Raw genomic sequence first — 144,179 nt, 5'->3', positions numbered from 1 at the left:
CATAGTTTAGACAGGTTATTAGTCTGTAATGGTTATTATTTATTAGGATTTATTTACCGCCTTTTTGAAGGAATTCACTCAAGGCGGTGCACAGTAACAATAGATCAAACATGAGCAACAGGCAATAAATATTCAAACAACAATACAAAGTAAGGCATAGTTACTACTTACAATGTCAACACAATGTGTAATACAACATTTTAATTGACAGTGTAGGTATAAGCAAAACGGAACATGTAGATAGGTAAGAGAAGTTAGAAAACGGTAGCGGAATTCAAGCATGCGTGGGATAAACATAAAGGAATCCTGTGCAGAAGGAATGGATCCTCAGAAGCTTAGCCGAGATTGGGAGGCGGGGCTGGTGGGGCTAGTTCTGGGCAAGACTTCTACAGTCTGTGTCCTGAAAATGGGGCTAGTTCTGGGCAAGACTTCTACGGTCTGTTCCTGAAAATGGCAGATACAATCAAGGTAAGGTATACACAAGAAGTAGCACATATGAGTTTATCTTGTTGGGCAGGACTGGATGGACCGTGCAGGTCTTTTTCTGCCGTCATCTACTATGTTACTATGTAAAATACGGTGACCAATTTAAAGAAAGGTGCACATGAGGTCGGAGAAATGGTTAACACACAGAGAGGTAAGAGAGTAAGAAGAGTTAGAAAGTAAGGCGACTAATTTAAATAAAGTTGCACATTAAACAGTTTTGGGTTCCTTTTACTAAAGGGTTGCCGTGTGGCAACCCAGAACTAACACCAGCCCAATGCAGGTGCCAGCGGTATTTCAGCCCCCAGCATGCACCATTTTCTAGCCCTAGCGAAAATATTGAAAAAATATTTCTGCAAGGGGTTATCCGGTGGTAATCAGGCAACATTGCGCACTACCTGATAGCGTAGGAGCACTTAGCGCTACCTCAATGGGTGGCAGTAGATGCTCTGACCTGAAAAGGCTGTGCAGCAAATGCAAACTTACCGCATGGCCACTTCATTTTGCGTTATTTTTGCCAGCGCTAGCGCAGCTTAGTAAAAGTGCCCTAAGATGCGCTGAAAAATGGCTTGCAGTAGTGTAGGCACGGGTTTTGGGTTCGCGCTGATCCATTTTTCAGCATGCCTGTAAAAAAGGCCTTTTTAAAAAATTTTTGAGGCTATACAAGACAAGGTGGGAGTAGCCTGGGGTAACAGGTTTGCCTATACGCAGGTCACGCACTATATGAAGTCCTTGCATCAGGCTTCTTTGAGGGGTCGATTGGGGGACCGGGTCCAAGGCTTTTTTGAAGGGATGAAAACTGCTAGACATTCGGTCTCTGATTTGTATGGGGCACTGGTTGAGCGTAGGCCTCGGAGAACATATGAGGGTCTTAAGCATAAGTGGGAACAGGATCTGGGGTCCTCATTGACTTCATGGAATGTGGAGGCTACTTTAAAAGGCATTCGCCTATTAGTAACGGATGAACGGTTGAGAGAATGCGGGTATAGAATAGTTCTTCGGGGTTACATGTCTAAAGCCCAGTTGGCTCATGTGTTAGAGACGGTTAATGCTGCTTGTTCTAAGTGGGGGGGGGGGGGGGTCATAGTTCCTTCTACCACGCGTTGTGGCAGTGTCCAGGGGTGAGAGCATTTTGGCAGCGGGTCTGGGGGTTTCTGATCAAGCTTGGGAATAAAATTGAGGGCACGGAGGGACAGTTTTGCTAGACCATCCACGGGCTTTTGCCTCTTTGAGTACTCCTGCAACTATGCTATGCAGAAAGCTGAGTTTGGTAGCTCGAAAGTGTATAATGCAATATTGGACCTCTTCGGAAGCGCCCGCTTACTGGCATTGGCGTAATCAGGTGCACCTTTTAGCATCTTGGGAGGCTAGAGATTCCAAGATGTCGCCTAAACGTAGAAAACAATTTCTTCAGATCTGGATGCCTTATCTTCAGATTCTAAACCCAAGGGGTCGGAGTTTACTTATTAATGCTTGTTGATTTTGGTTGTGGAGTGGGTGGGTGGGGAGGGGGGGTTCCACCTCCTCTCTGCCTCGTAGTAAGCTGCTTTCCCTAGAGTACAGTTAACCGCATAATCTGTAGACTGCCAAACAGTTCTGGATTACTGGTACTGTTGTACTTCCTTGAATCAACACGGATAGCAACAGGAAGGTTCCTGAGTTTTTGGAAATTGAGTAGTACAGGGGTGGGATGGAAGGGATGGGAAGGGGAGGGGTGGGGTGGGGGGTATGGGCAGTTTACAAGCTGTATGGTTCATGCATAGTATCTTATTGTTTGTAAGTTGGCAATATTGTGTATGTTGTGTGTTGTGTTGCTTAACTTTGAGTTATCAATAAATTACTAGAAAAATTTTTTTTTTGACAAAAATGGACATGCGGCAAAATCAAAATTGCCACGCGTCCATTTTGGGTCTGCGACCTTACCGCCAGCCATTGACCTAGTGGTAAAGTCTCACATGGCAACCAGGCGGTAATGACCTGAGTGCATCCGATGCGCACGTCCAAAAATAAAAAAATTTTCAGCCGCGTGTATCGGATGTGCGCCAGAAATGCCATGTGGCGACCGGGCAGTAACTCCCATTTTGGTGCATGTTGGACACGTGGTGATGTTTGCGCAGCTTAGTAAAGGAGCACCTTTGTGACTTAAGGCAGCTCTCCAGAACCCCCAAAAATTAATAGTCTCATGATGGCAGAAACCAAGGTGTAAAGTTTGCCAGAGGTTACCTTAAAACTGAAATTGAAGATGGATCTTTAAATATTGACAATTTAGTGGCTCTGGGAGTAATTGCTACTAGGACTGTGCCAAATATTATTTCGTCTTCAATCTGATTTGGCCTCAATAGCGTCCAAATACATTATTCAGCGAATAGTGATTTAAATTCAATACAAATAATCCAGGGCTGTACTCTGCTAAATCCTATTGAAATCAACACTCAATCTCTGATTCAAGTTGCTTCTTTTATTATTTGTCATGTTTATTTATTTATATTTATTTGTTGCATTTGTATCCACATTTTCTCACCTATTTGCAGGCTCAATGTGGCTTACATAGTACCGGAGAGGCATTCGCAGACCCCGGTGTGAACAAATACAAAATGGTGTTGTGTAAGATAGGTTCTCATGGAACAGTCTCCTTAGGGTATCATAAAGCAGCTTTAGAGGGGCTGAGAAATAGCTGGGGGAGGGGCTTTCAGCAAGGAGGAGATTTTTTTTTTTTCAATGGCAAGTAGTGTCCCAGAGCAGAGAACAGTTTAGAGGTGGAGAAACAAGCAGACAGCCAATTGGCTGGGGAAAGCTCCTGTGATGTCAGCTATGATGTCAGTTGGGAGGGTGGAAAAACAAGCAGGCAGCCAATCAATCAATCGGCTGGGGAAAACCCCTGTGATGTCAGCTATGATGTCAGTTGGGAATGTGGAAAACAAGCAGGCAGCCAATCAATCGGCTGGGGGAAAACCCCTGTGATGTCAGTTATGATGTCAGCTGGGGGCGGAGAAACAAGCAGAACTGCAGTATCCCTCAACTTTTAATGTTTACATGAGCCATTTTTGAGGTTACTTACAGCCTTTAACCATTTTTCCATTATTGTATGACATTTTTGTTTTGTGCCCTGTTCAAGATTCTTTGGGGAATATTTTTTCATTACTAAGGCATTATATAAAATTAGTAGAAGATTGGACTTCAGCTAACTTTCTTAAACTTAAAATATGCAGAAAACAAAGTTAATATGGTTTGGTGATCAGCAGAAAGTCTCTTCTGAAATAATCAATCTTTCCTCAGATATGTCTTTAAAATTTGATAATAAATCAAAAGTACTTGGTATAATTTTAGGCTCTAAGCTTATTTTATGAACACCAGATTAATGCTTTGGTAAGGAAATTCTTCTTTCATCTAAGGAAATTGAGAGCAATTAGCGCATCCTTAAGCCCTGGTGGATTTCGAACAACAAACAGGCAATTTTGCTTCCATTATTGGATAATTGTAATTCTTTATATCGTGGCATAAATAAACAACACATGTGGAGGCTCCAACTTCTGCAGAATACAGCTGCTAGATTAATCTTTGGATCAGGCAGGTTTTGTGAAGTTCGCCCCCTGTTGAATAACTTACATTGGCTAACATTAGAACCTCAAATTCAATTTAAAATGCCTGCCTGGTCTATAGATGTGTTTATGGTGCTAATTCAGTTACGGTAGGAAACTTGCTTATATTCTCAAGTCAAAGAGGGCATCTAAGGGGTTCTAAAAATCTCTCTCTCAATGTCCCTTCTGTAAAAAAAAATCGTGAGGACTCACCTGAGTCTAGCAAAGCCTTTGACATGTTTCTGCATAGATGACTAATAAATAAATTGACTGACTGGGTTAGCAACTGGTTGAGTGGAAGGCAACAAAGAGTAGTGGTAAATGGAAATCATTCTGAGAAAAGGGATGTTATCAGTGGTGTGCCACAAGGTTCAGTTCTTGGGTTGGGACTTTTTAACATTTTTGTATGTAATATTGCTGAAGGGCTGGTCTGGTAAAGTTTGCCTCTTTGTGGATGATTAACCCAATACCATCCATTGCACAACAGTCCTGTAAAAATTCATAGACTGGCATCACACTTTTTAATAATTACTTTTGCATGTACCTAGATAATAAGAACTATTTCCAAAAGCCACTTACCCAGGTAAATGGGCTATTTGAAAATTACCCACCCTTCCTGTGGGCCAGAGTATTTGCCAATGATTCTTTGAATTTGTGTGGCTGTCAAGATCTATTTATTTTGGATTTAGCTCATATCTTTTCTCAGAAGTTCACGGTGAGTTGCATTCAGGTTCATTAGCTATTTCCTAGTCCCTGGAGGGCTCATTATTTAGGTTTGTACTTGCAGCAATAGAATGAGTTGCCCAAGATCACTATTGGTTTTGCTTTGTCTGTTTGTTCTGTCCGGGCGGACGATAGTACAGCCCTAACAGAATACTCCTTCCCTTCACACATGGAATTTCTATCCAGAATGATTTGACACTGCTATCTGTTTCATGTGGAATGTTTATTTTTATTTGACTCGATTCCCTCTAACTTATAGTGCACCCCCCCCCCTCCAATTTGATCCTCTCTATCATTGCGATACAATTTGTATCCTATTAACACAGTGTCCCATTGATTGTTCTCTTTCCAAGTCTCTGAGATACCCATTATATCTACCTCATCATTTAATGCTATATACTCCAACTCTCCCGTCTTATTTTTTTAGACTTCTAGTATTTGTTTACAGGAACTTCAAATTTATTTATTACATTTGTATCCCACATTTTCCCCACCACGGAGAGGGTGGTGAACGCTTGGAATGCCCTCCCGCGGGAGGTGGTGGAGATGAAAACAGTAACGGAATTCAAGCGTGCGTGGGACAGGCATAAAGGAATCCTGTGCAGAGGAATGGATCCACAGAAGCTTAGCTGAAATTGGGTGGCGGGGGGAAGAGGGGTGGTGGTTGAGAGGCTAGGATGGGGGAGGGCAGACTTATACGGGGTCTGTGCCGGAGCCGGTGATGGGAGGCGGGACTGGTGGTTGGGAGGCGGGAAATACTGCTGCACAGACTTATACGGTCTGTGCCCTGAAAAAGACAGGTACAAATCAAGGTAAGGTATACACATACAGTATGAGTTTATCGTGGGCAGACTAGATGGACCGTGCAGGTCTTTTTCTGCCGTCATCTACTATGTTACTATGTTATTTGCAGGCTCAATGTGGTTTACATAGTACCATAAAGGCGTTCGCCAATTCCGGTATGAACAAATACAGTAATGTTGTGGTAGAATAAGGTTTGTGTGTATAGACACCTTAGGGAATCGTAGAGAGGAAGAGAATCGTAGAGAGGAGGAGTTATTATATGTCCATTACGAGCTTTGGTTTCATTGTGTTGCAGGGTACAGGCATTTAAGTTGGGTCGGTAGGGTATACCTTTTTAAACAGGTTAGTTTTTAATGATTTCCGGAAGTTTAGGTGATCATAAGTTGTTTTCACGACTTTTGATAATGCGTTCCATAGTTGTGTGCTTATGTAGGAAAAGCTGGATACATAGGTTGATTTGTAGTTGAGCCCTTTGCAGCTTGGGTAGTGGAGATTTAGGTATGTTCGTGTTGATCCTGTTGTGTTTCTGGTTGGTAGGTCTATGAGGTCTGTCATGTATCCCGGGGCTTTGAAAAAGATAATTTTATGAACCAGGGTGCAGATTTTGAAAGCAATATATTCTTTGATTGGGAGCCAGTGCAGTTTTTCTCGGAGGGGTTTGGCGCTTTCGAATCACGTTTGCCCTTGTTGATTTCATTGGTGATTTCTGTCAGATCACATTTGTAAGGAATGTATATTGTGACATTGTCTGCATAGATGAAAGGGTTAAGGCCTTGGTTGGATAAGGATTTGGCTAGTGGGGTCATTAGGTTGAAAAGGATCCGTGATAGTGGTGATCCTTGAGGTACTTCGCATTCTGCTTTCCACGGTGGTGATATGTTTGAGCTTGATTTCACTTGATGTGTTCTAGTGGTTAGGAACCCTTGATCCAACTAAGTATGTGTCCACCAATCCCGAAGTAATCTAGAAGTCTTAGTAGTATTTTATGGTTTACCATGTCGAACGCACTGGACATGTCGAATTGGAGGAGAAGTATGCTTTTGCCTGTTGCTATTTCCTGCTTGAATTTGGCTAGGAGGGTAATTAGTACTGTTTCAGTGATATGGAGGGGGCGAAATCCTGATTGTGATTCATGTAATATTGTGAATTTGTTTATATAATCAATAAGTTGTTTGGTTACCATGCTTTCCATCAGTTTGACCACCAGTGGGATTGATGCTACTGGCTGGTAGTTAGTGATTTCGTTTGATTTTTCTTTCTTGGGATCTTTTGGTATTGGGATGAGTAGGATGTTGCCATTTTCCTTAGGGAAGAAACCTTGTTGAAACATGTAGTTTAAGTGGGATGTAAGGTCTGCTATGAAGTGGTGGGGGGCGGATTTTATTAGGTAGCTGGGGCAGGTATCCAATTTACAGTGAGAGTTGGAGAACCTATTAATCGCCTGGGTGACTGTTTCCACGGCGAGGAGAGCGAAGTTTGACCAGGTTCGGTCAGCTGGGTATTCACCAGGGGTTGGGTCCAAGCCAGTGATGAAATTTTCGATATCGGTGTTGTCCTGAGGTAGTGTGTTACGTAGGTTTGCAATTTTTTCATTCAAGTATTTAGCAAGGTTGTCTGCAGATGGGATGTCTGTATTGGTTGTGGTGACCAAGGTGATGTCTAGTAGTTTGTTCACGAGTTGGTATAATTTCTTTGTAGTCTAGCCCTATTTTAGTTTTATAGTATGTCCTTTTGGTCTGTCTTATCGCTTATTTGTATTTTCTTTGTATTTGTTTCCATGTGTTGAGTGTGTGTTCGTCTTTTATTTTTTTCCAAGCTCGTTCAAGTTTCCTGGATGCAGGGCAGCTAGCAGCAGCGCTCCGGGCAGGAAAGAGGGGGCTCTTTCCTGCTCCAAAGACGAAGAGGTACCTCTAGACCACCAGGGATAGCAGAGTAAGGGGAGGGGGGATAGTCCCGCCCCCACGTTTGTGTCCATCGTTTCGCCAGGGGGGGTCGTGCTGCACACGGGGGCGGGGGGGCGCATCGGCGAGTCAGACATGCAGTTTGAGTTTTCTCTGTAATCATCCAACCCTCCCCTGCTTTGAGTGTTTGTTGAAAGGCGGTATACAAACAACACAGTAATCAAACAAACAAACATTTTATTTTTCACAGCATCTTTGTGGCTTCTTTCCTACTTTTTGACAAAACAGACAATAAAGCCAGTTTGAAATAGAGAGTTGCACGGGGACAGAAATCCAACCCGTCCCCGTAGGGAATCTAACCCATCTCCGTCCGTCCCCATGGGGAATTTTACCTGTCCCCGCAAGAATTTAACCTGTCCTCACCCAGTCCCACAAGAATTTAATGGTACATAAAAAAAATTCCTGTTGGCTCTCTGTCTCTGGGTTTGAGCCGCAGCACTGCAGGCAAGGAAGGAAGGAACGGAACTTGGAACACTCTGGTGCGCACATATAAGACTTCTCTGATTCACTGGCACTGTGTGCTAAGAGATCACCACATGCACGCGCCAGTAGGTCAGGTGACATCCGATGCACATGCTTATGTCAGAGCTGAGGTCTGCGCATCAGCCTGGAAGCAGAGAGGATTAATAGTAATAGTAAATGACAGCAGATAAAAGCCGGATCGGTCCATCCAGTCTGCCCAATAGTCACAATCATTATCAATTCATGATTAAATCAAAAATGAATGTGATATTATATACTTGATTACGGTCTTTCTGTGGTGTTTCTGGGACATAGACCATAGAAGTCCGCCTGGCCCTATCCTTATGTCCCAACTGCTGGAGTTGCCCTCAAAGCCCACTCCAGCCTATTCATCTTCTCATTTGCAGGACACAGACCATAAAAGTATGTCCAGCACTGTCCTCATGTTCCAGCCACTAAAGATGTTGTCTAAACCCTTTCCAACCCATCCTAAACCAGATTGCCATATATGAGACACAGACCGTACAGGTCTCCCGGTATCGGCCCTAGTTCATCACAGCCAGAGTCACCATATAAGTATCACACGACACATCCACACACATGCAGACATTTAAGTTTAGGTTTTTTATAACTTCCATTTGCTAATTAGAGGTCCTCTTTGTTTATCCCATGCCTTTTTGAATTTCATCACCATTTGTATCTCTACCACCTCCTTAATGGAGACTTTCCGCATCTGTGCTGTTAAAGCAAGGAGGAGAAGGAGGAGATAGAACTCAAAGAACTTGGTACTCGGTAGGTGAGAGGCTGACCATATGCAGCATACACTTCCACGAGAACCCCATAGGAACTGCTTCCATCCCCACGGGAACCCCACAGGAACTGCTTCCGTCCCCACGGGAACCCCACAGGAACTGCTTCCGTCCTCACGGGAACCCCACAGGAACTGCTTCCGTCTCCACGGGAACCCCACAGGAACTGCTTCCATCCTCATGGGAACCCCACAGGAACTGCTTCCATCCCCACGGGAACCCACAGGAACTGCTTCCGTCCTCACGGGATCCCCACAGGAACTGCTTCCGTCTCCACGGGAACCCCACAGGAACTGCTTCCGTCCTCACGGGAACCCACAGGAACTGCTTCCGTCTCCACGGGAACCCACAGGAACTGCTTCCATCCTCATGGGAACCCCACAGGAACTGCTTCCATCCCCACGGGAACCCACAGGAACTGCTTCCGTCCTCACGGGATCCCCACAGGAACTGCTTCCGTCTCCACGGGAACCCCACAGGAACTGCTTCCGTCCTCACGGGAACCCCACAGGAACTGCTTCCGTCTCCACGGGAACCCCACAGGAACTGCTTCCATCCCCACGGGAACCCACAGGAACTGCTTCCGTCCTCACGGGATCCCCACAGGAACTGCTTCCGTCTCCACGGGAACCCCACAGGAACTGCTTCTGTCCCTGCGGGAATCCCAAGGGTTCCGGAGGATTCGCGTGAACCCCGTTCCCATGCAGGTCTCTAGTTTGAAACAAAGAAATCCCTAAACTCTGAAAGGAAAAAAAAGGTGGGTAGCACCAGTGCAATTCCGACAAAATCACAGAGATGCAATGCAATTTCTTACACGGTAATATGTTAAATGTAGACCAAACCCTTACTCTATTTATAATTATACCTTCTGCATTGAGCCTGCAAATAGGTGGGAAAATGTGGGGTACAAATGCAGGAAATAAATAAATAATAAAGAGGTGTGAATAGAGAGATTATAATGACAAACTCAGTTCCTTTCTGGCTTGTGCCCATTCTTTCCTTTAGCTGCTACAGTGGCAGGATTCTGGCTTACAACCATTTCCTGTTAAGTTACTCAAAAAGGATGTGTGTGCATGTGTGTGCTCTTCCTGGTCAGATAATTGTTTAGAGAGGCTGTAAAAACCAGGAGGCAGTTTTATCTTCTGCTGTTTAACCCACACACATCCTTTTTAACCCACACATACACACACACACCCCAAAAACAAATTAGTCAAAGATTAACAAATAATTGTTGTTCCAACTCCTGAACGCAAACCTAACTCTTTATCCAGGTATTTACACACATCCCTAATGTACACACAGAATATGCCCTTTTTATGATTTCTGGCAGATGCTGTCTTTGACATGAAGGAAAAAAAAAAAAAAAAAGAGAAAACCATATCAATTGAACACACCTTGGTGCAAATAAACTACATTCCAAAGTAACAGTGAGCAATAATGAAAAAAACTCCAAAGGACAGGGGCGAGTAGGGGCAGTCAAAGAGGTTTGGCTAGGACAGTGGTGGGCAGCTGCGGTCCTCGAGCCCACAAATATATATGCATGAGTTCTATCTGCACACAAGGGAAGCAAAACATGCAAATTATTCTAATGCAAATTTATTGCAGAAATCTTGAAAACATGACTGGGTTGTGACCCTCAAGGCCCCTGGCTGCCCACCCCTGCACTAGCATAGTCTGCTCTTTACTTGGTCAGTACTGGGGCTGATGCTAGCTATAGATTTGGAAGTTCCTGCAACAAGGAAATAAAACAAGGCGCACTTTGTTCGTTTTCAAATTTGACAACCCCGAGAAATAGAGATCTTACCTATTGTGGTTATAGGGTTTGTCACGAAACACCTTGTACTCACCTGGCGTTAGCCCTGCGGCCACCTGGAAGGTCTGTCCCCATCACTGCTCAGGACCACCTGCACCTGGGTACGCGCTCTATACCAGCCAACCCTCCACCCCAAGCACTAGGTTGCCACTTGCCTCTGGATGAGTCTCTCACCCACAAGTTATTCCCCGGTTATTTTTACGACACTGGACCACACTCCCAGGGGTCCCCACTCACAGACCCAAAACACAAACCAGCAGGATTCTTAGTTAGTCCAGGACAACAGACCAATAAACTAATGGGTTTATTGTTACAGTAAAATTGTGAATGTTTGAAAAAACAAGGTGAAAAGGTACAGCAAGCATATTAAAACTATCTAACATTTGTTGCTATCTGGGTAGCACCTGGGGAGTTTCAGGAATAACTGCTCACAAGTTTTGAACAGGGTCTCAGGACAGAGATGTGTCTACTCTGTACCCCCAAGCTGAGACTAAAGAAACATCCAGTACCTACTGGCTAGATTTGAGGTCCACCACCAATCACAACCCAGAGCACCAACTTTGAAAGTATCTGGCCAATAATACTGCAAGTTGCCTTTCCAAAAGCTTAAACTGGAACAGAAAAGGTCTTTTCCTGCAACGGCTTTAAACACAAAACAAGTGTCATGAATAATACAGTTCACAGGCTTAGAAACCCACTGTTTCATGACAGGTTCATATTCAAAGATTTCAGATTCATCACAAAAAACTTTCTGTATGGAAGACATAATAGAGAATTTTGACAAATTGAAGAGTAGCAAATCGCTTGGACTGGATGGTATACATCCCAATTATACATCCCAGAGCACTGTTAGAATTGGAAAATGGACTTGTAGAGCTATTGTTAATAATATGTAATTTATCTTTAAAATCAAGCACTGTACCACTGTACCGGAAGATTGAAGGGTGGCCAACATAATGCCGATTTTTAAAAAGGGTTCCAGAGGTGATCCAGGAAATTACAGACTGGTGAGCCTGACGTCGGTGCCCAGAAAAATGGTAGAGACTATTATAAAGAACAAAATTATAGAGCATGGATTAATGAGACAAAGTCAACATGGATTTAGTCAAGGGAAATCTTGCCTCACCAATCTACTACATTTCTTTGACGGGGTGAATAAGCATATGGATAAGGGTGAGCCGGTCAATATTGTGTATCCGGATTCTCAAAAGGCATTTGACAAAGTACCTCATGAAAGACTCCTGAGGAAATTAGAAAGTCATGGGATAGGAGGCAATGAGGCTCATTTTCGTAAGAGAAGGACACCCATCTTTCGACACAAATTGGAAGATTATTATTTATTTATTGCATTTGTATCCCACATTTTCCCACCTCCTCTCACAGGGTTGCCCAAATCGGCATAATCGAAAGCCGATTTTGGGCGTCCCCAACTGCTTTCCGTAGCGGGGACGACCAAAGTTCACGGGGGCGTGTCGGAGGCGGGACTTGGGCATGCCTAACACATGGGCATCCTCGACCCATAATGGAAAAAAAAAGGGTGTCCCTGACGAGCACTTGGATGACTTTACCTGGTCCTGTTTTTCTTACGACCAAGCCACAAAAAGGTGCCCGAACTGACCAGATAACCACTGAAGAGAATTGGGGATGACCTCCCCTTACTCCCCCAGTGGCCACTAACCCCCTCCCACCCTCAAAAAACATCTTTAAAAATAATTTGAGCCACCCTCTATGCCAGCCTCAAATGTCATTCTCAGGTCCATCACAGCAGTATGCAGGTTCCTGGAGCAGTTTTAGTGGGTGCAGTGCATTTCAGGCAGGCGGACACAGGCCCATCAACCCCCCACTTGTTACACTTGTAGTGGTAAATGTAAGCCCTCCAAAACCCACCAGAAACTCACTAAACCCACATCTAGGTGGCCCCCTTCACCCATAAGGGCTATGGTAGTGGTGTACAGTTGAGGGTAGTGGGTTGGGGGGGGGGGGGTTGGGGGGCTCAGCACACAAGATAAGGGAGCTATGTACCTGGGAGCAATTTATGAAGTTCACTGCAGTGCCCCCTAGGGTGCCCGGTTGGTGTCCTGGCATGTCAGGGGGACCAGTGCACTATGAATGCTGGCTCCTCCCATGACCACAGGGCTTGCATTTTGTCATTTCTGAGATGGGCGTCCTTGGTTTCCATTATCGCCAAAAATCAGAAACGACCAAGTCTAGGGACGACCATCTCTAAGGACGACCTAAATTTAAAGATTTGGGTGTCCCCGACCATATTATCAAAATGAATGATGGACGTCCATCTTCTTTCAATAATATGGGTTTCCCCGCCCCTCCACCTAGACGTTTTGCGAGGACATCCTCAGCAAAACTTGGGCGTCCCTTTCGATTATGCCCCTCAATGTCCTATTGTGGATTACAAACTAGATAGAAAATAGAGACTAGGGTTAAATGGTCAGTATTATTTTTTTTTATTTCAAACAATTTTTATTGTTTTTAGAAACATAGCAAAGAAATGAAATGAATAGAGCAGAATATTGATTCAAGAATCAAATAGCCTTGTATATCATATACATAAGTCTAGCAATAAGGCTACAAAATAAAGACAAACATTGTCATAATTAAAGGAACCAACAATGAGAATATCAAGAAAAAAATGAACCAATGACGAAAAGATAAAAAACCCAATGCCGAAGGGTAGTGGGGTTCCCCAGGGGTCTGTGCAGGGACCGCTGCTTTTTAACATATTTATTAATGATCTAGAGATGAGAATAACTAGTGAGGTAATTAAATTTGCTGATGACACAAAGTTATTCAAAGTTGTTAAATTACAAGAGGATTGTGAAAACTTGCAAGAGTAACTTACGAGACTGGGCATCCAAATGGCAGATGGCTTTTAATGTGAGCAACTGCAAAGTGATGCATGTGGGAAAGAGACATCCAAACCATAGTTACGTGATGCAAGGTTCCACATTAGGAATCACCACCCAGGAAAAGGATCTAGGTGTCATCATTGACCCTCTGCTCAATGTGCGGCGATGACTAAGAAAGCAAATAGAATGTTAGGAATTATTAGGAAAGGAATGGAAAACAAAACTGAGAATGATAACAATGCCTTTATATTACTCCATGGTGCAAGTGCACCTCAAATACTCTGTGCAGTTCTGGTCACCGTATCTCAGAAAAAGTACAGAGAAGGGTGATGAAAATGATAAAGGGGATGGGACAACTTCCCTATGAGGAATGGCTAAAGCGGTTAGGGCTCTTCAGCTTACAGAAAAGACAACTGAGGGGAGACATGATAGAGGTTTATTAAAATACTGAGTGGAGTGGAACAGGTATATGTGAATCACTTGTTTACCCTTTCCAAAAATACTAGGACTTAAGGGGCGTGCAAAGAAGCTAATTTAAAATGAACAAAATATTTCTTCACTCAACAAGTAATTAAACTCTGAAATTCATTGCCAGAGAATGTTGTTTAGCAGGGTTAGATAGTTTTAATGTGCTTGCTGTAGCTTTTCACCTTGTTGGTTTTTGTTTTTTTTTTTTTCAAACGTTCATAATTTTACTGTAACAATAAACCACATTCTCTGACAGGGTCAGCTTAGCAGGGTTATAAAAGGTTTGGATAATGTCCTAAAAGGAAAGTCCATAAGTCATTACTAAGATGGATGGGAAAACCCATTGCATATTCTAGGGTAAGCAACATAAAATCTGTTTTGCTGTTCTAGGATCTTGCCAGGTACTTGTGACCTGGATTGGCCACTGTTGGAAACAGGATACTAGTACTGGGCTTGATAGACCTTCGGTCTGTCCTGGTATGGCTATGCTTATTTTCTTATAATGTATTTTATTTTATAATTTGCTTATACCAGTGCTGAGAAAACTCTGTGAATGCCCTAGGGTGGTCTGCAATTTAGCATAATTTATAATCACAACACGATTGGAGCCCAAAATATAAATTAAACCCCCCCCCCCCCCCCAATCTCCTCAGGCCTGTGAAGACTGATGACTTTCTGTAATTGGACACGCTGCTTTTGAATTTTTAAATTCTTAAATAAAAACAGTTTAAAAAGGAGAAGAATGCATCCTGAATTAAACCTGATAACACAGAAAGATAACCTGATTAACTACATAACAGATAAAACGAACATATTCAGCAAAAGATTCAGTAACAAGCATTCTTGTGTGTAATATTTTATGTTGATTTATTTACCGCTTTTTTGAAGGAATTCACTCAAAGCGGTATATAGCTGGTAAACCAGACGTTAACACAGTTAGTGGACTAATATGAACTAGGTGCTTAACTAATTGGATACAGGGCCGCCAAGGGGGGGGGGGAATTCCCTAGGCCTGGCCTCCAAGGGGGGCCCGGTGCTGGGTTCAGTCTCTCTTCTGCTCCTGTCAGGACTCGGGTGATTGTATTACCACAATAACCCCCCAGTCCCAGCACACAGGAGCAGGAGACAGACAGACCCTGGTGACGGGCCCCCCTCAGAGGCTGGGGAGGAGCAGATACAGTGACACAGGAAGACAGGGGTGGGGGGCAGTGGCAACCTGAGAGGCAGGGGCGTCAGCTGTGTCCCGAGTGCAGGGGACGGGGGCAGCTGTTGCGTCCTTGCTCCAGGCCCAGCTCCGTCTCTCGGCGGCCCTGTTTGGGTAACAAGTAAATTCTGCTTGCCTGTGTTGAGGAATAACGAAGTCACTTACCTGTAACAGAAGTTCTCTGTGGACAGCAGGATAAATCAGTCACATATAGGTGATTGTCATCCGACAGCCCGTTGGAAGGAAATGCTCTCCAATTTTTTTTTTTTAAATCCCTCTGAGCATGTGCAGTAGGTGCCCCTACTGGGCGAGTCCCCTCACTCCCACTTCCTGCCTCAGTCTAAGTTTTCCACCGTATCCAACGGTCGGATTTTTCAGCTCTCCACCAACAAACTATTAACACAAACTTACAACATCGCTAGAACATCAAGATACAGCGTCTGGGATAAAGACACCGATATGACGGTGCTAAAGCCTCAAGGAGAAAGTCTGGTCTATACTTCACTTTGCCTGTTTGCTCTGTGTGGCCACGTCTTAGCGCTCACTTGCATAGGCGAGACTCTCTCTCCACAACACTGTCACTACAGGAGAGGATACGAAACACTGCACCAGCATTAGCCTTTTTCTGCTTCGCAGACAGTTCATGCCTCAGCCACCACGAACATTATTTATTTATTTGTTACATTTGTAGCCCACATTTTCCCACCTATTTGCAGGCTCAATGTGGCTTACATAGTACAGTAAAGGCGATCGCCAATACCGGTATGAACAAATACAAAGTGAGGTCATGACAGAGTAACGATCAGTACGATAGACGCATTAGGGTTATGAGGAGGGAGAGTTGGGTTATGTCCAGTACGATATATTGTTGTGTTTCGAGGTTAAGGCATTTAGGTTGGATCATTAGGGTATGCTTTTTCGAACAGGTTAGTCTTTAGGAGTCTCCAGAAGTTTAGGTGGTCGTATGTTGTTTTCACAGCGATTGGTAGTGCGTTCCATAGTTGCGTACTTATATAAGAGAAGCTGGATGCATAGGTTGATTTGTATTTGAGTCCTTTGCAGCTAGGGTAGTGGAGATTTAGGTATGTTTGTGTTGATCTTGTTGTGTTTCTGGTTGGTAAGTCTATGAGGTCTGTCATGTATCTCGGGACATTGCTGTAGATGATTTTATGAACCAGGGTGCAGATTTTGAATGCAATGCGTTCTTTGATTGGAAGTCAGTGTAGTTTTTCTCGTAGGGGTTTGGCGCTTTCGAATCTTGTTTTTCCAAATATAAGCCTGGCTGCTGTGTTTTGAGCAGTTTGGAGTTTCTTTATGATTTGTCCTTTACATCCCGCATATAATCCATTATGTAATCTAGATGGCTTAGTACCATGGATTGTACCAAGTTGCAAAATATTTCCCTCAGGGGAAAAAAGGTTTCACTCGTTTGAGCTTCCACATTGAGTGAAACATTTTCTTTGATGTAGCTGTCACTTGGCTCTCTAATGTGAGATTTTGGTCGATTGTAACTCCGAGAATTTTCAGGCTGTCTGTGATGGGGAGGGTGTAGTCTGGGGTGGTTAAGTTGGTAGGTTTGTTTGTGTTATATTGGGATGAGAGGATGAGACAGTGTGTTTTTTCTGTGTTAAGTTTTAGTTGAAAAGTGTTCGCCCATGAGTTCATGATGTTCAAGCTGAGTTTGATTTCTTTGGTAATTTCTGATAGATCATTTTTGTAAGGGATGTATAATGTGACGTCGTCGGCGTATATGTAAGGGTTAAGGCCTTGATTGGATAGGGACTTGGCTAGTGGGGTCGTCATTAGGTAGAAAAGGAGCGGCGATAGTGGTGATCCTTGAGGTACTCCACAGTCTGCTTTCCATGGTGATGATATGGTCGATTTCACTTGATATGTTCTAGTCGTTAGGAAGCCCTTGATCCAGTTAAACACACTTCCACCAATCCCGAAGTATTCTAGCCTTTGCCCCTAATGGCTTCCGCCAACTACTCAGAAATGATCCTGCTCAGGCTGTGGCCAGCACCTGCTCACATGCTCTACCACCGGGAAACCTGAAACGGTCCTGGTCTGAGCGCAGCACTCATCAGCGGTCGGGGGCCGCACCGGGAACCCTGCAACAAACCTGGTCCAATGGCAGCACAGTCCTGACTTCTACATAAATGTCAAAGAGTCCAAGATTGGTCTTCATCTGAAAAGCTGCAGGGAACTGATGCACCAAGCGAAAGCAATTTCTCAGTAACTGTATCTATCTATATATAAAAACAAGAAAGACTAGTTGATGCACATACTCAGATATACGAGCCCACAGATAACACACTCAAGAAAGATATAAATAAAAAAAAGCAGATGCTATAAACCTACCAGATGTTACATGTGCACAGAAGCTGTGCAGATGCAAATCATAGATGGATGTGTACACACACACACACGCAGAGAAATTAGAAAGAATCCATGAACTATGCTCCGAATCCGTTCCTCAATTGTTCAGTACAGTGAAGTTCCACATAAAATGTCAAGATAAAGAATACTTTCTTAGATCCTGGACATCTAATTTAATTTGACATTTATAACCTGCATTTACCTGGTTACAGTAAAAACACCATTCCTGAAAGGTGAAATCCCTCCAGACCTTTAAAATTCTTTGAAATTTGTCTGCTTTTGTAGAATTGCTTCTGGAGGTTTATGCATTTGCTTATTTCTGGGATAAGCAGCATAAAATGTATTGAACTTTTTTCCGGATCTTGCCAGGTATTTGTGACCTGGATTGGCCGCTGTTGGGAACAGGATGCTGGGCTTGATGGACCTTCGGTCTGCCCCAGTGTGGCAACACTTATATGCTTATGTCTTTGGGATTCTGAATGGAATCTTGCTACTCTTTGGGGTTCTACATGGAATGTGGCTACTCTGGGATTCTAGAATCTTGTTATTCTTTGAGGTTCTGGAATGTTGCTACTGTTTGGGTTTCTGCCAGGTACTTGTGACCTGGATTGGCCGCTGTTGGGAACAAGATGCTGGGCTTGATGGACATTCGGTCTGTCCCAGTATGGCAATACTTATGTATTTGGGATTCTGAATGGAGTCTTGCTACTCTTTGGGGTTCTACATGGAATGTTGCTACTCTGGGATTCTAGAATCTTGTTATTCTTTGAGGTTCTGGAATGTTGCTACTATCTGGGTTTCTGTATTTGTGACCTGGAATGGCCGCTGTTGGAAACAGGATGCTGGGTTTGATGGACCTTTGGTCTGTCCCTGTGTGTACTGAGACACTGATTTGCATAAGATCTATGAATACCATGACACTTGCTTATTCTCCCATTTTATCTTTTTGTCGACTATTTATGTTTATTTTTGGGGATAGTTTTTGTGTGGTCCACTCCTTACAGAACTAATACCATTAACCAATGGGCCAATATAGTGAAATTTGTCTACAGATTCTTTGTATGCAATTGTATCACTATATTGGCCCATTGATACTTATGAGGCCTTTTGTTTCCTTTATATTTACACTAGTAAGAAATGCCCGTTTCAGGAAAAAATGAAATGGGTGCTAGCAGGGTAATCCCCCCCACCGTCCCTCCCTCCCGAGTTCCAGACACCTCCTCCGTGCCTCCCTTCCGAGTTCCACACCTCTCCTCTTGCTCCCTTCGTCCCTGAGTGACGTGGTTGCGAGTTTGCGAAGTTCGGTGCGCTCTCCCAGCAGCTTTTAGAGAATGTGTGGAAGTCGTCCGTTGTGTCTTCGCCGCCCCGCCCTCTGCGAGGGCGTGGGTACACTGACTGCAGGCCCACCCCGCCCTCAACGTCATCGCGTTTTGACATGAGGGCGGAGCTACAGTGACTGCAGCCTGCAGGCCAAACCGGATATCTCGGGCGCCTCAAGTTTCCGGCTTGAGGCTTCAATGGAACGTTGGAGGTGCCTTTTATATATATATATAGAAGATATTTATTTTATTTATTTATTTATCCATAATTTGATATACTATTATCTATATATATATAAAAGGCACCACTGAAGCCTCCAGCCGGAAGTGTGAAGCGCCAGAGATATCCGGTTTCCCCATGAGTGAAGGAAAACAGCACAGCAAGAAATCCCAGGAAACAGTGAAGGACTCAGAGGGGGGAGGGGAGAGAGATGCCTCACTCTCTCTGTAACACAAACACAGAACAGCAGGAAACTTAACACTGAAGGACTGGACTCGGAGGGGGGAGGGAGAGAGGGCAGAGGGCAGGGACACACACTCCCACATGCACACTCTGAAGAAAACCTTGCTAGCCCCCGTTTCATTTGCATCAGAAACGGGTTTTTTTTTACTAGTTAGGAATAAAACAACAAAGCAGTACCAATAAAACTGTAATACTAACAACAAAACAGTCAGGGCTGGTTAGAAATACTTCTTTACATTACATTTTCATGTACTTTTGCATATAATGAGTTACAATTTTGAAGCCATACTTTATGCTTATAACTGATGCCTTTTCTTGTGCAATTTTGCTACTTTGTAAAGGACTCCTGTAAAAATGTTGTTTACAAATTAAAATACTGTCTTATGCTACCATGGTTTTTAACAAAGTTGTGCTGCTTGCAAATCATTCGCAACAAACTAACAATATTTGCCTGCCTGCCCCCCTCCCACAGTACACCCCCATGTTGAACTACCCCCCACTTTTTGCCCCAGTGGGAGCAAAAGAGGTCTTCCAGGAAGCACTATGGAGCATTGCATGCCACCATATAGCAGGCAGTATAGAATTATGGTTCCTGGAAATATTCAGCTAACCTGACTTTGTACAATACAGACTCTGGCTAATTTCATCTTTCACTGCAGGGGTCTGGTGCTCGTTAGGCCTCAGATTTGCTTGCAATCAGCAAGGATACTGAAAAGCATCCAACAAGGACTACAGCCCTTCCCTTGGTAACTGGGGTGACACAATGGCTGGACAAACAGTATGATAGCTGCACACTGTTTACTGAGATAAGCACGTCATGATCACGATGACACTGCCATAGCTTGCAGATGGCGCAGTGTTTTGTTTTTTTTGTTGCATTTGTACCCCGCGCTTTCCCACTCATGGCAGGCTCAATGCGGCTTACATGGGGCAATGGAGGGTTAAGTGACTTGCCCAGAGTCACAAGGAGCTGCCTGTGCCTGAAGTGGGAATCGAACTCAGTTCCCCAGGACCAAAGTCCACCACCCTAACCACTAGGCCACTCCTCCACTGTTGCTACTATTTGAGATTCTACATGGAATGTTGCTATTCCACTAGCAACATTCCATGTAGAAGTCGGCCCTTGCAGATCACCAATGTGGCCGCGCAGGCTTCTACATGGAATGTTGCTAGTGGAATAGCAACATTCCATGTAGAATCTCCAATAGTAGCAACATTCCATGTAGAATCTCCAATAGTATCTATTTTATTTTTGTTACATTTGTACCCTGCGCTTTCCCACTCATGGCAGGCTCAATGCAGCTTACATGGGGCAATGGAGGGTTAAGTGACTTGCCCAGAGTCACAAGGAGTCACAAGGAGCTGCCTGTGCCTGAAGTGGGAATCAAACTCAGTTCCCCAGGACCAAAGTCCACCACCCTAACCACTAGGCCACTCCTCCACTGTTGCTACTATTTGAGATTCTACATGGAATGTTCCTATTCCACTAGCAACATTCCATGTAGAAGTCGGCCCTTGCAGATCACCAATGTGGCCGCGCAGGCTTCTGCTTCTGTGAGTCTGACGTCCTGCACGTATGTGCAGGACGTCAGACTCACAGAAACAGAAGCCTGCGCAGCCTTCTACATGGAATGTTGCTAGTGGAATAGCAACATTCCATGTAGAATCTCCAATAGTAGCAACATTCCATGTAGAATCTCCAATAGTATCTATTTTATTTTTGTTACATTTGTACCCGGCGCTTTCCCACTCATGGCAGGCTCAATGCGGCTTACATGGGGCAATGGAGGGTTAAGTGACTTGCCCAGAGTCACAAGGAGCTGCCTGTGCCTGAAGTGGGAATCCAACTCAGTTCCTCAGTTCTCCAGGACCAAAGTCCACCACCCTAACCACTAGGCCACTCCTCCATTCTCCAAGTCAAAACATTTGAAGTTAACAACTTGCTGTTCCAGACTAGGAGTCTCGTGTTACCTAGAAAAGAGTAAAGAAGCCCCTGCAAAAACATGATTTTATTTGGGTGCCATCTGGAGCGGCTCACGGGACAGCTCAGATCCGAGCCGGCCACATCGTGAAGACACCTGAAGCTTGTAAAACCCGGCTCTGCCATCCGCTCCTGCTTGAGTAGGCACCAGACAGCCTGTTTGCCTCCATCTACCTGCTGCTGCAGTGTCCGTGAGCGTGGGAGAGTTCATCATAAGTCAGGTTGTAACTGTCTTTTCGTAGTGCCTCGGGAGTTAGGGGTCCCAGTCAGTTTAGGACTTGGGTATAAGTGTGAGTTCTTTGTCATGCCTTGACAAGTACATCAACACTCACTGATTTACCATCATTATGGATAATTTAGCATAAGTGCTTTATCTCTGACTTACACTATTTTCTCTGCTGTCAATAACAACAATAAATTAGCATTTTATGTTTTTATAGTATCTGAGCCTTCTGTCTTGTTCTTTTCCAGTGTTTTATTGTTGGAGGGATGTTTAATAACTCCTAATCTACATTCCAAAGTGCTTTCATATTTTGTTATCTCTGTAAACTCCCTCATTGCCTCCTCTTTACCTGAGGTGAGGTAATTGTGTAAGCCCCACTCCCTTCCATCAAGCACCTCTTCATTTCTCTCCTTTACCCACCCTTGGCATCTTCTTTTTGTAACCAAAATTAGCAGTAGCAAAACAGGAAGTAGTTGCAGTCTTTGGCCTAAGTACATAATGGCCCCTCTGCTGGAACCACCCCTCCCAAACAGGTATTTGACAGAGAGGGCAACAGGCATAGAGGCCAAGGCCAAAGGATTATTTTCTGTTGTGCTGCTACCGAGATCAGTAACAGCAAGGGTGTCACGAGTTGTTTTCTTACATAAGTACATAAGTGTTGCCATACTGGGACAGACTGAAGGTCCATCAAGCCCAGCATCCTGTTTCCAACAGTGGCAAATCCAGGTCACAAGTACCTGGCAAGATCCTAAAACAGTACATTTTATGTTGCTTATCCCAGAAATTAGTAGTATTTTCCCCCAAGTCCATTTTAATAATGGCTTATGGACTTTTCTTTTAGGAAGCTATCCAAACTTTTTTAAAACCCCGTTAAGCTAACTGCATTTACCACATTATTTGGCAACAAATATTAAAATTCCAAGCATGACGAGTGATGATCAACAAGTCAAAAAGAACAGAAAGATAGCAGGTGATTGTACTTCACCTTGGCCACATTTAGATTCTATTTTTGCTGGCTTACTTGCCTGTAGTTCCGCATTTCTCATTATTACTTTTGCAAAGAGGGACCACATCTGCCTTTTTCCAGTCGGGTGGAATCTTCCCCCGTCTCCAGAGAGCTGTTAAAGCCTTCAGTGGTTCTGCCAAAACCTCCCTGGGCTCCCACAGTATCCTGGGATGTATTACTACTACTACTACCCTATTTCCCTGAATTGCTAAATATAAGGCCTTCCCCGAAAGTAAGACCTAGCAAAGTTTTTGTTTGGCCCCGATGGGACATGGGCACAGAAACCTTAATTTTTTTCGCTGCAACCCAAAGACGAAATAACATAAAAGAAATGCAAGAAACAAGACTGAGGTGGGAAATCTATCGTCCAGCGGACTCCTACCATCCTCCTTCACGCTTTTGTGAAGATCAACTACCGGTAAGTGAGCCCGGAAAGAAAAGAAACATCCCCCTTGCAGAAATAATAAAAGAAAAGAAAATGAGTAACCGAGCCCTTTCGACGCTGCTCCATCGCCCAAGGGCTAAGTCAGACTAGAAGGATGGAAAGTGTTGCGAATGTACAGGAGGAGCGCATAAAGCGCCACCAACGGGGAACGGAGCTACCGTTGAATTTTTTTTAAACGTTTGTAATACGGTAGGATAAGACCTAGCGCATCTTTGGGAGCAAAAATTAATATAAGACTGTCTTATTTTCGGGGAAACACGGTACTACTACTTAACATTTCTAGAGCGCTACTAGGGTTACGCAGCGCTGTACAGTTTAACAGATGTGTTCCATCTGGTCTCATGGCTCTGTCCGCTTTCAGCTCTGTAATTCTTCATATTCTCTTCTTTGAATGGTGCTGTATCTACTCCATTTTGATACGGACTTCTGCTAGTTATCTGTGATCCCTCTCCAGAGCCTTCTTCTGTAAATACTGAAGTAATTCTTTATCAGGCTTTAGCATCCTACGTTTACTTTTTTGATCCTAAATAAGCTGGTAACTTCTATGCTGCCTAATGAAAAATGGGAATATAGCTTAGATTTACGAACGGTCAACATCGGCTAACAGTCATTGACATTTGGCTCCGAATACTACTTAAAGCAAATCCAGTATCACAACAGAATTTTCTGAAGGTCGGCTAGTTGGCTTTTCAAATTGAGGGAGTCTTTTACAAAAGGGATGCTAGCGTTTCTAGCACGCACTAAACACTAGGGACGCCTTTTAATTACCTCACTAGTCTGGCATACGGCGGCTGCCTTCTGCAAAGGGACATGACGAACAGGTCGAGAAGAGAATGATGGAACTCCAAGCGGTAGCCAAACTGCAGAATGTCCAGGATCCAAGTCAGTGGGAATGAGGGTCCAGTTCTGGTAAAAAATGATGTAGCCACCCCCCAATGGGAGGAAGCATTGAACCCCCCAAATGTCCAGATCTCTCACAACTTCCCCTGCAGTCACCTCGAAAGGACAGAAAGGACTGGGGTCTGGTTCAAAACTGATTACACTGCGACCCAACACTTGTGCTGTCAAAAAAGAGAGTTCCTGGTGGTAAAAAGTGCGGGACCACAAGGAGCCTCTGACAACCACTCTTCTCTTCTTGGGGAAGGACTCCTCCGCCATTCCATCTGAAACCAAATCCAGATGCGGCCGCTTGGCCTCTGAGGGACCCAGCAAATCCAGGGACTGGCCCCCGTCCCCAATTACTCCAGGATCCCCAACGGGTCAGAAGCCCCAGGACTAGAGGCCCTGCAACCCTTGTTTTAAACAAAAAGCTTGGTAGGGGAGGAGAATAAACTCCAGGGAAAACAGGGCAGATGCAGAGGGAGGGATTGCTCCAACATCCTGAAGCTGTAACACAGGAGGAGCCTCTGGGAAAGAGAGCACCGGTAATGGCGGCTCCGGCAATTTTCCCGCCAAAAAATGGTGCCCGACACCTCCGAAGCCGATTGAGGCGTAACGAATTTATGGGATGAAAGAGGTCTGATTCTGCCACAGGATACCTGTAGAGTTGTGGCAATCTGGTCACCTTTGCATACCTTCATGAAGCATTATTGAATGTGAAGCAGGATGTGGCTTTTGGCGCAGGTGTACTGGCTTCTGAGCTCCGGGGGTCCCGCCCCTAATTCTTGCTGCTTTAGTACTTCCCAAGCATCAGCGTCTGGACGAGTCTGGACGAGTCTGGAGGGCTGATGAGCAGGGAGAAATTAGGTCATATCTGCTCATTTTCTTTAGGCTCTCTAGACCGGTCCAGAACCCACCCTTTTCCCGGTTTGAGTGTGTGTGTGTGTGTGGGGGGGGGGGGGGGGGAAGACTTTGTGGATCATTGGTGGGGGATTTGGTGTGTTCAGCTGGACATTCTATATTCTTAGGACTGGTTGCTGTGGATGTCGACTATTAAACAAGTCTCAGGTGTTCTCAGTCTGGCAGCAGCCAAAAAAAACCAAAACAGGATATTAGAAATTATTAGGAAAAGGATAGAAAATAAGAATATTATACCACCTCTATATTGCGCCATGGTGCAACCACACCTTGAGTATTGTGTGCAATTCTGGTCGCTGTATCTTAAAAAAGATATAGCAGAATTAGAAAAGGTTCAAAGAAGGGCAACCAAAATGATTAAGGGGCTGGAACTCCTCTCATATGAGAAAAGGCTTAAGAGGTTAGCACTCTTCAGCTTGGAAAAGATGACTGAGGGGAGGGATATGATAGAGATCTACAAAATACTGTAAAATGGGTAAACATTAATTGATTTTTTTTACTCTTCCAAATAGTACAGACTAGGGGACATTCAAGGAAGTTACATGGTACTATTTATAGGAGGAAATATTTTTTTCACTCAACGAATGGTTATGCTCTGGAACTCGTTGCCAGAAGATATGGTATCAGAAGTTAGTGTATCTGGGTTTAAAAAAGGTTTGGACAAGATCCTGGAGGAAAAGTCCATAATCTGCTATTGAGATAGACATGGGGACTGTTTGTTCCTGGGATCAGTAGCATGAACCCTGCTACTATTTGGTATTTTGTTAGGTACTTGTGACCTGAACTACTACTACTTAACATTTCTAGAGCGCTACTAGGGTTACGCAGCGCTGTACAAATTAACGAATAAGGACGGTCTCTGCTCAGAAGAGCTTACAATCTAAAGGACGAAATGTCAAGTTGGGGTAGTTGAGATTTCCTGAGAAGAGGTGTAGTGATTAGGTGCCGAAGGCGACATTGAAGAGGTGGGCTTTGAGCAATAATTTGAAGATGGGTAGGGAGGGGGCCCGGTGTATGGGCTCAGGGAGTTTGTTCCAAGCATGAGGTGAGGCGAGGCAGAAAGGGCGAAGCCTAGAGTTGGCGGTGGTGGAGAAGGGTACTGAAAGGAGGGATTTGTCTTGAGAGTGGAGGTTACGGGTAGGGACGTAAGGGGAGATGAGGGTAGAGAGGTAAGGAGGGGCTGCAGATCGAGTGCATTTGTAGGTGAGTAGGAGAAGCTTGAACTGTATGCGGTATCTGATCGGAAGCCAGTGAAGTGACTTGAGGAGAGGGGTGATATGAGTGTTTCGGTTAAGGCGGAAGATAAGACGTGCGGCAGAGTTCTGAATGGACTGAAGGGGGGAATAGATGGCTAAGTGGGAGGCCGGTGAGGAGTAGGTTGCAGTAGTCAAGGCGAGAGGTAATGAGAGAGTGGATGAGAGTTCGGGTGGTGTGCTCGGAGAGGAAGGGGCGAATTTTGCTAATGTTATAGAGGAAGAAGCGACAGGTCTTGGCTATCTGCTGGATATGCGCAGAGAAGGAGAGGGAGGAGTCGAAGATGACACCGAGGTTGCGGGCAGATGAGACGGGGACGATGAGGGTGTTATCAACTGAGATAGAGAGTGAAGGGAGAGGAGAAGTGGGTTTGGGTGGGAAAACAATAAGTTCAGTCTTGGCCATGTTCAGTTTCAGGTGGCGGTTGGACATCCAGGCAGCAATGTCGGATAAGCAGGCCGATACCTTGGCCTGGGTTTCCGCAGTGATTTCTGGTGTGGAGAGATAAAGCTGGGTGTCGTCAGCATAAAGATGATAGTGGAAACCATGAGAAGAGATCAGGGAGCCTAAGGAAGAGGTGTAGATTGAAAAAAGAAGGGGCCCAAGGACAGATCCCTGAGGAACTCCAACAGAGAGCGGGATAGGGGAAGAGGACGAACCATGAGAGTGTACTCTGAAGGTACGATGGGACAGATAAGAGGAGAACCAGGAGAGGACAGAGCCCTGGAACCCAAAGGAGGACAGTGTGTCAAGAAGTAGGTTGTGATTGACAGTGTCAAAAGCGGCGGATAGGTCGAGGAGTATGAGGATGGAGTAGTGACCTTTGGATTTGGCGAGGAACAGGTCATTGCAGACCTTAGAACTGGCCACTAATGGAAGCAGGATACTAGGCTAGATGGACCATTGGCTATTCTTATCTGCTGGTAGGTGTGCATAACCAAGCATCAACATCTGGACCAGTCTGAAGAGCCTAAAGGAAAGAAAATTAGCAGGTAACACCTACTTTCTCCATTTGAGAACTGAGTTTCAGTCTTCTCTTGTGGATGTGGAAATGGTTTAACTTATTGGTAAATTCTGCAGTGCAGCACAGTAATAAATTTCTTTTTTTTTTTTTAAATCATTGCAAAATTCAAGCAACGAGGGCCACTTAGAACAAGACACACCAGATGCAACTATAAACCTAGAGTGATGAGTGAAATTTTCTTATGGACATGAAAAAAAAAAAAAAGCAATGAGCCAGGCTTATATTTGGCACCCTCTGATGCAATGCTTCGAATGTGCTTTTTCACACTAAGTACTAAGCATTTCTCTATGGGAACAAAGCAGGTTAAATCCTAGGGACATCCAAGCCAAAATATGTGTGACTGAGTGCTATTAATATGGGGAACCTGTCTGCGCTGGAGGGTGCTAGGAATTATGAATCAAAAAGGACTAAAATCACAGGAGGATGAGGGAAAGTGGAGACACACACAGGAGACCCAACTCAAGGACACAGACCTCAGCGTGCTCGGAAAGTAGCAAGTAGTTTTATTTATAAAATATATCCATATAAAGTCCAGCCATACATCAAGTCATCCAGTCAAACTTTTTTTACTGAGGCCAAAGGTACAGGGGTTGTGAAAATAGAAAAAATGAGTGAGGTGGGGAACACAAAATACACATCGAGTACTCGCACCAGCAGACAAATCATATGCAGCCTCCTCTCCTGTCGTGCTGAAGTACAGAGGGGACCCTGCCGCCATGGTCTTATTTTGAGAGCAGCTGTCTTCTCTGTTGCTCTAATAGAGCTTCCAGGTGGTCAGCCCGCTTCAGTGCTGCCTAGAACATTTCAAAAGAAGAAAAAGAAAACCAGAATCATGTTATATGTAAAGAACATGTAGAGTGTAAGTCTGCATCAAGGTTCAAACTTTTCAAGCAGATGATGGAGTCTCTCTGCACAGTGCTAATGGTGACCTGCTGCCTTTAGCCCAGTCATCAGATAACATAAAAGCACAGCAATTTTGTGCATAGCCAGGGCCGCTGCACCACCACACCGGGCTGCCACCCCCTTACCTTCCTCGGCCTGTTGTCTCCTGCTCCTGTGTGCTGGGACCCAATCACCCAGGTCCTGATACACAGGAGCAGGAGAGAGACACGGAAGCAGGCAGAAAGAAGCTTCTGCTACCTCAAAACCTTGCCGGCGCCTTCCCCCTTTGGAGGCCGGACACGGTGAATCTTGCCCTCTCCTCTAGGTGGCCCTGCGCATAGCTGGGAACAGGCCTAACTTGCTTTCCAGTAGCCACTGGGCCATGCTGCCCAGTGTCACTGTATGGATATGTTCTGTGTAGATAATGATGAAGAAAAAACTAAATAGATACTTTTGTTCTGTTTTCACTGAAGAAAATCCTGGAGAAGGACCGCGAGGGACTGGCAAAAGTACACCTGAGAATGGAATGGATAGAGCACCGTTCATGGAAGAGAGTGTGTATCAACAACTTGGAAAGCTAAAGGTGGACAAAGCCATGGGACCGGACGGGATCCACACCAGAATACTGAGGGAGCTCAGAGAGGTTCTGGCGGGTCCTCTTAAAGATTTGTTTAATAAATCCTTGGAGACGAGAGAGGTTCCAAGGGATTGGAAAACGGCGGAGGTGGTCCCTCTTCACAAAAGTGGTGATAGGGAATAAGCTGGAAACTACAGGCCGGTAAGCCTCACTTTGGTTATTGGAAAAGTAATGGAAGCCATGCTGAAGGAAAGGATAGTGAATTTCCTGGAAGCCAATAAGTTGCAAGATCCGAGACAACATGGTTTTACCAGAGGGAAATCATGCCAGACGAATCTCATTGAATTCTTTGATTGGGTAACTGGAGAATTGAATCATCGATGTGCTATAGACGTAATCTACTTAGATTTTAGCAAAGCTTTTGACACGGTTCCCCACAGGAGGCTCTTAAATAAACTCGATGGGCTGGAGATAGGTCCCGAAGTGGTGAACTGGATTAGGAACTGGTTGACGGACAGACAACAGAGGGTGGTGGTAAATGGAGTTCGCTCGGAGGAGGGAAAGGTGAGTAGTGGCGTGCCTCAGGGATCGGTGCTGGGGCCGATTCTGTTCAATATATTTGTGAATGACATTGCAGAAGGGTTAGAAGGTAAAGTTTGCCTATTTGCGGATGATACTAAGATTTGCAACAGAGTGGACACCCGGGAGGGAGTGGAAAGCATGAAAAGGGATCTGAGGAAGCTAGAAGAATGGTCTAAGGTTTGGCAATTAAAATTCAATGTGAAAAAATGCAAAGTGATGCATTTAGGGAGTAAAAACCCATGAGAGACTTATGTGTTAGGCGGTGAGAGTCTGATAGGTACTGAGGGGGAGAGGGATCTTGGGGTGATAGTATCTGAGGATCTGAAGGCGACGAAACAGTGTGACAAGGCGGTGGCCGTAGCGAGAAGGTTGCTAGGCTGTATAGAGAGAGGTGTGATCAGCAGAAGAAAGTAAGTGTTGATGCCCCTGTACAAGTCGTTGGTGAGGCCCCACCTGGAGTATTGTGTTCAGTTTTGGAGGCCGTACCTTGCGAAGGATGTTAAAAAAAATGGAAGCGATGCAGAGAAAAGCTACGACAATGGTATGGGATTTGCGTTCCAAGACGTATGAGCAGAGACTTGCTGACCTAAACATGTATACCCTGGAGAAAAGGAGGAACAGGGGTGATATGATACAGACGTTCAAATACTTGAAAGGTATTAATCCGCAAACAAATCTTTTCCGGAGATGGGAAGGCGGTAGAACGAGAGGACATGAAATGAGATTGAAGGGGGGCAGACTCAAAAAAGATGTCAGAAAGTATTTTTTCACGGAGAGGGTGGTGGATGCTTGGAATGCCCTCCCGAGGGAGGTGGTGGAGATGAAAACGGTAACGGAATTCAAACATGCGTGGGATATGCATAAAGGAATCCTGTGCAGTAGGAATGGATCCTCAGAAGCTTAGCCGAAATTGGGTGGCGGAGCAGGTGGGGGAAGAGGGGTTGGTGGTTGGCAGGCGAGGATAGTGGAGGGCAGACTTATACGGTCTGTGCCAGAGCCAGTGATGGGAGGCGGGACTGGTGGTTGGGAGGCGGGGAATAGTGCTGGGCAGACTTATACGGTCTGTGCCAGAGCCGGTGGTGGGAGGCGGGGTTGGTGGTTGGGAGGAGGGGATAGTGCTGGGCAGATTTATACGGTCTGTGCCAGAGCCGGTGGTGGGAGGCGGGGTTGGTGGTTGGGAGGAGGGGATAGTGCTGGGCAGATTTATACGGTCTGTGCCAGAACCGGTGGTGGGAGGCGGGGCTGGTGGTTGGGAGGCGGGGATAGTACTGGGCAGACTTATACGGTCTGTGCCAGAGCCGGTGGTGGGAGGCGGGACTGGTGGTTGGGAGGCGGGGAATAGTGCTGGGCAGACTTATACGGTCTGTGCCAGAACCGGTGGTGGGAGGCGGGGCTGGTGGTTGGGAGGCGGGGATAGTGCTGGGCAGACTTATACGGTCTGTGCCCTGAAAAAGACAGGTACAAATCAAGGTAAGGTATACACATATGAGTTTATCTTATTGGGCAGACTGGATGGACCATGCAGGTCTTTTTCTGCCGTCATCTACTATGTTACTATGTTACTATTCATGTCCTGTTTACATATAAACCACATTTTCCAAGCATCAAGGATGCTGTGAAAGCGTTCGCGGTCTGAAGAAGATGTAAGTGCACCGGTTCCTGCCCAATACTGCCAATGAATGTAATTCAGCTCCTGGAAAAAAAAACACATTAGTAGTTTTGAATTCTACTGCCAAGGTGCAGGAAATAGCTGTCCAAAATGGATTTATACGGTCGACTGAGCAGAACTTACAGGACTGTCACACATTGTGTAAAAAGGAAACCCTTTTGTTGTCAAAGAGCTGACAAGCACAAATACAGCTAGATTAACCCTGTTACTTCACGTAAAGCAGCCCCTCCCAACATTACTAACAGAGCTTCCACTACCTAATTTGGGGGTTCAGCTAAAGTGGAGAGCGGCCACTCAAAACTCAAAGTCCTGGATTTCAAGTGTGCTGACTTTAGTAAAATGGGGGAATACCTGAGGAAGGAGATGATGGGCTGAGAGGACATACGAGAAGTGGAAAGACAGTGGTCCAGGCTGAAAGAAGTAATAAATAGGGCCACAGACCTTTATGTAAGGAGAGTAAATAAAAGCAAGAGGAAAAGGAAACCGATATGGTTCACCAAGCAAGTGGCTGAGAAAATAAAGGCTAAAGAGTTGGCGTTCCAGAAATATAGAAAATCTCAAGAGGAGGAACACGGGGAGGAATACCGGATGAAATGAAAGAAGCCAAGAGAGAGGTACGTCTGGCGAAGGCGCAAGCGGAAGAACAAATGGCTAGAAATGTAAGGAGGGGTGACAAAAATTTCTTCAGGTATATTAGTGAAAGGAGAATGACTAGAAAGGGAATTGTGAGACTAAAAGATACTGCGAACCGCTATGTGGATAATGATGAAGAAAAAGCCAATTTACTAAATAGCTACTTTTGTTCGGTTTTCACTGAAGAAAATCCTGGAGAAGGACCGCGAGGGACTGGCAAAAGTACACCTGAGAATGGAATGGATATAGCACCGTTCACGGCAGAGAGTGTGTATCAACAACTTGGAAAGCTAAAGGTGGACAAAGCCATGGGACCGGACGGGATCCACTCCAGGATATTGAGGGAGCTCAGAGAGGTTTTGGCGGGTCCTCTTAAAGATTTAATATATCCTTGCAGACGGGAAAGGTTCCGAGGGATTGGACAACGGCGGACGTGGTCCCTCTTCACAAAAGTGGTGATAGGGAAGAAGCTGGAAACTACAGGCCGGTAAGCCTCACTTTGGTTATTGGAAAAGTAATGGAAGCCATGCTGAAGGAAAGGATAGTGAATTTCCTGGAAGCCAATAAGTTGCAAGATCCGAGACAACATGGTTTCACCAAAGGGAAATCGTGCCAAACGAATCTCATTGAGTTCTTTGATTGGGTGACAGGAGAATTGAATCAGGGACGAGCTATGGACGTAATCTACTTAGATTTCAGCAAAGCTTTTGACACGGTTCCCCACAGGAGGCTCTTAAATAAACTGGAGGGGCTGAAGATAGGACCTGAAGTGGTGAACTGGATTAGGAACTGGTTGTCGGACAGACGCCAGAGGGTGGTGGTGAATGGAATTCGCTCGGAGGAGGGAAAGGTGAGTAGTGGAGTGCCTCAGGGATCGGTGCTGGGACCGATTCTGTTCAATATATTTGTGAGTGACATTGCCGAAGGGTTAGAAGGTAAAGTTTGCCTATTTGCGGATGATACTAAGATTTGCAACAGAGTGGACACCCGGGAGGGAGTGGAAAGCATGAAAAAGGATCTGAGGAAGCTAGAAGAATGGTCTAAGGTTTGGCAATTAAAATTCAATGCAAAGAAATGCAAAGTGATGCACTTAGGGAATAGAAATCCACGGGAGACGTATGTGTTAGGCGGGGAGAGTCTGATAGGTACGGACGGAGAGAGGGATCTTGGGGTGATAGTATCTGAGGATTTGAAGGCGATGAAACAGTGTGACAAGGCGGTGGCCGTAGCGAGAAGGTTGCTAGGCTGTATAGAGAGAGGTGTGACCAGCAGAAGAAAGGGGGTGTTGATGCCCCTGTATAAGTCGTTGGTGAGGCCCCACCTGGAGTATTGTGTTCAGTTTTGGAGGCCGTATCTTGTTAAGGATGTAAAAAGAATTGAAGCGGTGCAAAGAAAAGCTACGAGAATGGTATGGGATTTGCGTTACAAGACGTATGAGGAGAGACTTGCTGAACTAAACATGTATACTCTGGAGGAAAGGAGAAACAGGGGTGATATGATACAGACGTTCAAATATTTGAAAGGTATTAATCCGCAAACAAACCTTTTCCGGAGATGGGAAGGTGGTAGAACGAGAGGACATGAAATGAGATTGAAGGGGGGCAGACTCAAGAAAAATGTCAGGAAGTATTTTTTCACGGAGAGAGTAGTGGATGCTTGGAATGCCCTCCCGCGGGAGGTGGTGGAAATGAAAACGGTAACGGAATTCAAACATGCGTGGGATAAGCATAAAGGAATCCTGTGCTGAAGGAATGGATCCTCAGGAGCTTAGTCAAGATTGGGAGGCGGGGCTGGTGGTTGGGAGGCGGGGATAGGGCTGGGCAGACTTATACGGTCTGTGCCAGAGCCGGTGGTGGGCAGCGGGACTGGTGGTTGGGAGGTGGGGATAGTGCTGGACAGACTTGTACGGTCTGTGCCAGAGCCGGTGGTTGGGAGGCAGGGCTGGTGGTTGGGAGGCGGGGATAGGGCTGGGCAGACTTATACGGTCTGTGCCAGAGCCGGTGGTGGGAAGCGGGACTGGTGGTTGGGAGGCGGGAATAGTGCTGGACAGACTTGTACGGTCTGTGCCAGAGCCGGTGGTTGGGAGGTGGGGATAGTGCTGGGCAGAACTATACGGTCTGTGCCCTGAAGAGCACAGGTACAAATCAAAGTAGGGTATACACAAAAAGCAGCAAATATGAATTATCTTGTTGGGCAGACTGGATGGACCGTGCAGGTCTTTTTCTGCCGTCATCTACTATGTTACTATGTTGTGAGTATAAAAACACGTTTATTGGTGTTTTTGTGCTGGGAACCTTTTTTCTTTAGTATCTAATATAAGACTTGAAAACAGGGGTTACAGGCAGAACAAAATGACAACTGTTTATTCCAAAGAAAATCTGCAAAAAGATGAACAAAAACAGGCGGTTCCCACCCTTTTTCAGGCTGTGGCACATTCAGCACTTGGGTTCACTTAGCCACAATACTATCACCAACTTCCCTGCCATATATTCTGCGTCAGGAAAAGGCCTTAGGTTATATTACCTCTCTGGCATAATCACCGTTCCCTTCTCTCACCTCAATCTACCATCCCCCCCCCCCCCCCCCCCCCCCCCCACCAACAACCAACAAATCACCTGAGCCCAACATCTGTGGGATGGATTATCATTTATATGCTGTTATTTTCACACCTTTTCTCTGAAAGAAATCCATTTAATAGAATTTCAGATTGTTGGCTGACATCTAATAATCTGGCGCTGAATGTTGTCAAGAAAGAAGCATTGGTGGTTTACTCGAACCTTGGCGATATATCACAGGGAATAAAATCAGTTTCAGTTTGGAAAGTACAATACCTGGGGGTAACTTTAGACCCTGCCCGAGCAACAAAACCCCAGATTAGGAATGCTATTAAATAATAATAAGTACATAAGTAATGCCACACTGGGAAAAGACCAAAAGTCCATCGAGCCCAGCATCCTGTCCCCGACAGCAGCCAATCCAGGCCAAGAACATATCATGTTAAGAGTTTTACTGAACGTAGGACTGCTTCCAGCTTGTGAAGCCACTGCAGTTAATTCAGAATCTTTTCATTGGTTATCTCATGAGTGGAGGAGTGGCCTAGTGGTTAGGGTGGTGGACTTTGGTCCTGAGGAACTGAGTTTGATTCCCACTTCAGGCACAGGCAGCTCCTTGTGACTCTGGGCAAGTCACTTAACCCTCCATTGCCCCATGTAAGCCGCATTGAGCCTGCCATGAGTGGGAAAGCGCAGGGAACAAATGTAACAAAAATAAAATAGATACTATTGGAGATTCTACATGGAATGTTGTTACTATTTGAGATTCTGTTGTTACTATTTGAGACTCTACATGGAATGTTGCTACTATTTGAGATTCTGTTGTTACTATTTGAGACTCTACATGGAATGTTGCTACTATTTGAGATTCTGCGTGGAATGTTGCAACTATTTGAGATTCTACATGGAATGTTCCTACTATTGAGATTCTGTTGCTACTATTTGAGATTCTGTTGCTATTATTTGAGATTCTGTTGCTACTATTTGAGATTCTACGTGGGAAGTTGCTACTATTTGAGATTCGGTTGCTACTATTTGAGATTCTACATGGAATATTGCTACTATTTGAGATTCTGTTGCTACTATTTGAGATTCTACATGGAATGTTGTTAGTGGAGGAGTAGCCTAGTGGTTAGTACAGTGGAACATGGAATGTTGCTACTATTTGAGATTCTACACGGAACGTTGCTAGTGGAGGAGTAGTTTGTGGTTAGTGCAGCAGATTTGATCCTGGGGAACTGAGTTAAATTCCCACTGCAGCCCCTTATGACACTGGACAAGTCATTTAACCCTCCATTGCCCCAGGTACAGAAACTTAGATTGTGAGCCCACTAGGGACAGAGAAAGTACCTGCATATGATATGTACAATGCTGTGTACAGCTAGTAGCAGTACAGAAATGATTAGTAGTAATGGCATGGAATATCTGGGCATACTCGGTGGCCTGCTGGAATTTGCCTGGGTACCACTGAAATTCAAGGGAGGAACCCGGATGGCCTTTTTGCTTTCCTGTGTGAATTTCGGTGGCTGCACCATGACTCTGCACCTGACCGATCCGGACAAGATAGTCAGTAGCTCTCTCTGGTTATTTGCTGCTGATTATACTGTGAACTCTGAACTGAGCAGCGCTGGTTAAATGAGTCGGAGCTTCTCCTCCAATAACTAGTGCTGAAAAATCAACCCCTTTGATTTTATTGGAAGTTTTAAACCAATTATACACCACACATAAACCTTATAAAAAAAAACTTTTGTTGCGCCAAACAATTGCATTGAGGTGGTGCAGGATACACCAGTAAGTCGCTCTTAAAACGCTGCCTCTGCAATGCATCTTCCTATCCTTTTTAACTGTCCACTGTATAAAATAAAAGGGCTCCAGATAGCTTTATGTTGACTAATATTTTGCTGTTGTAACATACATACTTCTTCCATCTCTTAAATGTAACGGGAGGGGGGGATACTTGCTCTTTCAGTTTGAGGCAGTCGCCATTATTCTGAAGATTCATTTTAAGAGAGCAGTCAGTATGAGAAGTGCCTAATCTGAGTTAATACCTGTACGTGCAGGACATCAGACTCTCAGAAACAGAAGCCTGCGCGGCCGCATTGGTGATCTGCAAGGGCCGACTTCTACATGGGATGTTGCTAGTGGAATAGCAACATTCCATGTAGAATCTCCAATAGTAGCAACATTCCATGTAGAATCTCCAATAGTATCTATTTTATTTTTGTTACATTTGTACCCTGCGCTTTCCCACTCATGGCAGGCTCAATGCGGCTTACATGGGGCAATGGAGGGTTAAGTGACTTGCCCAGAGTCACAAGGAGCTGCCTGTGCCTGAAGTGGGAATCAAACTCAGTTCCTCAGTTCCCCAGGACCAAAGTGCACCACCCTAACCACTAGGCCACTCCTCCACTGTTGCTACTATTTGAGATTCTACATGGAATGTTGCTATTCCACTAGAAGTCGGCCCTTGCAGATCACCAATGTGGCCGCGCAGGCTTCTACTTCTGTGAGTCTGACGTCCTGCATGTACGTGCAGGACGTCAGACTCACAGAAACAGAAGCCTGCGCAGCCTTCTACATGGAATGTTGCTAGTGGAATAGCAACATTCCATGTAGAATCTCCAATAGTAGCAACAGAATCTCCAATAGTAGCAACATTCCATGTAGAATCTCCAATAGTATCTATTTTATTTTTGTTACATGGGGCAATGGAGGGTTAAGTGACTTGCCCAGCGTCACAAGGAGCTGCCTGTGCCGGGAATTGAACTCAGTTTCTCAGTTCCCCAGGACCAAAGTCCACCACCCTAACCACTAGGCCACTCCTCCACTGTTGCTACTATTTGAGATTCTACATGGAATGTTGCTATTCCACTAGCAACATTCCATGTAGAAGTCGGCCCTTGCAGATCACCAATGTGGCCGTGCAGGACGTCAAACTCACAGAAACAGAAGCCTGCGCAGCCTTCTACATGGAATGTTGCTACTATTGGAGATTCTACATGGAATGTTGCTACTATTGGAGATTCTGTTGCTACTGTTGGAGATTCTACATGGAATGCTGCTATTCCACTAGCAACATTCCATGTAGAAGGCTGCGCATGCTTCTGTTTCTGTGAGTCTGACGTCCTGCACGTGCAGGACGTCAGACTCACAGAAGCAGAAGCCTGTGCGGCCACATTGGTGATCTGCAAGGGCCGACTTCTACATGGAATATTGCTAGTGGAATAGCAACATTTCATGTAGAATCTCAAATAGTAGCAACAGTGGAGGAGTGGCCTAGTGGTTAGGGTGGTGGACTTTGGTCCTGAGGAACTGATGAACTGAGTTCGATTCCCACTTCAGGCACAGGCAGCTCCTTGTGACTCTGGGCAAGTCACTTAACCCTCCATTGCCCCATGTAAGCCGCATTGAGCCTGCCATGAGTGGGAAAGCGCAGGGTACAAATGTAAGAAAAAATAAAAAATTACTAATCTGTTTCATTTCTTGGCTTTGGTTACCTGTTAAAGTGCTAAATTCAACTTAGCAACACTTATCATTCAAAGTACATGAGATCTTCCACAATTTCTCAGTAGAAGTCATCTTGCATCCTGTCTTTTTAAAGTGCTTTTTAAACGCTTCTTATGTAGTTGGCGTCATCTGAATTTTTATCTTGTTGTTCTTTTTATATTGTGCTGTTCCATTTAGTTTTTATTTTTGGCGCTATTTTTTGAACTTTGACCTTGTGTGGATATATAAACAGAACCTGTGCACATCGGCTGTTTTTTTCTCCAGCGATCGTGAGGGGTGGTTGTAAACTTTTTACCTTTGTAGTGCCGTTAGGCTTGTGCAAACAACTTTATCTTTTTCTAGTTATATATGAGATGCCATTACGCTTGACCAGCCTTGTTTACTTTATAGGATTGCACTTCCTGAACAGTGTTTTTCCTGTTTTTTTTTAAACATGGAAGTTGGCAACTGCTTGCTGAGTGAGTCTATCACACATTTATCATTGTTTTTAAAGGCTTTTTATGCTTTTTCATGCTCTAATTTATGTATTTATTTTTTATGTATATATTTTCTATATACTTGTTTGCCAGTAAAGTCCACAGTATAGGTAGGTGTCATATTCATACTCCCTTGATGTGCTATTCGTTCTGTTATTTGCATGTTTTAATTGTTGAGATATTATTTATAATTTGTCTGTCTATATATGTATACACATGCTCTACATTTATATACTTACTAGACTTTGAGCCCGTAAAAACGGGCTATTATAGGAAGGGGGGGGTTGAAAGGCCCGCCCCCACCGCCGAGTTCGCCGCTGCCCCTCCCCCTCCGAGTTCGCGCCCCCACCACCGAGCCGTCACCACCCACCTTCCACCTGGCCGGGCCCTCGCTCCGCTATTGAAACAGCGAGGGTCCGGGAACGCAGCACTGAGCTCTGCTGAGCTGCCGACGTCGGCCTTCGTTCTTCTTCTCTGCCTGCAGCTGCCTGTCCCGCCCTCTTGTGATGTAACGTCGTCGAGGGCGGGACAGAGGCAGAGAAGAAGAAGGAAGGGCGATGTCGGCAGCTCAGCAGAGCTCAGTGCTGCGTTCCCGGACCCTCGCTGTTTCAATAGTGGAGCGAGGGCCCGACCGGGTAAAGGTGGGTGGCGGCGGCGACTCGGGTGGGGGGAGCGTTAGACGGCGGTGTCCCTCCCTCAGCAATGCGCAGTACAGACCCTCTGTGTTCCGCCCCCCGTCATCACGTATTGACGTGGGGGCGGGGCAGAGAAGGTCTCTACTGCGCATTTGCGGTGAGTACGGTCACTCGCCGTTTGATGTGCCAGTATTTGCCATGATTATTATTATTATTATTTTCAGCTGGGTTTTAATGCAATATCCTATATAATAATTTGCACCTCCAACATTCTACGTCTGGATGCCTGGGTTCGTAACATCCATTCCCACTCATTGCCCTGCCCTCGCATCAAAAAGTAATGACGTCTGAGGGTGGAACAATGAGGGGGAAGGGAACGCTGGAGGTGAGATGATGTCAGGAGAGAACTGCGGGACATCGAGGGGAGGGAGGGAGAAAGGGGAGGGCAGAGGAGAATTGATGGACATGGATGGGATGGGAGGACAGTCATAGGTGCCCCGTATAAGAGGCTTGCCCAACCGTAACCTTCCCCTGGCTGCAGCCAGGCAGCTTTCGGATGGTCCCTCCGCTCCTTCCCGCCCCTCAGCTCCCCGATCGACAGCCCTTCGTTTAACCTTTTTACTTTCAGGCGCAGCGACAGCAGTGAAGAGGACAACACAGCGGGCTTGCCTCCAGCTTCTCTCTTCCCTCACACAGTGTCCCGCCTTCTGCAATGATGCATTTCCTGTTTCCGCGAGGGCAGGACACTGTGTAAGGGAAGGGAGAAGCTGTGTTGTCATGTTCACTGCCATCGCTGTGCCTGAAAGTAAAAGGGTTAAACACGCGGGGTGGGGGGGGGGGGAGGAATGGAGAGGAGGGCTGTCAGGGAGCTGAGGGAAGGCAGGGAGAATCACTGGACATGGATGGAATTGGAGAGGAGGGCAGGGGGAGAAGAGATCGCTGGACAGGAGGGGAGAGAAGGGGAGGACAGGGGAAGAGAAGAGATCGCTGGACAGGAGGGGAGGGCAGGGGAGAGAGGAGAATTGCTGGTCATGGATGGATGGAGGGGGCAGGGGAGAGAGCAAATTTGCTGGATACGGATGGATGGAGGAGAGGGCAGGAGAGAGAGGAGAATTGCTGGACATGGATGGATGAATGGGGGCAGGAGAGAGGAAATTTGCTGGATATGGATGGATGGAGGAGAGGGCAGGAGAGAGAGGAGAATTGCTGGACATGGATGGATGAATGGGGGCAGGAGAGAGGAAATTTGCTGGATATGGATGGATGGAGGAGAGGGCAGGGGAGAATGGAGAGTTGCTGGACATGGATGGATGGAGGAGAGGGCAGGAGAGAGAGGAGAATTGCTGGACATGGATGGATGAATGGGGGCAGGAGAGAGGAAATTTGCTGGATATGGATGGATGGAGGAGAGGGCAGGGGAGAATGGAGAGTTGCTGGACATGGATGGATGGAGGGGAGGGAAGTCAGGAAGGAGATGCACATGGATGGAGGGGAGGGAAGAGAGGAGAAATGTTGGACATGGATGGAGTCTGCGTACTCTATCTTTTAAAAAATACTATAAATAAAAATCACAAAAAAAGAAAGATTAAAACAAAAAAAAAAACATAGATAAAACAATCTGTATCTCATACCCCTGGCACACATTACTCATTATACACCCTTCCCAATTATTACTTATGACAGAACATTTCTCCTAACGGTTCCCTTAAAAACATAATCGCCATTACATGATAACCTTGCTAGCGCCCGTTTCATTTGTGTGAGAAATGGGCCTTTTTTTTTACTACTTTAATATATATTTTGACATGTCATGATATGGTTATTTAATTATATATTTATTACCATTCCTATTATTTTGTATTACATTTATTTTAATTGTTTATTCATGTTGTATTATGTCTGTTTTTAATTTAATTCATTGTTTTGTAGCCCCTGAGGCAGCCCTTTTGGGTGAAACACGGCCAGTGTTGGGCAAAGCAAAGAGATTGCTATTTGCACGAATAAAAGTTTATGTATCTCTATTATTGATCTGCTTGTATCATTTCCACCAAGGGAATCCATGAAGGAGCAAAAGGGGCACTTAGGGAGGACAAGGCCATAGTGGAGAGATTGAATGAATTCTTTGCTACGGTCTTTACGGAAGATGATGTAAGAGACCTACCTGTACCAGAAGTGATTTTAAAGGGTGACAATGTGGAGGAACTGAAAGAAATCTTGGTGAACCTGGAAGACGTACTGAGACAAACTGATTGTTAAATCACCTGGACCGGATGACATACACCCCAGGGTACTCAAAGAACTCAAACATGAAACTGCTTATCTGTTGTTAGTGATCTGTAACATGTTGTTATAATCTTCCGTAGTACCTGAAGATTGGAACGTGGCCAACGTAACACTGATTTTTAAAGCTTTTGACAAAGTTCCTCATGAGACTCCTGAGAAAATTAAAACGTCACGGGATAGGAGGCAATGTCCTTCTGTGAATTAGGAACCGGTTATTGGACAGAAATCAGAGGGTAGGGTTAAATAGCCATTTTTTTCAATGGAGGAGGGTGAATACTACTACTACTATTTAGCATTTCTATAGCGCTACAAGGCGTACGCAGCGCTGCACAAACACAGAAGAAAGACAGTCCCTGCTCAAAGAGCTTACAATCTAATAGACAAAAAATAAAGTAAGCAAATCAAATCAATTAATGTGTACAGGAAGGAGGAGAGGAGGGTAGGTGGAGGCGAGTGGTTACAAGTGGTTACAAGTCAAAAGCAATGTTAAAGAGGTGGGCTTTCAGTCTAGATTTAAAGGTGGCCAAGGATGGGACAAGACGTAGTGGACTGCCGCAGGGATCTGTACTGGGACTAATGCTACTTATATTTATAAATGATCTGGAAAATTGAATGACAAGTGAGGTAAATTTGCAGACGACACAAAATTATTCAAGGCTGTCAAAAAAACATGCAGATTATGAAAAATTGCAGAGAGACCATAGGAAACTGGAAGACTGGGCATCCAAATGGCAGATGAAATTTAATGTGGACAAATGCAAAATGATGCACATTGGGAAGAATAATCCGAATCATAGTTATCTGAGGCTAGGGTCCACCTTAGGAGTCAGAAGAAAAAGATCTAGGTGTCATTATAGACAATACGCTGAAATCTTCTGCTCGGTGTGAAGCGGTGGCCAAAAAAGCAAACAGTATGCTAGGAATTATTAGAAAAGGGATGAAAAGTAAAACCAAGAATATTATAATGCCTTATCACTCTATGGTGCAACTTCACCTTGAGTATTACGTTCAATTCTGGTCACTGAATCACAAAAAAGATATAGTGGAATTAGAAAAGGTTCAAAGAAGAGCGACCAAAGTGATAAAGTGAATGGAACTCCTCTGAAATGAGGAAAGGCTGAAGAGGTTAGGGCTCTTCAGCTTGGAAAACAGACAGCTGAGGAGGGATATGACTGAGGTTTATGAAATCCTGAGTGGTGTAGAAGTGAATCGATTTTTCACTCTTTCAAAAAAATACAAAGACCAGGGGACACTCAATGAAATTACATGGAAATACTTTTAAAACGAATAGGAGGAAATATTTTTTCACTAAAAGAATAGTTAAACTCTGGAACTGTCTACTGGAGAATGTGGTAACAGCGGCTAGCGTACCTGGGCTTAAAAAAGGTTTGGTCAAGTTCCTGGTCTACTACTGAGATGGACATGGGGGAAGCCACTGCTGTCCCTGGGATTGGTAGCATGGAATGTTGCTACTCTTTGGGATTCCGCATGTAGTGTTGCTACTCTTTGGGATTCCGCATGGAGTGTTGCTACTCTTTGGGATTCTGCCAGGTACTTGTAACCTGGATTGGCCACTGTTGGAAGCAGGATACTAGGCTAGATGGACCATTGGTCTGACCCAGTATGGCTACTCTTATGTTCTTACTAGTAAAAAAGGCCCGTTTCTCAAAGAAATGAAACGGGTGCTAGCAAGGTTTTCCTTGGAGTGTGTATGTTTCAGAGAGTGTGTGTGAGAGTGATTGTGTGAGAGAGTGAATGTGCGAGTGTGTGTGTGTGACAGAGAGTGAGAGAGACTGGGTGCGAGTGTGTTTGTGAGAGAGTGTATGTGTGAGAATGAGAGTGTGTGCCATGGGCCCCCCTCCCTCCTTCCGAGTTCCAGGGTCGTCCCCTCACTCCGAGTTCCAGGGTCATCCCCTCACTCCCTCCCTCCGAGTTCCAGGGTCGTCCCCTCGCTCCCTCCCTCCAAGTTCCAGGGTCATCCTCTCCCTCCCTCCGAGTTCCAGGGTGGTCCTCCCCCTCCCTCCCTCCCTCCGAGTTCCAGGGTCGTCCTCCCCCTCCCCCTCCAAGCTCCAGGGTCATCCTCTCCCTCTCTCCGAGTTCCAGGGTCATCGTCCCCTCACTCCCTCCGAGTTCCAGGGGACCGAATTTCAGGGTCCCCCCTTCCCTCCGGGTCCCCCCCTCCCTCCGAGTTTCAGGGTCCCCCTCCCCCCCTCTGTCCGAGTTTCAGGGTCCCCCTCCCTCCCTCCCTTCCAGTTCCAGGCTCCCTACCTCCAAATTTTAAAAGTCATCTTCACTTACGAAGTCCGGTTTACGGCGGCCGGCAGCAGCAGTAAAAGGTGTGCAGGCTCGGCCTTTCTCTCTCAGCTCTGGTCCCGCCCTCATTTCCTGTTTCCGCAAGGGCGGGACCAGAGCTGAGAGAGAAGAGTCAAGCCTGCATGCCTGTTACCACTGCTGCCAGCCGTCGTAAACCCGACTTCGTAAGTGAAGTTGACTTTTAAAATTTGGAGGTAGGGGGCCTGGAACTGGAAGGGATGAAGGGAGGGAGGGACGACGACACCCTCATGCATGTGACGTCGCGTTCCGTTGCCTGGCAACTCTGCAGCGTTCCCTTCCAGTGATTGGTCTTTACGAACACGGAAGTACGTGACGTCATTTCAGGAGATGGATACAGCTTCAAGGCTTCACTTTCACGGAGTCAGCTTCAGAACGTTGGCGGTGCTTTTTATTATATAGGATTATGGTTTTTTGTAGTTTATTTGTTGATTGCACATTTTTTTGTGAGATATCTTATTATATTATGCTGTTTAATATATGACATTAGATTATTATTTCTAATATTTTTATTGTGATCTGCTAAAGATTTAAGATGACACTAAAAGCAAAGTTACTTACCTGTAGTAGGAGTTCTCCAAGGACAGTAGGCATATATTCTCACAGAGCCCGGTGCGGACACTGCCATAGTGCACTGTCACTTTAAAACTGTGAGGCAGTGCCCCCACTGTGAATGTGTGGGTGCCCTCCAGCCCGATGCTCCAGCTCAGGACCAGCAGTATAATACTAAAGCTCCAACTGGAGGTGGGAGGGATATGAGAATATATGCCTGCTGTCCTGTAAGGACAACTGCTACACGTAACCTTGCCTTCTCAAAGGACAAGTATGTGTGATATTATTCACACATATGGGACTCATTAACTGCCAGGCTCACAAATGTAAATTATAATCTTGAAGAAAGTGAGCCTAGTGAGGAAAAAAGGCCAGAGGGCAGAGTTGGCAGAATGATTTTCTAGGACTGCTTGTCCAAACTGGCTATTCCGCCTAGAATGCTACTCTAGTTTCAAGTTTATTGATACACTGCCCAATAGAGAACTATGAGCGGTTTACAATAAGTCAATAAATTCTAATGTAAGGAAATAGAAATGAACTAGAAACATTGATAGGAAAGATATCTCTATAGGATTAGAAGAACACTTCAGGAATGGCTGGTGGCCTGCTCTTCAAGAGGGGTGAGCGAAGGAAGGAAGATGTAATCAGCGTAAGTACGGACTACGGTTCAGTTGTGGAATGCATCGCGAAATAAGGCGGCTTTCAGTTCCGATTTAAAAGTCAAGTAAGAAGGTCGTGGTCTTAAAGATAGTGGCAGGAATTCCAGAAAGTGGGAGTTGTTTCACTGCAGATGTGAGCTTGAATAGTGTCTGAAGCTATGATACGAAAAGTGGGAATTGTTAAATGGGTTTGCTGTAATGACTCAAGGGACTGAGAAGGTGTCTTTTGTGGGTAAGGACAATAATTCTACGTTACCCCATAGACAACTGGTAAATCAGTGTTTCTGACGTAGAAAAGAGGTTACATGATCAAATTTCTGGGAGTCAGCAATGAGTTTAACTGCTAAGTTTTGCATGAATTGCAAATGCTGGATGTAGGAGAGCAACCTGGTCCCACGCTTGAGCATCGGGTGGGAAGGCACCCATGCATGCGCAGTGGGGGCACTGCCTCAAAGTTGTACAATAACAGTGTACCGCACCAGGCTTTGTGGATGACATCACCCACATGTGAGAATGGCATGCCTGCTTGTCCTCGGAGAATAGAACATTTGTAAACGTCAAGCCTCTCTCCGCCTCCTCCCAAGGCGTGCCTCCAGCTGGCCAGGAGACCAACAAGCTGTGTTCTATGCCAGCTTTCCGCCCTGCAATCACATGAGACCCCCCCCCCCCCCCCCCCAGGGTCATGAGAAGCTAGCAAGAGGAGTGGGCAGCAGCAGGTAAGAAGTTTTGCTCATGACTCTTCCTGTAGTAGGAAAATATAGTGCAGGCAGGAAGGGAAGAATTGAAATGAAGACTAAGCTGTTAACCACCTTTCTTCTCTCTGCCAGTACCTGTATTTCCCAGCACAGCAGTTGAGAACCTCTGTCACAGATAGGGTTACCATTCGTCCGGATTTCCCCGGACATGTCCTCTTTTTGAGGGCATGTCCGGGGCGTCCGGCGGATTTTGCCTGCACCCACGTTTGTCCGGATTTCTGGACAGGCGCGGGTGCGGGCAAGCGCGTGCGTGTGGGCGGGCGATCGGCGCCGTGGTAACCCTACTCCCGTCCCCTCCCCTTCCTTACCATGTTCCCTGGTGGTCTAGTGACGTCTTCGAGGCAGGAAAGAGCCCCCTCTTTCCTGCCTGGAGCGCTGCCTCCCCTGTCTATCATCCTCCTCGGTCTGGCTGGGGATTCAAAATGGCCGCCGAGAGTTGAACTCTCGCGAGGCCACTTCAACTCTCGGTGGCCATTTTGAATCTCCAGCCAGACCGAGGAGGATGCAGCAGGCAAGGACAGGCAGCGCTCCGGGCAGGAAAGAGGGGGCTCTTTCCTGCCCCGAAGAGAAGACCCTACTAGACCACCAGGGCTAGATAGTAAGTGAGGGGGGGAACCATGTGACGGGGGGCGGGGAATAGAGGGGCGGAACGAGGACCTGAAGGGGGCGTGGCGGGGGCGGGGTATGAGGCGTGGCGGGGGCGGGGTAGGGGGCGTGACATGTGCCCTCTTTTTCAGAGGACACAAAATGGTAACCCTAGTCACAGAGAAAGGCTGAACTGAAATTTGTGATCACTTACATAGGCCTACTGTAACCCTTATATCTTTAAAAAAGCATAAGCCTTGCCTTTTTCACGGAGAGGGTGGTGGATGCTTGGAATGCCCTCCCGCGGGAGGTGGTGGAGATGAAAACGGTAACGGAATTCAAACATGCGTGGGATAAACATAAAGGAATCCTGTGCAGAAGAAAGGGATCCTCAGGAGCTTAGCCTAGAATGGGTGGCAGAGCTGGTGGTTGGGAGGCGGGGCTAGTGCGGGGCAGACTTATACGGTCTGTGCCGGGGCTGGTGGTTGGGAGGCGGGACTAGTGCTGGGCAGACTTATACGGTCTGTGCTGGGGCTGGTGGTTGGGCGGCGGGGATAGTGCTGGCCAGACTTATACGGTCTGTGCACTGAAGAGGACAGTACAAATAAAAAAAGTAGCACATATGAATTTATCTTCTTGGGCAGACTGGATGGACCGTGCAGGTCTTTTTCTGCCGTCATCTACTATGTTACTATGTTACAACACAGAAATACTTGTATAAACAGTCTACAGCAGAGACATCAACAAGAGAAACTGTCTCAGCATTCTCTCCAATGTAAAATCCCCTGGCATCTGTCACCAGTGCAGACACAACCCTGACGGCTTGTTTATCTTCCTTGCTCAGGCTGAACTAATCACGTATTTATGATTGTGCTTATCACCACGATCTGCACTTGTACGCTTCCCTTAATCTCAAACACACTCCCTGAACTTTACTCAGAAAAGGAAGAGACACAGAGCTGTTCCTCTGATGCCATGCCTAGATTTCTTCACACCCCCCCCCCCCCCCCCCGGATGTTAGGTCCCTAACAGCCCCCCCCGTCTCAAGTTGCTATAATCTTACTTCATGCTGCTTCCGAAGGCTGTTCACAGATTCTTCTTTCTTCACGATGGCTGTCTTCACCCTGTAAGAGGAGCCAAAGAGGTCACCACAACCATTTGCACCAATACCGATTATAAATCTGCTGCCACCCTTTGCAGCGCACCCACCCTCCCAAGGTGTGGCAAACTCTGTCCATGCAGAGGTTACTCTTGATACGTGGTCTAATAACAGAGTAGATGAAGGCAGATAAAGACCTACATGGTCCATCCAGTCTGCCCAACAGTCACATTCATTATCAATTTCATTAAACCAACAATCCAACAGCGCTATTCCTATCATTTACTCGCTAAATTGAACTTTAAGATATCCTCCCCTCCCCCACTGAGTTACACAGCACATGTACTCATAGCATACGATATCAATGCGCTATAAAGTACGTATACTTGGTTTTGATCTCTTGCTGCCATTTTAGGGACACAGACCGTAGCAGTCCACCCAGCACTGGACTTACTGGCCAACTACTGAAGTTTTTTATCTCCCTCCGGACATCAGTACAAACAGCCTTTAGTTGGGTTGGATCTTTTTCTTGTGGAACACTCTGCCAGTAGAACTTGGTATTTACTTGTTATATTGGTTTTTGTAAAGCTTTAAAATACCTGGTTTTTTAAGAGCATTTTTGGCAACCTTTAAAAGAATGCGAGGGAAGTATTTTATATTGCTGGTAAACTGTTGGAGTTTTATGATTTTGTATTGTTGGAGAATAAAGAATTTTTAGAAGGTTGGACTTCACTCCTATCTGATTCTCCTGGAACTACTTCCACCTCCCTTGTGCTCTTAACTATACGTTTGCTACATTGCTATTCTGTTATAGTACGTTATTGCATTTTTTTAATGGCCTGTGTTATTTTATCACATTACTGTACATTTTTTGCAGATTGTGTTTTGTAAACTGCTTTAAAACCTTGTTCTATTAAATGGCATATCAAGTTATTAAATCAAATTAAACTGCAGCCCGAAGTGCTTTATAAGCAACTGCATAAAGCAGTCTCCCCATAAGTAACAACGAGCAGCACAAGAGGGAAGAGGAGAGGGGAAGAGAAAGGTATCTGGTAGCTAGGCTGTAGGAAATTAAGGTTCACAGTCTAATTTTGAGTAAAAGGTTTAAGAAGAAAGTGTGAGGTGGCAAATGGGATGGAAAGCAGGTGTGCTGTTTATTATTAAATGCTCAGTAATCGACTGTGTCCATATTGAATTCTTCCCAGTACACTTTATACCAAAAGCTAACTTCCTGAGTTCTAATAACTACTACAGGGCCAGGGAATGAATGATGTAGCGCTGAAGGAAAGAGGGGTGGTGGCAGTGCAATTAGGTTCCAGCAAACATAGTATTGCAGCCACCCCTCCTCACCCAGGAGCAACTGAAGCAGCACCTCCAGACCTGGGGATGGAGGGGTCACTGGGAGGCAGAACAGCCTGGTTTACACTGCCTTCTTCGTTCTTCTCACCTGGTGTGAACCTCCTGCAGTTCCTCGTCCTTCTCCCGATTTATTCTTTCCAGTTCCAAGCGATGCCGTGCTCTCAGCTCTGACAACTCCATCTTTAACCGCTTATTTTCTTCTTCTGTTCCTACAAGCCTGTCTGCGAACTCCTGGCGGATCACTTCAGACAAACTGTTTCTCTCCTCAGTGAGCCGGTCTTTCACCTGCAGTATGTGGGGATGGACAACGAGATTCACAACATTTTCCCTTCTCTTATAGTCAGGCACCTGCAGACAGAATCCAGTCTCTATCAGCACCTAAATCCTGCAGTCAGGCTGTTGCTTTGATCCTTGGTCTCCCCCTCACTGTATATTTACCTTTGAAGTCCTCGCGTCCACCCCCCACCTTTGCAGCGCACCCACCCTCCCGAGGTCCCCTGCGCCTCCTCTTTCCAGTGCACCCACCTTCCCGAGGTCTCCTGCGCCTCCCCCTTGAAGTGCACCCACCTTGCAAATGTCCTCAGCCTCCTGCCCCTTCTGCTTCACCAAGCCCTGCAGACGAATCTTTTCTCCCTCCACCTCCACTAGTCGCCCCTTCAGTTCATTGCAGCGCTCCTGAAGTTTTTGCTCGGACCTCTCCAGCTCCTGAAGTTCAGCCTCATATTTGTCTCGAATCCTCTTTATTCTGTGATAGAGGACATACAAGAATGGGCCCGAGGCCTACATGAGACAGTACAATCTTTTGGTGCCACATCCTTCCTAGAGTATGGTAACATCCCCTCTCACCCTTATCAGTCTACTCCCTATCCAGCCATAAAGCTAAGTATGCATCACAACATAAATTTGAAGATAGATTAGAACAGGTTTTTAAACAATGTGGTAAAAGTGATATGGAATGCAGCCCTGCTAACTATTCACCTTTGTGCCTTGTCTTTATATGTCCACATTTGAGGAAGATTTGTCAAAATGCTCTCCTTTTTGTGAGATCTATTTATGGAGGAGATAAAGTTAGGCCTTTCCTGCTCATTTTCATTCCTTTAGGCCCTCCAGGTGGCTGATGCTCAAAGCTTAACGCCCACTCCACATGAACCATGTCTCTCAGGTCCTAGTTCATCGGAAGGATTTAGGCAGCTGCCTAACGCCTTTTACCAATGGGTCTACCTGTTTGCAGTCCCCTTTACCCCCCCCCCCCACCTTGCCCTCAAATTTGAGCACAGAAGTCACCTGTGTAATAGAATTCTAGAAATTCTTCTCTATAAAAAATGCTGACCACTGAAGGGTCTTCCGGGGTGGGGGGCCTCCCCTTAAGACGCCGAACAGGGATGTCCTCATCTTGATCTTCTTTAGAACACCTGGGAGAAAGGTCCTTCAATTCAGCTTCCCAATCCACCATAGGGCATTGGGCATAGAAGGCACCAGAAGAGGGGAAGAAGCAATCCCTTCCCCCGCAGGGGGCCTTGACTTCCAGGCCTAGAACAAAGCCAAAATAAATCCTAGAAGGAATCCAGAGGCACTGACCAACACCCTTCCCTGTCAGCGGCTGAGGAGTGACATAAGAACAAAACTGCCATAGTGGGTTAGACTAATGGTCCACTTAGCCTAGTACAGCTTGGCTCTTCAACCAGAAGTAACTAACTTGTTAGTCTCATAAACACACAAAGAGTGACACGGGCTGTACACAGTGCAGCATGACATGTTTATCCACTCCATTTAATGGAGGCGGGGACAGTGCTGGGCAGACTTATACGGTCTGTGCCAGGGCTGGTGGTTGGAAGGCGGGGATAATGCTGGGCAGACTTATACGGTCTATACAAGAGCTGGTGGTGGGAGGCCGGGGATAGTGCTGGGCAGACTTATACGGTCTGTGCCCTGAAGAGGACAGGTACAAATCAAGGTAGGGTATACACAAAAAGTAGTACATATGAGTTTATCTTGTTGGGCAGACTGGATGGACCGTGCAGGTCTTTTTCTGCCGTCATCTACTATGTTATGATGTAATCATCTGTCTGACCTCATGTGCACCTTTCTTTAAATTATTCCCCTTATTTTCTAACTCCTCGTACTCTCTTGCCTATCTATATGTTTCATGTTTGCTTATACCCTACGCTGTCTATTAAAATGTTTTATTGTGTATTGTGTTGACATTGTAAGTAGTAGCTATGCCACACTTTGTATTGCTATTTGAATATTTTTACTGCTGTAATTGTCTATTGCTTATGTTTGATTTATTCTTACTGTACGTCACCTTAAGTGAATTCCTTCAAAAAGATGATAAATAAATCCTAATTAAAAACAAAATCTGGCCAATCCACTTAGTAGCAAGATTAAGGAATCCCAAAGAGTAGCAACACATTCTATACCACCAATCCCATGTCTAGCAGTGGTTTCCCCGTATCTTTTGATTTGCTCTTTTTCAGCATCTGTCCCAACCTTTTTCATTCAATCATAAAGCTACTCAGCTTAGAGAAGAGGGAAAGAGGCTTCTCATGTGAGAAGTGCGGTGGCAAGGCCCCACCACAGACCAGATCCAAAATGACAACGGCTCCCTCCAAATTGGGAACCGGTGCAGCAGAAGTTGCTTCAGCTGTCACAGAGTCGTCTTTAGGCATCAACTCCTGCCCTCCCCCCCCCCACCAACATGCAGCAGCGGCAAAGTTTGTCCGTGCTCACTGGTAGCCACAAGGCACAGGAAACCGAAACGCACAGGAAATTGAAAAAAAAAAAAAGTCAAAATCGCTACCAATGCTCTCCAAGGCAGCCTCTCTAAAGCCTGAGGCTTTGTCAGCATCGGCAATAATAGCTCTTGATTTTATTTTTTTTTGAAACCCCAATTGCTGCAGCTGTGAGGAACCCAGCAGCTGAGGCACAAGCGGTCCAGCTCCCCAAATGGAGAGGGCAGGAAGAGTGAAAATGGCCCCCCGTGAACCAACACCCCTAGCCAGAATTTATAATACCACAGGCACAGTCTTGCTCACCCCCCCCCCCCCCTTTTAAATCACTATCCAAGGTCCACTCAAATGGAAAAACCCAGAAACAAAAAATAACCCTGCTGGGAACCAACCCCCAGGCCTACCAGAAACTGCACAGTCTGCACATCCACCATCTGCTGGGAGACTGAGAAATAGTAGCTGGCTGGGAGAAGCACAGGGTTATTATACAGTTCTCAGAGGCAGGTAATTCAGTCTCCATCTGCTGGTAGGCATGCATAACCCAAGTGTCTTGACCGGTTTGGTGGGCCCCTAAGGAATGATGTTTTCCTCATGTAGACAGCTGATGTTAATTTTTAGTTTTGTACGATGGTTCAGTTCATGCTGTCCTTTCATTCCATTCAAATATCACTACAGTGATACCTCGGTTTTCGTCGATAATCCGTCCGAAAACAATCGGCGAAATCCGAAACCGACGAAAACCGAGGCAACTTCTTCATCTGCCGTCTGTTGCACTTCTAGGTCTTGCAGCTCTTCTTCAGTGGTGAGTTCTTCACTGTGGTCACCCACCAACTCTTCCACATCTTCACCACTCACCTCCAAACCCAAATCACGTGGGCACGCCGACGAAATCCGAGGCAACCGACGAAATCAGAGACAAAATTTTCACAGAAAAAAATCGACGGAAATCGAAACCGACGATAACCGAAGTCAACGAAAACCGAGGCACCACTGTATTTTGAAAAGATACATTTTTGGGATCTGGAGATTAAAACATGGATCTTAAACAGACCGACGGGAACGCCACTAGCTGTCATCTAGTGTCATCTAGCTAGAAGGTTGTTAGGCTGTATAGAGAGAGGTGTGACCAGCAGAAGAAAGGGGGTGCTGATGCCCCTGTATAAGTCGTTGGTGAGGCCCCACCTGGAGTATTGTGTTTTGGAGGCCGTATCTTGTTAAGGATGTAAAAAGAATTGAAGCGGTGCAAAGAAAAGCTACGAGAATGGTATGGTATTTGTGTTACAAGACGTATGAGGAGAGACTTGCGGACCTGAACATGTATACTCTGGAGGAAAGGAGAAACAGGGGTGATATGATACAGACGTTCAAATATTTGAAAGGTATTAATCCGCAAACGAACCTTTTGGGAAGGTGGTAGAACGAGAGGACATGAAATGAGATTGAAGGGGGCAGACTCAAGAAAAATGTCAGGAAGTATTTTTTCACGGAGAGAGTAGTGGATGCTTGGAATGCCCTCCCGCGGGAGCTGGTGGAAATGAAAACGGTAACGGAATTCAAACATGCGTGGGATAAGCATAAAGGAATCCTGTGCCGAAGGAATGGATCCTCAGGAGCTTAGTCAAGATCAGGAGGCGGGGCTGGTGGTAGGGAGGCGGGGATAGTGCTGGGAAGACTTATACGGTCTGTGCCAGTGCTGGTGGTTGGGAGGCGAGGATAGAGTTGGGCAGACTTATACGGTCTGTGCCAGAGCCAGTGGTTGGGAGGCGGGGCTAGTGCTGGGCAGACTTATACGGTCTGTGCCCTGAAGAGCACAGGTACAAATCAAAGTAGGGTATACACAAAAAGTAGCACATAGAGTTATCTTGTTGGGCAGACTGGATGGACCGTGCAGGTCTTTTTCTGCCGTCATCTACTATGTTACTATGTTACTATCTAAGTTGAAGAATGGTCTTCCATACTCAACTTTTTAAGACATAGGAGGATTTGGAATGATTTTAAATGCCAAGGCAGAACTTTATTGCAAAATTTGAAAACACATGGATATCCTAAAAATGTACTTAAAGAGCCTATACTAGAGCTAAGTATAACAACTGTGAGTTATTATTGGGCGATAGGGATAAACTGCATGAATACGAGAAACCTTAAACGTGTTAAAAGTTTTCATCAGTAAGTGTCGATATGTCCAAAAATCATTAAAACACATTAGAATACCATAAGGATACATCCAGCATTTAAGGAGTGCATTTGCACATGATAAAAAAACGGAAGAGATTACGTTCTTTGCTTCCAATATATATATATATTTTTAATAGAAAAAAAATGGAACGTTTCCCCCATCTTCAACTGGGTACCAGTTCTCCAACTGGCTCAGGAGATTCCTTCCAGGAGCTGCACAGCTCACCTGTCACCATCTGCTGGAGACAGAAAAATATTACACACCTGAAGCTTATAAGGTAGAACACAGAGTTCTAGTATCTGTCTCCATATCTACTGGCTGATGGGCATAATCCATAAAAGTTCTGGACTGGTCTGGTACGGATACTAAGGAGAAAGCAAATTAACCTTAATAAAAGGCTCCCGCAGCAGCTTTCTCCTAGCAGGATGTTGTGAATACACTGCTGCTGGTGCAAAAGAAACTGGAGAAATTTATCCAGCAATGATAATTGTGTGTTTATGAGATATTCAGTCACTATTATGCTTGTATTATATTATCTCTCTGTTATTTGAATTTCAGTGCTGTTAAATGTGTATATTTTTGATCCTGTTTCATGGTAGTTCTATTTTAGGTTTCCTTTTGCTGTTTTCAAGTTTTCTTCTTTCATTGTATTTATGTTTATACTTGTACATTTTACTATTGTTATGCTGTTAACAAAATTGTAAGTTTGGTGTTAAAATGTACCTACTGTACACCTCCTTGGGTGAATCTCTTCATAAAGGTGGTTAATAAATCCTAATACATAAAAGAACGGTGGTGGTGGACAGGTTCCGTGGGCCGTACGAAAGGCGGCCTAGATGACAGAGGTGGGCTCCAACTCAGAGGAATGAGGAGCACGTGGCACTGGTGAGCCATATGCTGCAATCAGGCAAGGTATACAGTAGAGGATGGTTCATTAATCTCATCCCATGGCAGATGGGACATACAGGCCACCTTGAAATCATTACCAACAATTACTATAGATGAGAGACTCAGAGAATGTGGATATCGGGTGATTATGCGGGCGTATATGTCGGGACAACAATGGGGCCATATTAGTACCACACAGGAAGCGAAATGTGTTAAATGCGAACATACACCTCACACCTTATATCATGCCTTCTGGGACTGCCCAGGGGTACGGACTTTTTGGAACCAGGTTCAGGGATTTATGTCCAAGATTATAGGGGCACCAGCGAGTGGAACTTGGGACCACTTTGTGCTAGACACGCAGTCTGCATTTAAAAACAAGACTAAAAGTGCTAGGACGTGGTGTCGCAAGGTATGCTTGGTGGCCCGTAAGAGTGTGCTACAGCGGTGGATATCTCCAGAGCCACCGGAGTATTGGCAATGGCGAAACCAAATACATGAACTAGCTACCTGGGAAGCTAGGGAGGCGAAAGGGAATCTAAAAAAGAAAAAACACTTCTTACTGATCTGGAATCCATATATACAGGGGTTAAGCCCACGGGGACGCAGCCTGTTGTTAAATATGTTGTAGACTTGCATGGGGACCACTGGTTAAGTGATAATCTGCCTTCACGGAATGGGTTGACAAGAGTGGGGGAGTAGGGACCCACCTGGGTTATCAGAACACAAGCCCAGGGGGGATATTGGGGATAGGGGCTTGAGGGGGGGAGGGGAGGATGGGTGGATGATTTGCAAATATTGATGGGAAGGTAGTCTGAATTTGATCTTGCAAGAAGCCTGGAAGATAATAAAAAGAGGCGGGTTGGGAATAAAAACTAAAAGATTGGTGCCGGTATGACACATAATTGTGCAGTGTACTTTAATATAAGGAAAATATTTTTCTTGTGTATTCTCAGACTGTGAACTTTGTAATTTCAGTATGACACTAATAAAAATGTTGAAACATAATCTCATCCCATGGCTTTTCCTACCATCTCTATGCTGATGACTCCCAAATCTACCTTTCTACCCCTGATATCTCACCTTGCATCCAAACCAAAGTTTCAGCGTGCTTGTCTGACATCGCTGTCTGGATGTCTCAACGCCACCTGAAATTAAATATGACCAAAACCGAGCTTCTCATTTTCCCCCCCAAACCCACCTCCCCGCTCCCCCCGTTTTCTATTTCTGTTGATGGCTCTCTCATTCTCCCTGTCTCCTCAGCTCGAAACCTTGGGGTCATCTTTGACTCTTCTCTCTCCTTCTCTGCTCATATCCAGCAGACCGCCAAGACCTGTCGTTTCTTTCTTTACAACATCCGTAAAATCCGCCCCTTTCTTTCCGAGCACTCTACCAAAACCCTCATCCACACCCTTGTCACCTCTCATTTAGACTACTGCAATCTGCTTCTTGCTGGCCTCCCACTTAGTCACCTCTCCCCTCTCCAGTCGGTTCAAAACTCTGCTGCCCGTCTCATCTTCCGCCAGGGTCGCTTTACTCATACTACCCCTCTCCTCAAGACCCTTCACTGGCTCCCTATCTGTTTTCGCATCCTGTTCAAACTTCTTCTACTAACCTATAAATGTATTCACTCTGCTGCTCCCCAGTATCTCTCCACACTCGTCCTTCCCTACACCCCTTCCCGTGCACTCCGCTCCATGGATAAATCCTTCTTATCTGTTCCCTTCTCCACTACTGCCAACTCCAGACTTCGCGCCTTCTGTCTCGCTGCACCCTACGCCTGGAATAAACTTCCTGAGCCCCTACGTCTTGCCCCATCCTTGGCCACCTTTAAATCTAGACTGAAAGCCCACCTCTTTAACATTGCTTTTGACTCGTAACATTGCTTTTTGAACTTCGTGGGTGTGGCTTGGATCTCTTTCAGGGAGAGAAAACTAACAACTTATAGCAGCAGCTTCAGAGAGCATTTTCCATCTCACAGATAGGCTGCAGAGAATACCTTCTCCTGCTTTAGACTTAGCCTGGCCTCAGAATGACATCCTATAGTATATCTCCTATCAAACTGAGCTCTCTTTTTCATCAAGCACTGCCATTTCCTCCCCTTTGAACTTCGTGGGTGTGGCTTGGATCTCTTTCAGGGAGAGAAAACTAACATAGCAGCAGCTTCAGAGAGCATTTTCCATCTCACAGATAGGCTGCAGAGAATACCTTCTCCTGCTTTAGACTTAGCCTGGCCTCAGAATGACATCCTATAGTATATCTCCTATCAAACTGAGCTCTCTTTTTCATCAAGCACTGCCATTTCCTCCCCTTTGAACTTCGTGGGTGTGGCTTGGATCTCTTTCAGGGAGAGAAAACTAACAACTTATAGCAGCAGCTTCAGAGAGCATTTCCATCTCACAGATAGGCTGCAGAGAATACCTTCTCCTGCTTTAGACTTAATCCTACCCACCCTACCCCTCTACCCACCCACCCCTAGAGTGACATGTCTTATATAACCTCCCTATCAACCCACTCATTACTTTACCTCACCCATTTCTATTCTTCTATCACCTTCTCCCACTACTCCAACCAGAGTTACACCTAATCACACTGACCACCCTTCAACATCTTCTGTCCTTCTGTGACTGTTCTCTTGTGCTTGACTGCTTAAATATTTTAAATTTAAATGCTTTACTTTTTGTCTATTAGATTGTAAGCTCTTTGAGCAGGGACTGTCTTTCTTCTGTGTTTGTACAGCGCTGCGTACACTTTGTAGCGCTCTAGAAATGTTAAATAGTAGTAGTAGTAGTAGTAACCACTTGTAACCACTCGCCTCCACCTACCCTCCTCTCTTCCTTCCCGTTCACATTAATTGATTTGATTACTTTATTTTTTGTCTATTAGATTGTAAGCTCTTTGAGTAGGGACTGTCTTTCTTCTATTGATTACTTTATTTTTTGTCTATTAGATTGTAAGCTCTTTGAGTAGGGACTGTCTTTCTTCTATGTTTGTGCAGCGCTGCGTATGCCTTGTAGCGCTATAGAAATGCTAAATAGTAGTAGTAGTAAAATACACCCACAGTTTCTCTTTGAAAAGTAGGTGAAGGTAGGTAAGTAGAAACTACTCATAGATTTTGCCTCTATGTTTGCAACTGAGGAGAAATTAACATGTGTAACTGAAAATTCACTCATACTTGGATACTTTCTCTCAAAGCTTGGACGCAGGTTATGGGATCTTCTGGAGAAACTGTGTAAGAAAAAATTCCATGGATTTTCTTCACAAATCAGCTGGTATGACTTCATGGCATTAATGGGAAACAGGGGCGTAGCCACGGGTGGGCCTGGATGGGCCCAGGCCCACCCACTTTTGCTACAGGCCCGCCCTGCCCGCGACAGCCCCCTGCACTGACCTGAAGCGCATTCTCCCTCCAATCCAGCACCGGCGATCATAGCCAGCCTTCTACCACGTCCAGCAGGAAGTTGCAGAGTAGGCGGGAAGCGCCTGAGAAGAAGCTCCGACGACACGCGCTGGACGTGGTAGAAGGCTGGCTATGATTGCCGGTGCTGGATTGGAGGGAGAACGCGCTTCAGGTCAGTGCAGGGGGCTGTCGCGGGTGGACACGAAATGCGGTGGTGGCAGCGGCGGGCGGTGGAGAGGAAAGAGGTCTGTGCCCACCCAGTCCACTTCCAGGCCCACCCAAAAATTAATCGCTGGCTACACTACTGATGGGAAAGATGATGTTACACTGCACAGATGAGTCACAGACCACCAAAGAGAGACTGACCTCGAGGATGTTAACGAAACTTCCAGGCAGATACATCTGATCTGCCCCAAGAATAAGCAATATGCGAGAGATTTACATCTACCTTTTAAACTCATCCTCAAGGTCCAACAATGGATCAGGTTTTCAGGATATCCCTAATTCATTTTATTTGTTGCATTTGTATCCCACATTTCCCCACCTATTTGCAGGTTCAATGTGGCTTACATTGTTCCGTAATGGCGATCGTCATTTCCGGAATGAAAAATACAGAGAAGTATTGCATTAAAGTTCATAAGTGACAGAATAGATTATTCATATTCATTAACTAATGAATATGCAAGAGAGAGATTTCATATCTACTGCCTCCAACACACACAAATCTCTCAGCTGCATATTCACTAGGGATATCCTGAAAAGCTGACCTGTTTGCAGCCCCCAAGGATAGGAAGTGAATAGCAAGGTTCTAGGCCGGACATTCTAAAACCCAGTCCTCGGGACACACTAAGCCACTCAGGTTTTTTGGGATATCCACAATGAACATGCAAGAGACAGATTTGCTTGAAGTGGCTCCATTGTATGCAAATCTCTCTTATATATATTCATTGTGGATATCCTGAAAATCTGAGTGGCTTGGTGTGTCCCAAGGATCTGGGTACACAGACGACACCCCATAGCCATTTACCACATGTTGCTTTCTGTCCGGACTTTCCTGTGAAACTCTAATCTGCAACCAAAGGAATCCAGATCTGGCTGTCACCGCCTGCATCATTTCCTCCTTGGATGCAAATTTTTGTCGCCATTTGAACACAATGCAGAGTCAGCGGGACACACGGTTCGAAGGCTGGGTTTAAGGGCTGCAGCACCACCTACCTGTTTTCTGCTGCTCGTTCACATTCTTCCCTGGCTGTGGACATTTCTGTCTCCAAACGCTGAATAACCAGCTCTATCTCCTTGTCCCTCCCTTTCCTCACTTCCTCCTTCAGTTCTCGTTCACGGGATAGCAGCCATGCCTCCTGAAAATGGCAGTCAGCAATAAAGGGTTTAAATCAGACGACAGTGATACAATCTCAGGGAATCCAGACATTCACGGGCTTCAGTTTATGTACAGCTGCCAATGGTGGCAGAAGGGGGAGAGGGAGAAGGAAGCTCAAAGCCTCCAGTGACAAGATGTTCCTGTGTAAGGTCCTCAGTGAGGGTCCATGATGTACATTACTCACCTGGTAACGTGATCTCCAGTCTATTAAATTTATCCATAAGGGCCCTTGCCTCCATGAAAAAGGATCTCCTGAAACCAGTTTCCGCATTTCCAGTCTAATGAAGTGGAGGGGTAGCCTAATGGTCAGAGCAACGGGTTGACAAGGGGAACCTAGTTCAAACCCCATTTCAGCTCCTTAAGATTTTGGGGAAGTGGGTACAAACTTAGATTTGGAACCCTCTATGGACATAAAAATACCTACTGTACCCAAATGTACACTGTTTTGACAGCTTTTATACTTGCAGGCACTTATAACAAATAAAATAATACCGAGTCTCCCACCCACTTCTTAAAATGGAGCATTGTAACAGCAGCTCAGGGCTCCTACCTCTTTCTTCATGTAGGTCTCCTGCCAAGCCTGCTTCTCGATCTCCAATCTCTCCTTCAGGGCTTTCATCTCAGCCTGAAAAGAATATGCAGTCAGTGTGGCTCATGGCAGGCAAGGGGCACTCCATGCCCAGGTGTGAAACAATGCCATGCCGAGGTCAGAAAGGGAGCAAATGGAAGTACACAAAAACCGCACACACTTGTGCAAAAATGTATACAATGATGTCATTTCTCAGACTGACAGCCAGTGCCTCAAGTTAACTGGATCTCTTATCTGTTTAACTAAAAGTGAAAATTCATTTCACCTTATATCTGCTATTTGGCCAGTGCCATCTGAATGGGTAAAGCTATCTGTCTAGATGTTGAATACTGCTTCTTAAACAGGTACAGTTTTGGCCAGTCTTGGAATGCCCCTTTTTAAATGGATAACTGGAGCAGTTTAGCAAAATGGCCAATGTTACCCATATAAGTGGAACCCTGGTGAAAGAACACATGCAGCAATCTGTGTCATGATGATGAACACGTGTAAAGAGTTATCATAATCACTTGCAGAAAAAAACCTGCGTCCACTTGGCAACAATCCAGAAAGATATTTTGATCATTTATTCTCTTATAACGAAATTCAAAAGTTATATGTGAAATACAAGGTTATCAAAAAGAGAAGACTGAAATTCATCCAGTAGAAACTGATGTGAGTTTTTTCAATACACTCAAAAATCAAATTACTGAAGAGCAAAAACAGTATGAAACCAATACTACTCAGTCTGCCGTAAGTAAATAGATGATCTAAAGTTTTTATTGGCTTTTCTTTTGCGGAAATTAATGACAGTTACAACAAGCTGTTTGGCCCCTGAGGCAGGAGGATTCTGCCACAATACCTGTAGTGTTGTTGTGTGGTTTTGGGCACTTGCTGAACGATTTTATGCAACTTGGTTAAGTACAGATTTTGATTTTCTTTTTAATAAGAAGGTAAATAAGTAATCAATTGAAAGAAGTTATTATAAATCACTTCTGAAAAAAAGCAGCATTCAAGTCTTCATTGTTACAACATCAATTCTTACAACTGGTTTTGATTCACAATGAATCGGGGCTTGTGTTGCTGCTGGTGTCTTGAGCCATATAAGTGGGGCAGATATGAGAAAAAAAAATAAACACTTGTACAATCGACACTGGTCACCACACAATACTTAAATGTTGAAATTATGTACTGTACAGTTCTTAGTCCAAAGCAAGAGTAGAAGATGCCGCAAAACACAACCAGCCAAAGGGATGAAATCAAAGAATCCTTTATTCAAGGCACCAGTAACTGGAGCTGTGAATAAAGGAGTCTTTGACTTCATCCCGTTGGCTGGTTGTGCTTTGTGGCATCTTCTACTCTTGCGTTGGACTTTGGATACATGTAGAGGTTTCTGTTTGTGGTTTTGGCTTCAGTACAGTTCTTACCCTTACAGCCTTATATTGCACACAGGGCCGTGCCTAGGGTCTCTGGCGCACCCCTGCAGACTATCAGTTGGTGTGCGTGCGTGCCCCGATTCCCCGGCGCTTTAAATTTACCTCTCTCCTCCTCCGACGTCTGCGCAGCGTCAGTGAAAGCGCTGCCTGTCTGACGTCTCTCCACCAGCCTTCCCTTCGCTCGTTCGTTCCCTCTGTGTCCCGCCTTCTTCTGACGTCATTTCCTTGAGGGCGGGACACAGAGGGAACGAACGAGCGAAGGGAAGGCTGGTGGAGAGACATCAGACAGGCAGCGCTTTCACTGACGCTGCGCAGACGTTGGAGGCGGAGTGAGGTAAATTTAAAGCGCCGGGGAATCGGGGATGGAGCGGAGTAAGGTTTTTTGGTTTTTTTTTTTTAATACAACTACGGCGCGGTGCCCTTGAAGGCAGGCGCCCCCCTGCGGCGCTTACCGTGTTGGCACGGCCCTGATTGCACAATTACCGCTGAACATATGGTCCTGTCCGATATAGCGTGTGACGCAGCCGGGCACTAGGAATGGAGGCAGGAATGTTACATCCTCTTCCATCATCACATGCCTTTTAGCTTTTTGTGTGTCCAGGATCCAGGCAGTTCCATCACCTCAGCAAATTTAGGTGTTGGGGTTCTCCCATCGTATTAGAACAGATGCCCAATGGCAGTTCACCCTATGCTTGGATCTTAGCCAAAGGCCATGCACGGAGGGTTAACGGGGCATGAAAGGAAAACTAAAATGGAGAGACGGACCCACTTTGGAAAATGCATCTAGGTTTGGTTTTGTCTGTTTCCGACAAACCCATAGCTTCCGTATGTGCTCACCTCCTTTGTTAGTGGCCTGGGATATTTAAACAATCAGCAGAGAGACAAGACAGAGGAAAGAGCTTCAGTGCTGAACATTTCTTCACCACCTGCTCAGATACAAATCTCTCACACGCAGGCTCAGTAAATTTGGATAAATGGATAGTTGGACCAGGCAATTTGGTAAGATGAAGTTTGTTGCGTTTCCTGTGTGAACCTGATAGTAGCTGACAGTATAAAGCTGAGAAGAGAAGTGGTGGCAGGGCCGTGCCTAGGGTCTCCGGCGCCCCCCTGCAGTTGGCCTCTCCGGCGCCCCCCCCCCCCAGTTGGCCTCTCTGGCGCCCCCCCCCCCCCCCGAAAACGAGCGCTACACTACCCACGCTCTTCTCCCCAGATCCTTTTTTTTTGTTTGTTTAAATTTACCTCTCCGGCGCTTGCAGCGTAGGCAGTGCTCCCCCGCCCCGAAGTGTCTTGCCTTCGCTGTGTCCCGCCTTCTTCTGATGTCAGAAATGACGTCAGAAGAAGGCGGAACCGAGCGAAGGGAAGACACGTCGGGGCGGCCGGGGGAGCGCCGCCTCCTTCTCACTTACGCTGCCGCGCGCCGGAGAGGTAAATTTAAACAAAAAAAAAAAGGATCTGGGGAGAAGAGGGCGAGGTAAGCATGGTGCGGCGGGGCGCCCCCCAGAGGATGGCGCCCTCCTGCCATGCTTACCTCGCTTACCGCATCGGCACGGCCCTGAGTGGTGGTAGTACTTGGGGGGGGGGGGGTGAAGGGGGACAGATGAGTAAGCTGTGGATTTGGCTACTGACCTGGTGCCGTCTGTCCTGCTCTTCTTTGCTTTTCTCATAATCCTCCTTCAGCACCGTTAAGTTAAGGGAACACTTTTCCTCCAGCTGCCGTTTCATGTCATCTAGTTCTGCTCTTTGTCTGCCAAGAACAAAAATACAGCTGGGTCAGAACCACATTCCTCCTTTCAAGTGGGGCCAGAATTCCCACCAACACGTTTCCCAGCAGTTCAACACCGGCAGTGTAGGGCTGTGTAATTCAACTCCCCTGCCAAGCCAAAACGTTTGACCATGTGACACCACTTCTGGCTCCCTGTTCAATTTTCTATTAAGTTCAACATTTTGATGCTTGCTTTTAGTCATTCCTGCCTTGCGTCCTCCATGATTCCCATGACTCCGTGTGACTCCTTCATTCATTTAATGATTACTGTCTGTTCCCCCCCCCCACTGTTGAAAGCTTGTTTGGAGTCAACTAGATACTATACAAAATCCTTATGGAATTCACTAATTCTCACGCTACGGACAGAATTAGCCTACGACGCTTTTACAGCATCTCTGACGGTGTACTTTTTTTTAGTAGGTGTTTGAAGAACTCATTTAGCTTAGTGTTGCATCAATTTAGGTATTTTCTGATTGAATAGGACGACTAGCCGTTAAGCCCGTAACAACGGGCTAGTTTTTTTGTTTTCCTATGGCCCCCTTCCCCCAGTCCACCAACCCTGCTCTCTCCCCTGCCCTCCCCCCAGTGTCTCTTTCCCTCAGTTCCGCCCCCTCCTTCCCTCCCTGCTCCCTCCTCCTCCGATTTCCACGCCCATGTCCAAGCCCTCCTCCCTATTGGGCTGTACTGCTGGTGGAGGCGGGGCTTGGACTTGTACACTCTCAGCGTTCCGACTCTACTGCGTATTTGCAGGTGAGTTGGTCACTTGCCGTTTATATGTTTGATTGCCTGAATTGTTTATGTTTCTTTTGCATTAATTAACTGGGATTTCCTTTCATTTGACATTCTTTTTGTAAACTGCTTTGATCTAATGCTAGTCAGGTGGGAGTAAAGAGCTGTGCGTCTCTCTCTTTCTCTCTGTGAAGCATTGCATGGCTGGTTCTGGCTTGTTGCACTGCTTCTGGGGCGTGCGCGCATTCAACAGAAACCATGTGTGTTGAAGAGGGGATTGGCTACAGCCCTAGCGGGAGACAGCGCAGTGAAAATGGTAAAATAACGGTTTTGCACTTCAAAGACAACGTCTGGCATAGCCTGCAAGGAGCAGAAGCACCTGAATATGTAAACCGCCTCCATTGGTGCTTCGAAAGAAGTGCTATACCAAATCGATAAACGTCAACTGACTAGATGGGCCGTTTCAGTCATTATTTGCCATCTTCTTCTGTTATCTCAGTTAACTCATCACTGCCAGCTGGAATGAACTGGCACATCCTGGATCTGCACCTTTTCTAAGTGAATGGAAGAAACTATTCCTGGAGGAGTGGCCTAGTGGTTAGTGCAGCGGACTCTGATCCTGGGGAACTGGGTTCGAGACCCACTGCAGCTCCTTTGTGACTCTGGGCAAGTCACTTAACCCTTCATTGCCCCAGGTACAAATAAGTACCTGTATATACTATGTAAACCACTTTGAATGTAGTTACAAAAAGAACCACAGAAAGGCGGTATATCAAGTCCCATTCCCTTTCCTTTCACTGGTCAAATATCAAAACAAGCTTATTTTCATATTTTGTGCAGAATTCCTTCCGACACTGAGGCGCACTTCTGTGAAGATGACGACTAGGAAGTGCCCAGTGCAATCACACTACGCACAGCAGTGCAGGAGGTATTAGACGGTGTATAATAACCCTGGAGAAGCAGTAGGATGTCTACAGAGTGGAGGGAGGACAAATCAGTGTGCCAGCGCTCTCTCTTATTCTGCACGTATGACTCATTCTCCTTGCTGCGACTATTCCGATTCAATCCATGCACAGTATGAAGACAGCTGACATATTTTGGGCAGGTTTACTAATTCATTAACTCTCAGCTTAAAAGAATGCTTTCATAACCTGAACTTTCCAATTTTGTTTTACAGCTATATACCAAGTTATCTAGAAGCCACGTGACTCAAATTTTTCACCTATGGAATCGCCCTAAGGTCTGTCGTCCCCCATCCCCCCACACCTGGCAGCTTGCTGATTCAGACGTTCCTTCTCTTCTCCCACTTCGCTGTAGAGTCTCCGTCGCTGCTGCTGGAGGGACTGTTCTTCCTGCTCCATCTGCTTTTCATACCTGGGTGAGAGAACAGGGCATTCTCCTGGTTACAAATCACTCACCACCCCCCACCCTTCTCCTACACAGGTGCTAGGGAAAAAGAGTCCACACCATCTCATGCTTCTAACTTATCTGGGTGACAGTGACCTCTGCAGACTGTCAGAAGCTCTAACTGCCCAGCAAAAACTCAAATCACAAAAATATGAAAACTTTTCAAAGAATAATAGATAAAACAGCGAAGATGACTAAAAAGAGAAAAAAACGAAAAAAAGAATCAAGACGACACTAATAATATAAAAACTGAAAAATATTTATTAACCATAAAAAACATAATACAAAAATAGGGTGGTCAGGACCAGGGACGTAGCCAGACAACAGATTTTGGGTGGGCCTAGACAAGTGGGTGGGCACCAAGTGTTCTCCCCTTCACCCACCACCAAAAAAAAAAAATCTCAGCTGGCGGGAAAACGCTTCTTTCCACCTTAGCAGTCTGCAGCAGGCACGCGCAGGTGCTGGTGTCGTGGAGAATGGCGTTTTCATTACCATCAGGGGGAAGTCTTCAGCTGGCGGAGCTTGGGATCCCCACCTGCTACCGCTAATACGTGTGCTGCTGTTGGGTGGGCCTGATCCCTAACTGGGTGAGCCCCTGCCCACCCAGGCCCACCTGTGGCTACGCCGCTGGTCAGGACACAGCTGTATTTCGGCCAGAAAGGCCTGCGTCAGGAGTCTTCTCACCATATAGAGTCTCTTTCTCTATTTAATATCTGATGAATTCCTCTTTGCTAAGACTTACCACTCAACTTGCCATGTTGATTAAAGTATCCCTTGTCCCTTACCCTACCTAGTTCACGTTGTTAGTTTCTTCCCTCCAACCTACTTCTTTATGCTTGACTAAGCTATTAAGTTTGTACTCTTATTTAATTCTCTGTGAGCCACATTGCGCCTGCATGAGTGGGAAAATGTGGGATATAAGTAATAAATAAATAAAATAAATAAATAAAAATATTTATGTCTAGAAAATCTTATAAACTATATCGACTTTCCGGTTATCTCTTCTGAGATCTTGTAGCGCTAAAATTATACAACATAGACTGGAGAAACTCTAATTAGCGTCTCGCATCTAACAAATTAAAGGTTTAATTCCTTAGATGTGAGACGCTAATTAGAGCTTCTACATACGAATATAAAATCATCAGATATTAAATAGAGAAAGAGATTCTATATGGTGAGAAGACTCCTGACGCAGGCCTTTCTGGCCGAAACACAGCTGTGTCGAGTCCTGACCACCTTATTTTTGTATTATGTTTTTTATGGTTAATATTTTTCAGTTTTTATATTATTAGTGTCGTCTTGATTCTTTTTTTTTTAGTCATCTTCGCTGTTTTATCTATTACTGTATTGTTTTTTGCAAAGACTGGTTTCTTCTGTTTCTTTGCAGGTTTTCAAAGAATTCAGATTTCTTGCAGGTTGGCTCCAGCTGCAGACTTACATATTAGTATCAGAAAAAGAGAAAGGATCATGCAGCAAAGCTTCTTAAACTATCAGTTTTTGGAAGGGCACGTGGCAATGGTTGAGAAGGGTCCTCAAGGAAGTGGAAACCGTCGAGCACAGCTAAAGCACTTGCCAGCTTCCTCTTCCTCAGGACACCCTCACATGCCTCCCTTTGTCCTTCAAGGCCTGGATTACCTTTGTCTGGCTAGTTCCCGTTCCCTCTGACCAAGCTCTTCCTTCTCCTGCTCCAGGTGCTCCCTCAGCTCCTCTGTCTGGCGGATGTAACGCTGTGCGGCTCTCTCGTCCGACTGCAGCAGCTCTGCCTCATGCAGCACCTTTAGCTTCTTGATCTCCTGCTTGTGTTTACTGATTAGTTTCTGGATCTCAGGCTCCAAGCCTTTGAGGGAAGGAGGAGGATTATTAGTGGGAGGTACTGTGATGACCCCCTTCTTCTATGGCTGTCACGCAGGACCAGTGTCCATTCAACTGACCAAAATATACTATTTCTCAAATAGCTGAAAGGAGACGGGGGTAGCTTAGAGAGAGGGTGGATATGTCACAGCATTAACTTTCCAGCAACCTTTGTTTTCTCCTCTAATTCCATTCCCTTACTGTTCAACCATCCCAAATGAGGGCCCCAGGTTATGTATCTGTGTCCCCCACATGGAAATCTTGCATGTTGCTGGTCTCCCGCTTAGCCACCTATCCCCCCTTCAATCTGTCCAAAATTCCGCTGCACGTCTTATCTACCGCGTGAACCGATACTCTCATATCACCCCTCTCCTCAAGTCGCTTCACCGGCTCCCGATCCACTACCGTATACAATTCAAGCTTCTCCTGTTGACCTTCAAGTGCACTCAATCTGCAGCCCCCCATTACCTCTCTACCCTCCTCTCCCCGTATGTTCCCACCCGTAACCTCCGCTCTCAGGACAAATCACTCCTATCTGTACCCTTCTCCACCACCGCTAACTCCAGACTCCGCCCCTTCTGCCTCGCCTCACCTTATGCCTGGAACAGACTTCCTGAGCCCATACGCCGTGCGCCCTCCCTGCCCATTTTCAAGTCCTTACTCAAGGCCCATCTCTTCTCCCTTGCTTTTGGCGCCTAACCACCTTCCCCATTCATGATACACTGACTACATAGTTTGTTACCTTTAGATTGTAAGCTCTCTTGAGCAGGGACCGTCCTTCCCCATGTTTTAACTTGTACAGCGCTGCGTAACCCTAGTAGCGCTATAGAAATGCTAAGTAGTAGTAGTAGCATTCATATTAGATATTGACCAACTACAAAAGATTCTTTTCAATGAGCACCCCATTGATTAAAAAAAAAAAGTCCTCTCTCATTTTAGTTTTTGCATAAAATATTATTTATAAGAAATCGTAGGCTGGATGTAAAAAATGGCTTGAAATAGGGGAGATCCAAGCACAGAAACATCACAGTGTGATGGTAGTGACTGCAGCCCCTGTTGCCATACCACATGCTCTAAATGCTACTAACCATCCGAAGCCCTTCGGTTCTGACTGGTTTATTAACCCCCCCCCCCCCCCCACCCCTCTCCCAATCCCCAAGTGCCACCACCCACGCACCTTTCACAGTGATTTCTTTAATTTTCTTGGTTTTTTCGTCAATCCATTTCTCTCGTCTGACTTTCTCAGTGGCGCTCATCAGCTCTTTCAGCTTCTTAATCTCCTATGAGATAGGGAAGAGCAAACACTCAGTCCAAGATCAACCTCACCTTTTCTGGCACTGTACAGAGTACATCCAAGAAGACAGGAGGAGCCTCCACGGAAAGTCAAAGCAAAACAGCAAAGGTAGAGGCTGACAAATGCGCAAACCAGAGTACTACACTGAGATTGCATCGTTACAAGCTCCCTGGGATCTGAGAAGAGAGAACGTTTTGAGAATCTCTTAAATGTCATGCACTGGGCATAAAGTGTAATGGCGCAAATGCCCATCTGGGACATATGCATTGGAGCTGCGCTTTAATTAAATCATTTTGGAAGGAGTTGAGTATGCATGTATCCCACATCTGGAACAATATGTGAAGGCCTTCCCCACAGCAACTATTCGATCTATTTGGGATACAACAGCCGGCCCCGGTGGGATTTAAAGCTTTTTTGAAGAGAACAGTCCTGATGGCAAATCGTGTCATCTTGCAATTGTGGTTGGTTGCAGATCGCCCAACTATATCCCACTGGAGGGCAGCAATGATCCAAGCTTGTGCTTTAGAGAGAAAAGGAATAATGGACCTGGCCTCCAAGAGAGGCGATCAATTTTGTCATTTATGGTCTCTGTTCTGGGACTCTCTCACCCCAGTAACAAGAAGCAAGATATTGAACTGCTAAACTATGATTGGGGGGGGGGGGGGGGGGGGGGGAGATGGAAGGGAGGGAGGGGGGTGAAGGGAAGGGGGTTTATTTGGGACAAATTGTAAAAAGTCACACAACCCAAATATTGTATTTGTCGATTGTTTATTCTGAGATAAATGTACCTTGACATTAAAAAAAAAAAAAGTCATGCACTGGGTGGCACTGGCAGGATTCTTAAGCAAGAAAAAACAAAAGCCTCCCATAATGGCAGCTTCAAACCCAGTGTACAGCCTGCAGCATGAGTGAGCAATTTGTCCTTTTAATGCCGCCGCTTACTTACGCAGGTTACTGTCCTCACATACTGCATCAATGAGAAATTCACTTTCCTTTAGTCCTACCAGACAAGTCCAGAACCTGTGGGTTTTGTCCAGCCGCCAGCAGATGTAGGGACAGATTATACAGTACAGCCCAGAAAGGGCACCGTCCAACCTCAGGTGTTCAGTATTTGACTGACAAAGCCATGGTGTTCAACTATCCATTACCTTTAACAAAACAATCTTCTGCTCTACTACCACACTGTTCTCCAACTGGGACAGGAGCTGCCTCAGAAACTTATCAGATAAGGTAAAGATAGAAAGCACCTTGAGCTCTGAAAGTGGTAAGAATTGGAATATTCTAGAAATAGAAGAATGGCCATTAATAATCAACTAAGGAGGATCACTGGACTGGTCTGGTAGACTAAAGGAAAGAAAATTGATCAGATCAGACAATGCCTCCTTTCCTTAGCATCCTTACCAGACCATCAACCCTTAAAAAGGGATGGGAATCAGTACTCCCTGCAGGAATTACTTCAGTTCCAAATTCGGGCTAGTGTCATACATGCAAATGAAGCCTATAATAACCTAAAAAGTAACCTAGAAGTAAAAGCAAACAGGATGCTAGGAATTATTAGGGAAGGGATGGAAAATAAGACAAAGAATATTATAATGCTTCTGTATCGCTTCATGGTGTGACCTCAACTTGAGCATTGCTTGCAAATCTAGTCATCGTATCTAAAAAGGATATAGCGGGATAAGAAAAGTTCAGAGAAGGGCGACCAAAATGATAAAGGGGATGGAACTCCTCTCATATGAGGAAAGCCTGAATAGGTTAAGGCTTGGGAGAGAGAGCTGAGAGGGGATATGACAGAGGTCTACAAAATCCCCGAGTGGTATAGAATGGGTAAAGGTAAATAAGGGACACTCAGTGAAGTTACATGGTAATAATACCTTTAAAACGAATAGGAGGAAACAGTGAAGCTCTAGAACTCATTGCCAGAGGATGTGGTTACAGTGGTTAGAATATCTGGGTTTAAAAAGGTTTCAACAAGTTCCTGGAGGAAAAGTCCATAGTCTGCTACTGAGACAGACAATGGGGAAGCCATTGCTTGCTATTTGGGATTCTGCCAGGTACTTGTGATCTGGATTGGCCACTGTTGGAAGCAGGATACTGGGCTAGATGAAGAGAGAGTGTGAGAATAAAAAGAATACAAAAAAAAAAACAAAAAACGGACCTGACCAAAGCAGCCAAGTTTTCATGAGCAGAACGGGATACCACCCTCCAAATGGCAGATTCCTCTTTAGAATATCAACGAATGATTGATATTCGTAAGCTCAACGGTGTAGCAACAAATAGGATGGTGGGCATGAGGATCGCCTGGTCACTTGTCTGACTGGTGCAAAGAAGGTGGACCTCACGCATCACACCTAGGTAGGATTTTAGATAGTGCTATGGAGGACCTGGCTGTCTTGGGTACTCAGGAATAGTGACAGAGGAAAACGTAGGAAGGAGGTTCTGGAAGTCAAATTTAGGCTCTTATGTAGAAAGATGAAATCCATATCCTCCGGGGTAGCATTTTTGAAAATGTTCCACGAACAGGACCCAAGAGGCAGGCAGAGCTTCGAAATCTCAATACGTGGTTGAGACGATGGTCCAGGGATCAGGGATTTAGATTTGTTAGGAACTGGGTAATATTGCTGATGACACAAAGTTATTCAAAGTCGTTAAATCACGACAGGATTGTGAAAAATTACAAGAGGACCTTACGAGACTGGGAGACTGGGCGGCTAAATGGCAGATGATGTTTAATGTGAGCAAGTGCAAGGTGATGCATGTGGGAAAAAAGAACCCGAATTATAGCTACGTCATGCAAGGTTCCACGTTAGGAGTTACGGACCAAGAAAGGGATCTGGGTGTCGTCGTCGATAACACACTGAAACCTTCTGCTCAGTGTGCTGCTGCGGCTAAGAAAGCGAATAGAATGTTGGGTATTATTAGGAAAGGTATGGAAAACAGGTGTGAGGATGTTATAATGCCGTTGTATCGCTCCATGGTGCGACCGCACCTTGAGTATTGTGTTCAATTCTAGTCGCCGCATCTCAAGAAAGATATAGTAGAATTGGAAAAGGTGCAGCGAAGGGCGACTAAAATGATAGCGGGGATGGGACGACTTCCCTATGAAGAAAGACTAAGGAGGCTAGGGCTATACAGCTTGGAGAAGAGACGGCTGAGGGGAGACATGATAGAGGTATATAAAATAATGAGTGGAGTGGAACAGGTGGATGTGAAGCTTCTGTTCACGCTTTCCAAAAATACTAGGACTAGGGGGCATGCGATGAAACTACAGTGTAGTAAATTTAAAACAAATCGGAGAAAATTTTTCTTCACCCAACGTGTAATTAAACTCTGGAATTCGTTGCCGGAGAAAGTGGTGAAGGCGGTTAGCTTAGCAGAGTTTAAAAAGGGGTTGGACGGTTTCCTAAAGGACAAGTCCATAAACCGCTACTAAACGGACTTGGAAAATCCAAAATTCCAGGAATAACATGTATAGAATGTTTGTACGTTTGGGAAGCTTGCCAGGTGCCCTTGGCCTGGATTGGCCGCTGTCGTGGACAGGATGCTGGGCTCGATGGACCCTTGGTCTTTTCCCAGTGTGGCATTACTTATGTACTTATGTCCTCTACTTGGCTCACTTTTATTACATACAGTGGGGGAAATAAGTATTTGATCCCTTGCTGATTTTGTAAGTTTGCCCACTGACAAAGACATGAGCAGCCCATAATTGAAGGGTAGGTTATTGGTAACAGTGAGAGATAGCACATCACAAATTAAATCCGGAAAATCACATTGTGGAAAGTATATGAATTTATTTGCATTCTGCAGATGGAAATAAGTATTTGATCCCCCACCAACCAGTAAGAGATCTGGCCCCTACAGACCAGGTAGATGCTCCAAATCAACTCGTTACCTGCATGACAGACAGCTGTCGGCAATGGTCACCTGTATGAAAGACACCTGTCCACAGACTCAGTGAATCAGTCAGACTCTAACCTCTACAAATGGCCAAGAGCAAGGAGCTGTCTAAGGATGTCAGGGACAAGATCATACACCTGCACAAGGCTGGAATGGGCTACAAAACCATCAGTAAGACGCTGGGCGAGAAGGAGACAACTGTTGGTGCCATAGTAAGAAAATGGAAGAAGTACAAAATGACTGTCAATCGACAAAGATCTGGGGCTCCACGCAAAATCTCACCTCGTGGGGTATCCTTGATCATGAGGAAGGTTAGAAATCAGCCTACAACTACAAGGGGGGAACTTGTCAATGATCTCAAGGCAGCTGGGACCACTGTCACCACGAAAACCATTGGTAACACATTACGACATAACGGATTGCAATCCTGCAGTGCCCGCAAGGTCCCCCTGCTCCGGAAGGCACATGTGACGGCCCGTCTGAAGTTTGCCAGTGAACACCTGGATGATGCCGAGAGTGATTGGGAGAAGGTGCTGTGGTCAGATGAGACAAAAATTGAGCTCTTTGGCATGAACTCAACTCGCCGTGTTTGGAGGAAGAGAAATGCTGCCTATGACCCAAAGAACACCGTCCCCACTGTCAAGCATGGAGGTGGAAATGTTATGTTTTGGGGGTGTTTCTCTGCTAAGGGCACAGGACTACTTCACCGCATCAATGGGAGAATGGATGGGGCCATGTACCGTACAATTCTGAGTGACAACCTCCTTCCCTCCGCCAGGGCCTTAAAAATGGGTCGTGGCTGGGTCTTCCAGCACGACAATGACCCAAAACATACAGCCAAGGCAACAAAGGAGTGGCTCAGGAAGAAGCACATTAGGGTCATGGAGTGGCCTAGCCAGTCACCAGACCTTAATCCCATTGAAAACTTATGGAGGGAGCTGAAGATGCGAGTTGCCAAGCGACAGCCCAGAACTCTTAATGATTTAGAGATGATCTGCAAAGAGGAGTGGACCAAAATTCCTCCTGACATGTGTGCAAACCTCATCATCAACTACAGAAGACGTCTGACCGCTGTGCTTGCCAACAAGGGTTTTGCCACCAAGTATTAGGTCTTGTTTGCCAGAGGGATTAAATACTTATTTCCCTCTGCAGAATGCAAATAAATTCATATACTTTCCACAATGTGATTTTCCGGATTTAATTTGTGATGTGCTATCTCTCACTGTTACCAATAACCTACCCTTCAATTATGGGCTGCTCATGTCTTTGTCAGTGGGCAAACTTACAAAATCAGCAAGGGATCAAATACTTATTTCCCCCACTGTAGAGCAGTGATTTAACCTATTGTGATGTCATAGTGGCTCATTCCACCAATAAGAGCCAACCTAATTAGTGATGTCACAATGGCTTGATTGTATAGAACGTTTGTACGTTTGGGAAGCTCGCCAGGTGCCCTTGGCCTGGATTGGCCGCTGTCGTGGACAGGATGCTGGGCTCGATGGACCCTTGGTCTTTTCCCAGTGTGGCATTACTTATGTCCTCTACTTGGCTCACTTTTATTACATAGAGCAGTGATTTAACCTATTGTGATGTCATAGTGGCTCATTCCACCAATAAGAGCCAACCTCATTAGTGATGTCACAATGGCTTGATTGTATAGAACGTTTGTACGTTTGGGAAGCTCACCAGGTGCCCTTGGCCTGGATTGGCCGCTGTCGTGGACAGGATGCTGGGCTCGATGGACCCTTGGTCTTTTCCCAGTATGGCATTAGTTATGTACTTATGTCCTCTACTTGGCTCACTTTTATTACATAGAGCAGTGATTTAACCTATTGTGATGTCATAGTGGCTCATTCCACCAATAAGAGCCAACCTCATTAGTGATGTCACAATGGCTTGATTGTATAGAACGTTTGTACGTTTGGGAAGCTCGCCAGGTGCCCTTGGCCTGGATTGGCCGCTGTCGTGGACAGGATGCTGGGCTCGATGGACCCTTGGTCTTTTCCCAGTGTGGCATTACTTATGTACTTATGTCCTCTACTTGGCTCACTTTTATTACATAGAGCAGTGATTTAACCTATTGTGATGTCATAGTGGCTCATTCCACCAATAAGAGCCAACCTCATTAATGATGTCACAATGGCTTGATTGTATAGAACGTTTGTACGTTTGGGAAGCTCGCCAGGTGCCCTTGGCCTGGATTGGCCGCTGTCGTGGACAGGATGCTGGGCTCGATGGACCCTTGGTCTTTTCCCAGTGTGGCATTACTTATGTACTTATGTCCTCTACTTGGCTCACTTTTATTACATAGAGCAGTGATTTAACCTATTGTGATGTCATAGTGGCTCATTCCACCAATAAGAGCCAACCTCATTAGTGATGTCACAATGGCTTGATTGTATAGAACGTTTGTACGTTTGGGAAGCTCGCCAGGTGCCCTTGGCCTGGATTGGCCGCTGTCGTGGACAGGATGCTGGGCTCGATGGACCCTTGGTCTTTTCCCAGTGTGGCATTACTTATGTACTTATGTCCTCTACTTGGCTCACTTTTATTACATAGAGCAGTGATTTAACCTATTGTGATGTCATAGTGGCTCATTCCACCAATAAGAGCCAACCTCATTAATGATGTCACAATGGCTTGATTGTATAGAACGTTTGTACGTTTGGGAAGCTCGCCAGGTGCCCTTGGCCTGGATTGGCCGCTGTCGTGGACAGGATGCTGGGCTCGATGGACCCTTGGTCTTTTCCCAGTGTGGCATTACTTATGTACTTATGTCCTCTACTTGGCTCACTTTTATTACATAGAGCAGTGATTTAACCTATTGTGATGTCATAGTGGCTCATTCCACCAATAAGAGCCAACCTCATTAGTGATGTCACAATGGCTTGATTGTATAGAACATTTGTACGTTTGGGAAGCTCGCCAGGTGCCCTTGGCCTGGATTGGCCGCTGTCGTGGACAGGATGCTGGGCTCGATGGACCCTTGGTCTTTTCCCAGTGTGGCATTACTTATGTACTTATGTCCTCTACTTGGCTCACTTTTATTACATAGAGCAGTGATTTAACCTATTGTGATGTCATAGTGGCTCATTCCACCAATAAGAGCCAACCTCATTAATGATGTCACAATGGCTTGATTGTATAGAACGTTTGTACGTTTGGGAAGCTCACCAGGTGCCCTTGGCCTGGATTGGCCGCTGTCGGGGACAGGATGCTGGGCTCGATGGACCCTTGGTCTTTTCCCAGTATGGCATTACTTATGTACTTATTTTGAAAGGACAGACTCCACCTTAACCAGGATGGAACCAGGCTGCTGGTCCTAACATTTATAAAGGAAATGGATCAGCTTTTAAACTAAAATGGAGGGGGGGAGGGGGGGGGGAGCCAACAGTCACCCAGGAGGGTATGGTTTGGTGTGGAGTATCCTTGAAGCATACTGTTGAAACAGGACATTTATTAAACCCCAATAGAGAGGTTTCAACAATGGTGAAAAAAAGCCAGGAGAGTTTAAGGGTGAGCAGAGTAAAGGATGCAAATTATCCCCATCAGCTTCTAAGTAGTTGATAATTTTTTTTCCATCAGTCCTTCCCACTATTCCAGAACCTGTGGGATAGTTGTGTCCATCTATCAGCAGGCGGAGATAGAGAACTGAAAACTGAGCTGAGACATCTCTCTCTTGGCATTCAGTCCAGCTCCTTGGTATTAACAGACAAACAGTAAGGAGAAAACACTGAGTAAAAACACAGCCATCGTAAACAACTCGCTAACCTAACACTAACCAGACCAGCAAACATGTGTGGACCTCTCACCTCTGGACAACTTGTAGAGAACAAGAGATATGCAGGAAGCACCATGCAAGGTTAGGAGTTACGGATCAAGAAAGGGATCTGGGTGTCGTCGTCGATGATACGCTGAAACCTTCTGCTCAGTGTGCTGCTGCGGCTAGGAAAGCGAATAGAATGTTGGGTGTTATTAGGAAGGGTATGGAGTCCAGGTGTGCGGATGTTATAATGCCGTTGTATCGCTCCATGGTGCGACCGCACCTGGAGTATTGTGTTCAGTACTGGTCTCCGTATCTCAAAAAAGATATAGTAGAATTGGAAAAGGTACAGCGAAGGGCGACGAAAATGATAGTGGGGATGGGACGACTTTCCTATGAAGAGAGGCTGAGAAGGCTAGGGCTTTTCAGCTTGGAGAAGAGACGGCTGAGGGGAGATATGATAGAAGTGTATAAAATAATGAGTGGAATGGATCGGGTGGACGTGAAGCGACTGTTCACGCTATCCAAAAATACTAGGACTAGAGGGCATGAGTTGAAGCTACAGTGTGGTAAATTTAAAACGAATCGGAGAAAATTTTTCTTCACCCAACGTGTAATTAGACTCTGGAATTCGTTGCCGGAGAACGTGGTACGGGCGGTTAGCTTGACGGAGTTTAAAAAGGGGTTAGATAGATTCCTAAAGGACAAGTCCATAGACCGCTATTAAATGGACTTGGAAAAATTCCGCATTTTTAGGTATAACTTGTCTGGAATGTTTTTACGTTTGGGGAGCGTGCCAGGTGCCCTTGACCTGGATTGGCCACTGTCGGTGACAGGATGCTGGGCTAGATGGACCTTTGGTCTTTCCCAGTATGGCACTACTTATGTACTTATGTTATGTACAAGGTGACAGTCGTTATCTGACCTATTATTTAACAGTGACTAAACATCTCAGAAACCTCAGGTGGGCTTCTGGCATAGTGGGAACGACTAGTGGAAAGAAAATTATCAGGTAAGACCTAATGTCTCCTTCCATTACATAGCTTCCCACTATTCCAGAACCTGTAGTATGTTCAAAATCCCTGGAGTGGGTGGGATCCTGGCACAGCCGCCCTGAGGGCTGAAGCCCCAAAGCTGGCTTCAGAGCTTTGTCAACTGTAGAAGCTGATGGAATTGCTTAACAAATATTTCTGTTCTGTGTTCACAGCTGAAGGACAGGGAGTAGGACTGCAGAAGAAAAACAGAAGTAGGAATGGATGGGTGGTAGTCCCTAAATGATTTTCAGAGAACTGTGTTCATGAGGAACTGGCTAAATTAAAGGTGGACAAAGCGATGGGGAAGGATGGCATACAACCGAGGGTACAGAAGGAACTCAGGGAGGTTCTAGTGGCTCCGCTGGCTGACCTTTTCAATGCTTCTCTAGAGTCGGGAGTGGTCCCAGAGGACTGAAGAAGAGCAGACATGGTCCTTCTCCACAAAAGCAGAAGTAAGGAAGAGGTTGGGAACTACAGGCCTGTAAGTCTGACTTCTGAGGTAAGTAAATTAATGGAAACACTTTTAAAACAGAGAATAGAAAAGTTTTTGGAATTCAATAGATTATAGGACCCGCAGCAACATGGTTTCACTAAAGGCAGGTCTTGTCAGACGAATCTAATTCATTTCTTTGACTGGGTGACCACAGAGTTGGATTGAGGGGCAGCGCTAGATGTGGTGTATTTAGATTTTAGCAAAGCCCTTGACATGGTTCCGCATAGACAACTAAAAAATAAACTGAGTGCCCTCAGTGACTGGGTTAGGAACTGGTTAACTGGAAGTCGAGAGGGTAGTAGTAAATGGCGCTCAATCTGAGGAAGAGAATGTTACAAGTGGTGTGATGCAAGATTCGGTTCTTGGGCAGGTCCTTTTTAACATTTTTGTAAGCGATACTGCTGAAGGGCTTTGCTTCTTTGCAGATGATACAAAAATCCCCCGATGGTGTGGATAACGTAAGCTAGAGGAGTGGTCTGGAATTTGGCAACTAAGATTTAATGCTAAATGCAGGGTTGTGTATTTCGGCTGCAAACACCCGAGGGAACGGTACAGTATAGGAGGTGAAGGACTTTTGCGCACAAACGAGGAGTGGGACTTGGGTGTGATCGTATGTGGCCAAACAGGTAGAAAAGTTGACGGCAAAAGCTAGAAGGATGCTTGGGTGCACAGGAAGAGGAATGGCCAGTAGGAAAAAGAAGATGATGATGGTGAGACCTCATTTACTACTAAAAACCCATCTTTTCGATAAAATTTACGGAAAGAACTAAAACACATAAAGTCCACACTCACTGTTCACTAATGCATCAATACATCCATTTCTGAACTCTCACCCCCGTAATCTAACTTCACTCATACCTTTACCCACAGATATATGTTTACCACACATAATGCCCTTCTAGCTTCCCGCTGTCTCCTTCCAATGTTTCAAAGCTTTGATCCATTGTTATATTCTGCAACAATACTTTGATTGTCTCGCATAACTCTTCACAATGTAATCCATAACCAAGTTGTAACAAATTGTACTTCCATCATTCATATCATATTGTAAGCCACACTGAGCCCGCAAAAAGGTGGGAAAATGTGGGATACAAATGCAATAAATAAATAAATAAATAAAATTTAGAATATTGTGTATAATTCTGTAGACCGCACCTTCAAAAAGATATAAACAATATGGAGTCAGCCCAGAGGGCAACTACTAAAATGGTCAGTGACCTTCACCATAAAGCACACACGGACAGATTTAAAGTATATAGGATCTCTAAGAGCGTGATAGGGAAGGTAGATGGCAGGGATGGGCAGACTGGATAGGCCACATGGTCTTTATCTGCTTACATTTTTCTCTGTTTTCTAGCAGAGGCAGTCATGGTGGTGGTGGCTCTGGTGGTCATCAGTGACCAGATTCTGGGGCAAATAGGGAGGGCAGTTGTAAGACATTGGGGAAGGGAGCTTTCCGTTGGGCTGTATATGGGAATTTCTATGGACATCTACCCAAAAGCAGATGAATCTCAACTGGGTAGAACAAACCGGCCACTTTGGTCTCAAGTCTTCATTTACTTCTACTACCAAGGAAAAACATCTAGCATTATTATGTGCGATATGTTGAAATCTCCTCAGTGTGCAGTGGTGACCAAAAAAGAAAACAATGGCAGGAATTATTAGGAAAGTAACAGAAAATATCATAGTGCCTCTGTATCACTCCATGGTGCATTGTGTGCACTTCTGGTCACTGAATCTCCCAGACAGCAAACGAAATGATTACGGGGACAGAATGACTATGAGGAAAAGTTAATGAGGTTAGGGCTTTTCATCTTGTAGAAGCAGCTGAGAGGGAGATATAGTGGCAGTCTACAAAATTCTGAGTGGCATGAAACAGGTAAACCACAAATAAATTGTTTGCTCTTTCAAAAGTAGGAAGACTAGGGGACATGCCATGAAGCTAAAAATAGTACATTTAAAATAAATAGTTTAACTTCATGATTAATGAAATAAAAATTATTTTAAAAAAATACTTTTTCATTCAGTGCATAGTTGAGCTCTGGTACTCACTGCTGCTGAGCTGGCCCAAGGGTATCTGATGCCTTAGGTAAACCTTCAGCCATGCAATCCAGCCCCCTGCCAGCACTTCAGGGGCTGCTCAAGGTCTAGTACTGCCAGCATGTCATCTCTCATCCGCCCACCCTGCCCTTGTATCCAGCTTGCAGCATCTCCCACTCGTCCCTTCCTAACGGACCTGCTGCTGCCCTTCCCTCCTCCAGTGCTAAAGAAGCCAGAGGATTCAGTGCTGGTGTGAGGCCTTGAAGCACAGGTCCACACTTGTGCTGCTGCAGCCTGCTCCCCTCTGATGTTGGACTTCCTCTCGGAGCAGGTAGTGTGTGACATGACGGCGTTTGGGCCTGGGCTTCAAAGCCCTGTGTCGATGCTGAATCCTCTTGCCCTTTCGGCGGCAGGAGGAAGGGAAACTAGGGGAGATGAAATACTGCACTTCTGTCCTACCACTGCCATCCTAAGCAGATGCCTAGTTTATCTAGTATTAGGGCTGGCCCTGCATTACCAGATGATGTGGTGAAAGCAGTTAGCATAGCTGGGTTTAAAGAAAGAAAGAAAGAAAGAAAGAAAGAAAGAAAGAAAGAAAGAAAGAAAGAAAGAAAGAAAGAAAGAAAGAAAGAAAGAAAGAAAGATTGTGACAAGCTTTTGAAGGAAAAGTCCATAAAATGTTACAGCAATACAGCTGTGAGAAAGAGGCATGGAAATATCTACCCTTTGGGATGCTGTCAAGTATTTGGTACCTAGTGTGCCTGCATTATCATACTTATCCACGGAGAAAAGATTTACCCATCAATATACCGAATTCCATAATGTGGGACACACGACAAGTCTGCCCAAGCACAAACACATTCCAAGATCCAAAACCCAGAGGCAATGCTAGGAAGTATTAAGGGCTCTCACACAAGCACATTATTCTTTAGAAATTCAGGAAGTTCGGCGGGTGAGTGAAATCACAACCAGTACAGAAAGAATGTACAAGAAGGAGTTACCTCACATAGGGGGCCAAGTGTCAGCCAAACCTAGGGAGGAAGCAAGAGAAGGAAAAACAGAGTATAGATATATATGTGAAAATGGATAGGTGCAGCCAAAAGGTGGTTGGAAGAACAGTAAAAAGAGCTAAGGGTATTCCCTTGAGAACAAAAGCAGGCTGCTTTGTTACTCCGCCAAAACTTACAACGCATGCATATGGCTTATTCTTGTTGCAAAGACTAAAGAAAGTAGCGAGTGCATAAAACAAAATTAGATATCAGAGCTGGTTAAGGATGGACATGATCCAATTTTTCTTTTAAGTGTTTAGGCTGTAGAAGGTATGAATCATTGAACAGCTGAAATACTGCAAAAAATGGACAGGGTCTACTTTTGCTCTGAAGGGCTCATCTCGCTGTTCAGCTCTCTCATTCACAACATATCGAGGTGCGTAAGCAGCGAAAGGCAGCAGGTTTTAGAACTGGAAAACTGACTGCCCTGCCCTGTCAGGTGGCCCTGGAACTCATCCTGGGTTCCAATAACAGCTATAATCTGTCACCCATCACAGAGCTACCCGAGGAATCCAGTGCATGGCAAAATGTTTATAGCGTTTGCAGCCCCGCAAGAACAGCAACCCCCACCCCCACCCCAAACGGTTTGTAAAATCTTTGTTTCTAGCTCTGTAGACGAGTTTGGCTCTGTTAGCAGTGGTTTGAAAGAAACTGTACTTGACCCAGCACTACCTGGGTTAGAGCTATAGGCAGTATATATATATATAAGGGACAGAAAATTAATCCCACAAGTATGCACCTGACTTATCAGACATAGTACAAAGAAGGGAGTGGGAGTGAGAACCAGGATTTCCAAAGACAGGACCACTGGAGTAGTGAAATGAAGCTAAATTTATTGGAAAACAAACTGACTTGATACAACTTGTGTTTCGGCCAGAAGGTCTACATCAGGAGTCTATGAATTAAAAACAATATAAACACAGACCAGCATATTATGATTTTCTAGCGTTTGTGTTTTTATCTCTCTAGATCATCGTAATCCATTGTTGCTACTCCTGGACTCTCATTTTTTCCCCCCAAATATACAGATTAATTCTTTTTTAATTTCACTTTGATTTGTACAAAAACACACTAATTCATTTTTTCTACTTTTATACCCCGTTTTTATCAAGGTCATATTCTATGTTTTTTTAATGAATTTTTCAGTACATCATCTCCATTCATTCCACATTTCACTACTCTGGGTCAAACACATATATATAGTTTATTTATTTATTTTTTTAATTATTGTCACATTACAACGGTTCCTTTTCTTACAGTTTTTTTTCATATTGCTTTTTATTCATCTATGACCTTCTAATGTACTTGGGTAAAGACTGGTCATGTAAAATCAATAACTTCGTGTTTTACCAATTCTGTTGCATTGCACTTAAACTTTTATCATGTTTTATTCATGTTTTACCCATGAAAGTCTTATAATTTTGTGTTGCATTCATGTTATAAATATACAAAGTATATTAAAGTGGAGAAGAGACGGTTGAGGGGAGACATGATAGAGGTATATAAAATACTGAGTGGAGTGGAACAGGTGGATGTGAAGCGTCTGTTCACACTTTCAAAAAATACTAGGACTAGGGGGCATGCGATGAAACTACAGTGTAGTAAATTTAAAACAAATAAGAGAAACTTTTTCTTCACCCAACGTGTAATTAAACTCTGGAATTCGTTGCCGGACAACGTAGTGAAGGCTGTTAGCTTGGCAGAGTTTAAAAAGGGGTTAGACGGTTTCCTAAAGGACAAGTCCATAAACCACTACTAAATGGACTTGGGAAAAACCCACAATTCCAGGAATAACATGTATAGAATGTTTGTACGTTTGGGAAGCTCGCCAGGTGCCCTTGGCCTGGATTGGCCGCTGTCGTGGACAGGATGCTGGGCTCGATGGACCCTTGGTCTTTTCCCAGTGTGGCATTACTTATGTACTTTCACATTGTACATTATTATTTAATCCCATATGTTCATAAGCATTTTGTTTTGTTTTTGTCTGCATTTTATAAGTTGCTTGTTTTTGTTTGCATTTCATTTTTACATATTGTTTTTAATTCATAGAGTCCTGATGTAGGCCTTCTGGCCGAAACACAACATTGTGTCGAGTCAGTTTGTAAATTTTGCTTCATTTCACTACTCCAGTGGTCCTGTCTTTGGAAATCCTGGTTCTCACTCCCACTCCCCTCTTTGTTTGTGTTTCTCCATGGGACTTCTTGAGTTCTCCACGTATGTGGATTCTCTTTGGACCTTATCAGACATAATACTCATGTTCTCTTTAAATCCCAGATCTTGAGGAAGGACAGCATTATAGTGCTTCACTGAAAAGCAGCATCTGCTCAGGAATTGAGTGTAATCAGTACCTATATTTAAAATATGCCTTTGATGATTAAATATGTTTGCAGCGACTGCCTTTACGTGTATTTGTGTGCCCACTGATGCAATCTAGCATATGTACACAACCACACACTCTTCTCCCCTGCTGCTGTCTGAGATGCATACCCCCTTTCTGGCTTAGACTGGAATAATGGGCTTCTCTGGTGCCTGAATGGCATACTCCTGTAGTACTAAGCACGCCTTCAAGGGAAGACTTAAGCAAAAAACCCTGCCTGTGCTGCACCAGGTTCTGGTATTATAACCACACAGCTGGGTCCATCTAGTCCTAATTCAAAATCAACTCAACTTTAATGTCCAAACACAAGGGAAGTGTCAGGTTCTTGGGGGCTTCTGGCTAGAAACACAGAATCAAGGCTGGGGATCTGGCATCACAAGCCTTCACTCACATCTAATCAGGAAAAACAAAAAACACAACCCCCCTACTTAGATGAGATTTTGTTAAAGCGTTCAGACCAGACTGAAAGCAGCCCCAACCTAATACCGTACTGCCCTCTGCTGGAACAAGAATCCAACTTTCTAATCAAAGCAGCAAGTGAAACCCTGGTGCCGACCAAACCTTCCTCGTATGCAACACAACATGGAAAACTGCAGTGACTGATAAACTCAGGCCTCTTGTGTGTTCATTACTAACAAAACGACAGTCTGGTAAGATAACGTGAGAAGAACTGCTATTGCTTCATATCTTCGGATGATGTTAAGGATCCGACAAGATTAATTTAGCGTGGCTGCTGTTGACAAATCTGTTAAGGGCTGCACAAGAGGGTGGAAGACGGGGAGGCAGTAAATCTTTGTGTCAGATTTTTCTGATCATCCTAAAGACCTGTGTTTTTGTTTTAGAATTAGTGCAAAGTGATGTGTTCAGATGCTGTCACACATTCACATTCATCCTGCTTCTTCTCTCCCATGGGGGTTGTATGTGTTAATCTGGGGGTGGGAAAGGGGAATTCGTGATATTTCTTTTTCTGCTCTATTCCATCATGTTCCAAAGACTCAACGCAGTCCTGCATTTCGGCGCTAACCTCGCCTGCTTCAGGAGTCAAACAAGATATCTCAGCCACTGATGACAACAACACATAAATTGGCTAGAGAATGCAAAGTACGACATCAAACTGGAACGCAGTAAAATCTAACCAAGACGGCATGTACAGAACCAAATGCGTGTCAAGAGCGGACCAGCCCGAGTCTTTGAAACTGATTTTTGAATAAACCTACTGTTTGGATAGACATTTGGTCTACCCCCAACCTCTAGTCTTTTTTTTTTTGTAGACTGTGTGATTTATGGTTAGGGGGACACTTCTGTTTGTTTGTTTTGTTTCTATTCCGTCATGTTAACGTACAGGTATCTGGTACATTCTTAGTCTGCTACTATCAGTAACATAACATAGTAACATAGTAGATGACGGCAGAAAAAGACCTGCATGGTCCATCCAGTCTGCCCAACAAGATAAACTCATATGTGCTACTTTTTGTGTATACCTTACCTTGATTTGTACCTGTCCTTTTCAGGGCACAGACCGTATAAGTCTGCCCAGCACTATCCCCGCCTCCCAACCACCAGTCCCGCCTCCCATCACCGGCTCAGACACAGACCGTATAAGTCTGTCCAGCACTCTCCCCGCCTCCCAACCACCAGTCCCGCCTCCCACCACTGGCTCTAGCACAGACCGTATAAATCTGCCCAGCACTATCCCCGCCTCCCACCACCGGCTCTAGCACAGACCGTATAAATCTGCCCAGCACTATCCCTGCCTCCCAACCACCGGCTCTGGGACAAAGGCAAACATGATTCTTGGGGTATGAGTCTACAGGCATTTATAAGCATACATAGAGCCCTCACAGACCACACATCATTCATTCTTAGCCTGTTTTGCAGCCACACGTGGCTTTTCAGGACCTTAGCTGTGCTCAATAAATAAATGGGACAGGACAGATCTACAGAAGAGTCTGGCCTTCGATAATATAGCTTAAGATTAACAAAAAGCGGCAGGCACACTGAATGGTGTTTTTTCTAGGACTAGCAGGCTCTAAAAATGTTGTAAGGAAAGAATCGCTGCAGTCAGCAGACCACTACAGGGCATGTGGCCTCAGGTTCTTGCTCTACCATGGCTGATTACGTGGGATTTAACAAGTTACTTATCTCCCTGTGCCTTGCTCGGGTGAAATATCTCCCATCACTGCTCCCCTCCAGAAGTAGCCACACAAGATGCGGGTTACCTGGCTGTGTGCACAAGTTTGAAAAGTTAGGAGTTCAGAGTGGAACTTTTCCATTCTTTAAACCTGATTTAGCGCACCTGACAAAGAGTAACCAATTATTCAAGCGATACGTCTTCACCAAGCCATATGAAAAAGCAAGTGAGAACGGGCGAACTGTACTTCGCTTTTTGTGCATTCCATCCCTCATCCCTTCTATTGTCCAAGCAAGATTATTCCTAACTGGATAGAAAATTCTGATTAATCAAATGATCCAAATCAGTCACAACAAGGGCGACGAAAAAAGGGGGCAGCAGACGATGTACAAACTTGCATCTTTATTGATACGAGTTGTGTTTCGGCCCACAAGGGCCTTCCTCAGGAGTCTCTAAAAACACATATACAAATCAGGAATTAAGTTGAATAAAATAATGTATCATTTGACACAATATCTTATATAATAAAACTCACCCTCAACGTTCTGAAGACACTGACGTCACTTCCTTCAAGGCGGGATCGAAGGGTTCGTGGTGGTGAAGCCACCGAAATCGCCAAGTCAAGGGGCCCAGCCCTCGCGTCAAACGTGATGACGTCGAGGGCGGAGCAATGGTGTCACACACCGAGGGCGGAGCAATGGCGTACGGTGCGTTCAGGAGGTGCGGAGCAATGGCGTCAGAATGACGAAGGGGTCGGTAGGTAGGGAGGGAGGGAGGGAGAAGGGGGGGGTGTCGGGGAGGAAAACCTTGCTAGCGCCCGTTTCATTTGCTCCAGAAACGGGCCTCTTTTACTAGTAAATATATAAAACCATCAAAACGTAAATAAAAAAATTTCTTTAAAATTGTTTAAACAAGAATAAAACAAACAAAATAATTATATATAAATATACCTTAAGAAAATATCCTAATAATGCATCAATAAATTATAAACATACAACATAAATACAATGGTCCAAATATAAGGATGAACATGATAGTTACAAATATACAGGATGAACATGTTTTACACTTGTATTTTTTGAGATTTTTTAATCTAATTGACATAATTTTATATATTCTGAAATCATACTTATAAATTATTATTTTTCCAAGGTATATGTATATATAATAATTATGTTTGTTTTATTCTTCTTATGTTGAAACGATTTTAAAGAAACTTTTTAATTTACGTTTTGATGGTTTTATATATTTATACTCTGTCAAACGATACATTATTTTATTCAACTTAATTCCTGATTTGTATATATGATTTTAGAGCCTCCTGAGGAAGGCCCTCGTGAGTCGAAACAAAACTCGTGTCGAGTCCTGGATGTTCAATAAAGGTGCAAGTTTGTACGTCATCTGCTGCCCCTTTTTTTCGTTGCCCTTGTGACTGATTTGTCTGTGTGCCTACAAGGGTTCCTGTTCTTCTGTTTTCTTGCGGTAATCAAATGATCCACCATGACAAAGGATTTTTCTAGAGCAGTCCATGATTTTATGCTGGCACCACCAGCCTCTCACCAGCTCGTGTTGCTCCTGCATCTGGGAGATCTTCTTGGTGTATTTCTGATCTACCTGCTTCAGTTCTGCCACCACAGATTCACATTTCTCGCTCAGCAGCTTTTTATCATCGATCAGCTGAAAGAGACAAAATGGAGGGGAGGACTTAGCATACAGCGTTGGCTGGGCAAGGAAATCTCCAGAATGTCAGATCTACCTGATCTATGAAGCTGAGATGTCTCTGGATCGTTGCCTCATATTCCTCCTGCTGGTGCTTCCACTGCCGGCTCAGCTCCTTCTCCGTCTCCTTCACGTGTCGGACAGTCAGCTCTCGCTGCTGTGCCTGGTGGATGGATTAAAAGGTGACTGTCAGGCTTCTAAGTCTTAGGAGGTTCTCTATAATCACAGTGATCAGCAGGCTACTGGGATATCACTGCTTCACACTCCAGATCTCAAGCCTGATAGTACTTCTGAAGAGGCGAGGAGGAAAAACTACAAAAGTGAACTTGTGATAGGTAGGAAATGAGGGGGACACCACGGCACTGGAGACGTGTCTATTGCTGACAGAGTGCAATATGGGGAACAAAGTCTTTGCTACGAGACAAAGTTTGCAGGTGCTTCTTACAGAGAGAGAGTGAGCAAGAGAGTGAGCGAGCGCAAGAGAGAGAACGCGTACAAGAAATAAAGAGTGTGCAAAAGACAGCGCGCAAGAGAGCAAGAGCAAGAGAAAGCGCGACAGCGAGAGCAAGAGAGAGCGAGAGAAGGAGAAGGAGCGAGAGAGAGCAAGAAGTACACATGCATCTCTTCTATGAAGCCTACTGCGGGAACTTTCTTTACATCTGATTCTTGCAAAGATAGATTTTCTACAGAAACCACCATATGTAGACCTGAAAACACTATAATTGTGATCTCACCAAAAACATGCCCCAAGGCATCCCATAAAACGTTCCTTTCAAAGTTCAGATGCCAAGGTAGAACGTAAAAGAGTTAAATGAAAAGTAATGCCTCCACCCCCTTAACATTTAAATGAATATATTGAAACAGATAAAAAATATTACATGTATATTTTTTCTACATAGACACCACACATTTCTGCCAACAACGAACAAGTTTTTGAGACTCACGAAAGAGCTGCACATCTGGTCTTTAATCAGTTCCGCACAGTCCTTTCCACCTCTTCATTTGAGTCACACAGATGCCCCAAAGGTTTTCCTTCAATTTTGGATAACGAAGGAAATCGCAAGGCATTAACCTAGGTTGTACGGTGGATGGGGAAAGACCGAGATCCATCTTCGCAATTGCCTCTGTGGTGTTTCAACCTATGTGAGGCCCAGGTGTTGTCATGCTGCAACCGAATTTCCTTCTTGTATTTCTGAGCTTTTCTCAATTGTAATGTTAAAGTTTTCTGGGTTGCAATGTAACGTTTTAAGTGATCCTTCAATTGTCCTTTAAGAGTTCAGCAACATTTCTAAAATGAGACTCGTCTGTTGCCATCACAGATTATACACTTCATTTTTGATCACACAAATTAGTATGAATTTTAGATCTTTATTAGTTTTATAGTTTTCATATACAAAATAAAGTACTGTAACATCAAGTCCCCCAACCCCCCCCCCCCCCAACCAAAAAGAAAATAGTAACATAGTAAATGACAGCAAATAAAGACCTGAACGGTCCATCCAGTCTGTCGAACAAGATTAACTCATTTTACATGGTATGTGATACTTTATACCCGAGTTTGATTTGTCCTTGTCATTCTCAGGGCACAGACCGTAGAAGTCTTCCCAGTACTGTTCTTGTACTAAAAGTTCTGGAGATTCTGGAATCCTAAAGAGTTACAAGATTCCAGAATCCCAATTAGTAGCAACATTCCATGTAGAACCCCAAAGAGTAACGTAGTAACATAGTAAATGACGGCAGATAAAGACCTGTACGGTCATCCAGTCTGCCCAACAAGATAAACTCATTTTACATGGTATGTGATACTTTATACCCGAGTTTGATTTGTCCTTGCCTTTCTCAGGGCCCAGACCGTAGAAGTCTGCCCAGTACTGTTCTTGTACTAAGTTCTGAAGCTAACGTCGAAGCCCCTTAAAATTTACACTCCAGCCCATCCCTATCTATTCAGTCACGATCAGGGCATAGGCCGTAGAAGTCTGCCCAGCTCCCGTTTTGTTTCCCAATTACCGGCGTCGCCACCCACAACTTAGCATATAAACATCTACATGTAATCAGAGTACCTAATGAAAGGACCTAAGACTGCCACAAAATACACCTTTTTCGGGTACATCAGAAGCAGAAATCCTGTGAGCGTATCAGTGTTGCCATCTGCTGATGAACTATGGCGGTGGAGGCATTATTTTTCACTTAACCCCTCTATTTCTCATACTAGCTGGCTGTATGAAGCTAGTAGATCTACACACAGATCTCCTGAAGGATTTTTTTTTCAACCCATGCTGCCCACTGACAACTACATTCCTGTCTATATGATGCTTAAAGTCTGCAAAGGCCCTTTACCCCACCTACCAGGGCTGTCTGCAGCAGGTTTATTGCTCGTTGCTTCTCTTGCAATTCCATCCTTAGCCTCAGCACGGAGCTTGTGACCTCGGTGGCAACAGCTGAAGCCTGTTGTAGCTGCACTAATTCTTCTTCTGACAACAGACCCTGGAAGAACAGCAAAGTCTCAAGACATTTCTTCAGGAGAGAAACACGAGGTTATTCACACCAGTGTCCAGAGGCTTTCGGAAGCAGCTGACGTTGCACAGAAGACAGCAAGTAAAACAAAGGGGCCTTCAGGGAGAAAGGCTGGAATATTATGGCTAAAATATTTCATATTTAGGTAACTTTTCAATAACCAAAAGACAGATTAATTAATATTGTCCTAAGAATCAGCAGGCAAACCCCGATATATTATCACCTTAGTGCTGGAACAGATACACAGCTGACCTACATGGACAATTACCCCACCACCACCCAAAGCTGTGTTTGCCGCACTGTACTGTCCAGGGGAACTCCCAGCAATTCCATGCGGAGCGCAATCTCGAGCAGTCCTTCTATGACAAGTCACATGGCTGGATGTTAATCAAGAATGCACATTCAATAGTGCACATTAAAAAAAAATCAATTTAATGTATGATAATCTACACTGCCCAATTTGACTGCCCCTATTTGACTGACTGTACATTTGTCCTTTAGATTGTAAGCTCCTTGAGCAGGGACTGTCCTTCTATGTTAAACTGTACAGCGCTGCGTAACCCTAGTAGCGCTTTAGAAATGTCAAGTAGTAGTAAGTAGTAAATTAATGTGCATAAAGTACCATATGTAAAAAAAATAAATAAATAAAAAGTTATAAAATTAAACCATTAAGGAATTTCCAAAATATAGTCCATAAAACATCTGTTTAGCAGTAATAGTTGGGGATACACAAAAGATAAGAAGTACAAAAATAAAAGGAAAAAAAATAACCCCAGCCGATACTCAAACAAAGCAAGCATAAGGGTGCTTTTCTGTGTGGGCCTGGCTACGTTGGAGAAAATATCAATTTTACAGAGCAACAAAGCCTCAATGATGAAAAATAGTCCGAGGAGCCAGTCTTTATTAGGTTCAAGGACAAGAATATTAGTAGACAGACTCTGAAAAAAAGAGGAGGAGGCTATGTCAGGACTTAATAAATCCTTAGTGGATTTACTGCCACTGATACCTGATTCTGCTTCTTAGCAAATGGTGGAAGGTAACAGGCACGTGAGATGGGAGGACAAACCTGCCAAGCAATTTTCAAAATTTCTAACAAATACTGGAACATCCAATGGGGTGCCACAATTAAGAGGGACAAAGTTTCCAAAGTGCAATGTTCTGCACAGAGCTAGATTCTCTTAGGTTTTCCATATTGTAATGTAGAACAAATGCTTTTAAACTTGAAATGAACCAATAAAATGTCTAAAAATCATCCCAAAAGTCAGAAAACAAACCAGAAGTTTTTCCATGCACATTCCTAATTTTAATTGTGTCCAATGAAACATTTGCAACAGTTGTCATATAGACATGTCTAAAAAGGTCAGCAGAATGTCTCCAACCTCCCATATATCTACTTTTTTATTTTCATACGATACCCGTCTCTCCATTTTCTATTACCTTAATGGGACATCACTCAGTCCATAGGATATCAGGAAAGTAATCAGAACTGTGAGATATAATACCAGCAGACAGTGGCGTTCCAAGGGGTGGGGACGGTTCGCCCCGGGTGCACGCCGCTGGGGGGGTGCCGCGCGCCTGTCGGCTCTTCGTTTTCATGCTCCCTTTGCCCCGGAACAGGTTACTTCCTGTTCCGGGGCAGAGGGAGCATGAAAACGAAGAGCCGGCAGGCACGCGGCACCCCCCCCCCCCCAGTGGCGTGCACCCGGGGGGGGGGGGGGGTATCGCGCTGTTCCGGGGGGGGAGGCGCTGCACCCGGGGGAGTGGGGCGCATCGGCGATCCGCCCCGGGTGTCAGCCCCCCTAGGAACGCCACTGCCAGCAGACATGCTTACAGTAGATCTTTGTAAATCAGTGTTTTCCACTATACAGAAACTCCCTGAAATAAAGGGTCTACCAAGACCAGCATCTGAAGAATTTGTGGCAGTGACACTAAGGAAAAGTCAATCAAAACTGCCACGATTACAATACTGACAGGGGGTGAGCTGTAGTGCATGGTCACCCCCTGCCGTATAGCAGGGGCTGCAGTGTGTGTACAACACAGATGTCTCCCTCTTACCTCTCGTCGTGTGGTGGAAGTGGCAGATCTTGGTCGCTCCTGCTCAGACTTCTCCATTTCATCCAGGAAGCTCATGATACTTTGGAGCTTGGCTTCTGACAGGAGAGCGCCATCTTCAGACACCCCTGGGGGGTGGGTCATCTTCCCAAACCTTTCTAGGTTATCAGCTGTCAAAGAGTTTGAGCCAACTTCCTAATTAAGGAAAAGAATATTAAGCAGAAAAAATGAGACCGACTCCCATCTAATCCTGCAAACCACGAATGCACTTCCTACGCTGAGGGCTGTCCTGCTTGCAACGTACCTAACCTCATATGTATCCTTAACAGCTGTCGGGTTCCAATCACTGACCTGGAATCACCGTCTCCAGGTACCCTAGTTTAAGAGTTCTGATTGACCATTACAGGATCAGTCTTTCTCCTGCAGTAGCTGCCATGCAGCATCCTGGCACCAGAAAACATACAGTACTTCACCCAAGTGCCGGAACTGCCTAGTAAGACTCATATAAAAAGACATAATAACACTTCAACTACAGATGAAGATGGAACGCATTCAATCTGAACCAGCCAAGACAAAGTAATTAAATCCTGGGGCTGATCCACACTCCTGAAAGGAAAGATGCTGGAAACATTGTGCATTTGAGAGAAATGATTTTGAGTGAGTGTGCTTTCCTATCTATGCCATTCCTTTTCTGTTTTATTTGTTTTTATTGTTAATTTTATACATTGTAAACCGTTTTGATTCGAGTACAAGAGAACGGTCTAGTAAATACAGTAAACAATAAATGATTCTTACAAATCACTGGCAACAGGAGCCTCTGTTTTTCCCCAATTATATTCCACCTATCACTAAGTGCATCATAATAAAGGAACTCATAAAAATACAAAGACTTAACATTCTAAACCCTCTCTCCCCCTGTCCCTTAAAAGCCATCTAGTGACGAACATTGACCAGGGATCACAAAACCATGGTGCCTGCAGGTGTTGACTCATAAGGGCCGCTAGCTGTCACTGCTGAGTGATGGCCAGGGCTTCTCTCTCCCAGGGGCTATGAACATCCCCCATAGATTTCCTGCCACAGCTGAAATGGGGAAAAGGAATCCTGGTTTTGGAATAAAAACTTAGGATCCTGTGTGTGGCACAGTGATGGACTTGTCAATTCTGAGCTCTGCCCACTCCAGGAGTGCACACGAGACGAGTACGAGCTTTATGGGAAGACCCTCCTCCTTCTCCTCCTCACCTCATCTATCCAAGCGTACTTGTTCTTCTTGAAAGTCTTTGGCTCCAGGATGACCTCAGGTTCCTCCTCCAGCAGTTTGAGGGTGTCCAACAAGTCAGTAAGAGTGGTTTTTGAATGCGCTCTGCTGGCGTTCACCACAGCCTCCACGTCCTCACCCGTTAGCTCTCTCATGTTTACATCCTAAGGATCCAGAGAAAGTAGTGAGGCAAGAGGAGACTGAGAAACCTGTCCTGTCCAAAGAGTACCACACCTAAAAGCTAATTTAGTAACATAGTAACATAGTAGATGACGGCAGAAAAAGACCTGCATGGTCCATCCAGTCTGCCCAAGACAAACTCATATGTGTATACCTTACCTTGAATTTGTACCTGTCTTTTTCAGGGCACAGACCGTATAAGTCTGCCCTCCCCTATCCTCGCCTCCCAACCACCACCCCCTCTTCCCCCCACCTGCTCCGCCACCCAATTTCAGCTAAGCTTCTGAGGATCCATTCATCTAATTTCATCAGCATTTGTGCAGAAATCTCTCAAATAGTTCTGTGCTATCAGTTGCCCTTACAGGTGTGCCCACACTCCTTCCCCAAAGCTACAATCCATTTGCTACTGTCATAGTCAGCCTCCTAGAAGACAAGAGAGAAATGACCGTACTAGGGAGAATGTCAAGACCTGGGCTTTATCCTCTGCAGGTCTGCTCTGTCCTTGGGATGCTGAACCCAATGGAGTGAGACTCTCCTTCAGATCGACAGTTGCCTGGACTCTGGAACCTAGAAAAATTACGAGAAAATGCTTCAGAAATGTGATCTGCACCTGATCCTTTAAATGCCACATGTAAAACAGCAGGTGAGATTATGCAAAGAGTTCTGGTCAATGGGAGAAAGTACATACCTCTATCTCTACTCACTGGCACAGGACAGGGGAAGGGGAGAGAAGGGGCTGCCTCTGTTGGGTGAGGAGGATGGAGGGGGAGAAAACCCTGGACTCACCTGCATTGTTTGCTTTGGAGAAGCTGCCATTTTCCCCTACTGATGCTCTAGGCTTTTTTGTACCAAATCTGCCGCTATCTTTCAGCTGTTGCAGCTCTTCCTCTGCAATCCGTTTGCTTTCCAATGCCTTTTGGGCCCGTCTCTGATGGAGTTCCTAACAGAGGGGTAAAAGGTGTTAATGGAAAAAGGTTCTTCCCCCCCCCCAACCAAAGAGAATTTCCAAGATACTGAGACCTGCTTATTTCTCCTCCCACCAATTCCATTGTCTTCTGGATTTGCCAACTACTGCGCACACAGAATTCAGTTGACCATCTTTCTGAGATTGTCCAACACATCACTTGACTGAAACAGAGCATGTCCAGGGCTTACCTGAATTGCTGCCCTCCTTGCCTGCTGCGCTTTCTCTTCTCGAATTTTCCTACGCGCCTCCTCTTTTTTCTGATGCAAAGCCAGCATGCGACCCTCCTCCAACACCTGTTGATGTTTTTCCTTTAAAGGATGACAACAAATGGGATTTAGGGAAATTAGGCTTTGCAATCATGGCAAAATGCCCCCTTCCCCTTGCTATTTCAGTATTGAGGCCCTAACACACAGCCGTGCCAATAGTCATCCTAACTGGAACGCGTATAAATGTCATAAATAAATACCTCCTGCCATTCCGGCAGCAGGGACACTGTGTGAGAAACGTAGGAACATAAGGAACGTCATACTGGGTCAGACCAATGGTCTATCTAGCCCAGTATCCTGCTTCCAACAATGGCCAATCCAGGTCACAAGTACCTGGCAGAAACCCAAATAGTAGCAACACTCCATGCGGAATCCCAAAGAGTAGCAACATTCCATGCGGAGTCCCAAAGAGTAGCAACACTCCATGCGGAGTCCCAAAGAGTAGCAACATTTAATGCGGAATCCCAAAGAGTAGCAACATTCCATGCGGAATCCCAAAGAGTAGCAACATTCCATGCGGAATCCCAAAGAGTAGCAACATTCCATGCAGAATCCCAGAGTAACAACATTCCATGCTACCAATCCCACGGACAGCAGTGACTTCCCCATGTCTCACCTCTTTCTTAGAGGACAGCATCTGCTGGACAGCAACAGCACCAGCTCTCTGCCGCTGTGTTTGGTGCCGATACCAGCGCTGGATTGTGACAGCTGCTTGGTTCACCTGCTGAATGAACCTGTACAAAAGACGAGAAGAAGAACAGAGAGGTTTTGTAGTATCAGATGTCATGAGGAAGGGTGTAGCACAATGTGTAATCTTCACTACAGAGACAGAAGGCCAAAAGCTATCATTCCCAATAATACAATCTCACTTGATCCCAACGAGGGCTAGAGATCTGGCTGTGACAAACCGGAGATCCATAAAGACAATAGCAGCAGAGAGGAAACCTAGAAGACTGGTTTCTAATGTACTTATGCCGGAGCCAAAACACAGATAACAAAAGAGAAATTAAACTTTGAACTGTAGACTTGAAAAGAACATTTGGTTCCTGGAGCAAACCAGTGGCTGAGCAGTTAAGAGGACAGTAGGAGCCATGGGGGACTGGAACAGAGGGTAAAAGGAAAATAAGAGCGTACTGACTCATGGATGAAACGCTCACCTTTCTGCCTCCTCTTCGGAGACCTCCTTCCTCCGGTGCGGACCACCACTGCCACTGCTGCCGCTTCCTCCAGAGTTCTTCTGGGACATATTATTACTGGAGAAGTTCTTCTCAGATTTCTTGACATTGCTGCTCCCGTCTTCATGCGTCGTGGCCTTTATTATGTTGCTAAATGGAGAGGAGGCGATTTCAATAATGGCCAAAATGAGGGGGCCGTTCAGTATGCTAATTTGCTTTAATTCGCAATATCCTTCCTCAGAAAATTCTTAAAAGCGGATAATGACCTGAAATGCAAGCCCTGACTGCACTCAGATAAGCCCAACTTACTTGAGAGATGTGGTCTTCTGATTGGAGCTCTTGGGTGTCAGGACCTTGTCGTTAGTGGAATAATTGTTATGCAGCATGGTGGTGACAGAGTTACCCATGGCACCCTTGTTACTCCTTGAAAAAAAGAAACAAACACAAAAGGATAAGACAATGGTAGGTGGGCATGTCAGGTTCCGAACGAATGGACAAGCTCCCTACTGGGACCTCACCTATTATTGGCAGTAAAGTTTGGTGCCAGTGGCACTGTGGCCTCCTTCCTCCTCATGCCCACAGGAGAGTCCAGGGTGCTTGCACTGCGGGCACTGGGTGGGACAAGAAACGCCCTGGGTTGATCATCCTAATGTTGCATGAACAAGAAGGCAATGTCAGAGAGAGAGTTCATGTCTGGGGAAGGGGTATCTCCAAACCAGGGTGATCGACACAGGGTATATAGTCAGATGAGGGTGGAACTGGAGGTTCGCAGCCCGGCAGTGAAATATCTGAATTCAATGAGAATACATAAGAATCAAGTATCCTTTTGAAACTAGATCTACAATCAGCCCAGGACAACTAAACATACCAGGACAGTGGTTTCCTATGGCCTACGGACTGAAGCATATTTTCCTAGCCCACCAAACCATCTCTTCCTACTTGTGACGTGGCTTGGCCACTGTTTGGAAAACAGGATGCTGGGCTAGACGGACCGTTGGTCTGACCCACTATGGCTACTTTTATGTTCCTTTGTTAAGATCAGCCTGGAGAAAGGTTTGCTTTTTTTTTTTTTCCTTTGCTGTGATAGCGGCACAGCAAATACGGCAGGTGCCAGCAAAGAAGGATATTTGTTCAAATGCAAAAAGGAGAAGCAGAAGAGGAGACCAGTCATGGGTTTGGGCAGCTGTGCTGACATCAAGTAATTGCCGTAAACCCAAAAGAGAGGGGTGTGGCACGAATACCGCAAAATCGGCTTCTGCTGAGGGGGACTGAAGGTCCTGGGGAGCTTGGCAGTGTTTTCAGCACTTGTCACAAACCTGGGATGTGGCACTGCTGAATCTGCTGATGCAGAGGTGGCCGGCCAGAAAACAGAGTGACAGAAAGCACCTAAATCAGTTTTCACTGTTGTCTGTAAAGATGGGGAAACATTTCAGTCCAGTAGGGAACCTGAACACACCAAGGGCCACAAAAGAGAACAGCGAATGGCATGTTACAAGCCTGCGGTGGCAGAGAGGTTCCCAAACCCTATCAGCAAAGGAGAAAAAAAAAAACATGGGGGTGAGAAGAGAGAAAAAAAAAACAGAGGGGAGTTACTGCTGAGGGAATTCTGCCCAAAATAGAATAAAATTCTGCATCCCTTGACTAAAGGACACAAGCCCTCATTGAAAATCCTGGGAGTTCTACTAGACACTACATAGTAACATAGTAACATAGTAGATGACGGCAGAAAAAGACCTGCATGGTCCATCCAGTCTGCCCAAGACAAACTCATATGTGTATAACTTACCTTGAATTTGTACCTGTCCTTTTCAGGGCACAGACCATATAAGTCTGCCCAGCAGTATTTCCCGCCTCCCACCACCGGCTCTGGTACAGACTGTACAAGTCTGCCCTCCCCTATCCTCGCCTCCCAATCATCACCCCCTCTTCCCCCCACCTGCTCCGCCACACTGTATTCACCTTTGACTTGCAAGTAGCTGCTATGGTTAAGTCCAGTTTTTATGTACTGGGTCGGACTAAGCCTCTTACATACCTCCTTGATCGGGATATACTTATTCTACTCCACTCAATGGTAACCAATCATCTGGATTATTGTAATGTCTTTTACAATAGTATTTGATGACTTGAGCTTGTTCAGAATATAGCAATTTGTCTTTGGTGTAACCTCCAAGTACCTGATTTTAATTACTCCTTACATCGAAGCTGCCCATTGGTTGCTGGTAGCCTATAGCATCATGTTTAGAGTGCTAGTTCTTGCCTTTAAGGCTGTAAAGATTGGCTATCCTATGGCATTTTTTGATGTTCCCATTCCTCATACCCATGCTCACGATGATTTTTTAAAAATGTGTACCCCCACCGGCTGAGTTTGTCACGAAATAACTCAACTCGGCTTTTTACATTTTGGCCCCACTGCTTCGAATTGAAGATTTTACTGAAGATTTTATTCTTAAGTTCAAGTTGGGTATATTACTCTACCCTAGTCTACTTCTTAACCTGAATTCACCAGACTGCACCCGACTCCTGTTTCCTTCTTTATTCTTTTCCATTGCTAATACTTTACAAAATGACTGTGAATTGCTCTGTTTGTAATGAACGGTAGTACAGAAAGTCTTGTACAAACACATAACCTTTGACTCTAAGTAATAATTTACAATGCACTAGAGAGAAAAGTTGTTATCCAAAGACGCGAGAATTCTGAATGAAAACCATTATACATTTTTGCAAGTCCTAGCATTCTCCTCTCCCCATAAAAAAAAAATCTATATTCTCCTGGTTTTCTCCCCCCTCCCCCCCAGGCTTGGCCTCTTCATCCTCCCTTCAGGTTTGATTCCCCATTCACCACTATCTCCCACTTCCTCACCTCCAGCTCTTTACCCACCAAGATTCCACCTCCACCCCCTCCAATATTCTCTTTATCCTCTCCAAGCTCAACCTGTCAATTCCCCAACAAACTCCCCTAGTTCTTTCCGTCCCCAACCCTCAACAAGACCCTTTATCTTAACTCTTGTCCCTCCCTCCTCTCTCTCTCTCTCTTGCTCCCAGGCTCCACCCCTGCTGCTTTCTCTTCTCATCGCAAGGGCCATACAATCTACTTTTTTCTACCAGCCATCATGGCCACTTCCTACTTCTGCTCTGTAGGCTAACTCTACCTTCTCTTCTTCCGGCACAGGTAGTGCTGCTGCTGCCTCCTTCTCGCTGCACTGAGTACATAGCAAAAAAGAATCAAGGAAACCAAGGTTCAAATCCCACTGGTGCTCCCTGGGCAAGTCGCTTCATCCTCCATTGTCTTAGGTACAAATTTAGATTGTAAGCCCCCTGGGGCCAGGGCATTACCTATTGTATATGAATGCAACTTGTCTTGAGCTACTACTGGAAAAACCTTTGAGCTAATCATCTTTATTTTCTAGTTCAAGTGATCAGTGCTGCAATTCCTGATCATTCTGTGAACTTCTGGAGGGGGTAAATATTGGGGAAATGGGGCAGGTTCCTGGGGATGTAGCAAGGTTCCAAACTTCCTAGATAAAAGAACTGCTAATCTATATAGCTCCCCCCCCCCCCCACCAAATCATTTCAAATCACTAAAAAAGCCAAACTCCAAGGGGTATTCTCCTTCATCCCAACTGGCCTTGTCGATTTGAAATGTTATATGCGACCCGTTTGCTTGCAAAATCTCAGACTCATGGTGGACCCAAGTCTGTAGACATGACCCAGGAAAATTTGAGATCCATAGGCTACTTTGGAGTATTTTAAGAAGACACCCAAAGGCCTTGATTTTCGATTCCCAGTCTTTGAGGACCGCTAACAAGTCAGGTTTTTCAGGATACCTCTAATGAACTATATGAGAGAGATTTGCATACAACAGAGTAACAGGCATGCAAATCTCTCTCATGCAGATTTATTAGGGATATCCTGAAAACCTAGTCCATTGGTGGCTCTTAAGGACTGAAAGTGAAGACCAAGGTCCTAAGGGGAAACAAAATGAAAGTGGAGGAGTGGCCTAGTGATTAGGGTGGTGGACTTTGGTCCTTGGGAACTGAGGAACTGAGTTGGATTCCAACTTCAGGCACAGGCAGCTCCTTGTGACTCTGGGCAAGTCACTTAACCCTCCATTGCCCCATGTAAGCCGCATTGAGCCTGCCATGAGTGGGAAAGCGCGGGGTACAAATGTAATAAAAATAAAAATTCAAGTCTCCAAGCAAATTGAGGTTTGCAAGTTAGATGCCCAAGTAGGAAAGGGAAAGCTATAATTCTCTTTTCACCGTTTATTATGTTATGTTTTGATTTTGTTACAATACAATATAACCACCACGTTTTATGCAGATTACAGAATTAAGAAATCCAGACAATTCCTGCAGAATTACATACACAGTACTACCATATCATATATTGGTTAACATTATATACATTTCCTGAACAAAAAGTTTTCAAAATCGACCATAGCTGGTTAAAGTTCTTAACTGGATTGGAAGAGTATTCCAGACCCCAGCTGCTAAAAATGAGAAAGTAGGGGAAAATACCGATTTCAAACAAACATTCTTTGGCTTTGGATACTGTAACAATAAAGGATTCTTAGATACCCCAATCCTACCAGAATTAGGGGAACCTTGTAATTCCAGCATATAAAATGGAATATTACCATATAAGATATTAACATTTTTTTTTTTGTTACATTTGTACCCCGCGCTTTCCCACTCATGGCAGGCTCAATGCGGCTTACATGGGGCAATGGAGGGTTAAGTGACTTGCCCAGAGTCACAAGGAGCTGCCTGTGCCTGAAGTGGGAATTGAACTCAGTTCCCCAGGACCAAAGTCCACCACCCTAACCACTAGGCCACTCCTCCACTGTTGCTACTATTTGAGATTCTACATGGAATGTTGCTATTCCACTAGCAACATTCCATGTAGAAGTCGGCCCTTGCAGATCACCAATGTGGCCGCGCAGGCTTCTGCTTCTGTGAGTCTGACGTCCTGCACGTACGTGCAGGATGTCAGACTCACAGAAACAGAAGCCTGCGCAGCCTTCGACATGGAATGTTGCTAGTGGAATAGCAACATTCCATGTAGAATCTCCAATAGCATCTATTTTATTTTTGTTACATTTGTGCCCTGTGCTTACCCACTCATGGCAGGCTTAATGTGGTTTACATGGGGCAATGGAGGGTTAAGTGACTTGCCCAGAGTCACAAGGAGCTGCCTGTGCCTGAAGTGGGAATCAAACTCAGTTCCTCAGTACCAAAGTCCACCACCCTAACCACTAGGCCACTCCTCCACTGTTGCTACTATTTGAGATTCTACATGGAATGTTGCTATTCCACTAGCAACATTCCATGTAGAAGTCGGCCCTTGCAGATCACCAATGTGGCCGCGCAGGCTTCTTCTGTGAGTCTGACGTCCTGCACATACATGCAGGATGTCAGACTCACAGAAGCAGAAGCCTGCGCAGCCTTCTACATGGAATGTTGCTAGTGGAATAGCAACATTCCATGTAGAATCTCAAATAGTATCTATTTTATTTTTGTTACATTTGTAGCCTGCGCTTTCCCACTCATGGCAGGCTCAATGCGGCTTACATGGGGCAATGGAGGGTTAAGTAACTTGCCCAGAGTCACAAGGAGCTGCTTGTGCCTGAAGTGGGAATCAAACTCAGTTCCTCAGGACCAAAGTCCACCACCCTAACCACTAGGCCACTCCTCCACTCAAAGTTGAAACTCAATTCAGGCCTCTACTGGTAGCCAATACAAGGGTGACCTGCTCATTAAGATGCGCTGAGAATATTAGTCTGGCTGCAGTATTCTGAATTGTCTGCAATCTTTTGAGCAGAAATTTCAGACAACCTAGATAAATGATGTTACAGTAATCTAGTTGCCCTAAACTTTGGACCACTAGTTTAAAAGCAGGAGGTATCAACATATTCCTAATTTCCCCACAATTTCTTCATAAGGAAAAAAGTTTTCACTATCAATGCATTTACATGTAACTTTGGAGACAACTGGACATCATAACTCCTAATACCCTTTAAGTTTGTTTCAAACTTAAAACTAGGATTACTCAGTTTCAAGACATTTCAGCTGTTTGGAATGACAGTCTATCCAATCAATAAGAACTTCATTTTTTTTGTTTATTCAAATTTAAATGATGGGACCAAATCCAATTCTCCAACAAATCAATGCAATCTGCTACCTGCTTCTACTGGCTGTAAAACTGGTAATAGTACCTAATACCATCAGCGTAACTAAAGACTTGTAACCAGCTAAACCTAGATAGTATCCCAAGGAATTCGTCAGAACATTAATTAGTGAGAGAGATAAAGGGGACCCCTGAGGGACACCATAATTTGCTTTCTAAAAGTTAGATTGAGTATTGTTAAATCTAATATTATAAAATCAATTCTTTAGGAAACCCCCAATCCAATCCAATCCACTTCCTCCCAATCCAAAAGAGACGAAGACTGGTACATGCTCAACCTAGTTGATCTACCACCTAGAAATGCTCTGTCGTCATTGCGCAACTTTCTCTGTCTGCATTATCCCAGTAGTAGGAAAGTCAGATACAAGCAAATGTTTACTTCGACTTTCCCGTATATCAGTGCAAAAACTTGGAATGAACTGCCGAAGCAATTAAAAGGGACACCCGACCATCAACTATTCAAAAAGTTCTTAAAGACATTCGTATTTGCAAAAGCTTACTCCCTACCGAGCCCGGCTATTTGACTCTCCTGTTGTCGGTTAACAGGGGACTCTGGCCCATTGGCTCAAGCTGAACAGTTTACCCTTTCCATGCTTTCTCTGTCAATTCTGTCTTCCTATGTTTTACCTTTCCTGTTGCATTGTTTCATGCACTACTGTAAGCCACATTGTGCCTGCGCTTGTGGGGAAATGTGGGATAGAAATGCGCTAAAATAAATAAATAAATAAATAAACAACAGTATGTCATGATCTACTAGATCGAAGGCACAGGACAAATCAAACTGCAACTGGATTGCCCTGTGCCCTCAGCTCAGCAGAGAGCTTCCCTCAGTCTATAATGTCTCTATAACAGTTTCAGTACTAAACTGTCTACGGAAGCCTGAATGTGAATAATGCAACAACTCAAATTTCTCCAAATATGATTGTAATCAGATGGTAACGAATCCCTCCATAATTTTAGTGAATAATGGAATAGATGCCACAGGTCTATAATTCATGACATCTTGCAGCTCTTAGTTTTTCGGGATAGGTGTCAAGATTATTCTGCCCCCAAGCGAAGGAAAATTCCCATGAACTAGCATGTCAGAGATCAAAATCCTGAGACATTCCAAAAAAGAAAAAGGTGCAGCCTTCATCAGATAGTTCGGACAACAATCTAAAAGTACAAATGGCTGAACTGTACTTATTGAAAAGTATATTAACCTCATTTGTAGTTAAGTACATAGGTAATGCCACACTGGGAAAAGACCAAGGGTCCATCGAGCCCAGCATCCTGTCCCCGACTGCGGCCAATCCAGGCCAAGGGCACCTGGCGAGCTTCCCAAATGTACAAACATTCTATACAATCAAGCCATTGTGACATCACTAATGAGGTTGGCTCTTATTGGTGGAATGAGCCACTATGACATCACAATAGGTTAAATCACTGCTCTATGTAATAAAAGTGAGCCAAGTAGAGGACATAAGTACATAAGTAATGCCACACTGGGAAAAGACCAAGGGTCAATCGAGCCCAGCATCCTGTCCACGACAGCGGCCAATCCAGGCCAAGGGCACCTGGCAAGCTTCCCAAACGTACAAACATTCTATACAATCAAGCCATTGTGACATCACTAATGAGGTTGGCTCTTATTGGTGGAATGAGCCACTATGACATCACAATAGGTTAAATCACTGCTCTATGTAATAAAAGTGAGCCAAGTAGAGGACATAAGTACATAAGTAATGCCACACTGGGAAAAGACCAAAGGTCCATCGAGCCCAGCATCCTGTCCACGACAGCGGCCAATCCAGGTCAAGGGCACCTGGCGAGCTTCCCAAACGTGGTAAATTAAAACTTCCCAAAGTCTATGCAATGGTGCACCCTCCTTACAGACCATGTCTGATTCAAATAGGAAAGGTTCCTTAATCATATCTGGACAAAATCTATGGACCTTTCCCTTAAAAAAAACTCAGCCAGCACAAATGCAGATGGTATACTAGAAATTGATGATTGTATAATATCCTTTGGATCCTTATATAGATTTACTAAATTGAACAATTGTCTAGGGTTAATGATAGTATCTCCAGTTTCTTTAGAATAATATGCTTTCCTCTTATCCTTTAGGAGTATCTTATATTTTGTTACTTCCGTCCTCTAGTTCATTCTATGCTGAACATCGCCTAGAGCTTTCTGATAAGCTGGTTTATAAAGGGAATAAATCAGGAGAAAGGAGTTTAAAAATGTAGACCAGCTAAAAATGTTTTATGGTAAAGGAGCTGTCCAGTCCCACTCCATTGACGGTATCAGTGGAAAAGGGCTAAGGAAAGCGTGGAAACCCCGGCGGAAATGCCACACTTCTTTCCTCATCAGGCACAGTTCTGTTTAGATAAACATCTCCAAATTTACAAATAAACGGCCCCATATAAGTAGTCATCTTACCAAGATATTCCACGTGGTTCCCTTTTCCGGGGAGGTTTTACTCAGACTTGCAAGTTTTTTCCTTCCAGTAGAGCTGCTGTCAAAGAGGGCTAAGAAATCCCCAGGCTGATCGGCACTAAACTCCAACCAAAGAACAACAACAAAAATTTTAAATAAACTTAATGAACTTGCATAACAGGGAAATAAACTGAAGGGTGGGAGGGTATCCTGATGCAGAGGAAGAAAGGGAGTGGTACAACTTCTGCTTACATAAATTTTGTCTGCTATGCCTAAGTTTTAACATCAGCCTTGAGAACAGAACTGATAAAATATTAAAAGCACTGGCAAAACTCTGTCACAGAGCCCAGGAGCAGATCGATGACAACTTCAGTATCACTGGCAATGCAGCCAACAGAACTAAACAGTGTCACCTTGGGAGGGAGAAAAATGAAAGCAAGAACAAATATAACCAATAACATAAAACCCAACAAAGTAGAAAGGAAAGAATAAGGAGAAATTATGTCTTACCTGATCATTTTCTTTCCTTTAGGTTCTATCAGAACAGTCCAGACTAGTGAGGAATAGTTGTGTGTGTCGACCGGTGGATGGAGACAGAGGAAAAATAGCTCCCAGTCAATCACCTTTATAGATATTGTGCAGCCCAGAATATTCAGTATTATGATTAGTCAAATAATGGTGCTCATGAGTAAAAATACAGTCAACACGGAACACTTGAAACTCCATATCCCATTCAATCCATAAGTTCAGCAAACAAGCAAGGAGGCACGTACTCTACTGACTTACAGGTACTTCACTTTGTCAGGAGATGTGTAATGCAGCGCTTACTAGAGAAGTCTGAATACTGAAGTAGCGTGAACTGAGACGAAACAAAAGTCATGCATTTAAAGAGGACGTATGGCCTGGTCTGGTAGGACTAAAGAAAAGAAAATGATCAGATAAGATCATTTCTCCCTCTTTATCATCCAGACCAGACCAGTGGGACGTAGCAAAGCATTCTCCCAAAAGGGGCAGGAATAAAAGGTTCTACCAAAATAATCTTACAGCCTGAGACCTGCCAGAGGTTGTGTAAAGAGCTAAGGATCAGGGGAAAAACTAAATGAGTCCCAATTACCTTTTGCTTGACGACATATGTGGAGAACGACAGATTGGAGTAAGAGGCGGCTACCCAGTAGAAAAACACAACTGATAAAGGTGCGGTTCGGGGGCATATAATCAGACCAGGCCCACAATACCAGCAAGACTGTGAGATTCTGAGTACTACTGGTCCATGTTGAAGCAAACAAGAGCTGGAAAAAGGCACTGAATCAGGTGGACTGAGCAGGATGCATAACGAAGAACAACAGAGCCGCTGTGGAATGTCATGATGCAGACCAAGCGTTAGAAAGAGTCCTATAGGCAGTTGAAGAAGCTGTCTTGACACCACAGCAGCTGAAAAACACTGAAGTCATATCATCGGGCTCCTTAGATGCAGTTAGCTTACTGTTGTCTCAACAGGCAGTTGAGGTAACTGGAGCCATACCGAGACTGATTCAATTGCGATATAGCAGTGCCCGTCCCCATCGAGACTGATTCAATTGCGATATGGCAGTGCCCGTCCCCATCGAGACTGATTCAATTGTGATATAGCAGTGCCTTTCCCCATTGAGGCTGCTTCATACATCTAAACCTTGTAGGTGAATGATGTTGTTACATTTGCACCCTGCGCTTTTTCCCACTCATGGCAGACTCAATGTGGCAGGCAATGGAGGGTTAAGTGACTTGCCCAGAGTCACAAGGAGCTGCCTGTGCCGGGAATCGAACTCAGTTCCTCAGGACCAAAGTCCACCACCCTAACCACTATGTGGGAGAGCTGCGAGGCTGTGCCACACCAACCCAACCAGCACCGAAGCTGTGCGAGATAATGGAGCGTTGTGACATCACATAGGTAAGTTTTGCTATCATATCATACAGATATGTGCTGTAGTCATGTCTCACAGGCAGGAGCTGTTACCATGCCATGCAGACAAACACTGCAGCCAGGCAATACTGGTACTACTGCCCAAACTGCGAATATTATAGCTGTGTCATATACTCTGGTGGCGCTGGAGTGGTAAACCTGGGAGCACTGCAGCTGCACTTTTCACTCGAATGTTGCAACTGTATCCTACAAGTGAACTTATAGCATTGGCACTCCACAGACTGTCTCATCCCAGTTAAGTGTGAAAGCAAAGAAGATGCAAGGGGGCACTACTGTTGTTTCCTGCAGATCATTTACCCTAGGACCCAAAGGCAGATGATGTAAATAAATGGACTAGATGGCAATTAAGCCATGACTACAGGTGGGTATGGATGCTGTATTGGCTACCACTGTCGCCTGGCCGAACAGACTGCAGCTGCAGGAGTAAGAACTAGCAGTGATGAAGGTATGGCTGAAAGCTGATGCTGTGAGATACAGGTCGCTGCCACATACATGCCAACAAGGAAGTGTAATTTGCCCCATGGTTTTTTTTTTTCTTTTTTTTGCATTTCCAAAACTTTATTGCAAAAAAATACACGTTAAACTACAAAATAAAAATCCAAATAACTGGAAGATTACAAAATTGCCATACAGCAAAATACCCACCCCCCCTTCAGCTTGTCTGTTCTTATTGTAACAATAAGATGGCAACGGTTGAAGCCACGACATATTGAACAACACTGCAGCGGTGAAATGCCAGACAGATGTCCTGTAAGCAATGCCATACCGTCTTCTGAAGCAAGAAAGATACATCAGCCGGCATAGAAACTAAGCTACATTAGCTGCCACAGCAGCTAATAAGAGAAAGCTGTAAACATGACTGTGAAGAGCAGAACGATGCCACAGCTGAAAAAAGTAGGCTGGGAAGAAGCTGCTATTGCAGCCTTGAGAAGCAAATTGGAGCTAAAGCCAAGAAGGCAATAGGTTGACTGAAAGTGTAGGTGTGATGAGCAGACAGCTGAACCCGCAGCAAAGAGACAGGCTCCAACTGCCTCAGTAAAAACTGGTGGTTGATGCTGCAGTGAAAAACGAGCAAATAAATAGGGAACTGATGCAGCCATGAACGGAAGCTGCCACTGAAGCCATAAATGCAAGGACTGCTGCAGCAGAGACTGGCAAACTGCTACTGAAGGACTGAAAACGCACGCGGCGACAGAATCTGTGATATGAAGTCAGTTTTAGCAGCTGGGACCCGGTGGCTGGAGCTGCCAATCGACAAACAAGATACTGAGCATTTGTGATACGCAGCCCTCTGCAGGGGCTGTTACAAGCATGCTGCTACCGACAACCATAATTGCCACTGGAGAAGGAACTGGATATACTGAGCCAAATGCTTGCCACTGATGCAGCTGTGATATACAGACTGCTGCAGCAGTGAGAAAAAGCAGCTGAGGCAGCTGCGACAAACTGTGAAAACATCTGCAATTGTAACAGGACAGCCCCATTACAATGCGTTTGTGAAACAAAGGTGGACAGTATACCTCCCCTATACAGGATGTGGACTAGCAAGCATGAGAACTACCACGTTTTTAGTGCACACTAATGATTAGCGCATGCTAAATGCTAGAGACGCCCATAGAAAAAATGGTCATCTCTTACGCTTAGGGCATGCTTATTTTTAGTGCACGCTAAAAACGCTAGCGTGCCTTTGTAAAAGGACCCTTAAATGCCCCCTTGTTAAGCGTGTGTTAACCAGTTAGATCACCGTTGCCACAGCGAGAGGAACTGACAGGCAGCATCCTGATTAAGAGACATCCAGCAGATAAGAGTAGAAAATGAAAACTAACCACCCATCTTATGTTTTAGAGGCAGGAATGTAGAAGATTACAAAGGATAGATGTCAGCACAAAGGGAAGGCTGCAGCCTCAATGGAGCACCATCATTTGCCACGCTATCTGATTAATGGGCCACGGCAGTGGAACAAAAGAATAATATCCCATTACTCTGTAGGCCCCAGCCTCAAAGAAAATTGACCACAATATATACATTTTGAAAATCCAGTCACAATGGCCACAAGACTAGCCCTGCAAAACTACTGGCGTGCCAGAAAACAAAGCATGAATCTTCAATGGCAGACCAAAAGAAACCTGGACTTAAGAGCTGAAATCTCTGAGTAAGCAAAAGGAGCACAGCCCGCTGCTAGTAAATTGAGAACCAGCTTATACATACACAAGTATTGCCATACTGGGAAAAGACCAAAGGTCCATTGAGCCCAGCATCCTGTTTCCAACAATGGCCAATCCAGGTCACAAATACCCGGCAAGATCCCAAAAATGTACAAAACATTTTATACTGCTTATCCCACAAATAGTGGATTTTCCCCAAGTCCATTTAATAACGGTCTATGGACTTTTCCTTTAGGAAGCCGTCCAAACCTTTTTAAAACTCCTCTAAGCTAACCGCCTTTACCTCATTCTCTGGCAACAAATTCCAGAGTTTAATTACACGTTGAGTGAAGAAAACATTTTCTCCAATTCGTTTTAAATTTACTACTTTGTAGCTTCATTGCATGCCCCCTAGTCCTAGTATTTTTGGAAAGCGTAAACAGATGCTTCACATCTACCCGTTCAACTCCACTCATTATTTTATAGACCTCTATCATATCTCCACTCAGCCGCCTTTTCTCCAAGCTGAAGAGCCCTAGCCGCTTTAGCCTTTCCTCATAGGGAAGTCGTCCCATCCCCTTTATCATTTTCGTTGCCCTTCTCTGCACCTTTTCTAATTCCACTATATCTTTTTTGAGATATGGCGACCAGAATTGAACATAATATTCGAGGTTCAGTCGCACCACGGAACGATACAAAGGTATTATAACATCCTCATTTTTGTTTTCCATTCCTTTCCTAATAATACCTAACATTCTATTTGCTTTCTTAGTCGCCGCAGCACACTGACCAGAAGGTTTCAATGTATCATCAACGACGACACCTAGATCCCTTTCTTGGTCCGTGACTCCTAACGTGGAACCTTGCATGACGTAGCTATAATTCGGGTTCCTCTTTCCCACATGCATCACTTTGCAGTTGCTCACATTAAACGTCATCTGCCATTTAGACGCCCAGTCGCCCAGTCTCGTTAAGGTCCTCTTGTAATTTTTCACAATCCTCTTGCGATTTAACGACTTTGAATAACTTTGTGTCATCAGCAAATTTAATTACCTCGCTAGTTACTCCCACCTCTAGGTCATTTACAAATATGTTAAAAAGCAGCTTGGAGCCAGTCTTGTTTTTTATTTATTTTTTTGACTTCAACGGAGATAGAGAAAAGTACATAAGTACATAAGTAGTGCCATACTGGGAAAGACCAAAGGTCCATCTAGCCCAGCATCCTGTCACCGACAGTGGCCAATCCAGGTCAAGGGCACCTGGCACGCTCCCCAAACGTAAAAACATTCCAGACAAGTTATACCTAAAAATGCGGAATTTTTCCAAGTCCATTTAATAGCGGTCTATGGACTTGTCCTTTAGGAATCTATCTAACCCCTTTTTTAAACTCCGTCAAGCTAACCGCCCGTACCACGTTCTCCGGCAACGAATTCCAGAGTCTAATTACACGTTGGGTGAAGAAAAATTTTCTCCGATTCGTTTAAATTTACCACACTGTAGCTTCAACTCATGCCCTCTAGTCCTAGTATTTTGGATAGCGTGAACAGTCGCTTCACATCCACCCGATCCATTCCACTCATTATTTTATACACTTCTATCATATCTCCCCTCAGCCGTCTCTTCTCCAAGCTGAAAAGCCCTAGCCTTCTCAGCCTCTCTTCATAGGAAAGTCGTCCCATCCCCACTATCATTTTCGTCGCCCTTCGCTGTACCTTTTCCAATTCTACTATATCTTTTTTGAGATACGGAGACCAGTACTGAACACAATACTCCAGGTGCGGTCGCACCATGGAGCGATACAACGGCATTATAACATCCGCACACCTGGACTCCATACCCTTCCTAATAACACCCAACATTCTATTCGCTTTCCTAGCCGCAGCAGCACACTGAGCAGAAGGTTTCAGCGTATCATCGACGACGACACCCAGATCCCTTTCTTGATCCGTAACTCCTAACGCGGAACCTTGCAAGACGTAGCTATAATTCGGGTTCCTCTTACCCACATGCATCACTTTGCACTTGTCAACATTGAACTTCATCTGCCACTTGCACGCCCATTCTCCCAGTCTCGCAAGGTCCTCCTGTAATCGTTCACATTCCTCCTGCGACTTGACGACCCTGAATAATTTTGTGTCATCGGCGAATTTAATTAGCTCACTAGTTATTCCCATCTCTAGGTCATTTATAAATACATTAAAAAGCAACGGACCCAGCACAGACCCCTGCGGGACCCCACTAACTACCCTCCTCCACTGAGAATACTGGCCACGCAATCCTACTCTCTGCTTCCTATCTTTCAAAAAGGCAAAAAGAGAACATTTGGCAGAGAAGAAACAGAAGCCGCTAACAAGACGACACAAAAGTCCGGTGAACATCATCAGAACCGAAAGGGAGCTCCTGAGCGGGAAGGTTTCCAACCGTCAGACTGCCAATGAGAGCTGCAGAAATTCACAAATAAAGGATTTAAACTTACCTTAGTGGAAGTCACTGAAGAAGAGCAGATAAAATGTCAGGATATATTGCTTAAGCACAGTTACATTTCAGGGGAAATCTTTTCTCTTCTTTGATCCTAATCAACTTATTGAGTTCTTAGAGGCTAGAGAGGATGTCGAAGTTCATGTTTAAATCTCTTCTCAGTTAGTTGCCACTGCACGAATGGGCATGTTAGATTTGGAGGGGTTACATTTTCCTTATTTGTATTTCCTATCATCTTGGATCTCAATTTTTCTTTATATTGGTGGACAACGGTTGGAAATTTTTTTCCTGGTTTATTTCATTTCTTTTTCTAATTTTCTGGATGTTATTTGAAGTGATGTAATTGAAATGTATTTAAATAAAAAAAAAGGTCAGGTTATAAATTTAAACCTCCACAGAATGCACATAACCTTACACAGAAGAGTGCTGGATTGGTGGTGGTGGTGGGGGGGGGGGGGGGGGGGGGGGGGAGGCAGGGACTCGGCATCACCAAGACGGGCTCCCAAGTTTTCCTGAGGACGTCCTCGAAGGGCGTCCCGGCGAAGGGGTGGGGAAACCCGTATTATCGAAACAAGATGGGCGTCCATCTTTCATTTCGATAATACGGTCGGGGATGCCCAAATCTCAACATTTAGGTCGACCTTAGAGATGGTCAACCTAAATGTTCAGATGGTCGACCATAGAGATGGTCGTCCCTTGTTTTCGGCCATAATGGAAACCGAGGACGCCCATCTCAGAAACGACCAAATCCAAGCCATTTGGTGCTGGGAGGAGCCAGCAGTCGTAGTACACTTGCCCCCCTCACATGCCAGGACACCAACCGGGCACCCTAGGGGGCACTGCAGTGGACTTTACAAATTGCTCCCAGGTGCATAGCTCCCCAAAACCCACTCCCCACAACTGTACAACACTACCATAGCCCTAAGGGGTGAAGGGGGGCACCTACATGTGGGTACAGTGGGTTTGTGGTGGGTTTTGAAGGGCTCAAATTTACCAGCATAAGTGTAACAGGTATTGGGGGGGAATGGGCCTGGGTCCGCCTGCCTGAAGTGCACTGCACCCACTAAAACTGCTCCAGGGACCTGCATACTGCTGTCAGGGAGCTGGGTATGACATTTGAGGCTGGCAAAAAAATATTTTTAAAGTTTTTTTTTTAGGGTGGGAGGGGGAGTAAGGGGAGGTCATCCCCGATTCACTCTGGTGGTCATCTGGACAGTTCAGGCACCTTTTTGAGGATTGGTCATAAGAAAAAAATGGACCAAGTAAAGTCGCCCAAGTGCTCATCAGAGACGCCCTTCTTTTTTCCATTATCGGTCGAGGATGCCCATGTGTTAGGCACACCCCCGTCCCGCCTTCGCTACGCTTCCGACAAGCCCCCGTGAACTTTGGTCATCCCTGCAACAGAAAGCAATTGAAGACGCCCAAAATCGGCTTTCGATTATGCCGATTTGGACGACCCTGGGAGAAGGGCGCCCATCTCCCAATTTGTATCGAAAGATGGGCACCCTTCTCGTTCGAAAATAAGCCTGCAAGTGTCACCCAGGCTCCAGTAAAAGATAAACTATTGTCCCTTATAAAATCCCCCTGCTGTACTGACACAAATCTATTAAGCGGATCAGGAGCTGGCTGAAAAGCACCAAGCAGCAACACAGTCTGACTACCATCCGCTTGGAGACAGAAAATACTGAATATTCTGGGCTGCACGATACCCTTAAAGGGTGATTCACTGGGAGCCATCTTTCTTTTCCATCTCCATCTGCTCCTTAATAGACAGAATTATTATTCCCAACTGGTCTGGTTGTTCAACAAGGACTAGCCTGCAAAGGGACACAGCACAAATCACTATACCAAAAAAAATAAGGGTCAATGCAAAGTCAAGCTGTGGAATTTGTCGCCAGAAGATCTGCATGGTGGGGTTACACAATTCCTGGAGGACGTCCACAAACCATGAATAGCCATGTAGACCCAAGAAAGCCACAGCTTATCTCTGGTATGATTAAATACTGGATCTGCTCCTTGGGATCCTGCCAGGTATTTGTAATCTGGATTGGCCACTGCTGGAAACAAGATACTGGGCTTGATGGACCTTTGGTCTGACCCATTTTGAAATGGACTTGAAATTCAGGTTCTCTTAACCACTGAGCCAAACTTCATCCATAACCATTACAAGGATGGAGAGTTCCACATCACCCCAAAATATGTATATTTAAAATGAATCCAAGCCGCTTGCAGTGGCAAGTCATCGCATTCCAGTTAGAGACATTGTGCTGTGGAATAGGAAAAGACTGACTTGCTTCACCCTGACTACTAGGAAGAAAACACAAAGGGGATTTCATGCAGTGCTTTCTGCTTTTGTTTCTTTTATTTCCTTTGACCCAGCAGTTTCCTTGTGTTCGTCTGGGCCTCCGGGTCTATCTCAACCAGGGCTGGGCTCTTCCACCATCATCCTTCACTTGCAGCTAAGTGGAGATCCCCCCATCCCCCCCAAACCTAATCTGGTCATTGCAGTGATGGTCCTGGACCATTCACCATAGCTCCTTCCGGAATCATGCGATCATGGGTCCCAAGTCCAGCCACCCTTTACTACTACTACTTAACATTTCTAAAGCGCTACTAGGGTTACGCAGCGCTGTACAGTTTAACATAGAAGGACAGTCCCTGCTCAAAGGAGCTTACAATCTAAAGGACAAATGTACAATCAGTCAAATAGGGGCAGTCAGATTGGGGTAGTCTAGATTTCCTGAATAGGTATAAAGGTTAGGTGCCGAAGGCAACATTGAAGAGGTGGGCTTTGAGCAAGGATTTGAAGATGGGTAGGGAGGGGCCTTGGCGCAAGGGCTCAGGAAGTTTATTCCAAGCATAGGGTGAGGTGAGGCAGAAAGGGCGGAGCCTGGAGTTGGCGGTGGTGGAGAAGGGTACTGAGAGGAGGGATTTGTCCTGTGAGCGGAGGTTTCGGGTGGGAACGTAAGGGGAAATGAGGGTAGAGAGGTAATGAGGGGCTGCAGACTGAGTGCATTTGTAGGTAAGAAGGAGAAGCTTGAACTGTATGTGGTTTAATGACCATGACTCCCTCATTCCTTAAGCTGTCCCGCACCACTATTCAATCTCCCACCATCACATGCTCATGATCGGTTCAATCCATCTTGAACTTGTCCTATACCTAATAGTGCTGTTTATCCTCTGGTTAACTTGGGTTGTGCTGTTGGATCTCCGTAGGTTGTTAATGGCTCGGGAGCTGTCCAGTCCTGCATCTGCCTGAACAGGAAAAACAAAAGAAAACATTCATCCAGGTTCCTTCTAAAACTGAAGGCTGCTGAGATGTCATGCAGGACTATAGTGGGTGCAACTCTTGTAAGCTACAGAAAAATAACAGATATCATCACCATCACCAGTTTTCCATCAACTATTTTCATTTAATAATATTAGATATCAACTAGAGAATGGATTCTTAATTCTTCACACAGCACCAAGGATGAGCAGAGCTCCAAAAAGTAGACCCAAGACTTGTCAATATGACAGTATACAGATGATTGAAAATCTGTCCTTCCTCTCAAAGCATTTACTTGGGATAAAACATATTTAAGTAACAAAAACACTAATGAGTTTGTATCGTACCTTTTAAAAAAAAACCTCTGTGAGCGCATAGTGAACTCAGACAAAAAGGGGCTGAATTCGCACCAGCTTGAAACCTGCAAGTAGCAGCACTAACTGTCATGAACCACAATTAAAACCTTGACACATCGGAACTACTGCTCACAAGCTTCATATTAGTGATAGTTCAATCTGTTTGTGTGTCTACAGTACCTTATTTCTGTGGTGAACTCAAAACAATTTACATACAAAACATACAATACTACATTTTATCACAATACACACAATATAGAAACATAGTAACATAGTAGATGACGGCAGAAAAAGACCTGCGCGGTCCATCCAGTCTGCCCATCAAGATAACTCATATTTGCTGCTTTTTGTGTATACCCTACTTTGATTTGTACCTGTGCTCTTCAGGGCACAGACCGTACAAGTCTGTCCAGCACTATCCTCACCTCCCAACCACCGGCCCCGCCTCCCACCACCGGCTCTGGCACAGACCCTATAAGTCTGCCCAGCACTATCCCCGCCTCCCAACCACCAGCCCCACCTCCCAACCACCGGCTCTGGCACAGGCACAGACCGTATAAGTCTGCCCAGCACTATCCTCACCTCCCAACCACCAGTCCCGCCTCCCAACCACCGGCTCTGGCACAGACCGTACAAGTCTGCCCAGCACTATCCTCACCTCCCAACCACCAGTCCCGCCTCCCAACCACCGGCTCTGGCACAGACCGTACAAGTCTGCCCAGCACTATCCTCACCTCCCAACCACCAGTCCCGCCTCCCAACCACCGGCTCTGGCACAGACCGTACAAGTCTGCCCAGCACTATCCTCACCTCCCAACCACCAGTCCCGCCTCCCAACCACCGGCTCTGGCACAGACCGTACAAGTCTGCCCAGCACTATCCCCGCCTCCCAAACACCAGCCTCGCCTCCCGATCTTGACTAAGCTCCTGAGGATCCATTCCTTCGGCACAGGATTCCTTTATGTTTATCCCACGCATTTTTGAATTCAGTTACCGTTTTCATTTCCACCACCTCCCGCGGGAGGGCATTCCAAGCATCCACTACTCTCTCCGTGAAAAAATACTTCCTGACAATAAAACACTTCATACCAGTACCATAAACGTTGTCGTTCTATTGAACCAACGCTTTGTTGTTACGTTTCCTAATGTAGTTTATTCTGTAAGGGCAAGGCATGATCTAATCACTAAGCCTCGCCATAGTTCTTGCTGCTGTGTTCTGTAACAGATGAAACCTCTTGTGGGTGGTAACAAGTGTGGACTGTTGTTGAGACCAGGTTCCTAAACAGAGATCTTACTCTATTCTTCACCGGCTTAATAAGGATCAGATGGTTCTCATTTTTACAGCAATATATTTTATGGATTTTCTAATACTCAAGCAAGGCGCAGTGAGGATGCCAGCGGGGTGCGAGTTGGGGGCGGTGGGAATTTTCCCGCCGCACAGCAGCACCCTGCTGAGGTGGGCGGAGAGCAAAAGGGGTTTATAACCCCAGGGCGGAGCCCGGACGTCCTCTTCTGGCGTCCGGGTATCAGCAATGCCAGTCCCCTAATAAAGATCTGGATTACAAATTACAATGCTGGGTTCCCAAACACTTCATTCTTACAACTAGACATCAGCAGCTCACTGCAAGAAGGAAACCATTTGAAGAAAATCCTGGGTATTGCCGCTGGACAGGTCTCGTTACCCTCTAGTCCGTATTTCGCACCAACTTTCCATAGATTCGCTTGGCCTCGATGGAAGCTTTGCAGGCGAATGTTTCCACTTCAGCCAGAGGAAGATTTTCATCTTTGACACAGAACTAACCCAAATATAATCAGGAAATTGAAATATATTTGCTACTTAGATCTTGGCATCACTGGGAAGACGTAACAACAAAACGTTGGTTCAGTAGAACGACAACTTTTACTAGAATATCAGCCGACATGGTCCACATTTCGCTCTACTCATGGGCTGCCTCAGTGGTATAATACTACAGAAATCAGTCATCAAACACATATCAAATTTAGACCTTAAAATAATAAAACACTAAATGATGGTATGTGTAAATTATACATATATAGAAAGCGAACATAAAAGGCACATGCATAGCATTTAATACGTACATAAAAACTATATATATTCATATAAAATCACAAACAGCAATTGAACATAAGGGTGACATGCAAGGCATATAATAAACACTTTATTTATCAACATAATTGGAAATCATATTAATGTAAAATCATAAATATAAAAGAAAAGAGAAACCTAAATATAGGTACAGGATATCTGATATGTATTATATGCCATGCATGTCACTCATGATTAATTGCTGTTTGTGATTATATATTAATATATGATTTTTATGTAAGTATGTATATTCCATGCATGTTCGCTTTATATATATACTAGCCGTTAAGCCCGTTAAAACGGGCGAGATTTGTAATTCTCACCTCCATGTCCAACAAACCTCCTCTCTCCCCTGCCCTCCCCCGATCCATGTCCAGCAACCCTGCTCTCTCCCCTGCCCTCCCCCCATGTCTAGCAGCCCTCCTGTATCCCCTGGCCTCCCCCCCGTCCACCAATCATCCTCTCTCCCCTGCCCTCCCCCATATCCAGCAACCCTCCTCTTTCCCTTGGCCTCCCCGCCCTGTCCACCAACCCTGCTCTCTCCCTTGCCCTCCCCCCATGTCCAGCAACCCTCCTCTCTCCCCTGCCCTTCCCCCATGTCCAGCAACCCTCCTCTCTTCCCTGCCCTCCCCCCCATGTCCAGCAACCCTCCTCTCTTCCCTGCCCTCCCCCCCATGTCCAGCAACCCTCCTCTCTTCCCTGCCCTCCCCTCCATCGATCCTTATCCAGCAACCCTGCTCTCTCCCCTGCCCTCCCCACCATGTCCAGCAGCCCTCCTGTCTCCCCTGGCCTCACCCCGTCCACCGACCCTCCTCTCTCCCCTGCTCTCCCCCCATATCCAGCAACCCTCCTTTTTCCCTTGGCCTTCCCCCCCCCCCCCACCCTGTTCTCTCCCCTGCTCTCCCCCCATGTCCAGCAACCCTCCTCACTCCCCTGCTCTCCCCCCATGTCCAGCAACCCTCCTCTCTGCCGTGCTCTCCCCCCATGTCCAGCAACCCTCCTCTCTTCATGTCCAGCTACCCTCCTCCCTCCGTGCCGGGCCCTCTGCACTGACATGAGAGCGCCTCTCACCTCCGTGTGAAAGCGCTAGAGGCAGCAGCAGATCGCTCTGCTGCTGCCTGCAGCGCTTCTACACGGAGGTGAGAGGCGCTGTCATGTCAGTGAAGGGCCCGATACGGAGGGGGAGGGAGCGGCGGTTGGTGCGCCAGCGATGTTCCTTTCCTTCGTCCAGGCTCTCCAGCGGCAGGCTGGCAGCGTCCGTTTCCCTCTCTGTTCAGCCCTCTAACGTCATCACGTCTTGATGAGAGAGCGGGACAGAGAGGGAAGTCTCTACTGCGCATTTGCGGATGAGTCGGTCACTTGTCTTTTATATATATTTGATATATATATATATACCTATATACATACACACACACTATAATAAAACGCACCTCCAACGTTCTGAAGCTGACTCCGTGGCTTCAGTGAAGGGTTCGTAAGGGTGTCACATCTCTCTCTACCCCGCCCTCTCGTCAAAACGTGATGATGTTGAGGGCAGAACAGTGAGAGTGCCCCGCCCTCGTGTCAAAACGTGATGACGTCGAGGGCGGGTACTCCTACTATATAAATGAAGAGCGTGGCACGTCACAGGGGGGGTGGAAACAGATTAACCAAACTGGCTTCCTTGCTTACAATGGACTACATAGGCTCACTTCCACTCCTGTCTATTAAAGCCTCCTTGGGCAGCTCTTTCTCCCTTCTCCACACCCCCCCCAGTCTTACAGCTTTCGCGTTTCGCCCGCAGCCTCTCTACAGTCCGCGTGGTCATTTTCAGTGCCCTGAAGCGTTCTCCCTCCGGCACCGGCAATTCAGATAGTCAGCCTTCTGCCAGCGTCGGGGTCTCTCCTCAGGCACGTCCCACCTACTGTAATTCAACGTCCCATTTTCCGCAGAGGTGGGACGTGCCTGAGGAGAGACCCCGACGCTGGCAAGAAGGCTGACTCTCTGAATCGCCGGTGCCGGAGGGAGAACGCTTCAGGGCTGTAAAAACGTGATGAGAGGAAACCTGATTTTAACAGATCCAGCTTCACTGATTTTGTCATGCTAAGGATCCAATATACCAGGATAAATGGCAGTTTCTCCAATATGTTACTTCCTTTGATCCTATCTCCATAAACTAGTCAATGAAAACATAGTTTCACCACTAAGGTAACGGAAGTGTGTAAAGCATTTTTTTCTCACTTTTAAGCAAAACATCTTTCTATTGGTATGCATACTTGGAATGCTTGCAATACAAAGGACAGTATGACTGTAGCCAATAGGTGAGTGCCCACACTCTCACACACACACACCGCTACACTGTCCCCCCCCCCCCCCAACATCATACACAAACTCTGACACCCTCCCCACCCCATCACCACCACCCACCCACATCATACACAAACTCTCCAAGGGACAATCAACAGACATACATCCCTTCAAAACACCCTCCCCCACCCCTCAAAATCATCATACACACACTCTGCCATGGAGAAACAGCATCTCTGTCACTCACACCCTCCCCTCCCACCCCCCCTTAATACACAAACTCTAAAATGGAAAATCAACATCTCTCTCACTCACTCACACACACACACACACTCCCCCCTCCCCCCCCCCCCCCCCACTAAATACACAAGCTGTACCATGGAGAATCACCATCTCTCATTCACACCCACAACCAAACTCCACTCCCCCCCCCCCCCCCCCAAGAACATACACACACTCTGCCATGGAGAGACAGCATCTCTCTCTCTCACTCACACACACACACACACACACACACACACACACTCCTAGCCCCACCCCCCTTAATACACAAACTCTACCAAGGAAATTCAATATCTCTCTCTCTCACTCACACACACAGCCCCCCCCCCCCCAAAAAAAAACCACACACAAACACATGTACTGATGCGGAACACCGCTACCATCTCCCCCCGCCCCCCAAGAATGGCAACGCAGATTGGTCATGCAACTCACACACTCCCAACCAAATCAATAACCAAGCCCCCCCCCTTCCGCTACGGGGCTAAGGGAAGTTCAGGGGAAGAAAGGCAATTGTCCCCCCCTCCAAACACTCTCACACACAGATGCCGCTACCCTCTTCACCCACCCCCCCCCCCCCCCACATCATATACAAACTCTCCAAGGGACAATCACCATCTTTCTGTCTGACACAGACACACATTCCTTCCACACCCCCCCCCCCCCACAACATTATACACACACTGTGCCATGGAGAAACAGCATCTCTCTCTCTCTCTCACTCACACCCTCCCCTCCCACCCCCCCCTTAATACACAAACTCTGCCATGGTAAATCAAGATCTCTGTCTCTCACTCACACCCACACACTCCCCCCCCCCCCCCCCCAATAAATACACAAGCTCTAACATGCAGAATCAGAACCAACACACAAAAACACAGAAAAACAAAAAAAGATATTACACATAATACAACAATGTAAATTATTCATTATCATGACAACACATTTCTCCTAACAATCCCTTTCAAAACATTAATTGCAGGAAGCCAATACCTTGCTAGCGCCCGTTTCATTGGCTTCAGAAACGGGCCTTTTTTTCCTAGTATATATATATAAATACCATCATTCAGTGGGTTCCAATGTTTGTTGTGTTTTATCCCCCAAATTCTATATAGCGTGCCTAGAGATCCACGCCGAAATCCAAGCGTATTCTTAACTTAATTGGCTTAACAAACTAATCAACGTTGATAACTGCTCTTAACAATAAGAATTTACAGGCACAACTTACTAAGCTCATTCGGCAATGTAGTGCACCTAATTTCTAACGCGTGCAGGCAAAAAGGGGCATGGTTATGGACAAGGAAATGGGCTTCTCATTTTCCCCCCCAAACCCACCTCCCCGCTCCCCCCGTTTTCTATTTCTGTTGATGGCTCTCTCATTCTCCCTGTCTCCTCAGCTCGAAACCTTGGGGTCATCTTTGACTCTTCTCTCTCCTTCTCTGCTCATATCCAGCAGATTGCCAAGACCTGTCGTTTCTTTCTTTACAACATCCGTAAAATCCGCCCCTTTCTTTCCGAGCACTCTACCAAAACCCTCATCCACACCCTTGTCACCTCTCGTTTAGACTACTGCAATCTGCTTCTTGCTGGCCTCCCACTTAGTCACCTCTCCCCTCTCCAGTCGGTTCAAAACTCTGCCTCTCCCCTCTCCAGTCGGTTCAAAACTCTGCTGCCCGTCTCGTCTTCCGCCAGGGTCGCTTTACTCATACTACCCCTCTCCTCAAGTCGCTTCACTGGCTCCCTCTCCGTTTTTGCATCCTGTTCAAACTTCTTCTACTAACCTATAAATGCACTCACTCTGCTGCTCCCCAGTATCTCTCCACACTCGTCCTTCCCTACACCCCTTCCCGTGCACTCCGCTCCATGGATAAATCCTTCTTATCTGTTCCCTTCTCCACTACTGCCAACTCCAGACTTCGCGCCTTCTGTCTCGCTGCACCCTACGCCTGGAATAAACTTCCTGAGCCCCTACGTCTTGGCCCATCCTTGGCCACCTTTAAATCTAGACTGAAAGCCCACCTCTTTAACATTGCTTTTGACTCGTAACCACTCACCTCCACCTACCCTCCTCTCTTCCTTCCCGTCCACATTAATTGATTTGATTTGCTTACTTTATTTATTTTTTGTCTATTAGATTGTAAGCTCTTTGAGCAGGGACTGTCTTTCTTCTATGTTTGTGCAGCGCTGCGTACGCCTTGTAGCGCTATAGAAATGCTAAATAGTAGTAGTAGTAGTAGTAGTAGCAGCTTTTCGTGGGCATTCTAAACTTTTTAGAGCACCTTTTTAAAAGGGACCCTTGGCTAGGTAAGCTGAAATGGGATTTAAAAAATATTCCTGCATAATTGCAAATGATAGTTCAGTTCTGATTGACACCGAAGCCCAAACGAAGAGGGGGTGGGGTGCAAACTGCCAGCCCCCACCCCCCCACCCCCAAAAACATAGTTTCCCAAAGTTTGACAAATGTGAATATTTCATAACTACCTTTTGCAAGCGAATATGTGAAACTGGACAGCTTTCCTTTTTTAGTAATTGTTTAATAATCATTATTATTCCAATTTTTGAGTCAGCATTCAAAAAAACAAAACAAATACCAGCTAAAATACACAGTTTCTGCTCCCCAACATGTTAACGGAGTCAAACACACAGTGTGGGGTTTATTTTCAAAGCACTTAGACACTCAAAGTTGGTACTCTGTGCGTCTAAGTGCTTTGAAAATGAGCCCTTAATAGTAAAATGCTTAATCACATGTTAGAAATACAGGAGGTGGGTATTTATTTATTTATTGCATTTGTATCCCACATTTTCCCACCTTTTTGCGGGTTCAGTGTGGCTTACAATAGGAGTTAAATGTTGGAAATACAATTTGTTACATATTGGTTATGGATTATATTTTGCATAATTATGCGAAACAATTGAAGTGTCGTTGAGAGTGTAACAATGGAGCACAAACATTGAAACATTGGAAGGAAACAATGGGAGCTTAGAGGGCGATAAGGGGGCATAAAGACATATAATATATATCGTTCTGTGATTGGAGGTATGAATGATGTGATATTACGGGAATGAGAGACATCTCACCAGAAAAGGAACAGATCAGACAAGGTGCACTCACCGCAGCATTTCTCTTGGCTTTAACTTCTGTGGCTACTGAGAAGGAGCGAGTTATATGCTTGGCGGAACAGGCACTGCTTGGGCGCTGGCTCACAGATAGCTGGGAGCCAGTTAGACTCAGATCTAACCCATCACCAGTAGCTTGGGAGGAGGAGCTGCTGCGGAAGTTCTGCATCTGGAGGGAGCACGAGAAGGAAGCAGGGCTACGATGACGAAAGAAGAAATTAGAGAATGACAACATGGGGAAAAGCACTCCAAAACAAGGGCGTCAGCATTTTCCGACAACCAGCTATGCCAGAAATGATGGATACAATGAATTCACCACTGGCTGCAACATTCTGAGAGACTAGGTCAGGACTTCTCAAGCCAGTCTGGTTTTCAAGATTTCCACAATGAATATGCATGAGATATATTTGAATACAATAAAGGCAGCACGAGCAAATTTCTTTCACGATTGTGGATATCTTGAAAACCAGACAGGCTTGGGGGTTCCCTGAGGTCTGGGTCGACAAACCCTGGACTAGGTGCATTAAGTCAGGGATCTGGATTTAGCTCGTGCTTTTTCGGTAGTAGCTTAGGAATTGATTATTGAACAGAAAACAGAGGGTAGGGTTCATAAGTATTGCCATACTGGGAAAGACCAAAGGTCCATCGAGCCCAGCATCCTGTTTCCAACAGTGGCCAATCCAGGTCACAAATACCTGGCAAGATCCCAAAAAAGTACAAAACATTTTATACTGCTTATCCCAGAAATAGTGGATTTTCCCCAAGTCCATTTAATAACGGTCTATGGACTTTTCCTTTAGGAAGCCGTCCAAACCTTTTTAAAACTCCGCTAAGCTAACCGCCTTTACCACATTCTCTGGCAACAAATTCCAGAGTTTAATTACACGTTGAGTGAAGAAAAATTCTCCCCGATTCGTTTTAAATTTACTGCATTGTAGCTTCATCGCATGCCCCCTAGTCCTAGTATTTTTGGAAAGCATGAACAGACGCTTCACATCAACCCGTTCAACTCCACTCATTACTTTATAGACCTCTATCATATCTCCCCTCAGACGTCTTTTCTCCAAGCTGAAGAGCCCTAGCTGCTTTAGCCTTTCCTCATAGGGAAGTCGTCCCATCCCCTTTATCATTTTTATCAATGGAGAAGGTTCAGCAGTAGAGTACTAAGCCACGCTAGCGTTTTTAGACAGCGCTAAAAATTAGCACGCATTAATGCCAGAGACACCCATATATTCCTATGGGTGTGTCTAGGATTAGCGCGGACTAAAAATGCAAGCGCACCTCAGTAAACAGAACTCCTAATCTTTCCTTTCCTTTAACTATAGAAAATGTAAAAAAGTTATCAGCAATAAATCTCTGAGCTCAATTAGAGGAAGCAAAACAAAAGTGAGTGAGCATATATTTGGGAATCTGCCCTTGTAACATAGTAACATACATAGTAACATAGTAGATGACGGCAGAAAAAGACCTGCATGGTCCATCTAGTCTGCCCAACAAGATAAACTCATATGTGCTACTTTTTGTGTATACCTTACCTTGATTTGTATTTGTCATTTTCAGGGCACAGACCGTTTAAGTCTGCCCAGCACTATCCCTGCCTCCCAACCACCGGCTCTGGGACAGACCGTATAAGTCTGTCCAGCAATATTCTCGCCTCCCAACCACCAGCCCCGCCTCCCACCACCGGCTCTGCCACCTAATCTCAGCTAAGCTTCTGAGGATCCATTCCCTCGGAACAGGATTCCTTTATGTTTATCCCAAGCATGTTTGAATTCTGTTACCGTTTTCCTCTCCACCACCTCCCGCGGGAGAGCATTCCAAGCATCCACAACTCTCTCCGTGAAAAAATACTTCCTGACATTTTTCTTGAGTCTGCCCCCCTTCAGTCTCATTTCATGTCCTCTAGTTCTACCGCCTTCCCATCTCCGGAAAAGGTTCGTTTGCGGAGTAATACCTTTCAGATATTTGAACGTCTGTATCATATCACCCGTTTCTCCTTTCCTCCAGTGTATACATGTTCAGGTCAGCAAGTCTCTCCTCATACGTCTTGTAACGCAAATCCCGTACCATTCTCGTAGCTTTTCTTTGCACCGCTTCAATTCTTTTTACATCCTTAGCAAGATACGGCCTCCAGAACTGAACACAATACTCCAGGTGGGGCCTCACCAACGACTTATATAGGGGCATTAAAACCTCTTTTCTTCTGCTGGTCACTCCCCTCTCTATACAGCCTAGCAACCTTCTACTTACAGCCACCACCTTCAGATCCTCAGATACTATCACCCCAAGGTCCCTCTCCCTGTCAGTACCTATCAGACTCTCCCCGCCTAACACATAAGTCTCCCGTGGATTTCTACTCCCTAAGTGCATCACTTTGCATTTCTTTGCATTGAATTTTAATTGCCAAACCTTAGACCATTCTTCTAGCTTCCGCAGATCCTTTTTCATGTTTTCCACTCCCTCCCGGGTGTCCACTCTGTTACAAATCTTTGTATCATCCGCAAAAAGGCAAACTTTACCTTCTAACCCTTCAACAATGTCACCCTAAAGAACATACATAACAACCCAACCACAATATACCAACAACTCACCAGACCAAAGACACAATAACCAAACCCAAAAGAAAAAACTCCACATACGAAAACCACCAACAAAAAGAGAACAACAACAACAACTCCAACCAACGAGGAAACAGACAACTAATAAAAATAAACACATCGAACCCCCCTACGGAACCATACCGCTCAATCCAAATAGGATACATCAATGCAAGATCAGCAGTAAGCAATTCAGTAGATATATTAGACTGGATTACCACAGATAAGCTAGACCTTCTATTCATCACGGAAACCTGGTTCCACAGCCCTACAGACCCCGCCATCTTAGAGACATGCCCGCCAGAATACAAAATCACCCACTGGACAAGAAATGGAAAAAGAGGTGGCGGAATAGCCATTATTTACAAATCCGAGTTCACCATAACAAATACAGGCGACAAGAATTAATCACCCAAATCTACTAGGACACCTCAACGCAATCCTATTCTACAGGCCACCAGGAAAGTGGCAAGACGCCCAAACTCAACTTATGGACTTCATCTCAAACACATGTGTCTCTACCTCAAACATCCTCATATTAGGAGATGTCAACCTACACCTTGAAGACGACACCTCAACAGGCACACGAGAATACAAAGAATTTTTAAAACTCTGGGATCTACACGTACCTAACACTCAACCAACACACATGAAAGGACACACACTAGACATTATTGCACACAAATTTGACCCAGACTCAACAATCCTACTTACTAATCCTACATGGGCACCCACACTATGGTCAGACCACCATAAAGCACATGTCTCCCTTCACTGGCGAACAACACACAGAAACACAATCAACAAACATGAGCGAACAACATACACCACGAGAGGAAAAATAGACCCCAAAACATTCTGGCAACAGATTTATCAAAACGAATGGTCAACAAATGCAGACACCATCCAATTCCTCCAGGAATGGGACGATATATGTAAAACAACATTAGACAAAATCGCCCCAATCCAAACAAGAACATCACACAGGAAAAAATCAAATCCATGGTTCACCGAAGAACTGAAAAAACTCAAAACACAAGTCAGGAAACTAGAACGTGCATGGAACAAAAAGAAAGATGAACAAACACTAAATGCCTGGAAACTACTTCGGAGGAAATACAAATACACCATAAAACAGACCAAAAGACTACATTACAAAACAATGATTGGACCAAACTACAAAGACACACACAAACTCTTCTACCTCGTGAATAAACTGCTAGACACCACACCAGTAACAAACAATAGCAAAGACATACCAAGTGCTGACAACCTTGTGAAATACTTCAAAGAGAAAATTATACAACTACGACTTAAAATACCCGCCAACCCTATTGAATACGCCACACTCCTAGATTGTCTAGACCCAGAAGACGGAATATACCCAGCAGACAGAACCTGGACCGAATTTGAATTACTATCAGAAGACCTCATCTCTGAAACACTCAAAAGATTTGCCAAATCCTACTGCAAACTAGATATATGCCCAAACAACCTCATGAAATCAGCTCCTCAACAATTCATAACAGACCTAACGAACCATGTAAACTCCATGCTACAAAACGGACTTTTCCCAAAAGAAAAAGGAAAAATTCTACTCACCCCAATACCCAAAGACACAAAGAAAAATGCAAGCGAAATAACTAATTATAGATCAGTAGCATCCATACCACTAATAACCAAAATAACTGAAGGAATGGTAACAAAGCAATTCACAAACTATCTAAACAAGTTCTCAATACTGCATGACGCCCAATCAGGATTCAGATCGAATCACAGCACAGAAACAGTATTAATTACCCTAATGACTAAATTTAAACAAATGATTGCAACCGGCAACAATATACTCCTCCTACAATTCGACATGTCAAGTGCCTTTGATATGGTCGACCACGAAATCCTACTACACATACCTGAATACTTCGACATTGGAGGCAATGTCCTAAACTGGTTCAAGAGGTTCCGAACCTTGCGCTCATACCAAGTCACATCAAATTCAACTACGTCTGCAGCATGGACACCAGAATGTGGAGTACCGCAAGGATCACCCCTATCACCAACTATTTTCAACCTAATGATGATACCCTTGGCAAAACTTCTATCAAACCATAACCTCAACCCATACATACACGCCGACGATGTAACAATATACATCCCTTTCAAACACGACATCAAAGAAATCTCCAATGAAATTAACCAAAGCTTACACATCATGAACACCTGGGCAGATGCATTTCGAATGAAACTGAATGCAGAAAAAACTCAATGCCTGATACTTACCTCCCAATACAACACGAAAGAATTTACCGCAATAAACACACCAAAACTAAATCTTCCAATCTCAGAAACTTTAAAAATCCTTGGAGTCACCATTGACCGCCACCTAACACTTGAAACTCACGCAAACAACACAACCAAAAAGATGTTCTACTGCATGTGGAAACTGAAAAGAATCAGACCATACTTCCCAAGATCCGTCTTCCGCAGCCTAGTGCAATCACTTGTACTCAGCCATCTGGACTATTGCAACTCACTAAACGCAGGTTGCAAAGAGCAAACACTGAGGAAACTTCAAACAGCCCAGAACACAGCAGCCAGACTCATCTTTGGGAGACCAAAATACGAAAGTGCGAAACCCCTACGAGAGAAGTTACACTGGCTGCCACTTAAGGAACGCATCACTTTTAAAGTATGCACACTAGTCCACAAAATCATTCATGGTGAAGCCCCAGCCTACATGTCTGACCTAATAGACCTAACACCCAGAAACGCTAAAAGATCATCCCGAACTTTCCTCAACCTCCACTTCCCTAATTGCAAAGGCATAAAATACAAAGTGCTGCACGCATCAACCTTCTCTTATATGAGCACGCAATTCTGGAATACACTACCACGCAACCTGAAAACGAACTATGAACTAACCGACTTCCGTAAACTATTAAAGACTCATCTCTTTGAAAAAGCCTATCGAAAAGATCAAAACACATGAAGTCCACACACACTGTTAACAATGCATCAATACATTCTCCTCTGTACTATTATCCCCCGTAACTTTAACACATTTAAACCTCAATTTTACAGGTAAAAATATATTAAGCCAGAACGTTCTACTGCTAATGTTCTGTTGCCCTATCAGTATCAGTTGTTCTTCTATTGTTAGTCGTTCTTCCCCACTGTTTCATTCCCCTTAACGATACCTGGACCTTGTTTTAACTTAACTCCTCACAATGTAACCATAATTGTGTTGTAACAAATTGTACTTCCATCATTACAATGTATTGTAAGCCACACTGAGCCCGCAAATAGGTGGGAAAATGTGGAATACAAATGCAATAAAATAAATAAAATACTCACAAATATATTGAACAGAATCGGTCCTAGCACCGATCCCTGAGGCACTCCACTACTCACCTTTCCCTCCTCCGAGCGAATTCCATTTACCACCACCCTCTGGCGTCTGTCCGTCAACCAGTTCCTAATCCAGTTCACCACTTCGGGTCCTATCTTCAGCCCGTCCAGTTTGTTCAAGAGCCTCCTGTGGGGAACCGTGTCAAAAGCCTTGCTGAAATCTAGGTAGATTAAGTCTATATCACATCCCTGATTTAATTCTCCAGTCACCCAGTCAAAGAATTCAATGAGATTCGTTTGGCACAATTTCCCTTTGGTAAAACCATGTTGTCTCGGATCTTGCAACTTATTGGCTTCTAGGAAATTCACTATCCTTTCCATCACCATTGCTTCCATTACTTTTCCAATACTTTTTTCCAATACTTTTCCAATAATCGAAGTGAGGCTTACCGGCCTGTAGTTTCCAGCTTCTTCTCTATCACCACTTTTGTGAAGAGGGACCACCTCCGCCGTTCTCCAATCCCTTGGAACCTCTCCCGTCTCCAAGGATTTATTAAACAAATCTTTAAGAGGACCCGCCAGAAATTATTCCTCAGCTGCTCCTACAGACAGCTTAATATAGCATTTGCTATTCCAGTCTGAAATCTTAATACATTTTATTCTTAGTGTTCAGCAAAAACATCAGACAACTCTCTTAAAGCCTTTGAAACGGCGGCAGGCTGTTTAGGGACAATTGACTCTATTCAATCACACTGTTCTCACTCATACAACTCTTAAAACACTTTAAAACTGCTTTTAAAAGGGATTTTTTTGGAGGAACAGCACAGAGAGGAAGCCAGGAACACTACAGAGAATCCAGGAGCTGCAGCCAGGATGTCCTAACAGCTGGCAGACTTATCAAGGAGGAAACCACTTACCTTACATCTTGGAGTCCTGTATGGTAATCCTCTTACTATTGTCATACTTACATGTACAAATGTTTACATATCAAATCATTTTAAAACGAAAACAAGCTAATTTAAATGAAATTCTAGCTGCGACATGCAACGAAAGAAGTTTTATATAAAAAGGAGAAATCCTATCAGATAAACTATCTAATTGCCATATTCTGCACTGTTTGCAACTTTCTCAATGAGTTCTTGGAGCAACCCAGACAGATCAAATTGCAGTAATCAAGAGATGACAATAGTAAAGAATGTATCAATCGTTCATACAGGCTAAGTTCAAAAAATTTACTAATTATAGGAAGCTTCTTCATTAAAAAAAAAAAAATTAACTACACAATTTACCCGTGAATCTAATGAGGTAGAACTATCAATTTGACCCCCCCCCCCCCAATCTTAATATTTGAGGAAAGTTGGAAATCAACATCATTGATAGTAAGCTTCTGAGGAATTTGTTCTAGTCTAGAATGAAAACATAGAAACTTTGTTTTCTCTGTTAAGTTTTAGCTTATGGAGATACATCCACCTTTCTAATAAATCCATACAACACTGAATTCTTGCAGTATTAATCCTAGAAATGGATTGAACAGGAATCTCATCTGCATAATTGTAATGAAGGAAATCATGCCTATCTAATAATATATTCAGAGATTGCAAAAATACATTAAAGAGTATCGGAGATTGGAGAACCCTGCGGAACTCCACAAGGGTTACACCATCTAAAAGAAAACTCCATCTGTAACTTGACTCTATAAGATCTACTAGCCAAGAAACCCCTAAATCACTTGAAGACATTACCCGCAACTCCCAATTCCTCCAAATTCTCTAATAGAAAGCATGAATCCACTAGGTCAAAAGCTAATAACAAATCGAATTGAAGAAATAGGGCACACTTTCCTTCACTCAATAACAACCTAGCATGATCTAATATGAACACAGTATAATTTCCGTGCTGAAAAATGCACGAAACCTGGATTGAGCTGTGGGAAGAATATCATACGAATCAAGATATTCAGTTGCTCAGTGACTAAGCTCTACATAAGTTTCACAAAAATTGGGATAGAGATCACTGGTCTATAATTGGCAACCACCTATTGAGATAGACATGGGGAAAACCACTGCTTGCCTCGGGAATGGTAGCATGGAATGTTGCTACTAATTGGGATTCTGCCAGGTACTTCAGACCTGGATTGGCCACTGTTGAAAACAGGATACTGGGTAGATGGAACATTAGTCTTATGTCTATTCTTATGTCAAGTTGGGATTTGAACCCTGGCTTCCTTGGCTCTCAGCCCGCTGTTCTGTTGGGTTATTCCTCCACTCCAGAGTTCCAGACTCTTATGTTGGCAAATCTGCTGCAAAGTAGCATACGTTTATGCAATTGAGAGGTTCTTCTAAGAAAGGGCCAGTGATGGAGTACTGTGCAGTGCTGCAGAGAAGAACTGAACAGAGGTGGGTGGGTGGGTGTGTGTGTGTGTGTGGGGGGGGGGGGGGGGGGTAGGGGTGCAAAGTGCACTGTCCAAGCTGAGTGCGCACGATCTCTGCACTGGAACAGCAAGGGCAGCTGCAAAGGACAGGTAAGTGGTAAGCATAGTCTTGGCTCTGGATATTAGCCTATATTGCAGCAGAAGCAATGGATTGCATCAAGAAATTAGGATTTGCATAGATAAAACAAGGTAGAGGATGGGGGAAGAAATACCCAGTGCTCTGCATGCCTCCCAATCCACATTATGGATGGGTGATTTTCCTAAAATCAAACAGGACTCCTTTTTTAAAATAATTCTCAGAAATGCCCAAAAGATTGGTGGGAACAGGACCCCATAGAACAACTCCTCTGTGCCCAATTTCCCTTCCTACTTTGATCTGTACAAAAATGTTTCCAAATATCCAGCAATGTGATCCCCCTTTTTTTTGGGGTCAGGTAAAAAGATTTTATTACAACAAAATCTGTGATGTTGCTATGTTGTTTCAGTTGAAAGAGTGCAGTACTGTCTATAAAAATATACAAATGACATAACTATTAGTGTAGCTATTCATCCAATGTTATGTAATTTGAAGAGGATCGAATGTGCAGGCAGATTTCAGCTTATTGCTAGTATCATTACTCCTTTTTGCTGAAATTTCGTCAGGTGCTTTCTATAAAAATATACAACCATCTTTAATAAAGAAAAGCTTGCAAAAGGCTTAATCAAAACCCTTTTCAGAAGTCAATACTATCATAGGTTTCAAAAGAGCAGAAAACCAACTGCTCCAAGAAAGGGTATTTTCAAAGCACTTAGTAACCAATGGTTCTTTGAAAATACGCCTCCAAATCCCACGCATTCGGGGACCGGCCTCCCCCCCCCCCCAAGTCAAAGTCATACCTGAAGTCGCCCACGCCCACTCTCAATATCGCGACTTTCCTTCTCCGGTGCCCCGTCCGTCCCCTGCTGCTATGATAATCACAACAATCTCTCTCCCAAGCAGTCCCTCCGCACATCCCGCCTTCCCTTACCGGAAACAGGAAGTTGCGTCAGAGGAGAGAGAGAGAGCGCGCGGCCGCTTGGGTTTGTTGTCTGGGGCTGAGGGAATCGGGAGTCGGTTGCCATGGCAACTGGACGCAGTGTTGCTCCGCAAACGTAGATGCAAGGGTAGCCGTGCAAAGCTCGGTGCCAAGACGATGCTATAAGTACATAAGTAGTGCCATACTGGGAAGACCAAAGGTCCATCTAGCCCAGCATCCTGTCACCGACAGTGGCCAATCCAGGTCAAGGGCACCTGGCACGCTCCCCAAACGTAAAAACATTCCAGACAAGTTATACCTAAAAATGAGGAATTTTTCCAGTCCATTTAATAGCGGTCTATGGACTTGTCCTTTAGGAATCTATCTAACCCCTTTTTAAACTCCGTCAAGCTAACCGCCCGTACCACGTTCTCCGGCAACGAATTCCAGAGTCTAATTACACGTTGGGTGAAGAAAAATTTTCTCCGATTCGTTTTAAATTTACCACACTGTAGCTTCAACTCATGCCCTCTAGTCCTAGTATTTTTGGATAGCGTGAACAGTCGCTTCACATCCACCCGATCCATTCCACTCATTATTTTATACACTTCTATCATATCTCCCCTCAGCCGTCTCTTCTCCAAGCTGAAAAGCCCTAGCCTTCTCAGCCTCTCTTCATAGGAAAGTCGTCCCATCCCCACTATCATTTTCGTCGCCCTTCGCTGTACCTTTTCCAATTCTACTATATCTTTTTTGAGATACGGAGACCAGTACTGAACACAATACTCCAGGTGCGGTCGCACCATGGAGCGATACAACGGCATTATAACATCCGCACACCTGGACCCCATACCCTTCCTAATAACACCCAACATTCTATTCGCTTTCCTAGCCGCAGCAGCACACTGAGCAGAAGGTTTCAGCGTATCATCGACGACGACACCCAGATCCCTTTCTTGATCCGTAACTCCTAACGCGGAACCTTGCAAGACGTAGCTATAATTCGGGTTCCTCTTACCCACATGCATCACTTTGCACTTGTCAACATTGAACTTCATCTGCCACTTGCACGCCCATTCTCCCAGTCTCGCAAGGTCCTCCTGTAATCGTTCACATTCCTCCTGCGACTTGACGACCCTGAATAATTTTGTGTCATCGGCGAATTTAATTACCTCACTAGTTATTCCCATCTCTAGGTCATTTATAAATACATTAAAAAGCACGGACCCAGCACAGACCCCTGCGGGACCCCACTAACTACCCTCCTCCACTGAGAATACTGGCCACGCAATCCTACTCTCTGCTTCCTATCTTTCAACCAGTTCTTAATCCATAATAATACCCTACCTCCGATTCCATGACTCTGCAATTTCTTCAGGAGTCTTTCGTGCGGCACTTTGTCAAACGCCTTCTGAAAATCCAGATATACAATATCAACCGGCTCCCCATTGTCCACATGTTTGCTTACCCCCTCAAAAAAAATGCATTAGATTGGTGAGGCAAGACTTCCCTTCACTAAATCCGTGCTGACTTTGTCTCATCAGTCCATGTTTTTGTATATGCTCTGCAATTTTATTCTTAATAATAGCCTCCACCATCTTGCCCGGCACCGACGTCAGACTCACCGGTCTATAATTTCCCGGATCTCCTCTGGAACCTTTCTTAAAAATCGGAGTAACATTGGCTACCCTCCAGTCTTCCGGTATTACACTCGATTTTAGGGACAGATTGCATATTTCTAACAGTAGCTCCGCAAGTTCATTTTTTAGTTCTATTAATACTCTGGGATGAATACCATCAGGTCCCGGTGATTTACTACTCTTCAGCTTGCTGAACTGACCCATTACATCCTCCAAGGTTACAGAGAATTTGTTTAGTTTCTCCGACTCCCCCGCTTCAAATATTCTTTCCGGCACCGGTGTCCCCTCCAAATCCTCCTCGGTGAAGACCGAAGCAAAGAATTCATTTAATTTCTCCGCTACGGCTTTGTCCTCCTTGATAGAGAAGCTCATGGCGGATAACTCACCTAGGGGCTCATTTTCAAAGCACTTAGCCTTCCAAAGTTCCATACAAACCTATGTGCTTTGAAGACTAAGTGTTCTGAAAATATGCCTCTCTAATGTACTTAGGTGGAACCTAGTGGTTAGTGCAGTGGGCTTTGATCTTGGGGAACTGAGTTTAATTCCCACTGCAGCTCTTTGTGACTCTGGGCAAGTCACTTAACCCTCTATTGCCCCAGGTACAAAATAAGTACCTGAATATATGTAAGCCGCTTTGAATGTAGTTGCAAAAGCCTCACAAAGGCAGTATATCAAGTCCAATTTCCCTTTCCCTTATGACATCACAATATCAGAAGTGAGCCAAGTATCGGGCAATCAAGCCATTGTGACATCACTGATGAGGTTGGCTCTTATTGGTGGAATGAGTGGGGGAGTAGCCTAGTGGTTAGTGCAGTGGACTTTGATCCTGGGGAACTGAGTTTGATTCCCACTGCAGCTCTTTGTGACTCTGGGCAAGTCACTTAACCCTCCATTGCCCCTGGTACAAAATAAGTACCTGAATATATGTAAACCACTTTGAATGTAGTTGCAAAAACCACAGAAAGGCAGTGTATCATCTCAGTAACAAGATTCCAGGCACAATCTCAAAGTGTAGCAACATTCCATTTAGAGCCCCAATGAATAGCAAGATTCCGGAATCCCAAGGAGTGGAAGAGTAGCCTAGTGGTTGCTACTAATTGAGATTCTAGATGGAATGTTGCTACTATTTAGTTATTTATTTTGTTACATTTGTACCCCACGCTTTCCCACTCATGGCAGGCTCAATGCGGCAGGCAATGGAGGGTTAAGTGACTTACCCAGAGTCACAAGGAGCTGCCTGTGCCCGGAATTGAACTCAGTTCCTCAGGAACAAAGTCCACCACCCTAACCACTAGGCCACGCCTCCACTATTGAGATTCTGTTGCTACTATTTGAGATTCTAGATGGAATGTTGCTAATGGAGGAGTAGCCTAGTGGTTAGTGCAGCAGATTCTGGGGAACTGGGTTCGATTCCCTCTGCAGCTCCTTGTGACTCTGGGCAAGTCACTTAACCCTCCATTGCCCCTGGTACAAAATAAGTACCTGAATATATGTAAACCACTTTGAATGTAGTTGCAAAAACCCCAGAAAAGCAGTATATCAAGCCCCATTTCCCTCCCCCCCTCCTAGATCAATGCCATAGAACCAGGGTTTTTTTTGAGGGAGTACTGAGTACTGGCACCTTTTCCATTGTCTTCTACAATTGACCTATGGTACCCAAGTTTTAATGAAAGAGCTCAGGCTCTACACACCAATTCAGTGTTGTCATAGATTCTGGGACTGGTTGCAGGGGGCCTACCTATCATGGGGTGGGTCCCTCAGTAATCACCCCACCCCTGAAGGGTGGCCTGGCATTTGAGTACCAGCACCTTTTTCGCTAGAAAAAACGCACTGCATAGAACCCTGTCACTCCTTTCCTTTCACTTCTTCATTCCAGGTATTCTTGCATTTTGCTTTTCCCACCTTCACTTCCCTTGAGAGACTGGTAACCACATCTCAAAAAAAAAGATATAGTGGAATTAGAAAAGGTACAGAGAAGGACGACAAAAATGATAAAAGGGATGGACGACTTCCCTATGAGGGAAGGGCTCTTCCACTTGGAGAAAAGGCGGCTGAGGGGAGATATGATAGAGGTCTATAAAATAATCAGTGGAGTGGAACAAGTAGACGTGAATCACTTGTTTACTCTTTCCAAAAATACTAGGACTAGGGGGCATGCGATGAAGCTACAAAGTAGTTTTAAATTTACTGGCTGCGGTGCCTCCAGGGTCAGGTTTGGGAACCACCACCCTAGATCACACAATATTGACACTTTAAAATTAAACCTTATTCTTGATACTACAAATTTGTGAAACAGCCAAGTTAATTTTCAAAAACTTACATCATTAATTTCAAAGCATATATTCACAGGCAAGCTGTTCCATCATTTTAAAACCCACTAAGCTAAGCGCCTGTACCACATTTTCTGTGCAACAAATTCTAGAGTTTAATTACACATTGAGTGAAGAAATATTTTCTCTGATGTTTTAAATTTACTACTTTGTAGCTTCATTGCATGCCCCCTAGTCCTAGTATTTTCGGAAAGAGTAAACAAGCCATTCACATCTACCTTTCCACTCCACTGATTATTTTATAGACCTCTATCATATCTCCCTTCAGCCTTTTTTTCCCCCAAGTTAAAGAGCCCTAGCTGTTTTAGCCTTTCCTCAAAGGGAAATTGTCCCATCCGCTTTATCATTTTTGTCACCCTTCTCTGCACCTTTTCTAATTCCACTATATCTTTTTTATTTATTTGTTACATTTGTATCCCACATTTTTGCAGGCTCAATGTGGCTTACATATTACCGTTAACGGCGTTAGCCAATTCCAGTCTGAACAAATACATGGTATGAATGAATACAAAGTGATATTGTGGTAGAATGAGGTACATGGTAGGTACAATTGGGGGGAACTTAAGACAGGGAAAGGGGGAAGAGTCAGGCAATGTGTGTTACAGTCTTTGGTTACATTGTGTCACAAGTGTCCGGATATTTTTATGTTGGGTCAATGGGGTATGCTCTTCTGAACAGGTCTGTCTTTAGTGGTTTCCGAAAATTTTTTGAGATGAGGTGACCAGAACTGAACACACTATTCGAGTTGCGGTCGCACCATGGAGCGATACAAAGGCATTATAACGTCTCATTTTTGTTTTCAATCCCTTTCCTAATACCACCTAACATTCTATTTCCTTTCTTATCCTCCGCAGCACACTGAGCAGAAGGTTTCAACATATCATCGACGACACCTAGATCCCATTCATGGTCACTGACTCCTAACGTGGAACTTTGCATTATGTAGCTATAATTCGGGTTCCTCTTTCCCGCATGCATCACCTTGCACTTGCTCACATTAAACATCATCTGCCATTTAGCCGCCCAGTCTCCCAGTCTAGTAAGATCCTCTTGTAATTTTTCACAATCCTCCTGTGATTTAACGACTTTGAATAAATTTGTGTCATCAGCAAATTTAATTACCTCACTAGTTGCTCCCATCTCTAGGTCATTTATAAATATATTAAAAAGCAGCAGTCCCAGCACAGACCCCTGGGGAACCCCACTAACTACCCTTCTCCATTGAGAATACTGACCATTTAACCCTACTCTCTGTGTTCTATCTTTTAACCAGCTTTTAATCCACAATAGGACCCTAACTTCTATCCCATGACTCTCCAATTTCCTTTGGAGTCTTTAATGAGGTACTTTGTCCAACGCCTTTTGAAAATCCAGATACACAATAGCAACCGACTCACCTTTATCCACATGTTTGTTCACCCCTTCAAAGAAATGTAATAGATTGGTGGAGCAAGATTTCCCTTCACTAAATCTATGCTGACTGTCTCGTTAATCCATGCTTTTGAATATGTCTCTACCATTTTGCCAGCACCAGCATCAGGCTCACTGGTCTCTAATTTCTCGGATCTCCTGTGGACCCTTTTTTAAAAATCGGCATTGCATTGGCCACCCTCCAGTCTTCCGGTACCCCAGTCGATTTTAAAGATAAATTACATACTACTAACAGTAGTTCCGAAAATTCATTTTTCACTAAGACTTTGCGGAAGGCTCTTACCTCCTTGGAGTTGGCACATGGTCAGTCTACTCCCCCCCCCCCCCCCATGCTAATAAGTTTTGATCCCGAGAAAGCTTTTGATTGGGTGGCGTGGGATTTTTCTGTTTGAGGTTTTAAATGCATATGGGATATTTGGATTTTTCCAAGAAGCGATCCGCGCTTTATATACTTTTCCTCAGGCTCAGGTATGGGTTAATGGATCGCTTTCTTGGCCCCCGACAAGGCTGCCCATTATCACCCCTATTGTTGGTTCTTAGCTTAGACCCCTTGATTCAAGACATTCAGAGCAATCCTGACATTCAAGGCCTTACATTAGGCACAGTTACTTTTAAAATAGCGACCTTCGCTGATGACTTGCTGGCTCATGGTAAATCCGCCTGCTTCAGTTGTTGTGCTGTTAGAATGTAAGATTGAGTATGGGGATTTTTTCAGCTTTAAGCTAAATCTGGAGAAAACAGAGGCCACGCAGAGAGCAGAGTACGTGGATTAGGATGGCATGGACCGTTCCCACTGAAATGGGCGGGCAGTTCTTTCCATAATCTTGGTGTGCCACTATCTTTTTTTTTTTGTTACATTTGTACCCCGCGCTTTCCCACTCATGGCAGGCTCAATGAAGCTTACATGGGGCAATGGAGGGTTAAGTGACTTGCCCAGAGTCACAAGGAGCTGCCTATGCCGGGAATCGAACTCAGTTCCTTAGGACCAAAGTCCACCACCCTAACCACTAGGCCACTCCTCCTTGGTGTGCTGTTGTCTGTGGAGACACAGGATATCTATCATTTGAATGTAGACAGGCTGTTACAGAACACTAAACTTCAGTTTGAAAAAATGGAGCCATTTACCTTTATCACTACTGGGTAGGATTAATCTCTTTAAAATGGTGACTTTTCCTCATTAGCTTTGGCTTGCAAGTTTTACCAAGTTGTCTCTTACAAAAAGATTTGCAGTTATATAGACTGTGTAGGAAGCTTTTTTTTGGGGGGGGGGGGGGGTGGCAAGAAATCAAAAATGCGAATAGAGTATCTTGGTCACAGGAAGGTCTTGGTTTACCCCGTCTTAAACGATATAATCAGGTCTGTTTATTGAGGCATCGTCAAGACTGGGTATTTGTGTTTGATCAATTTACACCAGTAGGATGGGTGCAGGCATTGCTTGCCCTGTGGCATTTAAATTTTCTTCTGCAGGCCACAGATAAGAGTTTGCCAATGACTTGCCTCAACAGTATTGTTCTGCAAGCAACGAGAAGACGCTGGAGACAGCTTTTGCATTTTTGGAACCAGAATCCTGTTAGTGATTTGTTGTTATTTATTTACTAGGATTTACTTACCGTCTTTTTGAAGGAATTCACTCAAGGTGGTGTACAGCAAGAATAAGTCAAACATAAGCAATAGACAATGAAATGCCGTAGAGACTTATTATCCAACGTAAACAGGATCAATAGGCTATTGGATAATCAAAAATTTGGATAATACATATCAAAGGTTTTCTGGGTACAGGAGTTTCAGTAGGTGAGTGAAATTACACAAGTCTTCCAGTCTTTAGGACACAGGGCTCCTCTATTTATTTCTGACATTTTTATCCCACACTATCCCAAATTAAGCGCAGGCGCAATGTGGCTTACATAACAAACATCAGTTAAAAGATTTCAGAAATATGTAGGGGCAACGCTGATTTTGTGCCTGTTATGACCCAGGCACAAAATCAGCGTTGCCCCTACATATTTCTGAAATCTTTTAACTGATGTTTGTTATGTAAGCCACATTGCACCTGCGCTTAATTTGGGATAGTGTGGGATAAAAATGTCAGAAATAAATAGAGGAGCCCTGTGTCCTAAAGACTGGAAGACTTGTGTAATTTCACTCACCTACTGAAACTCCTGTACCCAGAAAACCTTTGATATGTATTATCCAAATTTTTGATTATCCAATAGCCTATTGATCCTGTTTACGTTGGATAATAAGTCTCTACGGCATTTCATTGTCTATTGCTTATGTTTGACTTATTCTTGCTGTACACCACCTTGAGTGAATTCCTTCAAAAAGACGGTAAGTAAATCCTAGTAAATAAATAGTGAGCCCCTGTGCCCCGGCTGAGCACGGCTGAGATGGAGTGATGTCGTACTCGGTCAGCCAGCCAGACAACCCCTAGCTTCACCTGGGAAGCGACTACCGTTCACCGAGAGTTGAGCTCCCAGCTGCAGGTGGCCACCAGGACTTCTGGAACTGGCGGGGTTGCACAGCCGCTGACCAGGATGGCAGGAAACAGACACAGTCCAGCACCAGAACTCCGAATAGGCAAGAATAGTCAAAAATCACTCCAGGGTCAAGGCAGGCAGCAAACAAGCGAAATCCAAGAAATTAGCCAAAGTCCGGTACACAGGAAATCAGGAACAGAAGATAGCCGGCGAACAGCACTCCGACAGCAACTCCTCAGAACAACTGAGGCCGAAGCAAAGAAGGCCTGGAGGCAGTGCTTTAAATAGTGAAGCAATCAGAGCAAACCAAACTCAGGTGAATCCAACATGGCAGCCCCCATAGGAGATCCTCCCAAGACCAGATATGGAGTTCCTTCCTGTTCTCGTTTAGACAAGATGGCTGCCCCCTCCTGAGCTAGCCAAGATGGCTGCTGCTCTTGCTCCAAGCCGGATGACGGCTGCCAGACTTAGGAAACTGAAACAGACCCTCCTAAGACTGAACCTTGTCCCTTTTGGACGGAGCTGCGGAATGACTTAGCCGGGAGGAGCGTCGAACAGGTGAGGGACGTAACAGTGCCAGAAATGGAGTCTGGACTCTTTTAGGAGATGTTCAGACTTAGATGTCACTTTGCTTAAACATCTCCTTCATGAGGACGGCAGATTCTATTCTTTCTTAGAATTACAGCAAAGACTTTCTTTAACTCAGAAAGATTATTTTTCTTATCTACAGTTGCATCACTACTATGCTAGTTTAGATCAGGCAGCCTTAAAAACAGGTTTAGGTCAGAAGCTTAGAGAATTTAAAAAAAAACAAATGTTCCCCTCCGAAGGGACACCACCGTGTCGTGGAGGGGCTTCAGTGTTTCAATGACTCAGAGGGCTATGCTGTAGGGTTACCCATATCAGACAGGCCTCTGAGGAGAAACCAAAGAGTGTCCCAAACTGGAGGATCCAAGATGGCGTTGAGGGAGGACGAACGTTGAGTTCCTGTTTTACGCCAGAATACCTGAAGAAGTAGGCGCGCTCCCCAGAGAATGGGGAAGAGAAAAGGTAAAGCCGTGGTGGTGTCCTCCTCAAACACGGCTGGGGTTCCCACCACTTCTCAGCCTACTTTGGAGAGATTCGATGTCATAACATCGGGGATATCGGTTCCTGCTTCGGGGAACAGCAAGGCTTTACTGCCGAATCTCAGTGGAGGAGTGACTTTGAGTCCCCCTGTTGGCATGACCCCTCCAAGACCCAGAAACAGTAATGCTTCGCTATGGAGGTCGACAGTGGAAACGCCCGAAGTGGGTCAGGATTTTCACGCGACCCGAGGAGGTCCTGGCGCAGCATCGACTACGGATAATAAACCAACTGGGGGATTGGAGTTCTCTCTCCCCCCCCCCCCCCCCGAAGATATCTGGAGCGGTTTCTGTGGAGAAATTGGACCTGGTGAAGCCAAAAAATGTCACAATGGACGCATTATGAGATGCGCTGCAGAGTGTGAATAACTTTCTTCTTCAGATGTTTAAAATTTTTCAGGAATAAACATGTGAATTAAAGAATTTATATCAATACTTATCTAACAAAGAGGAAGTCCAAGATATAAAAATAGAGACTTTGACTATGGAATTTTTTTCTTTTATTGAACTGTTGAAGACATATTTCTCTGATAATTTGCAAACATTTTCTGATAGCCACCCTCCAGTGTCTAAAGCGATTTATATTTCCCCTAAATAATCTTCTTTATCAGAGAAAAGAGATGTGAACTTAACTGATATTTTGGAAAGGCTATATTACTAGTGACTTTCGCCTTTGATTTAGATAGGAATAATGTTTTGAAATTGTATTTCTGACACATGGTTGATAGTTTTTTTGGGTTCAAAGATAACTATATTTCCTGACTTCTCAGGAATCGCAGACTAGGTGTGAACTCTTGGCTTTTAAGCCAAAGATCATTGCCCTAAGTGGGACCTTCCTAGTGCGATTCCCTTGTAAGTGTTCCATTTCTTTGAATTTTAATAATTACTTATTTGTTGAACCTAAGAAATTACAAGTGTTTGTGGAGTTGAAAGAACAGATGACGAACCCTCTGCAGCAACTTCCTTTAGTTACCACTGTACCGGCTGCAATTACCGATTAACCTTCCTCCCTCAGAAAAGTGAATTGTAAGATTAACTATTTTGAGTTTTTCTTATTTTCTTTGAGATTGTTTTCCTGATCTTGGATCACCCAGTTGTGGACAATTATATAACATATATTGGTGGGAGAAAATGTTTTCTTTTTTAATATCAATTTCTGTTTTCCCTTACATTTATATGATAAATGTGAATGTAATTAAGTAAAATGATAAATAAATAAAAAAAATGTTTTTGGATTGGTCTCTCCTCTCCCTCCACGGGAGTATGGTTCTGTCAAGGAAGCATGAAGCAGAGACCTTGGGTAGGACTTGGTGGGGGTGGACTTTCCTAAACTGAGAAAGGCTAGCCTGAAGCAGGTTTTTAGAGCTGAACTCCAGGAGTGTCAATACTGCACACTTCAGAGCATATATATATCACAGCTACAGGCCTCAAAAGCGGGTTGGGTGCCTATTGAACAATGCTCCAAGTGGCACAGGGGGGTGGGGGGAGCTGTAGTAGTATCCAGGCTTTTTGGAGAACAATTCATAGATACTTGGGGACTCTTTACTGTCAACGTGTATTCTGTTCTTGGAAGGGAGTTCTATTGACTAAATGGGATTCTGGATAAAGCTTCCTGTTTATTTCTTAGCAAAGCCTATGTATTGGGAAAGAAATGTATACTTAATCATTGGTTGCAAGATGTGCCTCCCCCTTTTTGGTACTGGACAAACAGACCACATGCTTTTGTTATGGGCGGTGTGGGCTGCCCATAGAAGACAAAAGGCTTTTCTGTCTGTTTGGAATTGCTATCTACACACTATTAAGTGCAGTACTGAATAAAATTCCAGAGTGGATCATTTGGTTATCGCCGATAATAGGCTGTCTGGGGGTCATCTGCCTGGGTGGGGAGCGGTTAGGGCAGTGGCGTAGCCACAGGTGGGCCAGGGCCCACCCATTTAGTGCTCAGGCCCACCCAACAGTAGCACACATTTAGCAGTAGCTGATGGGGATCTCAAGCTCGGCCAGCTGAAGACTGCCCCCTGATGGTAACAAAAACGCTACTTTCCACGATACTGGCACCTGCACACACTCTGTTTTCAGCGCATGCCTGCTGCATACCTCCAAGGTGGAAAGAAGGATTTTCCCCACCAGCTGAAATATTTTTTTGGTGGTGGTTGGAAGGGGGGAGAACACTTGGTTTCCACCCACTTCTTGCCTAGGCCCACCCAAAGTTTGTTGTCTGGCTACGCCCCTGGGTTTGGGAATCTTGGCCACGTTCATCTCAATAAGATGGTCTGAAGTCAGAGTACAAACAACAGTCATCGTTGTATTCTCAAAGGATCAGGCTCATGAGTGGCTTGTATTATTGTTCAGCAGTGTGCTGTATTGTTCTTTTGATCCTGAATAAAAACCATTAATGATCAAAGCTGTTTAAGTTTTATGAGCTGAATACGGTAACACATATTTGTGTGCCCAAAGTTCAAGTAGTAAGAGAATTAAACTAACTGTTTTCCACAACAAAACATACTATGAAAAACAAAGCCAGTTTTTACTACAGGAAGAGTCATTTAAAGGCTCTGAACAGAAGAATTTGATGCAGTGAATTCCACCAAGAACTAAGCAGACATTGCACCAGGGGCGGACTAACCATTCGGGCAACCGGACAGTGCCTGATGGCCCAGAAGCTCTGGCCAGTAGCCCTCGCTGCACATTACTGCCCTCCCCAGTCCTACTTTGAAGGGCCCTGGTGGATTGTAAGCTCTTTGAGCAGGGACTGTCTTTCTTCTGTTTGTGCAGCGCTGCGTACGCTTTGTAGCGCTATAGAAATGCTAAATAGTAGTAGTAGCAGTAGTCAAGTGGCCTCTGCAGGAGCAGGAAAGAATCCCACTCTTTTCCTGCCCGCTGCTGTTACTCTGCTTGGCGACGCCATGTTTTAAAAACGGCTGCCGAGTCCTACTGCGGTAAGTCTCGGCAGCCATTTTGAAAACACAGCAGCACCAGGCACAGTAGTGATAGTGAGCAGGCAAGAGCGGTGTTCTTTCCTGTCCCCCAAGAAGCTACTAGACCACCAGGGCCCCAATTGCTCAGGGTATGTGGGATGGGGGCACACCCCAATGACCTTTACTGCCTGGGGGTCCTGACCACTGTTAGTCCACCCCTATAGCCAAATAAAAGAAATGAAGCCAACAGGTTTGAAATAGGGCCCTATAAATACATTTCCTACTTCCAAAGGGGAAAAAAAAAAAAAAGATGGAGGAAAACAAATAGCAAAGGTGAAAATGAGAACGAGGAGGGACTGCTGCTGCCCCCTCTTTCATTATCAAGGTGGAGGAGTGTGGTAGCCGTGTTAGTCAAAATAAAACATGGAAAAGAAAATAAGATACCTTTTTTATTGGACATAACTTAATGCATTTCTTGATTAGCTTTCGAAGGTCACCCTTCTTCCTCAGATCGGAAATAGGCAAATGTGCTAGCTGACAGTGTATATAAGTGAAAACATTCAAGCATTACTATGACAGTAAAATAGATACCATTGGAGATTCTACATGGAATGTTGCTACTATTGGAGATTCTACATGGAATGTTGCTATTCCACTAGCAACATTCCATGTAGAAGGCTGCGCAGGCTTCTGTTTCTGTGAGTCTGACGTCCTGCACGTACGTGCAGGACGTCAGACTCACAGAAGCAGACGCCTGCGCGGCCACGTTGGTGATCTACAAGGGCCGACTTCTACATGGAATGTTGCTAGTGGAATAGCAACATTCCATGTAGAATCTATAGAAATCAAACAAAATAAAACATGGAAAAGAAAATAAGATGATACCTTTTTTATTGGACATAACTTAATACATTTCTTGATTAGCTTTCGAAGGTCGCCCTTCTTCCTCAGATCGGAAATAAGCAAATGTGCTAGCTGACAGTGTATATAAGTGAAAACATTCAAGCATTACTATGACAGTCTGACAGGGTAGGAGGATGGGGGTGGGTAGGAGGTATGCATGGGGACATCAAAGCATATCATTGATATTCTAACAGGATGGGTGTGGATAGGTGAGGGGAGGGTGATCAACAGAGACATACAGCTTTATGGTTTATAATGGGCTAGGAACCCCAGGTCCTTGTTAAGTCCTTTATGTTGGGTGTTAAAATATTCAATCATTCTGACTTCAAAGGTCTTACGTTCTTGTATGGTTTTAAAGGTACCTTTCAGTATTTCAGTAGGGCCCCCACCCCGGTGGGACAGCACTTCACAGAACCAGGACACTGTATCAGTGATTTCACAGTGAGAATACTGAAAGGTAACTTTAAAACCATACAAAAACGTAAGACCTTTTAAGTCAGAATGATTGAATATTTTAACACCCAACAGAAAGGACTTAACAAGGACCTGGGGTTCCTAGCCCATTATAAACCATAAAGCTGTATGTCTCTGTTGATCACCCCACCCCTCACCTATCCACACCCACCCTGTTAGAATATCAATGATATGCTTTGATGTCCCCAT

The 144,179-nt window shown here is 44.8% G+C and overlaps 1 protein-coding gene across 5 annotated transcripts; it reads right to left on the bottom strand.

Annotated features, from left to right (window-relative positions):
- Nucleotides 1–27,540: 27,540 nt before the first annotated feature.
- On the bottom strand, nt 27,541–130,689 carry CEP131 (centrosomal protein 131). 5 transcript variants are annotated; one of them, XM_030208584.1, is made up of 26 exons: nt 130,575–130,689; nt 121,318–121,519; nt 113,070–113,164; nt 103,331–103,445; nt 95,242–95,369; nt 95,033–95,146; nt 94,706–94,873; nt 94,165–94,282; nt 93,471–93,590; nt 93,102–93,255; nt 92,767–92,882; nt 92,120–92,299; nt 90,884–91,075; nt 88,661–88,798; nt 86,352–86,477; nt 86,156–86,272; nt 67,695–67,797; nt 66,302–66,503; nt 64,526–64,633; nt 62,395–62,512; nt 59,318–59,392; nt 58,605–58,747; nt 48,764–48,941; nt 48,285–48,481; nt 46,802–46,862; nt 27,541–27,854 (listed from the first exon to the last, which is right to left on the bottom strand). In XM_030208584.1, exons 2-26 carry the CDS (start codon nt 121,489–121,491, stop codon nt 27,783–27,785), a joined length of 3,312 nt encoding a protein of 1,103 aa, XP_030064444.1. In that variant the 5' UTR covers nt 121,492–121,519; nt 130,575–130,689; the 3' UTR covers nt 27,541–27,782. The 5 variants fall into 5 exon arrangements, with proteins under 5 accessions (XP_030064444.1, XP_030064441.1, XP_030064442.1 ...); XM_030208581.1 differs by having other exon boundaries at nt 67,695–67,794; nt 130,575–130,653; XM_030208582.1 differs by having other exon boundaries at nt 92,785–92,882; nt 130,575–130,653.
- Between the last annotated feature and the right edge of the window lie 13,490 nt (nt 130,690–144,179).

Source organism: Microcaecilia unicolor, chromosome 6 (assembly GCF_901765095.1).
Source record: "Microcaecilia unicolor chromosome 6, aMicUni1.1, whole genome shotgun sequence".
NCBI lineage: Eukaryota > Metazoa > Chordata > Amphibia > Gymnophiona > Siphonopidae > Microcaecilia > Microcaecilia unicolor.
Note: the sequence above shows the minus strand (reverse complement) of the source record. Positions and strands in the feature narration are given on the sequence as shown.

Excerpts from the sequence above, each read along its gene's own strand:
- CEP131 (XM_030208584.1), bottom strand. The coding sequence starts at position 121,491 with ATGCAGAACTTCCGCAGCAGCTCCTCCTCCCAAGCTACTGGTGATGGG. Across the intron at positions 113,165-121,317 it reads AAGCCAAGAGAAATGCTGCG|GCAGATGCAGGACTGGACAG; the intron begins GTGAGTGCACCT and ends TTTCCTGTTCAG. Across the intron at positions 92,883-93,101 it reads CTCCAAAGCAAACAATGCAG|GTTCCAGAGTCCAGGCAACT; the intron begins GTGAGTCCAGGG and ends TAATTTTTCTAG.